Genomic DNA, 112,188 nt, shown 5'->3' on the forward strand with positions numbered 1-112,188 from the left:
ATCCGTTGTCTGTCTGTCCGTTGTAATGGATACAAGAATAACATATCATTTCATTGTTTTTAGTTATAATTATGTATTGTAACTTTAGGCTAGTATTTTAAATGCGAAAGTTTAACTTTTGTTAAATAAGTCCACGGCTGAATGCATACATAATATATAAATTATGTTTTTTCTTCATAATATTATTATTAGAGTTGGGAGCTGATAGCTCAGAAAAGGACATAATAAAGGGTTGCTTTGGAAATAAAAATAAAAATTAAAAAGTGATCGAAAATTTATTGTAGTGATCATATGACGAAAATTTACAAGTTATGCCGTTAAAAGAAGCTACTTATTTGATTTTTATTCAGAAATAATATATGAAAAATAATGTGGATAAAACGCAATCCATACTTATAATATTATAAATGCGAAAGTAACTCTGTCTGTCTGTCTGTTACTCAGCAATCACGCCTAAACTACTGAACCAATTTTCATGAAATTTGGTATGGAGATATTTTGGTACCCGAGAAAGGACATAGGCTACTTTTTATCTCGGGAAAATGACACAATCCCGGAAATCCCACGGGAACGGGAACTATGCGGGTTTTTCATAGACTGCGCGGGAGAAGCGCGCGGGCGGAAACCTAGTACTATAAAATATTAATTATGCTAAGGTGATTGGGATGAAAGTTTATATTTATGTCGTTTTGTATCCGTAACACAATAATTCACAAGGGCTAGATATTACAGTTGAAACACACAACAAAATCCCTAAATTCGTAACGAAAATGTTAAGATGAAAATGTGACATAACTTCAAATTGTAAATTTAAACTTTTGGTTTTTGGTGTAAAAGCCGCACCTCGAGACCCACCGTAAAGATTAATTTTGAAAATCGGTCTGCAGCTGTAAGAGAAATCGTTAAACATACAAAAGATATACATATATACAGTGACACATAGACACACTGTCCTGTTTTGAATTCGACTAAAAGCAAGAAAATTCTTATTCATTTATGTATTAATCATTTTCTCTAGAAAATTCTAATTATCAACATACTATTTCTACTTTTCACATTACACCACTATATGAAATATCAAATGACTAAAAATTAAATTACGTCAACGGTGTCACGGTCATCCAGGATATTATTAATAATAATTCCTTAATAACTTCGAAGAAAGTGAAACGAAAGCAAAAGGTATCCTGAATCCGGCTTACATCCGCGAATAAATGTGGCCGTATGTCACACCGAAGTGTAATTTTGTTGAAGCGTTATTAATGTTACGAATAGGTGTTTTATTTCGTTGAACGTGGATTAGAGTGGAAATTTGTTTTCTGACATTTAATTTTCTGGACAAACAAAAAAGAAAAATTCAGGAGTAAGAGTTTTTTGTATGTTCTATCATCTAAGAATACGTCACTTGTATAGTACAATAATTATTATATGACTCTTACTTCATAACAATAAACAACTTGAAAGCTTTAAGTTGTATTAAAGTTTTAATTTTAATAAGTACATATTTGAATATGATCACCAACTTGGGTAAACAAATCTACTCCAAATTAAAGATCACCCCAGTAATTCTAATTGAATTAAAGTTTTAATTAGATATACATAACATTACATATTATACACATCACCAATCTCTTTGGTAAAAAAAAATGTTCACCTTCACTCAAGTAATTCGCGGACGAAGTATCTCTACCAATATTTCACGTCGAGCAAATTATAATATTCGATTTAACAATATCGACAACGGTGTGACAGTCAGCCAAACAGCATAACGGCATTTTTCTGAATCATCCTTGCAAAAGTAGGCCGTTCTCAGTTTTTGTGTCGACCTCAAAAATTTCACGTGATTTTAGACATGGCTTCATCTTTTACGCTTTTTCGTATCCTTGTTGCTTTTGTTGGTCACTGCTAAAATAAAATTGAATTAAAAATTTATAATCACACACTTCTTTTTGGCAAAAAAAAATGTAAAAATGTGGAAAATTAGATACTTAGATAAAAATAGATACAGCATATGGTAAATTGATACTCTGAGATAACATTTTTAATTCTTAACAAGTGTGTAGTACCTAGGTAGACGGTAGTAATCATAGGTATAAGGTAGTACATATTAATTATACATAGATAAGTAATAATATCAAAATATTTGCACCACCATTTGCACACTTGGAATCAATAATTTCAAATAAAAATTATGATATAAATTAGCAGAAGGTTTTATAAATAATGATTAAACATTTTATTTAAACGGCCTTCTAATGAGAGGATAAAATAACGCTAAAAATAATTATTATAATTAAATTAAATAAAATAACAATTCCACTACCTACGTAACAATTCAACAATGTGAACAATATTAAATGTTCAAAGATATTACGCATGAGAGTAACTAAAAGAGGTTAAGTTTTACAAAATTTAAGAGAAATATTTTTATATTATTTACATGACAAAATCAAGTTAGTCAGATTGATTTTACGTCTGAAATACATCCGCCCCATACTTCACAAGGAAACGTGGGATCCTATCCTACTAATATTATAAAATGCGAAAGTTTGTGAGGATGTGTGTGTGTTTGTTACAAGTACTCTTTCACGCAAATACCACTGAACCACACACAACACAATTACAATGAAATTTAGCACACTAATAGAGGGTAACTTGAATTAACACATGGGATAGGTTTTATCCCAGAAATCTCACGGGAACGGGAACTATGCGGATTTTCCTTTGAAAACGCGGGCGGAAATCTAGTTTATATAATATTTAAATAAAAAATAAAAAGAGAATAACAATAAGAAAAAAATATTGACATGATTTTTTTTTTTTTTTTTTTTTTTTTTATACCACAACCGACAAAGGAGCGGGCGGTGTACTAATGAAAATGATCACCGCCGCCCATGGACAATTGCAAAGTTAGGTAACTTTGCGATTGTTTTGCCGGCCTTTGAGAGACGCGTAGGCTCTTTTTTTGAAGGCATCCATATCATAGGTAGATGGAAACACCGAAGATGGCAAGCTGTTCCACAATTTAGTTGTTCGGGGCAGAAAATGCCGTGAAAAGCGCACAGTTGTTGAGAGCCACTCATCCAGGTGGTGCGGATGGTACTTGAGCTTATGTCGTGCAGTGCGATTGTGGAATTTGGCAGCCGGTATTAAGCCAAAAAGTTCCTCGGAACACTCCCCATTGTACAGGCGGTAGAATACGCACAGAGACGCAACATCCCGCCGCAGTGCCAAAGGATCGAGCCGATCGGTTAGCTCGGGTTTGCCGACGATTCGAGTGGCTCGACGTTGCAGGCGGTCAAGAGGAAGTAGTTGGTATTGGGGTGCTCCAGCCCAAAGGTGAGAACAGTATTCCATATGAGGCCGAACTTGTGCCTTATAGAGTTGCAGGCGGTGAGCTGGCGTGAAATACTGTCTCGCCCTAGCGAGCACCCCAAGTTTCTTAGAGGCCAATTTGGCCTTGTCCTCTAAATGACCCCTGAACTGCACGTCGCTCGCAATGTCGACACCGAGAATCCCGATATTTGGCGTGGCTTTGAGGAGAGTGTTTTGAAATCGAGGAGTCACCATGAACGGCTTCTTTTTGGCGGTGAATGCGCACACTTGTGTCTTTGATGGGTTGAATTTAACAAGGTTAGTCTGACCCCAACTGGAGATTGCATCCAGGGTTTTATCAATGTTGGACACAAGTTCGTTCCGATACTGATCCACCTGCTCCAGAGAGATTCGTGCGTGCCCGGAGTATGCGGCATCGCCAGTGCTATCATCAGCATAACAATGAATATTATGTATTTGCAACATATCATTGATATGAAGAAGGAATAGCGTAGGCGACAACACACACCCCTGCGGGACACCAGCATTCACAGGCTGCGGCTCTGAGCACGATCCGTCGACTACGACCTTAATGCTGCGTGCCTGGAGAAAACTGGAGATCCAACTGCATAGTTTCTCAGGGAGCCCGTATGAAGGCAGTTTAGAGAGAAGACCTTTGTGCCACACCCGATCAAAGGCTTTCGCTACATCTAAACTGACTGCCATAGCTTCCCCCTTACTCTCAATAGCGGAAGCCCATCTGTGCGTTAAATAGACCAAAAGATCGCCAGTCGATCGACTTCCACGGAAACCGTACTGATGGTCGCTTAACAACTGGCGATCTTCTAGGTGACGCAACAATTGGCGGTTGATTATGGTTTCCATAACCTTGGAGAGTAAGGAGGTTACCGCAATCGGCCTGTAGTTTGATGGGTCAGAGCGTGTGCCTTTTTTAGGGATCGGGTGTATCAAGGCAATCTTCCAACTGCTTGGGACAGTACTAGTGGTGTATGAGTACCGGAACAGGCGCGTTAGAACCGGAGCTAGCTCAGGAGCACATGTTTTTAACACTATTGCAGGAATGCCGTCAGGTCCATTCGACTTGTGAATGTCAAGGGAAAGTAGGGTTCTTCGCACGGCACATTGCGTGAATTTCACATCAGCCATAGTACTATTACAATGTGATATAATAGGTGGAGTCTTTCCCTCGTCATCCAGAGTCGAATTTGACGCAAAGAGACTTGCCAAAGTTTCGGCTTTGTCTCTTGCAGTGTGGGCCAAAGTATCGTCATCCCTGCGTAGTGGAGGAAACGTCGATTTACAAAAATTGCCCTGAATAGCTTTGGCAAGGGACCAAAAAGCGCGAGTACCAGATGGGTACTGGGTCAGCTTCTTACCAACGCCTTCAATATACTTTGACTTTGCCTTTATGATACTGTTCTTGTAAGATCTGGAAGCAGCATTGTATCTTTTTTTCAGTCGTCTAACGTTAGGATCCTTTACCGCTTGAGCTTCTGCCCAGGCCTGGAAGCGTTCCTGCTTCAAACGAAATGCCGTTCTACATGAGCGCCCAAACCAGGGCTTGGACTTGCCACCAACAGGAATTACAAGGTTAGGAATATAGAGTTCCATTCCCTGCAAAACCACATCGGCGACAGAGTCAGCACAAACATTAGGATCACTAGACGCAAAGCAAATTTGCTTCCAAGGGTAGGATGCAAAAAAAGTGCGCATCCCATCCCAATCGGCCGACCTGTAATGCCAAACACGACGGTAGCTGGGTGGTCGAGTTCGAGATTGGCGGGTGAGAGGCACTACACTCCGTACCATACAGTGGTCGGATGACCCAAGAGGAGCCTCAACGGTTACCCGATAGTGGTCAGGATGTGAGGTCAGCAGGAGATCTAACAACGACGAAGTATGTTCCTCCACATCAGGGATTCGCGTGGGTGAAGTTACAAGTTGCGTTAGGCTATAGGACAAGGCAAAGTCATGAAAGGATCGCCCCGCGTGGTCTGTGGTTCGTGATCCTAGCCATTCAACATGGTGGGCATTAAAGTCACCTAGCACTACAATTTCAGCGGAGGGAACCCTTTGTAGTAAACTATCGATCGTTCCTTGAACATGCTCAATAAGCCGGTCAGATTCGGCGTTTCCACTATGAGACCGGTAAAGACACGCGTAAATACGGGGGTGGTCATCGCAGTCAATGCGTAACCACAGTATGGATAGATCATTGCCTTCAATAGTACCAAGGCGGCGGCAACAGATGTCCTCCCTAGCGTAAACGCACACACCAGCGCGCGGTACAAATGAATGTTCCAGCACGTATCCCGGGTATTTAAGGTACGAGGTGTCAGCAGGGGAAGAGATCTGTGTCTCCGTTAAAAACAGTAAGGCCGGCTTAGCTGTTTCTAGGTGGTGATGGACAGCTTCAAGGTTTGAGTGAAGTCCCCTAACGTTGCAAAGGTCCACAGAAAGAAGCGTGGTAGGGGTTGCCGCAGAAAGCTTACTTTTTCTTTTCCTCCTAGCGGTACGACAGAGCGGAATTTTGCCCCCCCCCAGAGTACGTGGGGCAGCCCGAGCAGGAGCGCTCAGGGAGGGATTCTCCAGAACCATTGGTGCTGGTACCCTCCTGGGGTAGTCCATTTTTAAATACCGCTGCCATGTTATTTGTTTGAGGGGGGTAGGGATTGGGCCTCCGGCAGTCTCACGAACTCATGCGAAACGCAAAAAAAGAAATGCTTCACGCTGGTGTTACGTGAGACAGTGGTACCTCCCCGGACAAGCTACAGCCCAGTCGTGCTACACACAAATGTTATAATTGTATGTAGCTGTAGCTCTACCACTGTAGGGAAAAAAACGCCAGAGCCTCGTCTGTTGATTAGCAGGGTGCACCACGAGCAGGTGAGGTTGGCTTTGGCTGAGAGATGGTAGACAGCCATTGCACCCCAAAAATAATTTCTGTGAAACATTAAATTTAAATCATAAGCTCATCAATTTGTTATAACAGTAAGTAGGTATAGAGCCAAAAATATTTAATTTTCAATTTATTGGAACATTGAATAATTACTGTACAGTGGTTACGTTATTAGATTCATGAAAGGAAATAAAATGTAATCAATTATGTGCTGAAAATTTCGATCCACTTTTTGTTCGCGATTTCTAACCGCAAAAACAATCCACATAGTCGTGTCAAAGATTTCATAACAACCGTCATAAGGTTCCGAATCTCTTTTAGCGGAACAACCTAAGAACTTCCATTAAATCACCTAACGATGTAACTCCAAAATATGCGTATATTAACTTCATCCTAAAATCAAAGCAATAAGATCGGAAATCGTATATCAAATGCACTTCACTCGAAACCTTTTTAAACTTAAAAGCTTACTTCGACACAGTTCCATCTATTGTAAAGCCACAAGCTTTTCAAAACTTTACACTGTACGATATAGAGTTCAATTTAAAATGCGCGGCTTACAGTAAATACATTTGTATGCGAATAATTCGCTTGCCCTACAATGAAAAGTGAAAGTACAAGCCGCGTCGCGAGCGAAGTACGGGGGGAAGGGTATGCGCCTGAGCAGAATAGAATGTAAATACGGATTTTGGCGTTTGATGACCCGCACATCGTAGGGATTATGAAAACGAAAGCCCCTTGATGTTATGCGTGCCTAGTACTTTGTATTCATAAACCGTACATTTTTTTTATGAGATTCAAATAGGGATCCGTAATTATTTTTTTTTAATATAATCTGTGAAAAACGAAGCGTTTTGAAAAGCTAAATTTAAAAGATCGTGCATATACCTTTTTATACCTTTTTAATATAGATAAGTAACTAATTAAAAAAAATTGTGTCAAATATTGACTGCTGTATTATGTACCTTTACACATTTTCTGCATTGTTTGTATAAAGCAAGTACCTAGCTACTCTGCTACTACATAATATTATATCGCGTTTATCTCATAAGGTAGGTTAGGTAGGTCTGTAAAAAAATACGGTACGAATTGAAAACTTTATTCTGTGTGAGCGCCGGCTATAACTTAATATAAAGACAATAAAAGATAGTAAAAGATTTAAATTTTAAATAATAAAATAACAATTTTTTTTTTTATTTTAGTTAGTTTGACTCCCGATCGAAGCAAGTGAATTTCAAAAATCTGTGAACGCAGTTCTATTTATTTAAAAAAAATAAAGTAATGATTCCTTTCAACAAAATTTGATATTTTTCAAGCACTTTCCCTCTGTAGCACATCGAAAATTTCCACACTGTTTGTCATTAATCATTAATTAAATTTTTACCAAGAGCCGGGGCGAACAGTTAGTTACATATGAATAAGATGTAAATAATTTATTATTCTCAAAGATAGGTACAGGAAAAGTAGGTAAATCAATCTGGATTCTGGAGTAACTATCGCTTAATATTATAAGAGTAAACCCATGTACTCTTGATTATTCAACACTAGGGAATTTCATGGAATTCATTTAAGTACTAGCGGTCCGCCCCAGCTTCGTACGTTATACATATTTACGTTTTCTCCACATAAGAACCATCCTCGTACTTCAAGGAATATAATAAAAAAAGAATTATCGAAATCGGTGCACCCGTTCACGCGTGATGTCGTGACAACGCGAAACGGGTTTCATTTATTTATATGTATAGATAGTCATTCCATGAGGCATGAGGCTATCTTTTCTTCTAGTTTTTCAGTTATTCAATAATATTAAAATTATTAACTAGGTTATGAGGTAAAAGTTCACATTACCATCGCAAATTATTATTATTAGCAAGCAGGTGATCATACTCATTATTAGTCATCACAACGTCATCATTCGTGTATTCATTTCATCATGCTTTCATCATTCTTGAACATTTTTATTGAAATTTCCAATAACAGGAACATCCGCATCCTATTAGAATTAAGGCCACACCTAATGACATTAATTTTTACAACCTTCGATTGAAAAACTTTGATAATCACACACAAACTAAAATAAAAAATTTAAATTTCAATGGAATATAAGGAAATCTCAAATTACGTGGAAAAAATACCTAAATATTATTATTTAAAAGATAATAAAAATATAGCAGAATTTTCATAAAAAAACTAGATACTAGGTCAAAATAATCAATTTTTGCAAAGTACTAGGCTATCAGAACAAACAAGGAGTTCTTGCTTCAATTGCTTTGGGAACAATCCCACGAGACCCGACCGTATTGTGCGAGGATTCGTTGCGATGGACCTTATTACAAGCGAATAAGATCTAATTTAAATATATTGCACTTAGATAATTAATTCGTTACGTAACATGAAATACTTAGATGGTGTATAAAGCGCTGATTTAATTTAAAGTTACCAAACTGTCAAAATATTACCTAACTATACAAGCTAGAAATCGCAGAGCTAAAAACTAATTAAAGTTTTAAAATAATAATGACAGTTCTTAAAACTTTATTATTTATCTGTAAATAAATATAAAACAATAATGAAAATTTTAGCTGAAGAAATTATTTAAGAAATAGTTTCATTGGTTTGGAGTTTATCAACAAGCGAAACAAACATTATTTTTTATTTAGAAAGGCTAATTATTTATTCAATTACAACACAAATTTTCTTTGGTATCCTTTGCAAAATTTAGATAATTACGTTTTGTCAAAATAAACGAAATAGCCAAAATAAACGAAATAACCAATATAACCAACTTGAAATTAGTATAACTCTCTACAACATTTTCTATCGTTAAATTACTTTATATTATTATTATTTTTTAATTTAGATACATATTTTAAACATAATATTAACATTTATAAATCTACTCAAATCAGATTTATGTAATTTTTTCAAAAGTTTGTTTCATTATGTTTTACTCTTAGTTATTTGTAAATCTTTCTGAGAAAAAACTGTCTCAACTCAATACAATTTGGAAACAACATAGGTAGCATAGGATATTGTTTAATCAGATTGTATTGTTAACTTGACCAATTATTACTATGCACTTATAAAAATATAAATTGGTCAAAACAAAAAAATACATAGAGCCGCCATGAAAATCATGTCTCCAATAATCGAGCGTTTCTTTTTTTTATTACAGGCACTATTTTTCTATGCATAAGTGCAACGTCCGAGGGTAAAGCCCTTAGGGCCTTCACCTCGGTGAAAGTACCAGATCGGTGCATCTCGCATTTGGTTCATTCACTTTGTTTGGAACAGGGATGCGTGGAGCCGCTTTGTGTTATTTTTTTGGGAAAGTGATATTTTTTATGTATAGGAAATATATGTTGGAATTGTTTGAATGAATGTAGATTAGATATCGATTAATGAAATTGATGCAGTTTTATAATAAGTCCAAAAAAATATGATTTAAATCTTGCAGCAATGAAAAATAACGTTAAGGCACTATTAAATTTTAATTTTATATCTTTTTAAATTTACAATAATACACAAAAGGAATAACTAACATTATGAAAACGTTCTTAGCTAAATTCTATTGTAACTCATACAACTTATTTTACTAAGTAACTTCTATTAGGTAATTTTTTTTGTTGGTAAAATATTAAAAAATAGATACCTATATCTATATTTTACCAAGCTCTAACATAAACAATTATTTTTAATGACTAACATTTCCCTTCGCCTCCACAGATCCCCTGTGCCGAATTTCCAAGGCTGTCAGGCGAAGAAAGCTCGGAAAGCGACAGTGGAATCCACAGGCGCCTGCGCAGCCTCGGGGCATTTCTCTATGATTGTTGTGAACTTGAATACAGTCACATTTGTAGGGAAATAATTTGTTTTTTTTAATGCAATAAATAGATATTTTAAAAAATGAGTTTTTTTTTACTAATTGTAAGGATAGGAATTATATTTATTACGAATCAAAATAATATCAAATTAAATAAGTATACTTACGTAGTTACGTACATTTTAAATAAATTAATTAATAAATAGACCTACATTTTTGTGATATTTATGTTTTTTTCAAAGTATACCAAAGAAATGAAATAACAATAATAATCTATACCTTTTTACATTTATTTAGGCATGGCTATACAAATGGAATATCTTCAAGGTTTAAAAAAAAATTAATACCTAAGTACTAAAGCTACCTTCAAATTTATTTTTAACAACGAAACCAGAGTTTTAAGCTTGTCAGTCTATAATAAGATCCTTAATGATCACTTTCACTGACATTTTATAAATGACTATCATTAAACAAGCCTTATTAGAAACCTGTTTATCCTTTGATCTTTATCTCATCAAAAACAGCACCACTGTTTATGTAGGCCTTTATGTGAAAATTAGAAAATTATGATAAAAAAAAACGGGTAAATGAGTGATTTTCTCATTTGTTATGTTTTTAATGTAATCTTCATTAACACTAATATTTTAATATGTCAAGATTTGTTGTTTTCTTTCTTTATTTGTAACAGAACCTTACAAACTAATTAACTAAAATGCGTTTTTAATTTAAGACCTTTTTAAGGCCGATTAAATTTGTTTTATGCGAAGCCAGTTAGAACTAGTCTATCTTGATATTTTATATCCGTAGTAACTAGATTATAAAAATATTCCAGCTTCAATAGTTTACATTGACCTTTCGTTGTAATTGTTACATTATATCCACAATATCCTACTAATATTATAAATGCGAAAGTTTGTGAGGATGTGTGTGTGTTTGTTACTCTTTCACGCAAATACTACTGAACCGATTACAATGAAATTTAGCACACATATCTCTATATACCCTCTGGTAACTTGAATTAACGCATAGGATTGTTTTTATCCCGGAAATCTCACGGGAACGGGAACTATGCGGGTTTTTCTTTGAAAATGCGGGCGAAGCCGCGGGCGGAAAGCTAGTTTATAATAAAATCTGTTATTAAAACTAAATTATTACGAATTCTGTACTTATTAATAAAATTTTCCTAAAAGTTTACCAAATAAATCGCGTTTTAAACCCGTTAAATGCATCACAGTGCAAGGGTGAAAGCTACTAATCCAGTTTGAGCCTGTTTCCCGAAACTGCATGGACAATGTCAATGCAGGTCAGCGACGGGTACAATCGACTGATGAAATGTTAGAATATTATCTAGTTCTGTGAAATAATTTTCTTTTTATAGATCTAGTGTAAATATATCAGTTATGAAACGCTAAATATGTTGCTAAGCGCAAATCTCGAGAACAGCTGAACTAATTACGTTAATTCTTTTTTCATAATGTTCCTTGAAGTACGAGGATGGTTCTTATTGAGAGAAAACGTAAACATGTACCACGGGCAAAGCCGGAGCGGGCTGCTAGTAAATAATAAAAATACAGTTCCAATTTATATGTATAGATAATATTAAATTTTATTTACAATATAAGTTTCATGGCATTTTTAAAAGTGATTGGAAATATAATTTTTCTGTATCTTTTCTTCTTCTTTCCTATATGTATTACACTACATATTTTTCTAAATTCAAATGTATGTTTAATAAGGTTCCTTCTTACATTTATCAAGTTAATCGATATTATTTCGTATCCTATATATTTATTTATCTATTCTAATAAACATTACCGCTGACTGTACGTACCACGTGCAAGGCCGGGTCACTGACCGTAGCGCCTCCACTGAACTATCCTAAAAGCCTTATCTAGAGCTTTTGAGCTTTCAAGTCTTTAACACCCCAAAGATATACTTCATTTAATGTGACTATTTTTAATATGTAGGTTATCTAAATTTTTAAATCCGTATTTAACTTTGTATAAGTATTAGTTATTGCGTTAAAATAACTCAATCTATAATGATGAATTCTAGCTGAAAGATAGATAGTATATCCTACTAGTTAAACTATAATACGAACTCGAAATGTTTGTTTTAAAGTTTTCTAACCTTGCTAAGTTATTGGATATTTTTATTTAGATGCATTTTTTGAGTATATTTTATGGGCTTGAATAACGTAGGTATTAAACTACCATTTCAAAAATGTATTCTAATTGTCCGTATTTAACAGTATACAGGTGACATTTTAATATGTTCGTGTAATACTTTATTAAACGAATACATTTTAACCAAGGATTGAAAAATCGGCCCTATAAGGAAATAGAGGAATTTGTCTGAATTCCTTATTAACACTTTTCAATAACATAATAGTTATTCTGGAAAGTAATAATTACATATAAAATTCCCATTCATAAAATAATCAGGTGCAAATGACGAATTTACAAAGAAACATTACAATTTGCTGACTCTACTTCTGCGAAAGGTCATTGTTGGTGGTCTGCTGACGGTACTAATTCGGTACCCATTGTATTTTAATTATACGGACCTTTTTCATACAATATTCCTTTCCTGTATAGATAGTACTAGCTTACCGCCCGCGGCTTCGCCCGCTTTTTCTAAAACGATTTGAGATTTAAACTATCTCAAGTTGGATCGAACTGCACATGGTGTGCGAATTTTAATATAATCGGTTAAGTGGTTTAGGAGTCCATTGAGGACAAACATTGCGACACGAGATTTATATATAAGTATTAAGATATTAAGGAATTTAATAACATGCTTTTAGCTTTACATTTACATTAAAATATTTTGAGTATCGGAAAATCTCTCTCTTTTTTACACACAAAAACTGCTGTTCAAAAATAAATGAAATCTGGCACGGAAATAGATTACTGTACCTAGCGAATATGAACCCTCTATTTATTTTAAAAGAAAGTTTTCTAAGCGTGAAAAACACAAAAATATATTGGGCAATTTAACAATTAAGTTGCAAGTGAACTGGGATCTTAACGAGCAAATGACCTCTCATTACATTGTTAATATTATGCTACAGTTTCTAATAAACCCATCACTTGTTTAATAGTGGTGTTGCATATAAGTAAAGTACCTACTTTCAAATATAAGTTTAAAAAAAACTACTAAGTACTTGAATATTTTCCTATAGACCTCTTCTCCTTACAAGAAAAGGTATAAAAACATCAGCTTATTTCAAGAGCATGCCTCGATTATAATATATGTCACGTTCACGTAAGTAGAAAGCATTGAACCGAGATGGATGAAACTTTACAGGTAATAGTCGAAGACCCATTTACTATGGAGACCATTATAATAGGCTACTAGAAATCCACACGCGGCATCGCCCGCGTTTTCAAAGAAAACCCAGCATAGTTCCTGTTCCTGTGGGATTTCCGAGATAAAAAGTAGCCTATATCTTATTTTGGATCTTCAGCTACCTACCTACCAAATTTCATTGTAATCGGTTCAGTAATATTTGCGTGAAAGAGTAACAAACATACATCTATCCATCCTGACAAACTTTCGTATTTATAATACTAGCTCACCGCCCGCGGCTTCGCCTGCTTTGTCTAAAACCTAATAAATTATATACTAAAACCTTCCTCTTGAATCACTCTATCTATTTAAAAAGACCACATCAAAATAAGTAGCGTAGTTTTAAAGATATAAGCATACATAGGGACATAGGGGCAGAGAAAGCGACTTTGTTTTCTACACTATAATATTATAAAGAGGAAAACTTTGTTTGTTTGTTTGTCTGATTGTAATGAATAGGCTCGTAAACTACTGGACCGATTTTGATGAAATTTGGCACATACAATCTTTGGACCCTGAGAAAGAACATAGGCTACTTTTTATTGCGAAATATGTACCACGGGCGAAGCCGGGGCGGACCGCTAGTATACTATGTGGTGATGATGATTATAGTAGGACTTAATTTTTCCGTGGTTTAAAACGCGGGGCTCTGATAGTTTAGTTTACATTTTAATTTCAAGAACATATAACTAAAACTCATCGCATGTTAATCATTATTAAAATTAAAATTTATTTTACAAAAATGCAGTCAAGTTCTTTACATAATAGATGATTATTTATAAAACTATATTAACACGAAAAAGAAAACTAGAATGACATAATAATTAATGTATTTCGTAATTATTGACCGTGACAAAGAGATTCAGTTGTTTCGCCGAGAAATGGATACACGTCATTGTCACGTAATAAATAGAATAAGAGCTGAATAACATTTATTAAAAGTCTTCTTTTAATAGTTAAACTTACTTCTTGGAAATGAATCTCACTAAATATTAACCCTACAGTAGTCGCGTATCTAAAAGTGACGCGACCTGCGTGATCTACAAGTGTATACCATTTTTAAAACAAGAGAAAGTACACAAATAAATTAAAGTCGGTTTATTTATTTAAAAATATTCATTACTATATATCTTCTATTTAAAATAATCAATAAAACATACAACCATATTTTTTATAATTAGAAAAAACCACTAGGTACAACAAAAACTACCTCTTTTTCAATCGTAATGTCATATAATTCACATTACATGAGATCAAAAAAAATATATACATAAAAAACATACAATTATGCATACAGTAAGCATACAATCATACATACGAAATCAAAATAGTCAGAACATATAAACTTTTTGCAAGTGGTATTAAGACTTATTTTTTTGCCTCAATATAATATATAATAAACGGTTTTGCACTTGTGGATCACAATAAAAATCATGCACACACTTTATTTATTAATTTATTTAATAAACATCACATGCCATTACATGACAATGCCCAATGCGACATAGATACAATTTTATTTTACATAATAAACTTAACTAACTTAAATACCAAATTAAAATTACATACATGAATTAGCATAGAAATAGAAAATTTAAGATTTATCAATTAACGAAAACACATCAAAATTTGATCAGCATCTCTTACGCTACCAGCAGCAATCAGATAGCCATAAAAAGGCATTGCTACAGGGTGTTATATAAGTCGCGATTGTCGAGCAACTTCATAACTAGACCGGAACGTAGCTTAATATACAGGGTGTTTGAGAAATATTCATTTATTATTGTGTTCAATTGCTCGTGCATTAACGTTAATATTTTATGTGTTATTTTACATTATTATTAAAAAAAACTTGAAATATGGAACTGATTTAAACAGACCTCCTTAATTTAATGTTTTAAATTAAAAAAATAACCGTTTTAAAATTTGTTGATTTTTGAGCAGATTTACGTACTGTCTAAATGTTTAAAATAGTTTGGAAAATCCAAAAGTGCACGCCTCATAATCTCATCCTTTACAATAAAATTGATTATTTATAAAGAGTACACTATAAATATAAAAAAGAAATAAAATAAAACAGTTGGAAAAGTAAAGAAAGCGGTACCGTAATTATTGAGCTATTTTTCTTGTGGCCCCACCTAGATGTGAAACTGCGCAGGTTTAAGGGACTGACTACCAACTTATTTTTTTAAACCTTGGCTTATAGTATAAAGAATCGAGTTTATAATGGTGAATTTTGAGTACACTATAAATATAAAAAAAAATAAAGAATATATATAGATATACTAAAATTATGGAGAACAGTCGATATTTTTTTTTTGTTTATTTAATAACAATTAAACCACATCGAATCAGACCCTAAAAAATGAAAGGGTTCTATTCCTGAGCATACTCAAGCGTAAGAGAAAAAAAAAGACTCGATTAGTAAAGTATTTCGGTCGCTATCGTGTTAACAAGAAAATCCTCCGCACATACAGACACACGGACGTCCAAGACAGAACTTTTTTAAACTGTTTTTTAACTAGTTTAAATAACAAAAATGACATCAAAAATATCATGAATGTTAATAATAGTCTTTTTTCTTAATATGTGTGTGTATGTATTATCTTACAAGTGCAATGAATGATACATAAAGACATTTTAAGTTTGAAAAATCAGATGTTTTGCGCGAAGTGACAGTAGTACCCACCTCAACGCTTCGCTTATGAGGCGTGCAATACATCCATATTTCGTAAAACTCACAAATAGGAAATTCTCGGACGCGTTAGAAGAAGCATTTGTTTGTTGTTCAAAACGTACAAATTTTATTATATTTTTGGGCATGTTAACTTTTTTGAACACCCTGTACACAAGCTATCTCAGATCGCAACCAGTTTTACGCAAGAGCGTGCAAAATGGCCCCGCGATCACTTCCTCCAGTTCGCTTTATGTCACTGCCCCACTTGCCCCCATTTTTGCCAATAAGATAATTTATTGCTCCGCTAGGTTTGCTGATTTTTTGCCGTGTTAGTGAAGTGAGTAAAGTCACTTGGTTCTTATACAGGATGTAGCAATTTGCTTTTTACTTAATAACTGATTTGAAGATTCATAACTAACGAAAAAAGGTTGGTTAAAATTAATTTATGGGACCATGGAGGTCATAGAATCATAGAAATATTAATATTTGAGTTTGAGTTTGAAACGTCTATTCTATTATGTTTTCTGAAGTAACTATATTATGTACATGATGGTATCACCGAATAATATAATATTAAATAATATATATAGGTAATATAAATAGAAAGAGACATTATAATATAGGTATTTATTAAATTATCGACGGAGAAACGGGGAAGATACTTTTTAAAAATATATTGAGAACAGCTATGAATGTTTTGTAAAACGTTTTATTGCTAAAGGCTTTCTTTTCGTTTTGTTTAATTTTTAATAATAAAACATTGACGTAACAATTTTTAAAATAAATAAATATATAGGAGGACATAGCATTATGACAAAATATAAAGCATTGATACAAAAAGATACTTATAAATAAAATATATTTGTAGATTCTGTGTTGTAGATAAATGCCGTTGTCCTGAACGAGGATCGATGACACATGTGAATACGCATGTAATAAAGGGTTTTTCTTTTTTAATAAGCATTATCATTATTAATCGATAAATATTCTTTATTTTAACCATCACAGTAAGAAATTATTATTTTCTCACTACTGAGTACATAAAATATGCACCTATTTAGTATTTCTATTTAATAATATTAAATCAATCTTGCGGTCTAATGGCGTAGGCGTATTGTAATGTATTTCTTTACGTTAGCGCGTGACCACCATTCTTTAAAATATAAGAAATTATAACATCTGTAACTTCTCCTCAATATTTTGTTAGCTAAAACTGGCATATTTCATTGCCACACAACAATGTAACATCAAATGATCATAATGAACTTGAGTCTATTCATTTGGTTTTTTTTTTTTTTGTAAGGTGTTTCTCAATGTTAGCCAGAAGGGCTTCTACATTTTAACGCGGACGCGGGGGTGAACTGAAGGTTCACCCTGGTAGCGACATGCACAAGGGCGTCCCCCCTTGACAGGGATCTCGAACCTCTTCTTGGGCTGTCGCTTGAGTGGAGAAGGCCAGAAGGGCCCTAATCGGACGGGATATTCATTTGGCTACACAACAATTATTTCATTTTCTATTTTTTACCACAGTTTAACTATGGTTTATTTATTTATTATTTATCAATTCTTTATTGCACTTAAAGAGAATAAAAAAGAAATACAGACACTTAAATATAGCTTAAACTAAGTACAAATGGCGGTCTTATCGCTTTAGAGCGATTTCTTCCAGACAACCTTTGGAATGGTTTTATAATATACTAGCTTCCGCCCGCGACTCCGTCCGCGCGGAAAAATTAAGATTTATTTTTTTCTACGCATTTTTCCGGGATAAAAAGCACCCTATTTTATGCCCAGGATAATAAGGTATAATTATACCTTTACCTATACTTTTAATCACATATTTGAGTTTGGTATCGATCCAGTAACACCCCCTGCTATTTATTTTTTCAATATTTTCAATGTACAGAATTGACCCTTCTACAGATTTATTATATGTATAGATAGGTACTGTATGTTTTACTGTGAAATGGAAGGTTCTTTCTTTTACATATTAAGGCATTTATAACATTCTTTGATTTTCGCCATCATCATCATATTGATGTGAAGGAGGTCTTAGTAAAATTTTAATCATCTCAGCTAGTTAACTATTACTATACCTATGTTTTGCCTTTACTTTTTACGAAGACACTTCAATAAAAATCTATATACCTACGGATGCAGTTTATTGACCTTATCATATTATAATCAGTCAATGCATTTTTTATCGTGCACTGATCTTGCAGTTTTTCCTGAAGCGCAATGATACAGTTTGCATTGCAAATATTCTGATAACACGTGCAAATATCCCGTTACTTATAATATTTGAATTCTAGGTACAATAGGAAATGTCTAGACATATTTTTTTTATGTAGGATGTATTTCAAGGATAGATAAAGGTATATAAATAGAGTTCTTTGTTTGTCAATTTGGAAAATTCTTTAAAATTTTAGCAACATAACGCTTTCTCTATCTCTATATCCCTTTGTCGCTATGTACCTACCTATGTAGGTATGCTTAAATCCTTAAAGGTACAAGTCCGAGACGGGCCGCAGACCGCAAACCGCAACAGCAAACTGCAAGCGACAACACTTGTTTCTATGAACATCTATGAATCGGTGCGCGTTGCGGCTGCAGGCAGCAGTGTCGCCGCGCTTAGAATCAATTTCATAGATGTTCATAGAAACAAGTGGTGTCGCTTGCAGTTTGCTGTTGCAGTTTGCGGTCTGCGGCCCGTCTCGGACTTGTACCTTAAAACTACTACGCAACGCATTTTGATGCTAGATACAGTGATTCAAGAGGTTTTATTAAAACAATTATTAGGTTTTAGACAAAGCGAGTGAAGCCGCAGGCGGAAAGCTAGGAAAAAATAAATTATATTAACTAGACTAAACAGGCTAAAATATGTATTTAAATTTAAATTGTTGCCTATAATTGTTTCTTAAATTAACTAATGTAGGATCAATAAATTTTAAAGTAAATTTTTTGAAGACAACTAGGCATGTTTATAATAGCATTTTTGATTTTATATAGCATTTGCTTGAAAACTTGAGGATCCTTTTGTTCATTGAAATCTCTACTTTCATATGTTGTAAAAAAAATAAAAATTACCACAGTAAATGTTCTCAGGAAACGCATACAAACAGTGTGATAATGAGCTTTTACTAAATCAGGCACACTGCTCGAACGATCTGAAATGTTTTTATCGATTTATTTTGCTTTTGAATATGCTGTAAAATATTAGTTGTATCGTAACTTACAACAGATGATTTTTTTTTCTTTTGAAATATTACCGAAAAGCCGATACAAGAGAAAATATAGAGTTCGAGAAATGTGCCTGATTTAGTAAAAGCTCATTATCACACTGTTTGTATGCGTTTCCTGAGAACATTTTCTATGGTAATGTTTATTTTTTTTTACACCATATGAAAGTAGAGATTTCAATGAACAAAATGCTCTCCAAGTTTTTGAAGAAAACTGATATTTTGACGGGTGACTTTTCGATTGAAAATTAGGTTGTTTTTTTGGTATTAATTCAAAATAAGGCGAAAAAATTAATATTTTCAGTCAAATAAATTACAGTGTATTTGAGACATAATAAAGTAAGTTTCCACCAAATTTCGTAGAAAAAGAAATAAATTTTGAAGTAGATAAAAATAAAAGACCAAATACTTGGTTTTTTGAATTTTTCACCAAAATTTTGAGGTTATGTGAAAAAATTGTGAATACAAAAGTTGTAGAACTTTTTATTACCTACAACTTTGCCATTGAACTTTTTTCCGTAGGACTTGTAGTTTTGTCGGAAATCGAGAGAAACCATTTTTTTTTCTTAAAAGCTCCCCCCTCCCACTTCCCGAACTCGGATTGACCGTAATTTATTTTTCCTTTTATTTTCATGATATTCCCCTCCTTTTGTAATGGGTTTCATCCGACTGCGATTTTATTTTGTTTCAAAAATTATCTACTCTAGTCTAGTTGTATAAAATATTTTCAGGTAATATTTTCAATATAGGTAAGTATACCTATTGCATATAGTTATGTTGTTTCTTTTGAACTGGATATTTTAAAATGTCAAATCTATAACTTTATCCGCTACATAAAACTGCATAAGTAGGCGTATTTGCAAAACATACACAGAAATTTTGTTATCTTTTTATAACTCCTTATATTTTTATATGATAAGATTTGTATGCAATCTGACATGCACATAGCCTATAAGTATATGTGATTATGTGATTATGATAATGTTTTTTTTTTAATAATTATGATGTTCTTTCACATTATCTTGCTTGAAAGGAATTTCGGAAGTTCGGAAATAATGAAAATGATAATCTTCAGATAAAAATTATTATGAATCTCGTTACAATTTATTATAAATTAAATAATATGTACTTATTTGTATTTTAGTACCTAACGAGTACGACTTACATTCAAGAACTATCAATTTTTAAATATCTTTAGAAAATAAATGTCATCACTTACATACTTAATATTATGTCAATTAGACTTAGCTCCTACTTGACTCCTACAGGGAAAGCCTGTGATGTGTCGGCTCGGACGAAAAATATTAATCAAATAACAATTTATTGTGTTTCTTAGGTACAGGGTATGGAAAGGATGCATTTCATGTTACTTTTCATTGCTGCTTTTTACGGGCTAGATTGGAATCAGCCTTGTTTGTAGCAGCTGGATATTATATTGTTAACAGTTTCATAGAATTGAAGAAGGAAAGAGAAATAATACAGCATTATTAAAAGTATAGAATAGAATCACAGCTGTAATACTGTATTTGCTAGCTTTGTTAAGTGTTAACAGGAATAAGCTAAATAAAATACCTTTATTGTGTAGAAAAATCCTACTATTACATATTATGAGACGAAGTATTTATACGGAGCAACGACAGAATAATTAATGTATTTCTTTGATGTCAAGTGAAATAATGTAAGCGTTGTCCAGAATATTTATAATATACTAGCAGTCCGCTCCGGCTTTGCCCGTGGTACATATTTACGTTTTCTCTACATAAGAACCATCCTCGTACTTCAAGGAATATAATAAAAAAAGAATTAACGAAATTGGTTCAGCCGTTCTCAAGTTATGCGCTTACCAACACATTTTGGGATTCATTTAATTATATTTTTAATATAAAGATTAAATGTTAATTTAGAAATACGCCATCTGTTATGATTTAGTATAAACTGCTAAAACAATAACATTTGTTTCCTATGAACAATCATAGATGGCGCTGTATCAAAATCGTACGAAGCCAGGTAAAAATATCTGATTCTCAACATTATATTATTCTAATTAATAATTATTATCATTTGGTTATTCTATTCAATTTAATTATGCATTTTATTTAACGCATATAGAACATATCTAGAATTTATGACTAAATTACTAATTCTTAAAAGTGACATCTAACGGCGAATAGAGAAAACAAGTAAACGTACAATATAATATAAACTTTGCATTTTAACTAGATAACATTATAATTTCATAGATGGCGTTATTTCAAAAAGCAATTGTAATCTGTTGCCCGCTGTTTCTCGCGTTCTAAAAATTAGAATCTAATAAAAGTTTCAATAAATAAAACTATAACTTTGTTTTGAAAAACATTTTTATTTACTATTTTCAATCAATAATCAAGATATCTGTTGGCTTATTAATAATACTATAATCAAAGAAATGTGTTACAAATGAAAATTTAACAAAAATAAAATAATTTAAAATAATTAAATTCTTATTTTACAGTATGCAACTACTAATACCTTTAGGTAATAATATAAGATGCAGTCATTAAATAAGTATGAAAGTGGTCTATGTTAATTGTTAACATATTGTTTAATACTTTTATTTTTTTTTTTAAATAGATAAAAAGTTGTAACTACCTATACATAAACATACACGCTTTACAACATCGTTTAAATATAATCATTGTATAATATGCTCATGAAGAATAGTTCCTTTATTTACTAATATAAGCAATCAGAGCTTCTATCGCTTCATCGCTATCCATACTCGAACTCTTTTCTCTATTTTCAAACACACTACCTTCATCAAACATAACCTCTTTCATAGCCAAAGTGCGCAACAAAACCTCAGCTTCATTCTCTTCATCCGTTTCTAGAATTCTGTCATTAATTAGATTAGATAAATTAACTTCATCCATAGTTTTATCATCCATAATAGAATCTGGTTCTATGTCCGCCCTGCGGTAGTTCTTTCGTATGTTGAAGCCGGCTTCTCGAAGCTTCTTTTTGGCTAGTTCTAAAAAGGTGGGAGACTGCAGGGTTTCTCGCAGCCAACTCTTGATTTTGTTTTTCTTGTCTTCCACGCGGGCTTTGAATCTAGAATATAAAATTTTCATGTTATGATAGAATTGAGATGGTAAATAAATGTACAGCAAACACTTTTTTGTGACGTAAGTATATTATTATTTTTACAAGAGCTTATGATTAGTATTTTGTAAAATTAAACCCACTACATAAATATATACATGTACACTGTGGTTGCAATATAAGCCAATATGAACTAAAAAGATCACGAAAGCAATTGCTCTAGCTCTAGGCTCTATGTTCGTTTGATCTAAAAGGACCGAGACACGTTTTTTCGTATCACAGAATTTAGTTTTCATAGCCTCTACCTATACATCAGAAATAGCAAGTTTCCCTCAAAAACTACATTACACCATGCCTAATACAGGTATAGTAACAGTTGGCACGCAAATAAACAATTTAATTTCGATCATTGCATCGCTCCTGCGGTTTGCAATGCATCACGACGTATCCACAAATGGAAGCGATTTGCTATTATGTAAGCCCAATAGTCTGGAATCCTTGGAACAATGTTGGATAAAAATAGCTAGGTTATGTTGAGGGTTTGAGGGCTTATAATAAGCTAGAAATACAAAATAGGTTATAGATACTAAATCATTTATTTATTTCATAATAACAAGTAATTAACAGGTTTTCCCAAAGCATGTTTAGTTTAAAATAAAATATTAAAATAGAATAAGTTTAAAATTTTCATTAATTATCGACTTAAGAATTTAAAAACATTCGATTTATACATATTTAAGGACGTATCATCATGACCAAATGATAATATTATAAATTCACCTGCTTGAAAACCAAAGCATAATATGTCATTTTTTCCATTTTAATGACCAACCAAATTATTATAACATTTTTTTCAAGTAGGTTAATATACTCCTTGTTTATCGAGAATTTTAGTACGTCTATTTTAAAATATTTAAATTACCTTCATATTTTAGTATTTTTAATAATCAGTAATTTTGCCAGTTTTACCAATAATATATCTAGCTGCTAGCAGGAATCAAAATTCTTACACAGGTATTATTTTCAGTTGTGTGTGTTTGTGTTTGTGTTCGAGTTCGAGTTCGAGTTCGTGTACGTGTTCGTGTTCGTGTTCGTGTTCGAATTTGTGTTTGTGTTTGTGTTTGTGTTTGTGTTTGAATTTGAATTTGAATTTTAAAATATTTAAATTACCTTCATATTTTATTATTTTTAATAATCAGTAATTTTGCTAGTTTAACCAATAATATATCTATCTGCTAGCAGGAATCAAAATTCTTACACAGGTATTATTTTCAGCAATTTCTCTTCTGCATTCCGTACAATAATTATTAATGTAAAACTATGCTATTTTTAAATACCTATTTAGTTTAACCTAGACACATCACATACTATTTTGGTAAACCTTCTAGAACAATCTAGAACTTACTTCTGCAACTCCCGTTCCCTTTGCCGCGCTTTTTCGATCTTAGCCTTCAGTTCTGGCACGGTGTGAGCCTCATTGGCTGTTACTGTTTCTTCCACCCACTCGGTTATTTCTGTTACACGGCTGTAGACTCCTGTATTGGGATCATAGTTATTTTCTTATCATTATATTGTTTATTAATTATTTTAACAAAAGGTTTCTTTATTAATTAGAGGCAGGGCTGTCTTAGACTATGCCGGGGCCCTTGGGCACACAAGAATTGGGGGCCCTTTGAAAACAAACTAGGTATACAATTTTTTTCCCATAAGTATATACTTAATATGTTTTTGTCCTAAATTGAAACTTAATGAAGTAATAAGAAATGAGAAAATTTCTATGTAAAATTTTTGCTCCATTTTTTTTATACATTTTACAAAAAAGTTACTTCTGACCAATCTTGTATTATATGGTATTTTGAGGAAACTTTTTTCCTTATTTTTTATATAATTCATTTGCAACGCTGGCTGCTGCTGTAATGGCGCTCCAAAGTTGACTTAAATTAAATGTAATTAAGAAATATTTTAAGAATTACTTTTTCAAATTACCTTTCTCTTTTCCAAATTTATCTTTTTAATTAGCATCTGGATTTTTTCTTTCGAAGCCGTTTCATATTGATCAAAATTATTGCGTGCGTTATTGACATAATTTATTCAAGGCCTAGGCAAATGGCAAAAGTCAAAACGCTTGTCATCTATTCGTATAAGGTAAACGCAGGTATTAACGACCCCTCTAAGGCAATTTCAAAATCAACCATATTTTTTAAGTATACTGGTTCTTCTAAAGATTTATAGTTTCATTTTATATGCTAGTGCTATGTCTAAAAAATGTTTTTATTGAAGAAAATACATTCTAATAAAGGATTATCTTGTAAAAAATAATTTACAATGTGACTTAGTCGATTGTTGCTATTACCGACCCATAAAAACGGCTGTGAAGCTATTAACGATTTTTATGCAGCTATTCCCGATCGTATGTGAGAGGAGGCCTTTTCCAGCAATGGAATGTATAGAAGCTAGTGATGATGATGATTACCGATCTTAATAAAATGAAATAAAAATGCAAATATATTCGTATTTTTTTTAGTATAGTTATTTTTAATAAAACAAATGAGTACTTCTTAGTAATGAACTAAAATAATTATAAACTTTTAAATTAATCAACATAATACTATTAATATAATATATCTAATATATAAAAATCAATGCCACTTTTCGTTGTAATTCCATAACTCGAGAACGGCTGAACCGATTTCGATAATTCTTTTTTTATTATATTCCTTGAAGTACGAGGATGGTTCTTATGTAGAGAAAACGTTAATATGTACCACGGGCGAAGCCGGGGCGGACCGCTAGTAATATATATAAATCTCGTGTCACAATGTTTGTCCTCAATGGACTCCTAAACCAGTTAACCGATCATAATAAAATTCGCACACCATGTACAATTCGATCCAACTTGAGAGATAGGATAGTTTTTATGAAAAAAAAACGTAAACATGTAGGTACCACGGGCGAAGCCGGGGCGAACCGCTAGTGTACATATATTAAATTAAGGATTTCAAACTCTAGGATATTTCCTTATGCTATTTGATTGATTGCTTCAGCGAGTTGTGTTTTACTGTATACTTTTCGCCGCTTTCGTGGCTCCATATTTCTGGAAAAAAATATAATTATATGTTTTATGTTAATTTAACCTAAAAAAATATAATTTTTAATAGGCACCTATTATTTCATTAAAGTAATAAAAATATATTTGCACGCTCAACTACGAGCAGAATGTTTAAGGATCAATATTATCTGTATCTACAAACATCTTTATTCTACATTCTGCAAATAAAGCAATTTGAATTTGAATTTGTAGATGAGAAACTAAACAATCTATATTCGATCGGTAATAGCTTCCTATAGTTGCTATTGCCGACCCACATGGGTCGGTAATAAAGTATGTAAGTATAAACCTAAATTGTATTACCGACCCATAAAAAAATGGTTATTTTAATTCATTTGACCATCAGACTATAAAATAGAATATAATTGATTAATGTCACACAAAATATGAACAAATGCATATTGTTTGAACAAAAAAAACAATGATTTACTACTGCAACTATTCGATATCGATCCTCGAAAAATATCATAACTTTGTATAAATTGACAACGCTAAAAGGTAAAAACTAGACAAAAAAGTTTAGGTCGCTAATAGATTTTTATGAAGACTCATAGCTTAGATTTAAACTGGTCTATAAAACCACTTGTGTTAGTGTGATACAATAACATAAAAGAAAATTAAAACAAAAAGTTACGTTGCTGCCATTGCCGACTTATGGGTCGTTGATACCTGCCACGACTTAAACTGGTGAAGCTAACACCGTCCCATTTTAATTTAAAGTTTTATCGTTTCAAATTACTTTCTATTAATAAAATGTTGTGAGAAATGAAAAGTTGACACTTAAATGCATTGACATTTAGTAATATAAAATAAAGTATAGATGACATTTGTTTGTAAATGTCTTAAAAAGATAAATCACAGTACTTACCCGAAGGAACAACGGAACAGTACGAAACGTCCTGCGTCCACGCTACCCCGCAGCAACTTACGTATTTTAACTCTTTTTTGCACAGTTACTCACACTAACGTAAAAGTATACGATGCTCAAGTAATACATTCGTGTATAACTTTGCCTACCTATAGCTAGAATAGTTCTGGAAACGTTTAAATTTCGAATTACTTTTATAGGTCGGTAATACCTTCAGATTTTCGATGGGTCGTTGATAGCTGCGTTTACCCTAGAAGTGGTCCGGTGTGAACAGAGTTCACTAAATTCTAGGACCTTTAAAACTACAAAATTTCATATCCAGCAGAAAATTAGTAAAATTGTTCAAAGGATTACTAAAAATAAAATACAAAATTAACTGTCATTCCGGTACGTGAATTAAAAAACATATTAAAGGTTATAAATAAAAAAAAAAATAGGTGATTTCGCGATTTATACTGAAACGATAAGTTTTATCATAAAATCATTTAGGTGTGAAGTGATTTAAGAAACGTTTGCATATTATAAGGATGGGATGAGTTTATAAATCGTTATATCTTAGAAAATGGTAGGAAGCTTCTTCTTAAACAACATCTTAGGAAAATAATGTAAAGCAACATCTTAGGAAAATAATGTAAGTATATTGATTCTTTTGTATAGATAATTTTATGATCTACAATTTGGGTAAAAGTGGTTATACTATGATAAAACTTACAGTTTCGGTAAAAATCACGAAAAACCTATACAGGGTGTAATCGTTAAGTGTGCACAGGCGATTATTCTGTAACTATTACAGATATCAAAAAACTTTAAACTGATATCGAAAGTATTTAACCTAATGAGTAAAATGGCCATAATAAATTTTTAAAAATAAAACGAGAAATATCTAAAAAATTAACTTGAAACCCTCCCATACATTTAGTATGAGATACGAATATCCCATGTACATGGGTTGATCCAAAAGTAATGATAATCAATATTAAACAAGGTCATCACAGTTATAATGATTATGTAGTTCTCTAGATAGTCTTCTAACTGGAAAATATACTTCAATATTTTTTTTCCTAAACTTAAAAAAAAAAAAAACTTTGACTTCATCCACAAAAACCCCTCCACGCGGCTATCACTTCGCTGTCGTCTTAAAATAATTTATTGCTAAGAAAGTGTTTCTTGTGCCGAGGAATGAGATAAAAGTAAATAGGAGCTAGATCTAAAAAATAGGGTAGGTGTTCAAGCATTTGGAATGCCGATTTTTGAATGGCAGCCATCGCAACTGACGCTTTGTGATCTGGTGCGTTGTCTTGGTGAAACAGCGTTCATGTCCGCAGTTTGCCATGTCTCTTTTTCTTACTAACCTACCGCAATCTTTTAATTTGGTCTGTTTAGTAAGAGCCCAATAAAGTGGCTACCTTTTTAAAATATTCCACCATAATTATTTCTTTAGCGTCCCAAAAAACTACCGCTTTAATCTAACCTACTGATTTTCACTTTGAATTTCTTCATCGTCACTTTGGAAGCTCGCATCCAGGACATTGATTGTTTTTTGGTTTCAGCATAAACATGGTGAACTCGGGTAACATCCATGATCACAAAACGTGACAAAAAATTATCCTGATATCATTAAAAATTTAGAAATTTACCCTCTACATGTCGAATCGTTGTTTCTTCTTTTCGTCGAGACACATTCTGGCACGCACGGTTCACATTCAAATTAATGTAAATAATTGGAAACGTGGCCTGTTGATATGATTTTTTTGTGATTACTTAGTGAACACATGAGCAAGCAAAAAACATTTGTTTTATATTTTTATGTGCACAGGAAATACCCAATTATTTTGGATCAACCTAGTACATTTAATATGAAAGATTTTAGCTTTTTCTTTCTTTTTTTGGTTTTCTGCTTTAATTACTTCGCAAATTTGAAGGGAAGTTCATTTAGAAACTGTAAATAGAGCTCCTCATTGTAATGCACAATGAGGACATCACTTCGAAAATCTGCTATGAATACAAAATGTATGGGAAATAAAATGTATGGGAGCGTTTAATGTAACATTTTTGGGTATTTCTCGTTTTATTTATAAAAATTTATTATGGCCATTTTACACATTAGGTTAAGTACTTTCGATATCAGTTTAAAGTTTTTTGGTATCTGCAATAGTTACGGAATAATCGCTTGTGCACACTTAACGATTACACCCTGTATATTATCTATTGACTTTTAGGAAAAAAAATTTTCCTAGTACCTTACAGAAGGTTGGGAAATTTAGTATATTTTTGAAGTGAAATTTCTTTAGGCGCGTTGAGAGTAAAATGTCATGGTCTCATCATAACAATACCCTAACGTCATGGAGATGGTTGTTAAATCATCTCAATAGATAGTGCGCGGTGTGTCCCTTAAGACACATAAAACTGAAAGAATAGAATAAATTCGATTGCTCTGGCGGGTCACGAGTGGCTGAGTTGGTTAGGCATCCGCCCCGGAATGGCGCGAAAGGATGCGGGTTCGAGTCCCGCCTCGTGATCGAATTTTTTCTATTCTTTATATAAATACATGGTGGGAGACTATTGTCGCGGCTATAATGACCACCCATCAGCTGAAGCCGTGTCGCCAAGCGTCCGCGTTCCGACACGATGATGCTGATGTAGCCCCAGTGGAGACGGGTCGAATCTGTTGCGCTTATACAACCTGGACGATTTGACGCACACTTATGTTGTTGCACCTGGAGACTAGTCATGGAGGGTAGCGGGATCCGAGGCACGGTTTACCGCTGGCCGACCGCTAGTCAGTAGGGGGCCCAAGTAGCGTGCTAGCCACATGTGAAAGGCTGCCCCGCCAACTAGCGAAAAATCCCAAGATGCGCCATAGTGCCGGTTGGCGACCGGATGAGAGGGCCCTATGGACATCCTTGGGGGGGCTCGGGCGTCCCCGCAGTCTCCAGACTAGTCCCCATCAGTGTAGCTGATGAGTGTGTGTCTCAGGTCTAGAAGTATAACGCCTCGATTCACTGCCGTCTTCACACCAAACTGGCTTCTTACCCCTCTGGTAGCAAAGCGTTTTGGTCCCTGGCTAAGGCGGTTGAATCGAATTTCTGCCGCCCCTCACTTCCTCCACTGCTGAAACCGGATGGGTCGCTGGCTCACACCGCCGTAGAGAAAGCGAACCTTTTTGCTTCTCTTTTTGCGGAAAATTCTCGTCTTGATCCCGCAAATGCGAAACCTCCCAGTCTACCTGGATGCGAGGTGAACATGCCGGAAATTCGCATCCGTCAGACTGAGGTTCTTAAAACGCTGCGGAATCTTGACGTGAATAAAGCCAGTGGCCCTGATGGAATTCCAGCCATAGTTCTTAAAACCTGTGCACCTGAACTTGCTCCTGTTTTGACGCGCCTCTTTCGCCTCTCGATGACGACTGGAATAGTACCAAAATCTTGGAAACTTGCCAACGTGCAGCCCGTGCCCAAAAAAGGCAGTCGTGCCGACCCCTCCAACTACAGGCCAATTTCAGTCACGTCCATACTCTGTAAGACTATGGAGCGTGTACTGAACAGTCGGCTCCTGGCACACCTAGAAGCGAACGACCTCCTCAGTGACCGACAATACGGGTTCCGCCGAAACCGGTCCACTGGGGATCTTCTAGCGTACGCCACCTACATCTGGAGCGAGGCCATCGAGAATCATGGTGAAGCACTTGCTGTCTCCCTTGATATCTCGAAGGCCTTCGATAGGGTCTGGCATGATAGTCTTATTGGCAAGCTTCCATCCTACGGTCTGCCTGCTGGTCTCTGCGCCTGGATCTCAGATTTCCTGAGAGACCGGTCGATTCGAGTAGTCGTCGACGGCTGCTCGTCCGACCAATTGGCTATTAATGCCGGGGTCCCTCAGGGATCAGTTCTCTCCGCAACACTCTTCCTGCTACACATTAACGATCTGCTGAGACCCGGTATCTATGTTCGTGTTCGTGTTCGTTGTTCGTGTTCGTTGTTCGTGTTCGTGTTCGTGTTCGTGTTCGTGTTCGTTGTTCGTGTTTGATGTATAATTCCACATAGCAGCTCTATATAATTCCACACAGAGAGAACACGTGCAGTAACCACCAATATTTTAAGACAACTGACGGATTTTTGAGTTTTTTGACTGACAGGCTACCGTCACCTACCACACGATTTGTTTTTGATTGTGTATGACCATGAATTGACTTCTATTTCTTTTGAACAAGGTGTAAAATGCAAGTTCGTTGTTTAGGGCTCTTACGATTCAATGATTCGAGTGTCTTCGGAAATACGACAATTAGCGAAGATTTGCATGTGCATTATTAATTTTGGATTACTGTAATATATTTTTTATAATAAGGACACCAGACGACTGAATTGTATTCAAGGTTAGACCTTACGAGAGAATTATTACAATAAATTATTAAAATATACAAGTTCGAATTCTCAAAAAAATTGTGTCACCGAAAATAAAAATAAAATTTAATAATGACATACCTAAACTTTTCAAACATTGCAGTGTCCTGCCAATTAATTATAAATTTGAATTTCAGTTGCTCAAAGAAAACTTCTTCAACACAAAATATCAAACATTAAATTCACACTCTTACCATACACGGAACACTACTCTTAATAAATTAATTAAACCATTCTCAAAAAACATGTATGGCCAACGACGTACCGCGTTCTTGATACCAGATATCTTGAATGGGTTGGATACTAAATTAAGAAATTGTATTACTAAAATAAATATAAAACGTAAACTTAAGCAATATTATCTAAGTAGACAAGTTGTAGTTGATGTTATAGTTATAAGTAAAAAAAAAAAAACTGTTATTTTTGTGCAAACTTTAGACTCAACTAATGTATTCTACAGTTAAACCGAAATTGTTTTGTTTATAAATTATTGTATACGAACATTACTATAAACCTCAGTGGTTTTTTAATTCACAGCTGTACATTAATATATCTGTAAACCTTTTTTGTTTCTGATAATAAAAAAAATAAAAAAAAAATAGTGTGTGTACAAATCACGCTGGATGCTTAGAAAAACATGTAATTTTTTAAAGAGAAAAATTGTCTGTCATCTCCTCCAGGGGGGGCCCCCAGACGATGGCCCTGGGCACTGGCCCCCTGTGCCCCTATGGTAAAGACGGTAATGATTAGAGGTAAGTACCTACTTAGTATATAAGTTAGGTAGGCTTTCTTATTAAATTATTAATCTCGTCGTAATCAGTAGATTTTCATCTATTTCAGCACTATCTAAGATTGTGTGTAAATAATATGATGTGTATGTATGTGTAATGTTTATGTGTGTGTGAGGTCTAATTTTTGGTTGTAAGATTTGGGTCATAATTGCTGGATTTAAAGGTTGCTTATATTGTCTTTTAATTCTTCAGCATTCGTATGAGAACAAAGTTAAAAAAAGAGCGTGTGGCACTCGGGGACTGCCGCGGTAAAGCTATTGCATAGCATGCCTTCAAGCCACACCTCCGTGCCCGTCGGAGTGGGGAGCGTGAGGTTTTTTCGTTACGGAATTTCTCGATTTGGTCCCCGCGCTCAAGGCCCGCGATAGAAGCTATGCAATAGCTTAAAAAAGAGACGTGTGGCTTCGGGGACTGCCGCGGTAAAGCTATTGCATAGCATCCCTTCAAGCCACACCTCCGAGCCCGTCGGAGTGAGGAGCGTGAGGTTTTTTCGTTACGGAATTTCTCGATTCGGTCCCCGCGCTCAAGGCCCGCGATAGAAGCTATGCAAATTGCAATAGCTTAAAAATCGTGTTTTACATACCTATAATAATACTGTGGTGTAAGGACAGAATTTTGTAGGTAAGTATTTTGATCTTATACAATAGGGAAATTGTTGTGAATTTATTTATTTGATTAAAATATCCACCAAAAACTCTATGGTAATAATGGTATGGTAATCATTCTTTCCCTACTGAATATTGCTACCTCGTTCACTTTAATATTATGCATTCAAAATGAATTATTCATAGTAAATATTCGAATTTGATTGCAACCAATTGGTAAATATAATGGTTTCATTGTATGAAAACTTGTTATTAAGTGCACGTAATCTAACAAAATTAGTACAATTATATTAGCCTGTACTTTAGAGTATTAAATGCAATTTATGAATATTTGAAATGTTAAGCATGTTGCCGTTATCTGGTTTAATATACTATTTAATTGAATAACTAGCGCTTTCATTGAATGACGATATTTAATTGAATGACTAAAGGACATCTCGTCATGTTGTATAATATAACGTTGAACACCTTGACTGAACGTCATTTTCGCAGGACAGTTGCTCTTTGCCCATGCCCCATGGCGATGACATTCATTTTTAATGTATTACCCTCCTCATATAATTTTGAATAAACAAACAAACAAACAGTTATACAATTGTATATATTTACCTGGCGACCGTGGGTCACCACACTGTTTGCCGCCAAACGAAACGATCCCCAAGAGGACTCCATCACGCACAGCTGGCCCGCCGGAGTCGTGCTAAAAATATCATTTTTTTAGCGTTTTTGTTTAATTATTATGTAATTTTACTTATCTCTACTGATATCATGAAGGTGCAGAGTTTGATTGTTTGGTTGTAGGTACACGCTAATCACAGGAAAATATCATCAGGAAGGACTGGTTTGGATTGAAAAATAATTGTTGTTGTTGGATAGTTCATTTGACGTGGAATGATATAAATTATAATATATCGTCACGATATTACCAAAAGAATAGATAGCAACAATGAAAAATGTTGTAAAAGCATCAAGAGCTGATGATTACCAATCAATATTATTTAGGTAGATACTTATGTATTCTAATGTATTTTTGTGAACGATTCATTTTCTACTTTTCAAGATAACAAAAGATTCAATCATGGTCCTTCTAAAAGAAATTCCTGGCAGCTCAGTCCAGTAATATTATTGCCGTGATTTTGATCGTATAGGTCAAGTAAGGGATAATAGTTTTTTCCCGTTCTTTTGTCCGCGGTTCGCTAATCTATACTTCTTATTATAAAGCTGAAGTTGTTTGTTTGTTTGAACGCGCTAAGCTCAGGAACTACCTGTCCGATTTGAAAAATTATTTCGGTGTTAGATAGCCCATTTATCGAGGAAAGCTATAGGCTTAATTTATTATCACGCTAAGACCAACAGGAAAAAAGCAATGCGGGTAAAACCGCGGGGCATATCTAGTGAAAACTTACGTTACAAGCATCTTTTCCGCCTGTCGCATACCCGGCGCAGAGCATTCTCTTAGTAATATAGAATCTGTAGGCCTTCTGACATTGGTCGAGTTGCATCACCGGGACGGGCACGAAACGGATACGATCCGGGATGTGGCCGAAACCTGATTCCTGGATAGAATTAATGAATGATTGAATATTTACTGTATATGTTACTATAGTATCCATTTAAAATTATTTTTTATGAAACATTGTTTGCCTATCTGTAATTTAGATTCCTAAGTTTTGAATTGTTTGAACAAAAAATTATGCATCTAGATAATAAGCCTTTTGAATAAATAAACTAAACTCTAAAGCAATATGCAAAAACTATAAACACGTAGTTAACAGTTAGCTAATTTCCAAGCAATATCTACTAACATCAGTGCTTCCCCAGCCAGTGACTATAAGCAGATCACTCGATTTAACAACATAGTCTCTTGAGGGTAGATTCAGAACTGCAATATTCCTGCCGATCGGCATCGGACGGTCCAAGCGAAGCAGGGCGAAATCGTAGTCTGCATTGCCTGGTGAATAGTCCTTTGGAAAGAATGCCTGGAAATTTTAAACAAATATATTATTCTTATATTATTATGAAGAAGCTGTTTTGATAAGATCCCTTTAAGAGCATTCTAAGTAAGATCCTTCTTTACAAGCTGAGTTCTAATAAAAACTTGTATTGAAAATTTTTTCAATAATTACATGTAAAAATTAGTAACTATTTGGTTTTGTACTAATGAATAGCCTTGATAAATAATAGAACTTGGTTAAATAATTGCCATAATATAATTACTCCAAAGAATGAATGAAAATGAAAGTGTTGGAAAGTGTGAATATTTTTAGTTATTCCTGAGATAAGCGTTTTCTACCAAAAATATAATCAGCTCTATAGATTCGATGTATGATCTCCATTAAATTATTATTATCAAAAACTTAAAAAGATCAAAAATTTACGGAAAGAAAATCGCCCCAAATTTTTAATTTTATCATCATTGTGATCAATTTTTCAGCCATAGAACAAGCGCTGTCAAAACTTCTTGACAGCCACTCATTCAAAATTCAATGGATCCAGTAATTAGCGAAGATATCAAGAATCTTTATCTTTTATCTAACCTTCAAAGGTACAACAAAGGAAGCCTTATTAATTATATTGTAAAAATCTAGTCTTTATCGTTGGTTTAATGCTCTAAGTCTTTATCGTATAATATTGCAGTTTTTAAGCTATTGCATAGCTTCTATCGCGCCTTGAGCGCGGGGACCGAATCGAGAAATTCCGTAACGAAAAAACCTCACGCTCCCCACTCTGACGGGCGGAGGTGTGGCTTGAAGCCATAGCATGCAATAGCTTTACCGCGGCAGTCCCCGAGTGACACACGTCGTTTTTTTATCACAGTCCTACTAATATTATAAATGCGAAAGTTTGTGAGGATGTGTGTGTGTGTGTGTTTGTTACTCTTTCACGCATATACTACTGAACCGATTACAATGAAATTTAGCACACATATAGAGGGTAACTTGGATTAACACTTATAATAGACTAGCTTCCGCCCACGACTTTGTACGTGCATCCCCGTGTTTCCCCGTTCCCGCAATATTATTATATATTATACAACATGACGAGATGTCCTTTAGTCATTCAATTAAATATCGTCATTCAATGAAAGCGCCAGTTATTCAATTAAATAGTATATTAAACCAGATAACGGCAACATGCTTAACATTTCAAATATTCATAAATTGCATTTAATACTCTAAAGTACAGGCTAATATAATTGTACTAATTTTGTTAGATTACGTGCACTTAATAACAAGTTTTCATACAATGAAACCCATTATATTTACCAATTGGTTGCAATCAAATTCGAATATTTACTATGAATAATTCATTTTGAATGCATAATATTAAAGTGAACGAGGTAGCAATATTCAGTAGGGAAAGAATGATTACCATACCATTATTACCATAGAGTTTTTGGTGGATATTTTAATCAAATAAATAAATTCACAACAATTTCCCTATTGTATAAGATCAAAATACTTACCTACAAAATTCTGTCCTTACACCACAGTATTATTATAGGTATGTAAAACACGATTTTTAAGCTATTGCAATTTGCATAGCTTCTATCGCGGGCCTTGAGCGCGGGGACCGAATCGAGATATTCCGTAACGAAAACCCTCACGCTCCCCACTCTGACGGGCGGAGGTGTGGCTTGAAGCCATAGCATGCAATAGCTTTACCGCGGCAGTCCCCGAGTGCCACACGTCGTTTTTTTATCACAGTCCTACTAATATTATAAATGCGAAAGTTTGTGAGGATGTGTGTGTGTGTGTTTGTTACTCTTTCACGCATATACTACTGAACCGATTACAATGAAATTTAGCACACATATAGAGGGTAACTTGGATTAACACTTATAATAGACTAGCTTCCGCCCACGACTTTGTACGTGCATCCCCGTGTTTCCCCGTTCCCGCAAGAATTTCGGGAAATCCTTTCTTAGCGAATGCCTACGTCCTAACATCTACCTGCATGCCAAATTTCAACCCGATACGTCTAGTGGTTTGGGCTGTGCGTTGATAGATCACTATATCAGTCACCTTTGAGTTTTATATATATATAGATTTAATCCCGGAAATCTCACGGGAACGGGAAGTATGCGGGTTTTCCTTTGAAAACGCGGGCGAAGCCGCGGGCGGAATGAGGATGTGTGCTAAATTTCATTGTAATCAGTTCAGTAGCTTTTACGTGAAAGAGTCTTATTTCATATGACATATTTCATACTAGCTTACCGCCCGCGGCTTCGCCCGGTTGTCTAAATCCTAATAAATTATATACTAAAACCTTCCTCTTGAATCACTCTATTAAAAAAACCGCATCAAAATCCCTTACGTAGTTTTAAAGACTTAAGCATACAAAGGGACATAGGGAAATAGGGACAGAGAAAGCGACTTTGTTTTATACTATGTAGTGATATCGTTCCTTACCTTATTGACTCTGGCCTGGTAACCACCTCGATTGTGGAACGAACTGCCTGCCCTGATGATGAAGGGTTGCAGCTTCTTCTTATCACTATCAATATCAAATGCTCTGAAACAGTTGTATCATGATTATTAACTACATTTGTTGCCTGAAATAAATAAATAAATAAATAAAAAATTAAGCTATTCCATAGCTTCTACCGCGGGCCTTGAGCGCGTGGACCGAATCGAGAAATTACGTAAAGAAAAAACCTCACGCTCCCCACTCCGACGGGCGGAGGTGTGGCTTGAAGGCATGCTATGCAATAGCTTTACCGCGGCAGTCCCCGAAGCCACACGTCTTTTTTTATTTATTTATTTGATTATCTCATTTATATAATGTTAAGGTATGTCTATCAGATGTTATAACAGCAAAATGGTATAAATACAGAAACGCGGTTAAGCAACGGTTGGCACAGTCATATATTGGATGGGTGACCTATTCTTTTTCGGCTTCTCACTAAAATTAATGAGAAATTGTTTTTGTTTGTCTATCTTACATATTGTAACGGGGCGATTTTATGATATGATTTTTGTGTCTGATCAGACACAAAAATCATATAAATGTAGCCTGTATGATCATACAGGCAACATTTATTCCTAAGAAAATTTATATTCAAAACACGAACGCAGCCGCGGGTAAAAGCTAGTTTTTTATAATGTAAAGGATACTTCATCTGTAATTCAATTGGATTCACAATGAAAATTGTGGAATGTGTATTTTAGCTTCAATGAAGTTTTCAACAAACTTGAACATAAATAGCCCCTCAATTACATATTCATAATGTTCTACATTATTGTTTCTTTGTGAAATAGCTTTTATTTTTCAAGGTTGGTTGAGTAATATCATTTCTATGTGATCCTTTTATTTTATTTTATTAATTTTCTCGATTGATTTATCACAAAATTAAGAGGTAATGGTATTAACAACAAAAACTGTGTTTAAAAACAATTTAAACACAGTCTAACTTTGAACCAGGGATCTATCACTTTAATAGTTTTCTATGTGAAATACGACAAAACCAGATTAAAGAGAACCCGCTCTAAAAAATAAACCCTGTCTAAAGTTTTTTTGTGGTAAAACAGTAAGTATTTATTTTTGTAAATTCTATTTGTAACCTGATTTTGAAAACTTTAATTCTCCTAAAGTATATTTTCATCTCTCCCGGATCGTACTTTACGGATCCAAAGTAACACAAAGTGTATTGCGTTATTTTTTGTACGTTTAGTAACAATAGAGATTTTTTCAGAACTGCCATATTATGTAATATAGTTCACCGTCTCCACCACTCGGATGAACAGAACGTTATAATTAAGACAAAAAAAGAAACTATGTAGCTTAAAAATCAAATTACTTTAGTTACATTAGCAAAAAAATATAAATATGATGACTGCTTTCTGCTGCTTAGTCACAATTAAAAACCTAACTCACGATTCCATACAATGTCCAGCTGTTAACACCCACTGCTCATCGATGATAGACCCTCCGCACCAATGCTTGCCATTCCTAGATATAGCCACATTGTAAGGATACATGCATATGCTCGTCTCCATGCCGCCCACGATGCGCCGCACGGCATATGCTCGGAATGCCCATGCTAGATGCTCGTTGTTTGATTCTGGGAATACTGGAATGTGGTGTAAGGGGCATGAAATACCATAGCATAATATGATCTAAGCCCTAAGGGCATGAATTGCGTTCTTTATCCATTGCTAGTTCATTAGCCATTGCTAGTTGGTGAAATTACGAATTTTCATTGAAAAAACTTAAATAAAACTTAGGTAAATTAACAAAAAAAGTGCGTGTATACCGAGCACACGTGTCAGAAGTGAAACTTCTTTGGCAAGATTCAAGGATACCAAAATCGTCGCCTTACTCCATGACTGACGGTAGTACCATGATGCGACCTTGAAATACTCTACGCACCTAAAGAAGTTTCACTTCAATAAATTGCGTAAATATTAGTAAGTATATTCTCCAAATCAAGGTAAAAAAAGTATCCTTTGTAGTACGAATATAGTTTGGTTATCATCGACATTCCAGATGCATGAAGTTATGAATATATGAATTACTAGATTTTCAAAGGAAAACCCGCATTGTTCCCGTTCCCGTGGGATTTCCAGGATAAAACCTATCCTATGTGTTAATCCAAGTTACCCTCTATATGTGTTCTAAATTTCATTGTAATCGGTTCAGTAGTTTTTGCGTGAAAGAGTAACAAACACACACACACATCCTCACAAACTTTCGCATTTATACCTAATATTAGTAGGATTACTAGGTACAACTCTACCTGGCAATATTTTAATTCATTGTTAAATTAAATATTTTCAAATAAGTTTGGTTATAAAATCGTAATGTACCATTACCCGGATCCATTCTTTCATCGAACGTTATTCTAAATCTAGTAGACGAATTATCATTCTTGAATCTATACTTTTCTTCCAAATAAACTTTAATCTCATCTTCTTCATTCTTTTCTTTTCCATAATCAACATCACTATTATATTTTACATCAACCTCTCTATCTAACGAATCATCCACTTCAACAACATGAAGACTTGTAACCAAATCGAAAGCAAATATAATTAAAATTATTTTAGAAGTTTCAATTTCGAATTTCATTTTTATCTTTGGATTAAAAACATTTTGCTTCGTTCCTCTAGAACGTGTCGGATACAATAAAAACTTTTATGTTTATTTGACGAGCGCATTTTATTGTTAGTGTAAATGGGTTTTTCGAGTACTGTTTTGTTTTATACTAGGTTTCCGCCCGCGGCTTCGCCCGCGCAGTCAAAGGAAAACCCGCATAGTTCTCGTTCCCGTGGGATTTCCGGGATTGCGTCATTTTCCCGGGATAAAAAGTAGCCTATGTCCTTTCTCGGGTATCAAAATATCTCCATACCAAATTTCATGAAGATTGGTTCTGTAGTTTAGGCGTGATTGAGTAACAGACAGACAGACAGAGTTACTTTCACATTTATAATATTAGTATGGATTGAATCGAAATGTGACTTCGGAGTTCGGATGCGCTGTTAATGCGAAATGTTTATCGGTTTCTATTGTTTAACTGCAAGCACGGGTTGTATTTGAATTTTGAGTTTAGTGTTGGCAATTGTCTAACGTTTATCAAGATTTATGCTCGCGGTTTCATCCGCATTGCTCCGCTCCTGTTGGTCTTAGCGTGATGATATTATAATATAGTCTTCCTCGATAAATGGGCTATTTAACACCGAATTTCTTTTCCAAATTGGACCAGTAGTTCCTGAGATTAGCGCGTTCAAACAAACAAACAAACTTCAGCTTTATAATATCAGTAAGTATAGATATGTAACACCGAAAGAATTTTCCAAATCGGACCTGTAGTTCCTGAGATTAGCGCGTTCAAACAAACAAACTCTTCAGCTTTATAATATTAGTATAGATGAAATAAATGTGTGAAAATGCTTCATGGTAGGTAGGTATCACAAGAAAAAGCTAAAAGTGATGTCTATAACAGTATCATTATTCCAAACATTTGTTAGACCCAAAATTTTGTAGTTTCCGCTCTAAAATTATTTATGGCTAATGAGCATTGTGTTGTTGGCAACTGTTGTTCTAGGTAATCTTCTTTTAATTATCTCGTAAAACATATTGCAACAGTATAGCAGTACAGTATATTAAACTTATTTACAACTTGTTTTTAAATCTAACCGCAGCTTTGAGATAATATAGAGCACTTTATAAATTTTTAAATTTTATCGGTATTTTTCTGTGGTATTTTTGTATTTCTACAAGGAAAACAGTGGCTTTGGTTGCATTCAAATGTCTGGATATCCTTTGCAGGATTTCTTCACAAAATTGAAACTTAAAAAGTTAGATGACATTGTCCTCAGTCCTATAAATGTAATGTCAATTATAACTTCTAATTTTGGCGATATTATTACCTATAATATCATTGTACACATTTTGATAATTTTGTTATTTATTTAGAAAATGGTTTTTACAAAATATGAAATAGAGACAAGATGACCAGTTCTGCTGCCGTGCTTTTAGCTCTAGCACTGATAATACATGAAGTAACACTTCTATACAATGGTATTTAAATAAATATCTTTATTTCTTGCAGTGCTAAAAAACTTATATATAATTATCTAATTCTATTAATAACTAGCTGTGCCCTGCAGTTTTACCCGCAGTGCTCCACTCCTGTTGGTCTTAGCGTGAGGATATATATAGCCTATAGCCTTCCTTGATAAATGGGCTATCTAACACCGAAAGAATTTTTCAAATCGGACCTGAGATTAGCGTGTTCAAAGAAACTCTTCAGCTTTATAATATTAAGTATAGATATGACAATCAACTAACATTATGTAAAAACAGGACGTAATGATATTGTTAGCCCAAAATCTTACAATTCTTATAGCTCCAAGCTTGATATAATAGCGACAAATTTTTACACAATTTCAAAATACCTTTCGTTTTAAAATACAAAGATTTAGTCACAGAAATTAACCTTTTGAAATTCCAAAATTAGGCAACTTGTAGCGAATTCGTAGTCTTCAGCAGAGCTTTTTTGTTGCCACTACGGGTTCCAAGGGTCAAGCCTGTAACAAGATCACTCAACCTTTTTAACTCTTGCCCATTTTTTACCATGATTACTTCGACTAAAGCTGTTGTAATGTTGTGTATAATCACTACATAGTAAAACACAGTCGCTTCCTGCTTTAAGTCTTTCTGTGTGCCTATTCCTGATTTTTTAAACTACGGATTGGATTTTGCTACGGAGTTTTTAATAGATAGTTCTTGGTGAAGGTTATAGTATATAATTATTATAAGTTTTAGAGGATATAATTGTTATAAGTTTTATCAGGCGTAGGGCTAGTCTCCCGGGGGCCGTGGGTATCTATGCAAGATTTTCCCACTTAAAAAAAGGCGTAGAGCTATTAAGAGATTTTTGAGAAACCACTGTACATTTTAGTCTCATACTCTCGTTGTATATTATTCAAGTACAAGTTATACATTTATTACTTTTTTAACAGCAAACCTGCTAGCTGGCGAACACTCCACATCGAAGCTGGTCTTCCTGCTGAGTATCTGTCTTATCCTGGAGAAAATACACGTGTTTCCAATTTATAAAGTCACGTTCAATCCTATCCGATATATACTTGAGGTATATGTTCTCCTAGTCTGTTATAATATCATAGTGTACTTAGAAAATTAGTAAAAATATAAAAAAAAACATAAACCCATGGAATCGAATCCCATATATCGTCACCAATCCTTGATAAGTGTACAAAGTTTGATGTCGGTTTAACATACAAACTAACAGGTAAAGCTGATAAAAAAGATGTTAAAATAATAAATTATATTATGTCCATTCAAGCAAATATGTTACGAAATATTTAAGCTTAGTATCAGATCGTGCCGTTTGTGAAAATTGTCCTTTTAAAAATAATAACAGGCATGCTGAAGCCTGAAATAGAGCATTTTTATGTTCGAAACCCATCGAAAACTTTTATACTAATATAACGAAGAATTTGAATGTAGAGCTTCTTGTAAATTTTCACCCTAATAGGACTGAATATTCACAGATTGTCATCTCGGTAATCGTTCTAGAATCTTCAATTTTATATGTATGGCAGCCGTTAGAAAATTACGTGCTCCTGAATGCCGATGATATCCTGGTACAATTGTATGAAGACGAGACGTTCGCTTGGATCGTGTGTCCCTTGTGCTGTGGTAATAAGGACGTTGCTGTTTTTGCTCGCCTGGTACTCAAGGCTTTCAGTTTTAGTGTTTTGTTAGCGGTTGGTTTTATTACTAAATTAAATATTTGATTCTTGTTGTATATTTTTGTTTTATTTTTAATAAATAATTAATTTAATTTTAATTATTTTTAAAAAATAATTTATATGTAAGAGATAAAAGTAAAATTTAAATAAACATTTTTCACACTTTTCAATGATACCAAAACGAAAGGATCATGGACTATAAAAATTATAATAACTAATTCATATTTTTATTTTTTATAGACATCGCCAGCATAAAAATATAAAAAAAGAACTGTTGCATATTAATAATTGAATCTACCGTAAACGTGTACAAAACAAAAATATTTTTTAAATCAAAGCTACGCTATAAAAGCATTCCTAAACGATTCCATATTATTTTTAAACGTTTAACCTTCCGCACGCCAATATAGACCTTAACAATTAACATAACAGAAAACAATCGCTTAACATTTTACATTATGTAATTATTTCGTGACTTCAACGCAAAATTTACTAGGTACGTGAAATCTATAACTTCATCACTACATAGTATAAAACAAAGTCACTTTCTCTGTCCCTATGTCCCTTTGTATGCCTAAATCTTTCAAACTACGCAACGAATTTTGATACAGTTTTTTTTTAATAGATAGAGTGATTCAAGAATCAAGAGGAAGGTTTAAGTATATAATTTATTAGGTTTAAGTCAAAGCGGGCGAAGCCGCGGGCGGAAAGCTAGCAATATTATATAGCTGAAGAGTTTGTTTGTTTGAACTCGCTAATCTCAGGAACTACAGATTCGATTTGAAAAATTCTTTCAGTGTTAGATATCCCATTTATCGAGGAAGGCTATAGGCATATAGGATATATCATCACGCTAAGACCAACAGGAGCGGAGCACTGTGGGTAAAACCGCGGCACGCAACTAGTTTTGCATAAAGTTGTAATTATTTCGTGACTTGAATGCAACTTTGTACGTGAAATTTGAAATATGTTCGCAAGGTTTACCCGTTTTTGAACTGAATGTACGCTAAAATAATAAATTGGAGGCATTATGGTGATTTTCTTTGGAATACTTTAAAGTTACGTTTTTCTTCCACTAATAGGGTACTATTTTGAAGAATTCTTATAAATTTATATACTCCCTGTGAACCGCGGTTTTACGTGCCGACAAAAAGGGTCAAACCTATTATACCATACCAAAAAACCTTCAAAAAACTATTTAAAAATATATAAAAAGATACAGGCAAACCTTTGCATTTATAAAAAGATTTTGGATTTTCAGTCAGTAATAAAATAAATAAATAAAATGTGAGCATTCTTTAATGATCATCGGAAATCGGAAAATGTGTCTGTAATTCCATTTTACATTTATTTAAATTTTGCCCTGAAGCGTTGTCAGAATAGACTGTATTGTCATATTATGAATATGAATTCAAATTCATTTATTATTATAAAGAAAATGTATCAAATGCCTTTTACAGTGGTTTACTGAATAATCGTCAAGAATTTTAGATATCTTGATGATCTAATTTGCACTTATTGTAACATTTTTGAGTATGATATAATGTGTTGATATTTGTATCTAGTACATAATATGAACTGTAATTAGAAAGTGAATAGGAAAATAAGCACGTTCATTGGAGAACTAAAGTATTATTTGAAAATTTAAATGGTAACAAACTACGAAAATCAGGAGAAAATTAGAAAATTTAATTCACCTAACCTACCCAATACCTAATATTAGATTAATATAATGTAAAATGAATATAAGATATCTACCTAATGTAATATTATTATAAATATTTTCAAACCATATAGGTACCAACCGATTTAATTTGAACCTTCCAATCATATACATACATAAAAAAAACACACACACACTACACAAAACTTCACACACATGTAAACATCATGTAAAAATAACAGATTGTCAACATGTAAAGCAATGAAGGTAATTCGCTATAAACTCGAGCGGTGAGGTGCGGCCCCATCGGGTAATTGAATCGTCCAATTAGTATAACTGCTCGACTATTATTTGTTTTCGTAATGATGATCACAGCACTCCATTGATGAATAAAATTGTGAAAGTTTGGTTAGAGATTGGTATCATCACTACATAGTATAAAACAAAGTCGCTTTCTCTGTCCCTATGTCCCTTTGTATGCTTTAATCTTTAAAACTACGCAACGAATTTTGATGCGGTTTTTTTTATTAGATAGAATGATTCAAGAGGAAGGTTTTAGTATATAATTTATTAGGTTTTAGACAAAGCGGGCGAAGCCGCGGGCGGTAAGCTAGTTAGGTATAATGTAGTCCCGGCAAACGTTGTTCTGCCATACTTCCTGTAACAGCTTACCTAATACATAATATTCTTTGATTGTTCTTAGTGCATTCGAAAAGATTATATACAATGTTCTAATACTGAACAATACTGCATACGAGTTTTCGTTTACACTAAAGAAAAAAAAGATCACGAAAGAATGCTCTTGCTCTAGCTCTAGGTAGGTATGTATGTTTGGTCTAAATGCACCGTAACACAATTTGATATTTTATAATTAATAATGCCTTCATTAATTCATTCATTCAAAGTTATTGTACTACATACTAACCATGTTCAAATGCATATAAATATTATTCGTAAACAACAATAATACAAGTTTCCAAGGATTATACCTTTGGTCCTTCGAGACGTAATAGCATTCCCGTTTTCTCCAACGAAAGTTTGGACGTTTTTACGAGGTCCCCAGCTTTAAATAGAGTGTATTATGAAATGAAATGAAAATACGATTATTGTGGACACATGAAAAAAGATGCATTGAAGACGAAATAAATAGGTACCTACCTACTTAAATATGTATGCCACAATAGGCCTGGCACTCAGTGAAATATTACTGATTTTCAGTTGCCTTGGATGCCTTATTGACAGTGGATGTATAGTTCAAACTACAGTATAACGTATTAAGCTGAAACTCATATTATATTGTTTCAAAATATACATTTGAAAACGCGCCATTGCCGTGATGAAGAAAGGGGAACAATGCATCGACGCTTCGCTGAGTTTTTGCATAAAAGTCATACATTAGCTTGATTTGAAAATATTTCATATGTTTATTTATTTATTTATTTATTAATTCTTTATTGCTTGCTATTGAAAGTTACAATAAAACTTAACCTAGGAATACATTCAAACAAATGGCGGTCTTATCGCTATGCAGCGATTTCTTCCAGACAACCAGACGTACGGAGAGAAATTAAATTAAAGGAAAGGAGTAGGGCAGAGCATAAATATATAATATAAAAATTTACATAATAAATAAATACAATATAAGACATTAAATACATATATATTTACAATCGAATAAGAGAAAAAAATTACATAATAATAAACATAACGGAGTATATAATATTAAGTACAGCAAGAGAGGTGATAATTGCGTAACATTACTTTAAAACTATTTAAGGACTGTGCATTCTTTATTGGTCCAGGTAAAGCATTCCACAATTTGATTGCCTGAACGGTAAACGAATTATCGTAGAAGCTTGTGAGATGTGGTGGCATTCGCAGTCGAAGCATTTCGGTAGACCGAACAAGTACATCGTTGTTGCCTCTAAACACAAATTTTTCTTTAAGATATTCCGGCATTTTTTGTTGTGTTGCATGTTATGAAATAACGTTCGGAGGTTTGTGACAATTGTTCATATGTATTTTTGTATTAGATACATAAAAAACTATTTAAACTAGCTTTCCGCGTGGAGCTTCGCTTTTGTAAGTATATAGGTAGATATACTAAAACATTCCTCTTTAAACACTCTATCTATAACAAACCGCTTCAAAATCCGTTGCGTAGTTTTAAAGATATATGAAACTTTTTTAGCTTATAGGGAAGGACAGCGAAGTGAGCGACATCGACTTTGGTTTACAGAAATACATTCAAATAACACAAAAAATCTTTATTAACATTTATAATATAATTTGTTAAGTTTTCTACAATAATATCTAAAATTCGAGTCTCGTCGCGGCGTTCGTGCGAGTGGTCGCGTCTGTTTTTCTCTGCGGGATATTAGTTTGTTTTTGGTCTTGTGTATAAACTTGGTCACGCTCGAGCGTGACGGTGCTGAGCGCACGGCGCCAGCATGTCGCATGCGGATAGTAACAGTGTGTGTGTGAGTGAGTATGAAGAGGCGGATCCTAGGAAAGATTTAAATAATGTATTAATCGATGAAGTAGTAAGATCGAACATGGATAATACGATGCAGGAAAGTGTGGAATGTGAGAATGTGGAACAGAGCAGAAAGAGGACTAGGACAGTTGAGGGGAGTGATACATCAGAGGAGGGGTGGAATGTGGTCTCGCGATCTCGGAAGGCGGTACGGAGGTTGAGCGGAACTTCAGAGGAAAGAGTGGATGTGTGCGTAACTAGCACTAAGCAGCTTCCTAAACAATTAACGCTAGCGAAATTATTTAAAAATAATAATATAAAGGGAGTTAAGCGGGTCAAATACACACATAACTATAAAATGATAGTAACCTTTGACGAGGACATTAACGCTCAATCTCTGATCGAGTGCAAAACATTTAAAGATATGGAGTGGAGATGTTACAAAACTTCGGAGGTGGGTGTGTCTTACGGGGTTATCCGGGATATAGATTTAGAGGCTAGTGACGAGGATATTTTAAGTAACCTTAAGTGTGAACGTGAAATAGTGGCAATTAAACGACTCAATAAACGAAATTTTGATGGGACCGCGTCTTGGATTAAATGCGAAGCACTTCGGCTGGGATTCAAAGGAAATTCTATTCCATCTCATGTTTTCCTTTATGGCCTCGGAATTAAAGTGGACCCCTATATTTTTCCGGTGACGCAATGTTCTCGGTGCTGGAAATACGGACATAGCCGATTCCAATGTTCGTCGACTAAAGTGATTTGCCCGAAGTGTTCTCGCGATCATGAAAATTGTGACACGATCGTATTTTAAATGTGTGAACTGTTCCGGTAATCACATGGCCTTGCAGAAGGTATGTCCAGTCTTTCAGAAAGAAAGAAGACTTAGAGAGCTTATGTCGGAGTTTAATTGCACATTCAAGAAGGCACTTTCATTATACGTCCCACCGTCACCAGCACCTGGGAATAACGCTAACCCCGAGCCTCATCAAATTGATTTAGACGAATTCCCCTGTCTCCCCACCCAAAATGAAGAGAATTCACATAATAAAGAGGAAGAGGAGGATAGGCCGAGAGAGTTAATGTCTCAATTATTTACGATACCCAAAAGCAAAAGGAGCATATTAAAAAAAAAGAGACAGTATCGTCCACCATCTCCCTTCAATACTCCGGAAGCTCCACAGGCCGAAATGAATTGGAGTGATGATTCTGAAAGAAATGAGGAACGGGAGGGAGACCAGGAACACGTCAAGAAATCAAGTAGGGACAGTTTTAAGGATTTAAGTTTCTTTCGGTTTCTTTCACGTTTATATAAAATAGCTACATGCAAGGATTCCTTAGAGGTAAAGATACAGCGTGTTGTTATTATGTGTACTGAATGGGTGTTACATAAATTGATGAGTGGAATTACTGCAAAGTCTGTATTTAGCTCATTTTGTGATGATGGATAGTCAGTCTATTAATGTAAGTATAGGTATCATGCAATGGAATTGTCAGAGTTTAAGACCGAAAGCTAAATCTTTAGAATCATTATTGAGCCAAGAAAAAATTCATGTAGCCGTTTTAAGTGAAACGTGGTTAGCACCCGATTCATTTTTTAAAATTAGTAATTATGTAATTCACAGATCAGACAGAGCCGACGCTTATGGTGGCGTGGCTATTCTTTTGCATAAGTCTATTAGAGGTTATAATTGTAATTCACGTTGCTCAAATACAGGAATTGAATTATTACATATACGGGTTTTAAATTGTCAGCATATTGAGAATGTAATATCTGTTTATTGCCCGGCCGGTATACCAACAACACAAAACGATTGGGATTATATTTTTTCTATTACAAATAGCAAATCACTAATTTTAGGAGATTTTAACGCTCATCATACTTCTTGGTCCAACAAAGTAGATCGTAGAGGTACACTTATTTTCGATTCTATGTTAGAACACAATTTTGCCTGTTTAAATAACGGAGACGCAACAAGAATAAGGTATGTCAATGGATTATTGCAGGAGTCATCACCAGATGTCTCATTTGTCTCTTCTGATTTGGCTACTTATTTTACCTGGAATGTAAGTAATGAATCTCTTGGCAGCGATCACCTCATTATTAAATTAACCTCTCCTATACGAGTTGTTCCTAATCATGAAACGATTAAAATACGTAATTTTAAAAGAAGCGACTGGAAGTCGTATGCTTTATTTTTAGAAAATACTTTTAACGATTACAGCAATCCGGAAAATATACAGGAATTTTATGATTTTTTTGAACGCGCGTTAAAGTCTGCTGCTGATAGATTTATCCCTTATATTAAATTTCCGAAACATCCTTGTAATAAATTTATTCCTAAATGCTATTGGAATCCAAACTTATCCAAAGCGGTAGCCGAACGTCGTTTGGCTTTGGCTCATCTCAGGCGTAACCCATCTGCAGAAAATTTAGATACATTGCATGAAAAAATCAGTAACGCTCAAAGGCTAATTAGGAAGGCCAAGAGTCAGGCGTGGCAGAAGTTTTGTTCGTCTATTGATGAAACAACTTCAGCCTCTAATATGTGGCAACAAATGCGGTGGATTAAAGGCCATGCCTCAAAGTCTAGCAACAACTGTGTGGATAAAGAGAAGGTTGTAGATTTACTCAATAGCCTAACACCCGATTATGCGTTACCCCCACAACCACGGTTTTGTTCAGCAAACAGTAATTTAGAGTCTTATATCACATTACAGGAGTTAGAAAATTCAATAAAAAGTTCAGACACTGCTCCGGGGCGCGACGATATAAGCTTTTCTATGATTAAAAATCTTCCTGATTCTGGCAAAATTCTATTGATTAAATTATATAATTTGGTATTTAGCTCCGGTGCCATACCAACACAGTGGCGTCAGGTTAAGATAATTCCCATACCCAAGCCTAACAGGGATTCGAATTCTATTTTATCTTTTAGACCTATTTCCCTTATCTCATGTGTTTGTAAAATCTTTCATACTATTTTGAACAAAAGGCTGGAATGGTATTTGGAACACGAATTGCTGCTTCCGCAAAATATGGTGGGCTTTCGTAGGGGGCGGTCGTGCTTGAGCAGTCTCACTCGGTTAGTGTCCCAAATCCAAATTGGTTTCTCTAAAAATTTATTTACTGTAGCTTGCTTTATAGATATAGATAATGCCTATAATAATGTAGACGTCACTTCTTTATTAAATATTTTAGATTCATTGGGCGTTGGAGCAAGAATATGTAGATATTTATGGCTATATTTGAAGGAAAGGCAGCTAAATATTCGGGTTGACGGTTGTGATGTGGCTAGATATACATGCCGCGGCTTGGCTCAAGGAGACCCTTTATCGCCTCTTCTTTTTAATGTAGCGACAATTAATATATGTAAATCTATTCAAAACGTTAACATTTCTCAATATGCTGATGATATGGTTTTATATGTATCGAACAATACTTTAAATATTGCGTTATGCGAATTGAAGTTTGCATGTCAAGACCTTAATTGTATGTTAACGAAATTAGGACTTTCAATATCCCCGTCTAAGAGTAAAGTTTGCGTTTTTAAAAAGGGTGGTTTTAGGGGTTATTTTGATTTTGATATTGACGGTCAATTCTTATCAATAGTACAGGAATATAAATACTTAGGCTTGTGGTTGGATAGCCGTCTAAGGTGGCGTAAACATATAGAGGAAACTATTCAAAAAGTTTGTAAGTTCATTAATCTGCTTAAAGTATTGTCCGGGCCAGGGTGGGGTATACATCAAAGACATTTAAGACGCTTATATATTTCCCTGATAAGAAGTAGAATGGATTATGCGAGTTTTTTATATGACAATGGTTTCAAATCTAATCTTATTAAATTGGACAGAATTCAAAATCAAGCTTTGCGCGCCATAGGTGGCTATATTCGCAGTACCCCTATCCACGTGATGGAGTGTGAGCTAAGTCTCCCTCCACTCCAAATTCGGCGGAAATACTTGGCGGGGAAATTCTGGTTAAAATGTAATTCCTTCAACAACAGCAAAGAAGTCGAGGTCATAAGAAATTTAACAACCCATAGTAATTCCAGGTATTGGATAGGTAAAAGACTTCCTCTGCTTGTTTATACTCATGGATATTTGAACTCATTGCCTATGCACAGTAGCGCTTTGCCCGAAATGTTCGCTATGAATACCTGGGTTGGTAGCATCGATCTTCGAAACATAATTTTCATTTCTATCCCTTCTGTAGACCGCCCGAAACGTACGTTTAACTGCCAAGAATTAAACTCTATTTGTAACCGTTTTATCGACCAGAAATATTTAGACTATTATAAGCTTTATACTGATGGCTCTAAGGATGGCAGTGGAGGGGGTGCAGCTTTTCTGGATCCATCTTTGGGATGCTGTACTAAGATCAAAATAGATTCCAAAATCTCAATAATGCACATTGAATTAATTGCAATAGCAGAGGCATTATCATATATTCGGTCTATTAATCTTAAAAAAATTGTTATCTTGACGGACTCAAAAAGTGCCTTGCAACATTTGGCTCGTTGTACCTCTCAGGGGAAAGGTATACCGATAGCCTACCAGATTTTGGAATCAATCTTAAGCCTTAAATCCGAAGATAAGGTCGTAGTACTACAGTGGATTCCTTCCCACATCAACTTACGAGGAAATGATGATGTTGACCGATGCGCTAAAGAAGCTTCATCTGATGGGATACATCTCGCTGTTTCTCCGCTTTATTCGGAATATTTCGGTTTTATTAAATCTAAATGTAGGGATGATTGGCAAGAGTATTTTGACGAGAGGTCGCGCATGAAGGGAATTTGGTTTAAGACTATCCAACCACAAGTTAGCCAACAACCTTGGATTGATAATGTAACCTTTGATAGGAATTTACTTAAGAATATATTGAGGTTACGTTCTGGACACATTGCGTCAAATAGTTTCGCATACTTAATGAAAGTAGTTAATTCACCAAACTGTAACGAATGTGGAAGCATTGAGGATGTGTTGCATATTTTGACGGAATGTGTGCGGAACGAAGGTTTAAGAAGAAGTTTGTTTAGGAATAAATCGTACAGTGTCGGGTTTGTAAACAGCATCCTGGCTTTTCCGTTGTCGGAGGAAGCCCGGATGCTGGTCAAGATCGCGGAATTGGGTTTAAAGAAAGTGTGAATTGTTATGTGTGTGTACTGTGTATGTTATTGTAATATGCCTCAACAGGGCGATGTTATCGCAAAGCGATAAAGCCCTTTAAAAAAAATATAAAAAAAAAAAAAAAATATCTAAAATTCAAAAGATTCGTTTGTTAGTAACGTAGGTAAATATAAATATTTATGAAATAAATAGTATGTAATATCAATAGAAATATAAAGCTAACGAGACAGTCACAGAATTATATATTCAGAGATTCTGCAAATACCTACCAGATCAAATATTGTGCGAATCTTCATGTTATGGTTTACCAATGTGTTTACGTAGGCATTCGTAGACAAATACTATGTTAGTAAATATTCATTTAAACATGTTTTAGTAAGGATATTCCTTCTTAATAATATGTATTTATAATAATAATTAAAACAATAGTTCAATATAAATATAAATAGTTACTGCATTTAACCACAGTTTAACTATGGTTTCACCATTTAATACAATTTTTAAGTGAAGGTTTAACTTTTTAATCGGATAAACTACACATTTTTGTTATCCGACTGCGCTGAAAAGAGAATTGATTTTTCGCGTACCTATATATGTATTTTGCTTATTCACAATCTGAAGCCGATATAACTTTTTAAAAATGACACTGTGTTAAAACGTTGTGAATAAAAATATGTACTTATCTTTATTTATAAACTAGCTGCGCCCCGCGCTATGCTCATAAATGGGCTATCACACCGAAATAATTTTTCAAATTAGACCAGTAGTTCCTGAGATTAGTAGCTGTGCCCCGCGGTTTATGGGCTATGCTGAAATGGGCTATCTAACACCGAAATAATTTTTCAAATCGGACCAGTTGTTCCTGAGATTAGCGCGTTCAAACAAACAAACTCTTCAGCTTTATAATATCAGTATAGTTATCGTTTCTCCATCACATTACAACGAAACATTGGCTTGAAGTAATCACGGGATATTTTCAGGAAGTGACATTATTAAGCTAGGTAATAAAACCTTTTTATACACTAGCTTGCACTGACCTCGCCCGACTTCACTAATTACAGACTGCTATCGTTACTACAAGTGAATAGATCTAACTAGCCAGACAAAATTACAGTCATTTGAAGAATAGGAGACTTTTTTATACGCAACGAAAAAAACGGGCAAGTGCGAATCGTGCTTGCGATAGTAAGGGTTCTGTACAAAATACAATATATATGTATTTCTTTTTTATTTATTACACTTTACTATACTAGTAAATATACTATATATTTCAATTATTACTATTAAATAGCAACTGAAAAGAAAAATCTCATCCAATTTATGATCGTCCCATGCCTGATCGATTTTTATTATGGTACCCTAAAAAGCTTTTTGTAGAAATTATTTTTTAATTCTTATAGCTGCTTAAACCAAAAGAATACAGGGTTTAGTAGCCTGAATTTCCTACTGTGAAAGAATTTTCAAAATCGCTACATCAGTTTCGAAACTATATCCTGAAACACATCTCCACAAAATATTACCAAGCAAACGTACCGACACTGTATTTGCAGTTTTTATTAGCGAAGATTTATCGACAGGATAAAATATGTAAGTGTATTCGTTCCCTCGTAAATTGACAGCGAATCGAGTTGTCATGATTGACGAGATCAATTAAGTTTTACGTAAAACGAAACTAGGAAAAACATGCTATTTGATTTTCAACTCTATCTCTTTAACATATAGTTCAAAATATTTGTGTTGTTTACGCATGGGTTTGGGTATAATACGGTTAATTTAGAGAGACAGCTATTACAAGACTAATGTGGTATGCTTAGAAACGTTACGTTTCCGACGGATTATAACAGCTTTCGCGGGAGATGGTATGTTGCCAGTGTTTGATTTTATTTTGTCTGATTCATTTGTTTATTATTATTATCAATATGTAATATGATAATTTAAATACCTTAAGTTTGTACTAAAATAGAGCCTACCTACTACATAACTTACAAAACTACCTCGATAATACTTTCGCTACGAGATAATGAATTTTATATTTCTAAAAGCTCCAGATAATACCTATTATCTGGAGCTTTTAGAAATACAGGTTTTGTATTTTTCCTTTTTCCATACCAGTTCCATACCAGTTTCCTCATGTTACAAAATATGTACGTGACGTGATACTTCTTACTTGTATAAACCCCGTTCATAATAATATTATATGCCCTTTTGCCCTTTTTTCTCTCCTCGATTCAGCGAATTTTGTGTATGAGCTTAATACATTACCCGATATGATGGGAAAGTTTTTTTACACTGGCAATTTCTTAGCAAACTGTTGCTGGGGCGGCGAGCGCGGGGTTGATTGCGAGAGGCTACCATTTTCCTCCTTTTATGTGGTAATTATATAGAGCTGCTACGTTGGTTGTGCTAGTAAATAAATTGTGTATATAAAGATGAATTAAAATGTTTATTATACTTGTTAATATGACTATTGGCAGGCAGTTTCAATTAATTTGAAGTATTTTTTAAAATCATTTTTTTTAAATATCGAATAAATAAATGTTTCAGTTTATTTCATGAAAGCACTGAGCTGACTTTTAATCTTTGCCGCATCTTTATCTGTTTGGGGATTAGTTTAAAATATCAAAATGAAATGTCATCATTTTTATGTTTAGGGTCTTACGAATGATATTTGTATCTATTCAACCATTTTAATTTAACAACATAGTAAAACTGATTTTATTCTTAATAAATAAAAAAAATATATTTACTAATATTATGTATATATGTTTATTCCAAATTTTCCTGGACATTTCCAGAGTTTACCAAACAAACTAATTCATATCCCTGTCATTATCTCATAATATTTTATTTATGATTTCGCTATTCACAGCTGTAATATCAGCTCTATATAAATCCAAACCCTTAAACAACAGGCGGGCGGGCGTCAGTCCACCATAGATTTTCACAGTGAACGGACGCGTTACAATGCAACGGTAAGTATTTCGAAATATCTAGAATTTTAATATCAATATTATTGACATACTGTAACTATTTGTTCACAACAAACACAAACATTGCGGCGCCATTTTAAATTTTAATTAAATCAATTTAAATAAATTTCCACGCGTACATAATAGAATTAAAAATATTAAAGTACCAGGACATCATATCGTCCTTGGAGATCTATTATTGTGTAATTGTATTCGTTCACTTGATTGTGTGAGTTTTCTTGCGTCTTATAAGGGTGTAATATTGTAAATTACTTGCTTCATGACTTGAATTTATTGCCACGGTTTGTACGTCTCTAAATTTTGCGTCCCTTCAATTATTTTATTTCATTTTAGATTAAATGAACTCTTTTAATCTGCAATCGCTTACTTAAATAGAAACCAAAATATGAATAAAAACCAGAAATAATATAATATTATTCCACCGTGCGTATCTATACTTCCAATTTTTTTCCATATTTATGCTTTGCAACTACTTACAAGCTGCGACGTTCTCTAGACTCTAACTACATCCCGTTTATATTTTGTGGATACTATAATAATAATAATAAATAATAAATTCTTTATTTGACAACAGAAATACATGTGTACATATGCAATTAGATTTTGGGATAACTTACATATAATTAAAATACTAGCTAACCCACGCAACTTTAGTTATCATAACATTTTTTGCAACATCTTTCATTGCTCTGATGAAACATCACATGTTATTAGTATAGTTTATTGAACACCAAACCTTCATGAAAAAATATTATGACTTAACAACAAATAATAAATAAATAATAAATATTTCAGGACAATTTTCACACACGGCACGATCTGATCCCATACTAAGCTTTCGCTTGTGTTATGGAAACCAGATGGCCGATAAACATAATAGTTATATAGATAATTAACACCCAGACACAGAGCAAACATCTATGTTCATCACACAAATATTTTCCCCGGGTGGGAATCGAACCCACGACCTCAGGCTTGGAAGTCAGTCCCTCTGGTAACGTAACATCAGGTACTACATTTATGGTAGGCTCTACCATAAATAAAATATACAAAACCGACCGATTCGGATTCAAACTTTTACATTTATCTTCCTCTTTATTTATTTTCCTGCCTTCAATTCTCCTACAAGCTTTCTAAGGTCTTGGAAATCGTATTAGATCGCGATAACCATTTCAAAAGAAGGTTCAATTCCTATTTCATCCCTTTAAGATTCCTTATCTCGAAGTGCCTTGTGTTTGTACTGCTTTAAAGTCACATTTATCTCGATAGTTCGACAAAATAAATAAAACGGTTTAGGTTTTTTCGTACGATAATTATTTAAATCTTAGGTTTACGTTAAACTTTTCACGTATCTAAACTAATTTTCGGTACACAGAGAAGATTCGTTGTTTTTCTGTTTTAGAATTTTATTAAAAGCAGTTTTGTTTTACCATCAAAGTTTTGTCTCTACCTAGTGAGGTGGGCTACATTTTTTTGGTAATTTGTGTCATGTTTTTTTTTTTCAGTACAGATACGAATTTACGTATAATAACCGGAAAATAATATTATTGGCTTTTCATGTTCTACAATAAGCAAAGTCAGGGTATTAGTAAACAATTAACTACACAAACAATACTATTATTATTAACTGTAGTCATAGGTAAAATCTATCTATTACTCTATAATTCCATATAATAATATTGCCAAGAAATAATAACGTTAATCGTGACTAGACTAGCGAAGCAGTTTTGATAGCAATACTATTTCTATCCTGATTAACATGACCTATCTCTGAGAGACATCTTATAAAAATAACACATACGAATAATAAATAAATATGTACTATATGTTTTATTCTTTGACGATTTTGGATGGATAAATTTTGATAGAGTATGGTTGGATGATAGATTATGTACATGTGTAGAGAAGGCTTTTTATTATCAATTTTTTTTCTTATAGGACTTGTTTTTAACATTTCAATAAATAGTAAGAAATTATATGCAAAGTATATTTATTATAATATGTTTTAATGCATTAAATTATCATCTTTGGTATTAACGTAATTTTATTAAACATGAAATCCTACTATATTAATTAATTAATATTATAAAATATGCCAAAGTTTGTGAGGATGGATATATGTGTATGTGTGTTTGTTACTCTTTCACACAAATACTACTGAACCGATTACAATGAAATTAAGCACACATACAAGAGGGTAACTTGGATTAACACATAGGATAGGTTTTATCCCAAAAATCCCACTTGAACAGGAACTATGCAGGTTTTTCTTCATAAACGTGGGCGAAGCCGCGGGCGGAAAGCTTGTGCTGTATAAGTCCTTCAAATAATAATGACCATATACCTAGTTTTTATGAATGTGAATTCTAAAATGTTTTTTACTATTTCAAGCGTAAAAACCTATGAGAATCGACTCGGTTGAAAGTTACGCAGATTAGCCAAAATTCTTTCGTTTTAGCTGACTCTTTTACGGCTATATAAGAGCCTTAAACATAAACATTTTGCATACATTGATTCACATCCAAGCTATATCTATTAAAAAGTTATTTTTATTTAGGTCATAAACCACACGAGCAAAGCTATTAAAGAAAGGAAGGAAGTAAAGGAACATTTATTTCCACGTTCCCTACAAATCAATATTTCTTAGAAATAAACTTTCAAAGCGCAAAATATATTTTGCTCTCATCTATTCGGAAACGATGATTGATTCTGCTATAAGTGCGAGAAATATAAGCCCTTGAGCCCCAGTCCCTCATAAAGGACAGAAATGAATTTTAATTTTTTTTTTTCTTTTTACGACAAGCAAAGAGGTCGGTTATATTATCACTGGCCAGTTAGAATTATAGCTGTCAAGACATTCTTTTTATGAGATATTATAATGTTAAATTTAAAAATAGATAAATGCCAGTTGGGTTAGCTCCATATGAAATAAAATGTGAAATAAAATATTAAATTAAGATTAAATTAAAAAGTAAAAATGAACACACCGATGGGCGTTCTCAAGAGTTCTCAAGTATGAACTTGGTCGTTAAATTACTGATTTTTCGAGTAATATAGTTGCATAAAAGTATTTCTATAATTATAATGTACTGGCAGTCCGCTCCGGCTTCGTCCGGGGTACAAATTATAATATAGCCGATATGAAATGGATGGATGATAAGGTGAAATAATTTTTGAAATCGGTCCATTAGTTCCCGAGGTTTGCGTGTAGAAACAAACTGCTTTATTTTTTGGTCTGTTTATTTTTTCTTTAATAACGTAGATAATTGGATAAATTTAAATGTGATAAATGATTCCAGGCGGGAAGTTTTGGTGATATATCAACAGGAGTCGAGGTAATTACCTAAGTGTGAAATTTTTTTCGACTTAATTTTATTTATGGCGCAAACGTGTCGGAACTTTTGGGTTTTATTTATATTCAAATGAAGGTTTTTTTGGACAACTGTTTTAAATTGGACTGACTGAAAAGAACATAATTTTGTCCTGAAAACGTGTTTCATGTTATCTGATGAAGTGAGTTATTCTTTGTATTGTTTGAGTTAAATTTTTTTTTATACTGCAGTAGAATGTATTTATATTTATTAAATCTACAATCTACAATAATATTTTAAATGCGAAAGTTTGTGAGGATGTGTGTGTGTGTTTGTTACTCTTTAAGGCAAATACTACTGAACCGAGTACAATGAAAAACAGCACACATAGAGAGGGTAACTTGGATTAACACATAGGATAGGTTTCATCCCGGAAATCCAACGGGAACGGGAACTATGAGAGTTTTTCTTTCAAAACGCGTTGTTAAAATATCGTTGTTTTTCATTGAATTTGTAAAATGTATGTTTCTCGATATTCACGATGTAACGGAGGTTGAAGTCTCTATCGGTGCATTTACATCAAACGAACATAGAGTTAGAGCATTCTTTGGTGAATTTTTAGTGTACCTAAACGAAAACTCGTATTCAGTGTTGTTCAGTATTAGAACATTGCATAGAATCTTTTCGAACGCACTAAGAACAACGAAAGAATGCTCTACGCCCGTTTACACTAAAATAATTTGACATAGTGGGGTAAGAATCAACATTCGCTCGTTTGATGTAAATGCAATGTAATAAAAGAAATTTTCGGTGCTCATTATGTAATGTAATGTCTAATAATATTATCTAAAAAATCGATAATCGTGGCAAAAGGTTTCATAGTAAATTATGACAAAACGGGGCGTAACTTTAATACTAGTATAAAAACAAAACAGAAAACCAAAAATGATTTTAAAATTCTTGTTATTGTTGTATAATCATGGCCTTTAAAAACAGTGTCAAAGACAAAGCAAAGTGCATGTAATAGCTGAAGCAAAGAGAAATGTAATAAGAGGTCTAGGTTCTAAATACAGAAAGCTTTTAAAAAGTTCAATGCAAATTGCGAGTGTTACGAAATTATATTGTTTTTGTTATATTGTTAGAATGTAACGTTTAGTATGTTTTGTTGTTATAAGAAGTTTTAGTATGACTTTATGTTTATTTATAACTACATATCTGTGCTCCGCGGTTTTACCCGCAGTGTTCTGCTCCTGTTTGTCTTAGCGTGATGTTATATGCCTACAGCCTCCCTTGATAAATGGGCTATCTTACACCGAAATATTTTTTCAAATCGAACCAGTAGTTCCTGAGATTAGCGCGTTCAAACAAACAAACTCTTCAGCTTTATAATACTAGTAAATATATAATTTTAGAGGTATGTTCATATTGTAACTGAAATCAGACAAATCACATCGCTACAGTGTGACAAAGTAAAAAGTAAATTCGGAAAACATCAACCCTCTCCTGGCGCAGTTGGGTTAGGCATTTAAAATTGTTACATGTATATGTTATTTTATTGCAAAAAGAAAGGAAGAAAAGAATAAATTTGTATGAAAAGTAGAATGAAAGTTTTGTGTATACAGATACGTCCGTCCGTCCTCTCACGGCTAACCTACACCAACTGTTTAGTGTTTATTAGCATGAAAATAGTCAATTGCTCATGGTTTTGTCCGCGAGTGAAACCGCGGGACGCAATTAACTACAAGATATTGTGTTTCGTAACTTGAAGGGTTTCCTGCCTTGTTTCTCAATTTTAAGTGGCTCTCAACTTGAGTAGGGTACATAGCTTTTGATCGTAGTCTCTTACTAAATAGTTATACGATGCTTTGATGTTATTGTTCAAAAATTTGCTTGAAAACCCCTTATTGTGTGTAAGTTATACATTGTTTTTTGTGATAAGTTGTTCCTTCCTTAAGTGATTAAGGATGATAGAGACGGTACGCGGTTTTTTTTTCAATATTTTTTAACTGAGCCTTTCCTTTTTCCTCAAATCTCTTCTTTTTCTGATTGATTTTATTGTACTATATTTTTTGTTTGAAAGTTATCTGCACTGGTCTATAAATTAGTAACATATAGATGTTTTGATACAAAAAGCTTTCTAAAAGAAACGTTTAGAGGCAACCCTATTAAAATCCAAAATTGCATGCAATTTCAATGTTGATTGACGTTAGCACGCTAAAAATAAAATAGAAACACGAATTTTCACCCTTGTTCACGCCATGACAACTGAAAGCTTAGAAATATAACAATTTTATGTTACGGTGCATTTACATCATACGAGTGAATGCTCATTCTAACCCTACTATGGCAAATTATTTTAGTGTAAACAGGCGTAGAGCATTCTCTCGTTGTTCTTGGTGCGTTCGAAATTTAAAAATTCTATGCAATGAAAATTCTATTCATTGTTCTAATACTGCGCAACGCTGAATACGAGTTTTCATTTACACTTAAAGATCACGAAAGAATGCTCTTGCTCTATCTCTAACTGTTACAAAAGATTTATTAAAGCTGTAACATGTGTTATTTATCTGTTGTCACAACGTCACGTATGTGTCAGTATGTCTGTTTCAGATTTCACGTATTTTCTATGGAAATGAAATTTCCATTCATGTTTTTTATTTCGGTTATAGGTCATTTTTACTTAAAAATACCTAGAAGTTTATTGATTAGGTTATTTTTATTCGCTTTAATTATAAAAGTTAGGGATTTAGGAAATAAAACTATAATTTTGTAAGTTTCAATCAATTAATTATTTAATTTGGATTAATAGGTAGTCGAAGGTACTAGTCATTTTCTATGTACTTAATTCATTTTCACGATACATTATTAAAAGCACTTGTGTCAGCTCTGTGTTAAAGAAATTAAAGCCTGTGTACAATAAATATTGATGGAAAATCTCCTAGCCTAGCCATATAGTCTTCAATTAATTATCAAACATGTAATAAAATATCTATTCTTTATATTACCACGAACCATCATAAAAATAAATGAAAAATTCTGTTTTATTGGTCTTAATACTGTTCAATTGTTGACGGGATCTCTATAAGAATTGTCTATTGTTATTGTGTCACACCCCGGACACTCCATACAAAATGATTGTTTTGACAGTCACACTGTAGAGACTGCAAATGTGTGTGTTAACGCTTTATGGTTGGCACATTTGTGACTAGCGTAAAAAAAAATTCGCGTTTTTCTGATGAAATACATCCGTAAACAGCACAATATTTAACCATTTTCTACGAAAAACGATAATCGCAAATCCAAAATAATAAAATTACTTTATGTCAATTTGATTAATGTTGTCAATCTTCGTTGCGTTTCGTCTAAGACGTCGTTGGTATCGTCCTTGCGGGGAAATGGGTACCATAACATGTCTGATCGTGCGGGGTGAGGTAAGTGTTTAATTTTGGCGGGAGACGGAGAGTGTCCGTTCTGTAGCGTTTAGCTACTATTATGTATTCTGTGATTGTGTGCTACTTCTCGTGTCAAATAGGCCACGACCGCGTTTTGTAAATAACTATAATATGGTCTAGTAAATAATGCAGGTTTTAAAGTAACTTTGGTAAATAAATACGTGTTTTGTTATGGTCCAGATGTAAATAATGCAGGGTTTTAACTGTTGCAAAGTTTGTTATAAAATGATTGATTTTGTGAACATAACATATAGTTAATGGTCGATTTGTTAATGGTCTGTTAGATTTCCTTCTTGGAACCTGTAGAGTTGACAACGATGTTAAAATGCATGTTAATTTTAACGGTCCATTAATTAACGCTTGATTTATTAAAATAATAATGGTGAAATTGGGTCTGAATGTTACAATTATAAGACGTTAGACGCATTAGTAAGTTTAAAATGCAGTTTACATATTGAAATAAGTGGAAAATCGTGTACCGGGTAAGTTGGTAACTTGGTAGGTTATATGTCGACAAATTCAAGACTTTTTAGGAGACTTTCGATAATCTACACTAAAATTATAAAGAGGAAATATTTGTTTGTTTGTTTGTTTGATTGATTGTAATGCACAGCACATAAACTACTGGATCAATTTTAAAAATTCTTCCACCATTCGAAAGCTACATTATCCACAACTAATATAGGCTATTTTTTTTTTTTTTTTTTATTGTACAATAGGGGAGCGCTTGGCCACAATCTCGCCTGATGGTAAGCTGAGATGTGGCCTAAGATGGAGCGCGCTTCCCTAAAATGTACCTGTTCACTCTCCTCTTGAAGACCTCCAAATTGTACTCGTCGGGGAACACAGATTCAGGAAGCATGTTCCAGTCCCTAGCGGTTCGAATAAAGAATGACGATCCGAACCGCTTTGTCCGGGTACATGGAACGTCAACCATGTGGCGATGCCTGGAATCTGTGCGCCTCGACGAACGATGGAAAAATGGGGATGGCGGAATTAGGTCGTGCAATTCCGCAGCGCACTCTCCAAAGTGTATCCGGTAAAAAACCGATAAACTTGCCACTCTGCGACGGTGGGCGAGGCTCTGGAGTAAATCTGGCTATAATTATATTATCACGTTAAGACCAACAGGAGCGGAGCCAAGTGGGTGAAACCGTGCGGCACAGCTAGTTATTTTATATTTTCTTACGACAATCACCAGCTTATTAATTTTACATCACTTTATTAACCCATCCATAATAATTAATTGACACCTCATACCCAGTGCCACTCTAACAATTATTAAGACATAGCTAACGACACTTCTCAAACTCAAATCAATCAAACCTACAGAGTGTGCCAAAGAAATGTACAGACAAATTCGAAAAACATTACCCTACTCTGGCGCAGTAAGGTAATTAAATGAATGAATAAATCGATTTAAAAAAAAAACTGAAAATCACGCTAGAATATTATAATGTATTGTCACCGATCCCTGATAAGTGTACTAAGTTTGAATTAAATCTGTCCGTGGGTCAAAATAGAGTCTTAAGGAGACGGTTACATACAAACATACAGATGAAGCTAATATAAAAACGTCGAGTTAACGAAAATTTGTATGTATTTTAAAAGCATATTTTAAAATCATTTTCCCTTTATTTCAATATTGAAAATGAGCTTCTGATAATACGTAATTGGAACAATTCCTCAGAGAAACCGTGAAATATTCGATACAAAGCATATTTTCAGCGGTTGCGTTTTGTGCGATGAGTTTTTTAATAAAAAATTCAAGACCAACTCAACCAATGTTATTTAGTGAAGTTATCGTCTACTAGCCGCGTACCCTGTATCTGCTGGGGTTAAAATTATCTGTAATATATAAGTATATGGTTTATTTAATTTAACCTTGTTCTGTTGATATCGTAAAAAATATTAAAAATTTAATAAAATAACAATTTCAAAATAATATAACGTACTACGAATTTGGAACTTTCAGTGGTTTTTAAGAACGTCGTCGGTCGGTAATATAATATGTTCTGTGGTCGGTAACAAAACGAAGATTAGATTCAACATTTTTGCATTATTGTTTAACAAACACATAAGTATGTATAATATTATGTATAATGTACCTACTTATTATTTTATTTAGCAATAACAAAACAAAAAATATAATAAAATTCCCATAGTCAAAAAAAGAGTGTGTGTACTTATATGTACACGCGTTAGAAGTTATACTTCTTTGACGTATGGAATACTAGAATATACAACTTGAATATACCTAGTTATCAATTTTCATACCACCTAGAACTAACTTCATGCTGTTAAATTTAGGTGTCGGTGTGCGCGCGCATCGTAAAAATTCACTCTCATCATTTTTCTCCATCGCACCGAAAGAAGTATAACTTCAATAACTAACACCCACACATCTAACTTCACGAATATTTTCACCACAAGTTAAAAATTAAATAATTTTCCCTCCAAACCTTCTTATAATAATATGAGTCTTATCGATTACTCAGCGTCCACTCCAGCCAAGGCCCCATCACAAAGGGGAACAAGAACACAAGTATCTTTACGTATGCTGTTTTCAAGCCTACTTATGAACGGCTAACGTATGCATTTTGTGTCAATGTTGCATTGGTTTGTAATATTGTTTTGTATATACTTTTTAGAATAGTTCTTGTTAAAGATGCACATTTTCGCGGGTTCCTGTAATATCTGCATTCTTATAAACAGACAGAGAAGATAGTCTTACCTATACTTATGGATAGAAAACACTGCCGTGGTATTTTTCATAAAACAAGTTAAATTATACTCTCTTAGCGTCTTAGCGTGAGGATATATAGCTTATAGCCTTCGCCGATAAATGGGCTATCTAACGCCGAAAGATTTTTTCAAATCGGATCAGTAGTTCCTGAGATTAGCGCGTTCAAACAAACGAACAGCTTTATAATATTATAGTATAGATATTAGTATATACCACAAATATTATAATAACTAGTAGATATTATTATCTGTGTTAGTAGTATAGACTATAGATTATAGTTAATGAACACATGCATCTTGCCCTTTATCAGAGGTCACTAGGGTTGTGCCGTCTCGCAAAATGGATGGCTTTATCGATAAAAGATCTCGGATGTCTTCAGTCCATTTATCCCGCTTTTCTCTTAGCTTCCCACTATCAATAACGATTTAACACCCGCATATATCTATAGGTATCTATATTATTGAAAGGAATGATTTGTAGAGCCAAACTGATAGATTAATGGAGAAAGTTTATGTTTGTAAAACTCCCTTATCCCAAATGTAGCTTCTCAAATGTTACATTCCTGAAAAGTATGGGTTATATTTTTTAAGAACTGAAAATGGCTTTAATCATTTTTATGTTATAATTTTATGTTTTACTAGATTTCCGCCCGCGGCTTCGCCCGCGTTTGCAAAGGAAAACCCGCATAGTTCCCGTTCCCGTGGGATTTCCGGGATAAAAACTATTCTATGTGTTAATCCAAGTTACTCTCTATATGTGTGCTAAATTTCATTGTAATCGGTTCAGTAGTTTTTACGTGAAAGTGTAACAAACATCCATACAAACTTTCGCATTTATAATATTAGTACGATGTTATAACGAATAACGATAAAATGATTTCCTTTTCAAGGTATTATAATAGATTAAAGTTAATTTGTAGGTCAATTTCGTCAATATAATATGTAGAAATATGATGAAATTGAATTCATATATTATTATTAATTATTTACTTTATGTTTAATGTATACAATATAATATTCTACATAATCCCACGTGTGATTTTAATTTCTTATGTACTAACTTTAGCCCACGCCATCGCACGCATATGTTATAGGTATTGGGAAAGTAGCATATTACTCCGGGTATACATAAATCTGCATACCAAATTTCGGCAAAATTGGTTCAGTATTTCTTGCGGAAAATAGCAGCAAATATGTTCACATCCATCAATAATTAAATTTTAATACGGATACCATATATTATGTAGTTAACTTTCGGAATTTATAGTACCTTTAGCAGCTTATTTTAGCGCATATTTCATTCAATTATTTCGTAGTCAAAGGAAAATCTCATCGGTATTAACTTATAATTAAATAATTTTATTACGATTTATTGAAAAAATTAATACTCCTTCATGCAAAAACAGTTCATTAAATCTGTATAAAATTAAGAACAGAAATAAAGAAAGCGAGGAAATATTTTAGCAGGTAACATTATTACCACGAATAGATAAATTATAAATTTTTGTTACTGTTTCATGCCAAAACAATATCAGATCTATATAAAATGTAGCACAAAGATAAATAAGAACATAGGCTATATATTTCCGGACACACGAGTGAAACCGCAGTCTCTAACTAGTACCACACGACAGACTGATTACTTCCTGACTATGCGGTTGTTCCAGATGGTTTAGATTGGGAATAGACTAACTTTAGGTTAGACATTTCCAATATTGGTTGTAAAATTGGTTGTTTTTAAAGATGGATGAATGAATGAAATGAAATGAATGAATAAATGTATGAATCTTTACTAGTTAGTACTTTTTTGGTTTTTTATCCAAATAGCCTAGATTAAACTTCTACTTCGAGCGTAGTCTTTAGCGATTATTAAAATCTGTCTTTGGGTCTTCTCGACTTTATTTATTAATTTTTGTTATTGTGTGTACCTATTTGTGCTGTGTGTGTTTGCATGTGTGCTTGGATTTATGTGTGTAGTTGCGCATAAGTAGTTGTGATACGTATCACGTATTGGCGAACCCACAAATCAGTGGCACCCATCCTAGCGCCAGAACCGGCGTATCACGTATTGGCGAACCCACAAATCAGTGGCACCCAAAAAAAAAAAAAAAAAAAAAAAAAAAAAAAAAAAAAAAAAAAAGTTTGGACTCTTTTCCCACTAAAGCGACCACGCTGAGTCGATAGCACTCACTCCCAAAGCGATAGGATGCACGGTTTCGAAGATGTGCAGATCGATTAACTCATATCTAATTGATATCCGGTGGGTCATTAGCGTCCCATTGTTCACCTTTTCCTATTAGCTAATTACACCGTCCGGCGTTCTTATCTATTACTCATTGTGCACCTCGCTTATCACTGCTTTTGTATTAAACTTCTTTGTTATGACCTACCTCACTATTCTAACCAAACGATGTATTATTATATTCAAGACAAAATACGTCTAAAAATTTGTACTGATTGTAAAAAAAAAAAAAAAAAAAAAAATTATATTGCTATAATGTTATATAATAGTTTATTAATAGTTTTATAATAGTTTAGTATTGTTTGATTGTAAATAACGTAAAATACCTATTGTAGTTTTTATTTGTGTACTTAAATTTGATGTTGAGGTGATTGTGAAATTCTGATAAGTACTAATTGTGTTAGAAATAGTAAACAGATCATTTTTTTAGCAATATAATATTATATATATATTAAATTTTTACACCAACATTTTCATTTTTTATTTCATCCCTTTAAACTCTAGACGTGTGAAATGTTTCACTTTATCCATCCGTTTACTGCTATTGTGGCCGGACCAAGTGGATGTGGGAAGTCAAATTTTGTAACAAATTTCATAAAATCAGTTAAAGAAATATGTAATTGTGATTTTAATCATATCACATGGTGCTTTGATGAAATGCAACCTTTATATAATTTACCAAATGTTAACTATCATCAAGGAATTCCAAATCTTAATATGTTTGATGGTGAAAACCCACACCTTATTATTATTGATGATCTAATGAGAGAGTCTGATGGAAGAATTGTGGATATATTTACAAAAGGTAGTCATCACCGGAATCTTAGTGTATTTTATTTAACACAAAATTTATTTCATCAAGGTAAAGGTCAAAGAGACATTTCTTTAAACTCAAGTTATATAATTTATTTTAAAAACCCTCGAGATAAAACTCAAATAAGATATTTAGCACGACAAGTGTCACCAGATAACACAAAATTCATTGAAGACGCCTACAGGGATGCAACTTTAGAAGCACATGGATATTTAATGGTAGATTTAAAACAGAATACAAATGATTTTTGTCGTATCAAGACAAATGTATTCCCATTTAATGGTCACTGTACAGTCTACGTCCCCACGAAAGAGTTTAAATACACCAAGAATCAAACAATTCAAATCATTTCTAAATGATGCATCGTCGAGTCACAACGCATAAACATTCGCTAAATGCTTTGCATACGCTTAAACCAAAACATCAAAGAGCATTACTTAAAACGTGTGATGAAAAAGAAATAAATTGTATTTGTGAATGTATTCATAACGTTTTACAAGGAAAGATACCACTTAAAGATCAAGATAAACAAAAATTGAATAAACACAAAAATATACTCCGTAAACTGGTGCGTAAGTGTAAACATAAACTAAGAAAAAATATTATTATACAAAAAGGAGGGACTTTCTTACCAATAATATTAGGTGCAATATTGAGTGGATTAGTAAGTGGACTAGCCAGTTAACATGGAAAATGCTAAGAAAATGATACTTATTGAACCTGGATTGATTGAAAAATTAAAACAAGAAAATAAGGATACAAGTAATTTGTCTCGATTAGATATTGAAATGCAAAATATTATGAATAGTAAGACGGAAGACCGAAAGAAGTGGATGTTATATTTACAAACACTACAAAGATACCTTCACTTTACCGAAGAGGATCGTCAACCACTCAGATTACCAATTTATTCTGTTACATCTAATGAATATTCAAATGAGTCTAAAATTGGTTTTAAAAATAAAGATAGAGATCTAAAAAGTTCAGTTGATGCTGAATCTTTGTTAGAGGAGAAAGGTTCCATTAAAAGTATAGAAAGTGAGGCAAATCCACTGTATTCACCAACACAAATACTCAGTTTAATACCAAAAACTTATAATAAAAAAGGTGAGTCATTATTAAACTTAATTGGAACAAGTAAAAGTAAAATACGTTGGGATAATGAAGGCACAGTCATAATTGATAATGAAAAAATTCCAGGAAGTAATATTGTTGATTTAATAAATGATTCACTTAGACCCTTAAAAAAAAGTGATCCGATAGGGTGGGATAGATTTGCTAAAGCATTGAAAGATATTAAAGTACCACTTACTTATATTGGAAATCCAAGGAGATGTGAGTTTATTAACCAACTTCAAGCGAAAGATCTGAACAAAACCTCTGAGATTGAAGTTCAAGAATTTTCTACACCGAGCAGTGGAGATAAAAGATATATAACTAAAATACGTAAAAAGATCGATTGGGAAAAATGGACCCCGTACTAGAAGAAATTAACAGGATTTATTATGATCCATCTAATCCCGCTGGTTTTGGTAGTATTGATAAATTATCAAAAGCTATGAAGGGTAAAATGGATAAAAAGCAAGTAAAGGAATGGTTACAATCACAAGAAACATATACATTACATAAACCCATTCGGAAAAAATTCCCGCGTAATAGGTACATTTTATCAAATATTAATGAGCTGTGGCAAGCTGATTTAAGTGATATGCGAACTTATTCTCAATATAATGATGGTTTCAACTACATACTTTGTGTTATTTTTTTTTTTACAATCAGTACAAATTTTTAGTTATAGGATTTTAGACGTATTTTTTCTTGAATATAATAATACATCGTTTGGTTAGAATAGTGAGGTAGGTCATAACAAAGAAGTTTAATACAAAAGCAGTGATAAGCGAGGTGCACAATGAGTAATAGATAAGAACGCCGGACGGTGTAATTAGCTAATAGGAAAAGGTGAACAATGGGACGCTAATGACCCACCGGATATCAATTAGATATGAGTTAATCGATCTGCACATCTTCGAAACCGTGCATCCTATCGCTTTGGGAGTGAGTGCTATCGACTCAGCGTGGTCGCTTTAGTGGGAAAAGAGTCCAAACTTTTATTTTTTTTTTTTTTTTTTTTTTTTTTTTTTTTTTTTTTTTTTTTTAGGATGGGTGCCACTGATTTGTGGGTTCGCCAATACGTGATACGCCGGTTCTGGCGCTAGGATGGGTGCCACTGATTTGTGGGTTCGCCAATACGTGATGGCGCTTGCGCCAGAACCGGCGTATCACAACTACTCGCATACACGTATAGATAGTCATGTTTATAGATGTATGTGTGTGAAAGATATACTTCTGTAAATAATATATTATGTGAAGTCGATAAGAATTTAAAAATTGACCAAACTCAGAACTGTTTTAGTAGATTAAGTTATTCTCAAGAGCTTTGTAGTGTGCTCTATTTAAATATAAAAGCTAAATGTAATTATTACACGCTTTATATTAGCTTCACCTGTATGTTTGTATGTTTGTAACCGACTTCTTTGGGCGCGATTTTGACCCACTTTAAACGGCCAGATTTCGTTCATAGATTTATTCGTAGTTCATAGTTCGTAGATTTATTGAGGACCGATGACAATACACTAATTTGATAAAATTTTCTATTTTTTAGTTCGGTTTTCTATAAAAAGCGTGTTTTTTAGTTTTTTTTAACTATTATTATTTTAGAGTTAATTCTCAGTGACATAATCCAAACTATGATTAAACGTGAATGGCTTTGTCTGTCTGTAACATATTTATGTATGTATTGTACCCTTATTTCAATACTTCAATTATAGATTTTGATTGATGTATGTCAATGTGGTATGAATTTAACGGTATCGAAATTTTAACGAATAAATTAGTGATATAATTATATGGAATGGATATGGAAAAACGGCTTTAATATTTTTAATTTTTATGTTATGGACCATACTAATATTATAAGTGCGAAAGTAACTCTGTCTGTCTGTTACTCAATCACGCCATAACTACTGAACCAATTTGCATGAAATTTGGTATAGAGATATTTTGATACCCGAGAAAGGACATAGGCTACCTTTTATTGCGAAATATGTACCACGGGCGAAGCCGGGGCGGACCACTAGTAGTCTATATTTTTTATCCCGGGTCCACGTTAAAAAAAGTTAAAAGAAGTACCTACTAGCGGGATTTTCATAAATCTGTATTTTAAACTAAGAGTAACTCTTTAAAGTATCATTATAACGATGTGGAAGCCCTATTGGTATTTTTCAATTTGGTTTCTTTTGTATGGAAACTTTCAAAGAGTTATTGGCTTTTGAAGCGGTTTCAAGAGCATCTGGGTTATTAAATATTTCTCTCTAGAACTTATATTTTAACAGATATTCTAGTTATTATTACGTACTATCAATAAGCTCTTACTACTTAACTTATAAAGTATATTTTAAAGTATGTCGTTAAAATAACTTACCTATTACGCGAAAACAGTTGGACGAGTTTAAAAAAAAAAAAACATTTTTCAGAGTTCCATAGGCTCTATTATACCTGCCTATCCGGAAATCACAAACAGTACGTATAAATAGGTAATAAAATTAATCAATTGTACAATTCTAAATTTAAATTATCATTTTCAATTTCATCAAAATAAATTAATTCAATATAAAAATTAAACAATGTTCAAAATCGTTTAAATCCAATTTATTTATTTGAAAGAAATGTGGTTATAAATATGTTCCGTCAAAACCATTATGGTACGTTCAGACGCGTGACAAGCAGCCTGGCAAGCAGCCTGGCAAGCAGCCTGGCAAGCAGCCTGGCAAGTAGCTCGGCAAGTAGTCTGGCAAGCAGCCCGTGCGCTTACGGTACAAACACGGGCGTATGCACAAACAACATGTTTTCTCGCTTGTGCCCGTGCTTGTGCTCGTTGAATGTCACTTTGCAACGCAAGCATCTGAGCCCACCATCTGACATTCCATTACAGTAAAATAAAAGAAATACAGCAGTGTATTATTGGCTTATAATCTAAAATTCTATGATTTGCAAAGTTGCAATGTTCAAGGATATTGGATTGCCCCGTGCAAGCACAAAGCGAAGTGATGCTTTATTACCATCCTCGTTTTCTCACTATAAAATATATTTCTATTTCCGATACTGTTTATAGTTGTTCATTGAAAAGCTTTTGAATTAGCGATATATTGAAAATGGAAACATGACTGGAATTAATTATTTAGAACGAGGATTTTTATCTCGGGTGAATTATAATTAACTAACTTTAAGTATTAATCTATACTAATATTATTAAGCTGAAGAGTTTGTTTGTTTGAACGCGCTAATCTCAGGAACTACTGGTACGATATGAAAAACTCTTTCGGTGCTAGATAGCCCATTTATCGAGGAAGGCTATATATCATCACGCTAAGACCAACGGGAGCGGAGCAATGCGGGTGAAACCGCGGGGAACAGCTAGTCTATAACATAAATGTCCGACAGTGTTTGTTACCAATCTAAAACGGGTTGAACGATTCATGTGATTTTTTGTGAATATGAAGTAATCTCGAATATGTTGTAAACTATGATTTTAATGCTAAGAGTCTCCTATCAACAATATTTAATGTTAATACTGATAATGTTCATTAACTTGACTTTAAAAACAATTATACAATTCTAAATACTTTTCTTATTTATAAAGAAATTAGCCTTTAGTGTTTCACAATGTTTGGAAGTTCTAACACCAACGCGCCAATTTCCTGTCAATGCTTTTCCGTGAAATTTAATTCATTCTAGCAACTCAACGTGTAGAGGATTTGAAATGAATTAAAATGCAGAATGTAGAAGGATTTGTGCCTTCGCACTTGGAAATATTAGATAACGTTGTGTGTCAGGGCTGCTACTCATATGTTTATTTTAATCTATACTAATATTATAAAGCTGAAGTTTCTTATCTATACTAATATTCTAAAGAGAGTTTGTTTCTTTGTTTGTTTGAACGCGCTAATCTCAGTAACTATTGGTCCGATTTGAAAAATTATTTCGGTGTTACATAGCCCATTTATCGAGGAAGGCTATAGGCTATATATATCATCACGATAAGACCAACAGGAGCGGAGCAATGCGGGTGAAACCGCGCGGAGCAGCTAGTATTATATATATGGAACTTTAATGAAATGTAGAGTAGATCTAAATTATTGTTGTATAAAGTTGTACTAATAAATCGATTGTTATTTATTTGCTAATGATTATTTTATTTATATTATTATAACAACTAAGTTTCTAATTTTTAATCTGTATTATACTGTAGAATTATATTTTGAACGAACTCCATTCGTCTCTCTCTTATAATTATATACTCGATTATAAATGCGTGTATTTTTATTTGTATTTTTCTGCATATTTTAGCCAAAAACATTGATTCAAAGAAAAGGTAGCTAGGTTTTATTGGGGCCTAGTTCTCCTAACAAGTGCAAAAAACGCCTTATGAGAAAAAAGATAGAGAAAAAAATAGTCTCCTGCAAAAAAAAATCACTTATACGCAATTATTGTTCTTTCTCTTAGAGGTTTTAGTTCCTTGCAAATTGTGTACGTAAAAATAATTCGACTGACAAAATCTTCATAAAAGTCATATAGTTTATCATATTATGTAAATAGTACAAGTGCCAACCCTAGCAGTCCTCGGTTTTATAACGCAAGCTTTATTCAGTGTCACTTTTTTTCCATCTATTTGACGCAAATTACTATCTGCGGAGTTTCATTTCAATTCTTTTGTGCTTTCACCTGCATTATTGCATGTGATATTATGATTTCAGTATTTATAAAGTTATAAGAGTGGAAATAAATAATAAATTATTGCGGTGTGAAGCTATTATAAATTTAAAATCTTATTTGAGTTAGAAATATAAAAATTACAATTATAATATTATGGCTAGCTTTCCACCCACGGGCACGGCAATGAAAAACTCGCAAAGTTTCCCATGTGATTACTGTTGTGTTACCCGTGTGATTACTGTTGTTGTGTTACCTATGATAGGTTATTTAATCCAAATCGGTTTAGCGGTTTAGGCGTGAAGAAGAGACAGACAGAGTAAATTTCGCATTTATTATATTAGTAGGGATAGAGGTAGGTCATATTATGTTATGGTTATTGATGATACTTTTATAATATTTTATTATTCAACAGTAAATTATATTTAAAAAAATGTGTGTACTTATGTACACGCGTTAGAAGTTATACTTCTTTGGCGTATGGAAAAAAATGTTGTGTGGTTTTATGAAACCACGGTAAAAGTGAAACTGTTCGAACGGTTCCGAACACTGCTTTGTGTAGCGCATGTCGCGCGCCGAGTAGGTATACCTACTCGGCAGCCGCGATACACGCGACATGCGCTACACAGACCAAAAAGTTTGAGACGATGTAATAAAAGTTTCACTTTAAAAATACTAGAATATACAACTTGAACATAGTTATCAATTTTCATACCACCTAGAACTAACTTCATGCTGCTAAATTTAGGTGTCGGTGTGCGCGCGCATCGTAAAAATTCACTCTCATCATTTTTCTCCATCGCGCCAAAAGAAGTATAACTTCAAAAAATATTTATAGCTGTATTTACTGTAGCTTTAATAATAGTTAAAAGGTATTTTAAAGCTAGCTGCTGTTTCTATAAAGTTATTGCAATAGCTAGAGTATCGACCTTAACCTTTAACTGCATTAAAAATATACGTTTATAAAAAAACATATGAACTTTGATATTAATAATATTAGTACAGCTTAGAAATAATCCAATAATAATATTAAGTAATAGATCATTGCAATGAACCTTTATATGTATTACTTTGACTCTACCTGTTGTCTATAATAATTCTAGAAGACCATAAAACCATGATCAGAGACTTAAAATGATGATAAATAAATAAGTATTTCAGGACATTTTTCACACACGGCACGATCTGATCCCATACTAAGCTTTCGCTTGTGTTATGGAAACCAAACGGCTGATAAACATACATATTATTAAATATAATTTTAAATAAATACTTGTATAGATAATAGCTATTATATTGTTTGATTCTACCAAAGGAATCTTAATAATATTGCCTTATTACAAAATATCTGTTCTGTGACCGCCTCTTTGGTACAATGTTGACGCGTGAGCGTGGAACCGAGGGGTCCTGGGTTCGATTCCTGGTGGAGACGAAAAGAAAATGCCTCGGTCTGGCAGTACACAGAAGGCTGATCACCTACTTGTCCCTAAAGAAAATCGATCAGTAAAACAGATGTATAATGCATCTGCCCCTTACCCAACTAGGGGACATGGGACTTCACTTCTTTTACGAAATATCTGTAGTCTATAGTAACCTTTTCTAGTAACATAAGTCTATGATATTGCACGCAACTCATTATTTTGTTCCGTTTGTTTGTGGCACGGTACAATCGATTTGCCTTTATTATTCACTATCAGGTATTCTGAAACAGATAGTCTATTATTATAGCGGTACAAATTGTTGTTGGAAATGGATTACACACTTGTCTGTTATTTTTGTTATTCACGTCATACAGGAATGGATATTTGATGTTAGTTTTAATAGCTGAAGGAAAGGTGGCTTATACATATTATACAGTGTGGAAATTTTCGATGGACCTTGGAGGAAAAGTACTTGAAATACGGAAGATAGCTTTGCTGATAGGAAAGAATGTTTTTAAAAGGAAATAGAACTGCATTTTATTTTTTATTTTATTTTATTAAGGCTCATTAGCAGCTGTACATCGATTGTTTTACATAAAAATACACAAAAAATATAGGACATGACGGACAACTAATAAAAAACTGCACTATAAAAATTCGTTACATTAAAAAAAATAATATGTATACACATTAAAAGATTTCCGAAAATGCTTCGGCCGAGAATCGAACTGTTGTTTTATAATTATCTTATATTATTATATCGCACATTGTTTTATTTATTACTTTATTAGCTTTTCACCTGCGACTACGCCCGTGTAGCAAAGAAAAATTCCCCTGGGAATTAAATGTTTCATCCCGGTAAACTAACTTACTTCACAGCCTACAAATTACTCTATCTCTAGATAGAATCAGTCATAGCATAAAATTCCTCCGTTTTCACGTGAAAGAAAGACAAAAAACTCACTTTCACTAGATAACAAAGAGATGTCTCTTAGCAACAAATAATTCATTTAAAATTCTATACATTACTGCCAGTGGCGTAGCTATCATATGGCCAGGTGGTGCAGTGCACCAGGGCCCCGGAGCTTAGGGGGCCCTCAAACCTCAGCTTTGAAAAAAAAAATATATTTTGGATCAGCGATAAGCTCACGTGCTTGACGGTAGTGAGACCAATTCGCCAATTCCACCCATCAACTTTTTAATGAAACTTTCATTCGCTCTTGCCTTGCATGAGTTCTCATTTATGATATTTGTGGCGATGTTTTCAACTTTCTGGGGTCTGGGACGTACTACAATAGTTGACGCTAGGTGTGTCGCTGACTGTTGTAATTCGTAATTCCCTACTACCAGCCTTATTTCATCAAGTATCACCACTAATGCTATGATTTCTATTCCGCACATCCATCCATCTGGCACCAAAATTCTGCTAGAACTCATTTTCGCTAAAAAAAATTCCGATGACAAAATATGTATTCGATACCGGTTGCACCACAACGGTAACCGTATAATCTATGATAGCTCTCAACATGATCCACAACAAAAAATAACAACGTTATTCTAAACTCAAATTCAAATTGACAAATGAGCTACTTCACGGAAAAAAAGAAACAGTAAATATCGCAGTGAAAACTGCTTAAACAACGGGGTACCCACTTCATTTTACAGTGGAACACAGAATTTTCCTGTCCAAACTGAGATTTTAACAGTTACACTGGATTGTTTACAGTTCGATACACTAAATTCATCTATGTTTCCAGTAAAATAGTGTTCAACTGTCAAAATTAGATGACATCACCGATTTTCATACTGTTCGCAGCAGCAACGGTTACAGTGTTACAGTATTAACTACCCTCTTAAACACCGAACGGCCTGTGATCAGTTTCAGAAGAAATATTGCGATATAATTGGACCCAATTTCTCGCTCTAATTTCTTAATGTATATATCATCTGATTCTCCCTCAATTGATGGAGACGTGGTCTATTTGCCAGCTTTGCAAAGAAATTATAACAAAATTTGGCGTGCTCGAATGTGACCTTACGGAAGTGTATGGCGATATAGCGATGCTACTGTTTCATACAATTCCTGTTACTTCCGCGGCAGCAGAAAGATCTTTCAGTAAACTGAAGATTATAAAAAATTATTTAAGAAACAGCATTCAACAAGATCGCCTACGACATTTATCGTTAATTGCAATAGAAAATGAGGCGGCATCAAACTTGGATTTGAGTGAAATTATAGACGAATTCGCAAAAATTAAAGCGCGCAAGAGATTGTGAATTCTGTTAAAAATCGTTTTTTCCATTAATTAATCTCATCTGTATAATAAATATTCTATATTGTCATGTGCATCGTTGTTTATTTATTCCCTTTTTCTTCTATTAAACCTTCTATTAAACACATGGAGAGTCTAATAGAGACGACGTATGGATTTAGCCTACTAGAGATAAGTTCACTTACTGTTTTTTTTTCTTATTCTTATCAATAATTTTGAAGGCAAATAATAGAAGTTCAAACTACGCGGAAAGAGGGGAGGAGGAGGGCCCGATTCTTTCCCTATGCACCAGGGCCCTTGTCCCCCTAGCTACGCCACTGATTACTGCCACGAGTTTGGGCAAAAACAGAAGGTTTTAATTAAATTATCCTCTTTACATGAGTTACCGCAAGCGCTGCTTTCCGAAAAACTTTACTAATTCCAGATTCCTGAACGTATATATTCGTTGCGGTTTCTCCTTAAATCTAAATTGTTTGAAAATTTTGGGACGCTATTTATGGTTGTAAGAAATCTTCTTTGGAACGGGCTTTTTAGGAGTGTATTTCTTAAATGGGCTTCTGCCCTAAACTTTAACTTCTGTTAAATTGAACCAACATTGTAGAAAGATTCATGCATATAACGCAAAAAATCTATTAATGAAATACTGTCAAGTTATTTGTGTAAACATTTTTTATGCACCAGGCGCGTCGCATGGTGTTAAGCAAGTTAATTGAAATAAAAATTTGTAATTAAATAAAAAAAAGACGTGTAGGGGACTGCCGCGGTAAAGCTATAATTGCATAGCATACCTTCAAGCCACACCTCCGCCCGTCGGAGTGGGGAGCGTGAGGTTTTTCGTTACGCAATTTCTGGATTCGGTCCCCGCGCTCAAGGTCCGTGATAGAAGCTATGCAATAGCTTAATAAAATTAGATGCAATTGAAATTAGACATAGACATAACAAAATTACGGCATATTGACGAAGTTTGTTTGCTGTAAGAACTCTTACATTCCACAAATACTGCTCAGCATAATATTTCAGACCGATTTTTAGATTATATAAAGCGCTACAGTCATTTCTTTTTGATGCCAGGCAAAACACATAGGTACTTAACAGCTAATAACACCCAAAATTTTCAACTCGCATTATAATAGTTCTTATTGAAGTACATATCGCCGGAAGATCTAAACCAAAATAGCACATAAACGGAGAATATAATGGACTAAAACCTAAACTAAATGCGCATTAGTACCTATTTGTAAAGAAGATAATACAAGTAATATCATGCTAGAGTATGTAAATGTTTGTATTTGGTTATATTATGTACTAGCTTCCGCCCGCGACTCCGTCCGCGTGGAAAAATTACGATTTATTTTATTAACCGACTTCAAAAAAAAGGAGGAGGTTATCAATTCGGCCGGTATATTTTTTTTTTTTTTTATGTATGTACACCGATTACTCCGAGGTTTCTGAACCGATTTACGTGATTCTTTTTTTGTTCGATGCGGGATGGTGTCGAATTGGTCCCATAAAAATTTTATTCGGATAGGCCCAGTAGTTTTTTATTTTATGAGCATTTTTGTCTGTAGGTATTTGTAAATTTTGCAAGTGCAAGTTTGAAGTCGGTTGTTTTTAACGCAGTTATCACTTGTTTTATACGTATTTTTCCGGGATAAAAAGTATCCTATTTTATGCCCAGGATAATAAGGTATAATTATACCAAGTTTCATCGAAATCGCACCGTTAGTTTTCACGTGATGCCTGAACATACAGACAGACAGACAGACAGACAGACAGACAAAATGTTTTTATCACATATTTGGGCTTGGTATCGATCCAGTAACACCCTCTGCTATTTATTTTATCAATATTTTCAATGTACAGAATTGACCCTTCTACAGATTTATTATATGTATAGATTGTAAGACATAGATTATATATTTGTAAAGAGATGATCAGGTTCTTTTGCAGTGGAATGAATAAATATTTCCTTTATTGTGTCTGTTATAATTATGAACGCAGAAGAAGGTTCGCCTGAACGAAAATATTTAAAACATTTTCTGGGAAAATTTCGGCTAGTAGATAATAATATGACTTTTTCATTGTAATGTACCATTTTGTTGGTTGACGTCCAGTTAATTTAGAAAATTGTTGATGTTCTAGTTCCATTCGAGAACTCATGTTTTAATCAACAAAAAGTGCAATCGCTCTGCCAGACAATAAATTTCCGTAGTTTTTGTTAGAAAAACCGAAAAATCAGTAAGTACTTTTAGATTGAGAAATTGTATAATATGACATTGAGATATATAATTATCAACGTATCCACAAAACAGTTATTTAGACTATTTTAATCTAATGAAATCCCCTATACCAAAGATGCGATTGGATAACAAAGATGCGTTCTTTGTTATTCCCAAAATGAATATTTTACCCATTTCATACGTTTTTTAATCCTCTGTAATATAGCCTGCATCCTACCTTTTGTAAGTGGACTATCCATCAAAAAAAATCATTTTCAATTCGCACCAGTAATTCTTCAGAAAGAACATACCAATTCTTAAAAGGATTATAATTCTGAAAAATAAAACTGAAGTAGGTTTGAAATGTTTAATGTGTTGTGGGACACCAGCTGCTCTGTCCTTGATAAAATAAATATAAAAGATAGATATAAAACTGTATCTCTCCAGTGCAGTATAAAAACAACTTATATAGGACATAAATCAAATTTAAAACAACTCTAAGTTGTTGTTACGTTGTACAGTTTGGAAGCGATAGTTGTTAAGTGGAGAAGTTAAAACTAGATGATAACTCGGCTTTATTGCAAAGTTTCAATGTTTCTTATATTTGTTTTAATTAGACTTTAGTTTTTAAGTCTGTAAGATGAAATAAAATGAATTCAATATTTGATTTTAAAGTTTGGCTTCATCTGTATTTTAGTAAACATACTATTATTTTTTAGTCATTAATTATAGTAAACTAATGTTTTTAGTGGGTTATTTCATATTTGATACACTTTTAGGTAGAAACGTTAATTTGATGATATTTTAGTTATTTTTTAAATGTGTCTGGTAAGATGAGAACCATGAAAACTGTCCGGCTCTTGAGGTAACATCTTTTTATACGTCCCCAAGTAACATATTATATAAAATTTAGCTTTTAAAGTACCTATGCCTGCCAAAGTAACCACAACCCAGACTTGATAATCGCTAGTCGTTCTTAACTGTATCGGAGACATATACAGAGAAATTTTCAACTTTCCTAAAGAAAGGAAAGTCTGGCCGTCATGACCTAATATAATCTTGATCTAATTGTTTAAGCGTGATTTTTAAACTTCATTAATTTTTAACGAAGTTATATAAAAAACTTTACTTAGAGACAGAATTTTATATTTTTTATTATATAAGTACAAATAACTAAAGAAATAAAAGGCCAGCAACATTTATTGTCAACAGTTAACATCATTCCCGTAATGCAACAAGAATTGTCTTGTTTTATTTTGCGAAAGAATTTTGCTAAATTGCTCTCTTTTATGTGACATATTGTAGAACATTCTAATAATACTACCATCAATTATTTCGCTGTTTCAGCGTGAAAATACAATATAATATATGACAACAGTAATCTCAAGTCAAATACTGTCACGCAGTTATTATTATCTTGTTGTTATTATCTTGTGAAATACCGTCGTTCATTCCTCGTTCGTGCATTCATTCCTCTATAAAAATAAAACTTTGTTTGTTAAAACATAAATCATAAAGTATTAGTCTAAATACCAATAACTACAAAAACAGCTCTTATCACTACATAGTATAAAATAAAGTCGCTTTCTCTGTCCCTATGTCCCTTTAAGTATGCTTATTGCTTAAATTTTAAAACTACGCAACGGATTTTGATGCGGTTTTTTTAATAGATAGAGTGATTTTCGAGGAAGGTATAAAATTTATTACATTTTAGACAAAGCGGACGAAGCCGTGGACGGAATGTTAGTCATCGATAAATTAAAAAATATGTTAACTTTTACGTTTTAAAAAGTAACAATAGGTAGAACTGACGGATTATCAGAAAGTTTGAAAATAACTATCGACTTTGTTTTTAATTTATTTCTGTATATAAGTTTCAGCTTGGTTTTAATTATGACACAATCAACGCTTGAGCTCGTGCCACAATGCTAATAAAGAAAATATTAAACAGACTATAAAGGCACAGATAATATAATACATAGAGAGTACAGACAAAGGTATTGAAAAGTTATTATGCGAAGAATTAAGAGCGCTCTTGCAGTTTTTCAAACCAATTTGTATAATGTTTTATTTTCATCAAGCTTCCGAGAAATTCTATTTTCTCTTCTTTAAAAATATACTTATTTCTTTGTCTTATTTTATAGACTGGTTAACAAGATATTGGTTTGCTATTGGTTTGGTTTGATATTGGTTTGGTTTGGTTATAATTTTCCTTATAATATTGTAATATGGGTGCATATGGTGGTATATATGGTGCATACCCTTATAAATATGGGTGCAAAAGTCAATTCAGAACCGTTGAAAATGTGTTTATTAACATTTTATTTATTTTCAGCACATACCGATATTACATTCAAAATTATATAGCCCATCAATTTATACTAGCTTACCGCCCGCGGCTTTACCCGCTTTGTCTAAAACCTAATAAATTATATATATAAACCTTCCTCTTGAATCACTCTATCTAATAAAAAACCGTATTAAAATCCGTTGCGTAGTTTTAAAGATTTAAGCATACAAAGGGACAGAGAAAGCGACTTTGTTTTATACTACCTATTGTAGTGATGAAGTATTTAATTAATATTTTCTGTCTTCCTTTCTTTAGTAACTCGGAAACGGGAAGTCGGTAAGTGAAAAACACTAGGCTTCATAGACAAGTTTATTCGCTAGCTTAATGTTATCTTATCTATAAGTAGAATTAAAGGCTTATAGGATTAGAGAGAAAGAATAGAAACTACACTTGTATTTGTAAATATATTACACTAATTCCTAAACCAAATGTTTGTAGTTGCGTTGCAATAGATACAATACAATAGATAGGTAGAGCTAGAAAAATGCTTGTGAGATTATCATAATTATATTATAATAAATATATATAAATAGATTATATAAGAGAAGTATGCTTATTAAAGACTAGCTTCCGCCCGCGACTCCGTCCGTGCGGAAAAATTAAGATTTGCTTTTTTTCTACGTATTTTTCCGGGATAATAAGTATCCTATTTTATGCCCAGGATAATAAGGTATAATTATACCAAGTTTCATCGAAATCGAACCGTTAGTTTTCACGTGATGCCTGAACATACAGACAGACAGACAGACAGACAAAAATTTTTTTAATCACATATTTGGTGGTATCGATCCAGTAATATCCCCTGCTATTTATTTTTTCAATATTTTCAATGTACAGAATTGACCCTTCTACAGATTTATTATAATATGTATAGATGACCAATCCCTTTTTAAAGTCTGAACCAAAAGTGGAAATAGGATTTGAAATAATGTTAAGGTTTTTATACTAGCTTTCCGCCCGCTTGTTCGCCCGTGTAGCCGAAGAAAATACACATTGTTCCTGTAGATTTCCGGGATAAATACTATCCAATGTCCTTTTTCTGGTAAGTCTTATCAAACTATCACAGTACCTTTCATTCAAATCATGGAGAAGAGACAGACAGACTTACTTTCGCATTTAAAATTAATATTAGTAGGAACTAGTATAGTATTATAATATTATCTAGTAACTAGTTAGGCGTGAAGAAGAGACAAACAGACAGACTTACTTTCGCATTTAAAAATATTAGTAGGAACTAGTATAGTATTATATTATCTGTGGTACGGATATTTATCCATTACTATCTTCGTTTTATCTCAAAAACGTCTTATTGATATCAATACTTTACAAACTACACCACTTCAGAGCTTTTATATGCCCTAGAAAATATTTATTCGCCACTCAAAATTTATAAGAGAAAATAAATCAACCTTGAGGAGTCTAAGTGCTTTCTAATATCGATTTTATATAAATGTTCTTCGAGTTCAAGAACATATTATTTATATGTTATCTATACTTAATATCTATCTTCTCTTAATTTATATAAATCTCGTGTCACAATGTTTGTCCTCAATGGACTCCTAAACCACTTAACCGATTATAATAAAATTCGCACACCATGTGCAGTTCGATCCAACTTGAGAGATAGGATAGTTTAAACTTTAAATCTCAAATCGTTTTAGAGAAAGCGGGCGAAGCCGCGGGCGGTAAGCTAGTATTATTATAAAGCTGAAGAGTTTGTTTGTGCGTTAATCTCAGGAGCTACTGGTCCGATTTGAAAAAATCTTTCGGTGTTAGATAGCCTATTTATTGAGGAAGGCTATAAGCTATATATCATCATGCTAAGACCAACAGCAGCGGAACACTGCAGGTAAAACCGTAGGGCACAGCTACTGTAATATAGATATTTAGATTCTATATGAAGCGTATTGACTGAAATAAAAATAAAATAAGCCTTTATTACTGTTAAATTTTACAATAGTTAAAACTTTAGTCTTACTTTAATCTTTTACAATAATATTTACAATTTTTTTAAACAATTACTTTTTTCTATCAATGGGTTTCAATAGTTAACAGTTTGTCTTTCGACAAAGGCCTCCTCTAAAGACTTCCATCTCTCTCTATCTCTCGCAGTTCGCATCCACTCTGAGCCGGCCACTTTTTTCAGATCGTCTTCCCAACGTTTCATTTGACGTCCTTTACTTCTTTTCCCATTCCTGGGATACCACTACCACATTGACTGAAATAAACCAGCGTAATTATTTTTACATTAGCTTAATTGGAGGAAAAGAAAGAGGAAAGTTGAGGCCTAAGTTTTTTTGGGAGAGAAAGATTGGATTAGATTCTTTGATTGAAGTAATCTTTTGTTAACTTATCACTATATTATAGTATAAACAAAGTCCTTTACTGCTGTATGTCTGTCTGTCTTTATGTACTTATGCTTATTGAATAGATCTTTAAAACTACGCAACAGATTTTTATGCTTTTTGTTTAATAGATAGAGTGATTATCGAGAAATGTTTTAGCTTATAATATGCTTAGTTTAACTAAGCCACAAGTGGACAGCTATTTTCACAAAACAACCCGCATAGTTCCCGTTCCCGTGAGATTTCCGGGATAAAACCTATCCTATTTCCCGGGGTAAAAAGTAGCCTATGTCCTTTCTCGGGTATCAAAACATCTCTATACCAAATTTCATGCAAATTGGTTCAGTAGTTAAGGCGTGATTGAGTAACAGACAGACAGACAGAGTTACTTTCGCATTTATAATATTAGTATCAATAGCCTTTTATAATACCTAGTGTTGCCCAAATGCAAGAACAAGACGAGACTTAGCCAGTCTTGGTCTTGGTCTTGCGCCAATACATCTGGTCTTGGTCTTGGTCTTGGTCTTGCGCCAATACACCTGGTCTTGGTCTTGGTCTTGGTCTTGCGCTCCCAGTCTTGGTCTTGGTCTTGGTCTTGCAGCAAGAGTCTTGCAAGTCTTGCAAGTCTTGCAATTACCTATTAGTCTATTACTATTTATTAAAGTTTACTTTAAATCTTAGAAAAACGTATTAGAATTGGAACATTGTGAGCTTGAATTAACATAGCCATAGTAAAGATCAAGCAGATTAATAAATAACTAGTAATGCGCATAGGTCCAGTTTCTCATATTCTTTGATACAGTTTTTTGCGTCTCATAGAATTCCTAAGCGTACCTACCTAGTTATACACCGAACTGTTACACCTAACTGCTCAGTGAAATAGCGCTAAGTCCTAGCTGCAAGACGCAAGAGTCTTGCAGGCTATGTCTTGTTCTTGCTCAAGTCTTGCACGGTCAGTCTTGGTCTTGGTCTTGCTAAAAATACGCGGTCTTGTTCTTGGTCTTGGTCTTGCAAAAACGCAAGACGCAAGACCAAGACTGCAAGACCAAGACTGAATTTGGGCAACACTAATAATACCCAAAACTGCTAAGCTCTCGTGAATTTACACCAAAACTGTGCAAATGTGAAGTTATCAAATTCACAATTTTATTAATCCTATCACGATAATTTACTGCTTCATTAATAATATGCTATTTTCGTGTCTGTAATGAAGCCCGTACAGGCTATATTGCATCGCTGCTATTAATAATGGTGTTAGTATTGATCGTGTATATCTAAAGGAACTTCAATTCTAAATTATACTCGTAGTAACGTTTCAGGTATTTTTATACTTGAGAATATAATATTAGATACTAATAGGATATGTGAAGTAATCTTGTACTTTTGACGAAAATTACGCGAACGTATAAAATTTGACACACAAAATTTTTATAGAGAAAATATTATGTTGAATGTGTTTATTTTTAATAATTCCTGATAAATAGAGATGGAATGCAGAATGTGTGTGTTTTTATAATAATGTCTAATAAATATATTTGCTCAATAAAATAACCTTTTATTAAACAAACAAACGCCTATATTATACTCTTTAATTTACATTTATGATCGATTTTTTGCGATGATTCGACCGCTAAAGGTAGTTACTACCTACTTACTAGTTAGTGGTTACCAATAGTTAAGAAAATATTATTTTATTATATTTATTGCATAGATTTTAAATGATATACATACGTCGCATTCTAATATAGCTATTCATGTATCAATTTAATAGCCTTTTTGTTAATAAATTTAGCACAAGTAAAATGTCATTCTTGTTTCGCTTAGGACTTGATTGATGATGCAAATTCCATTCTTATATTGTCGGGAAATAAAATGTGAAATACGATTTTTAACCTCGGTTGACGCGATCCTAAAAAGAGATAATTTTCTATACTAACTTATTTTTAATCTGTAATCATCTCTACTTAATATTAATGCGAAAGTAACTCTGTCTGTCTGTCAGTTTGTCTCTTCTTCACACTTAAACTACTGAACAGACTTGGATGAAATTTGAAACTAAAAATATGGATACAGACGTGAAACAGGTCGTAGTTGGTTTATCTGGGAAATACCAGGGGAAGGGAAACAATACGGGTTTTTACCATGATAAGGCGACAAAACTGCGTTTGGAAAGTTAGTGACATATTTGTAAACTAAGCTTATAAAGCTAATTCACAAAAAGCTCAAATCACACATAAAGCTAAATTTTCACAAAAAGCTCAGATCACATGGAGATCTTAATGTTTACTATAATTTATTTTATAACCAAAAACTAAATATGAACTAAACTATGTGCTCTTAAACTTCTTACATTTATTTATTTCCAGTCTTATATGTATATCTACACTGAAACTAGCCCGTCCGTAGATCCCAAGATACGTTCAAATAAACAAACTCGTCACCTTATATTATTAGTAACTAGCTTACCGCTCGCGGCTTCGCCCGCTTTGTCCTGTTAAAATTTAATAAATTATATACTAAAACCTTCGTCTTGAATCACTCTATGATCTATATATAAAAAAATCGCATCAAATCCGTTGCGTAGTTTTAAAAAGACATAGGGACAGAGAAAGCGACTTTTTTATACTATGTAGTGAAGATTTCTTATTACCTACATCTCTGTAGCAATATTATACCAACTTCAAACCTTACTACTGCTCTCTTACTTATTGACTCTTCTATAATGCAAAACACTATCTTAACCAGTAAGATATATATTTTATAAGCTTAGCCCTACCAACATGTGCAAATTATTTACAGGTTTAGTGGCAAAGACTTTCACACTAACAAACTTTTACATATAATATTAATGTGATTCTAATCCAACTTGTATAGTTTTTTTTTTACCTTGATTACAATTAAAATGAATTATGTGCATGTCATTTAGTAGTATATAAATCGATCATAAGTACATATTCTTTATAATAATAGTGTATTTGATCGATAGTCGATACCTATAATGCCAAGGAATCATTTTTGACGCTGTAAGACAGTAAAGGCACAGATTAGAGAATAGTTACTTCGTAAGTACTAGTTAACTATTGATCTCCCGACTATATTTCTGTTTATACATATCAATTCACTTAAAATAAAAAAAGACAAACTAAAAGAGAAATGAAACAACAAATTTCTAGGATGATCCAATACAAAGATAAAATATCACAAAGATACAAAGTAAGGCCATAGGTATAATAAAATGCTACGTTGTAGGTACACAGCAAAACACTAAAACTTCGAAACAAAGTAGTAAGGTAAATAGTGTATTGTAGCACTTATCCTACAGTTGATACTCCATACGTCAAAGTGTAAAGTAGTAAACAGGGCCGGACTTGACAATCTATACTAATATTATAATAAAGAGGAAAGGTTTGTAATTATGTATGTAACTATTTTTGTAACTATGTATGTATGGTTTTCACGCATAAACTCCTGGGCCGATTTTGATGAAATTTGGCACAGAAAATCTTTAGACTGAGAAAGAACATAGGCTACCTTTTATTGCGAAATGAGTACCACGGACGAAGCCGGGGCGGACCGCTAGTATTTAAATAAACTTTTACTTAAAATAACAACATTATTGTTTTGTTACCAAATTTAATATAACGGCTAACATTTCGTTAGTAATATGAGTGCTACTAAAGATTGTATATTGTACTAGCTATGCCCCGCGGTTTTACCCTTTTGCTCCGTAGTGGTCCTAAAGTGATGATATACATAGCTATAGCCTTCCTCAATCAATGGCCTATCTAACACTGAAAGAATTATGTAAGTCGGAGCAGTAGCTCCTGAGATTATCGTGTTAAAGCAAACAACAAACAAATTGTTCAGCTTTAAAGGTATTAGGTAGTAAAGATTCCCAGTTAAATCAACTTATCCTACTAATATTATAAATGCAAAAGTTTGTATGGATGTTTGTTACTCTGTCACGTACAAACTACTGAATCGATTACAATGAAATTTAGCACACATATAGAGGGTAACTTGAATTAACACATAGGATAGTTTTTATCCCGGAAATCCCACGGGAACGGGAACTATGCGGGTTTTTCTTTGCAAATGCGGGCGAAGCCGCGGGCGGAAATCTAGTGTTCAAATAATTATTGGAATTTGTAATTACCAATTCCAAACTCATATTTCTGGAATCTGAGAGCATGGGATAATATAATACAGTATTTATGGCCTCTCTTAACGTAATGTAAAACACTCTTTAGCTCATTTAAAATTTACACCTACCGTTTTATAGTGTAATAAAGATGTTTAATGTATTTAGACCTGTCTCCTTTTACCTTTACTAGAAGAAACCTTGGATTTGTTCGTATTATGCTTTTCTCAGTTATATTAAGCTATTTTAAACCTTCCTGTATACGAAAATTGGTTTTAAATCTTTCTGAGTAGCAAAACTGGTCGAAATGGTTATTAATATTAAATCAAAATTATAACTTGAGTTAAATATATATAATAATAATAAAGAAGAATATTTAGAGAAATTCTGTTGTTTGTTGCGCTTTTAGTTAAAAATAATTAATTAAATTCTTCTGTATTCACATGCAGATAATTGATATCTACATTATACATATCGTATATACATCTCAGTTAATTTAAGGTGAACAGCTTACAAAATATGGCGATATTATTCAATACACGTATTCAAATATATTTTATTCCTCTAAATGTTATTCTGAAAAGAATCCATATTTCATGTTAACTTCTTACAGCTCTATCTTATCATTGATATTTCTAATTTATATATTTAAAGAAGAGAAAATGTTAAACTGATATTATAACTCTTAAGTATACTCAAATGCACTTCTATTTCGTCCTCTTATCTTAGAATGTCAAGAACATATGAATTGATCTATGAATATGTCATAGACAGACTAAGCTTCAAACTCTCGGAAAATTGTGATTTAAATCTGATTACAGTTTTTCACATTACAGTCATAGAGTGTGATATCAAAATATACTTGACCTTTTCCTTGTTCTTGAAAAGACCTTGTAGTACGAAATACTTATATATTATTATTAACTATTACTTTTTGTGGGCCCTTCTTTGTAGATACTGTTTTCAGAAGCGATAGTTAATATGTTTCCCCTATTATAACATTCCTAGAGGCCAAGTTTTTAGAAGTTATATTATAAAATAGATGGTTAGACTTTGAGTTTATTTCGCTGTTACAAAAATATAATTTCATCAATTTCCTTAATAATTCTAAGTCCCTAATTTCCAACGTCAAATCCGTCCCTGTTAAAACAATACTTGGGGCTTTGATCCGTCCGTTAGAGCACGTCCCACTGAATAACGGATAGAGCAATAAATCTCACAGATGTACGTCTGTAGGCGTTCGTACGTGAGCCAGATTTTCATAACTTGGAATTGACACCTTGTCTGTTATGAACATATGGGTCAGGAATTTGGAATTACATTTATATCCAAGATTTTAAACAAGATAAGTGTATGATGGTGTATGGATGTTAGATTGTATATTTGTTACTCTTTCACGTAAAGTATGGCATGTTCATGTAACTTATGTACCAATCAAAGTAATAACCCGTAAGCTCCAGAAATACATGCGTTTGCGGTTTGCCCGTAGGTTCGTTCGCATAGACGCATTTTGCATGTTCGCATGTTGACAAAATAATACAATGTAGGGTTTTTTGACTCACTCTCTCTACGAAACTGATTTTGATTTTTTTTAACTAGAATTAGAAAATTACTCCAAAACTAGGTTTCCGCCCGCGGCTTCGCCCGCGTTTGCAAAGGAAAACCCGTATAGTTCCCGTTCCCGTGGGATTTCCGGGATAAAACTATCCTATGTGTTAATCCAAGTTACCCTCTATATGTGTGCTAAATTTCATTGTAATCGGTTCAGTAGTTTTTACGTGAAAGATTAACAAACATCCATACAAACTTTCGCATTTATAATATTAGTAGGATAATATTGCCTACGAGGAACTAGGTTAAGCAGCAAGTAAGTTGTATATTAGTCTCCAGTGATTAAATTCTCATTTACCTTTACATTTACCTAATATCAAGCTTATGCCTTATTCGTAATGGATAAAGATTTAGATCTATTGAGGCTTTGTTTGTAACCTACTTATTTGAAGTAAAATCGATTTGTTATATGCATTATTCCATGTTAGATAAGGGTCACGGAATTTTTTATAACATGGTAGATATTTTTAGCATCCTTATATATTCAATTTCTTACTCCTCCTTTTAAATTATCACAATATCTATTGTATGTTTAGTATTCCTAATCCATACTAATACTATAATTGCGAAAGTAACTCTGTCTGACTGTCTGTTACTCAATCACGCCTTAACTACTGAATCAATTTGCATGAAATTTGGTATATTTTGTATGAGATATTTTGATACCCGAGAAAGGACATAGGCTACTTTTTACCCCGGGACATAGGATAGGTTTTATTCCGGAAATCCCACGGGAACGGGAACTATGTGGGTTTTTCTTTGACTGCGCGGGCGAAGCCGCGGGCGGAAAGCTAGTACTTAATAATACAATTGTACATTGTACAGTGTACTGTCTGCTTTAGAATTTTTTATTCAAACATAACTGTTAGTTTACTTTTTATAAATGAACGAATAATTGAGTTAACAGAAAAAAACGCAACTGCAAAAAGTTTTTAAAAACTTTTTTCGGCGATTTTATAAAAACAGACTTAGACTATGCTTAGAGAGTACTGAGAACTGTAGTTTTATACCTAATATAGCAGCAACTTTAGTATTAATATATTACCTATCTAGCTCGGAGTGCACGAAATAATGATATTTCATACCGTAATGTATTTGAAATGTTATAAAGTGGAAATTATGCACATGTTAATGGAGCGTAGAGACACAATTTATTTTACTTTCACGAAAGATTAACTTAATGTTGATGTTTTCTTTGCAAAATACGTAAGGTCAACAACCTTTAATACAATAACAAAATATTGTACTTATTACACCAAAATAAGTTTTTAAGGAATATAGAAAACCGACCACGTCGCTATTAACGAACCGCCGCGGCGTCTTTTTGCAATAACCCTAGGTATCATTGAATACCTAAGCATTACAATGCTTTAAAACTCAATATTAAATTTATACCACATTGGCTTAGATTTTTACTAGATTTTTTTCCCAAATAATTATTTTATATGAAATTTCGGTTTTACAATACGCACAAGTGACAAGATCTCTCGACCCTCAAAACCCCTATAAAGGTCATTGAATTACCCCACCCTTGAAAGTGCTCAAAGTTTTAATAAAAAAAGTACACGTGGCATTTTTTAATCAAAACTGGCTAAGTACAAAACAACATACAGACAGTACGTTGCAAAATGCTTGTGGATTAAAAAAATAAAGTCACAGATTAAAAATAAAGTCTCGTTGCTAATATACCTTTGGATTTGCTTTGATTTTTTAGTTTATCTTTCTCTGAGTTTTTATAAATTCGCGGTGAAACGAAAGAATTAAAAATAATTTATCTTGTACGATTTTTTATTAAACTTATAATATTAGATAAATGATTATGTCCTTTTAGTAATTATAATGGCGGATTATAACAAGGAGGTCCTAGGTTTATACAGGGAAGACCATGTCCGAAGTCTAACAAATAATAATATAGATTTCTAACCCGTAAAGAAAATCTAAGAAGAAAATCGATCAGTGAAACAGAAGGGCATACTTATTACTTAACATCCACCTTTCTAAACGCTACGGGAAAGCTCTATTTTTCATTAATCTTTAATACAAAATACTTCTTTTGAAACAACAATATGAGCAACATAGCTCTCTATCTTACTCTCCCAATACCATCATAGTTATTTACAACAAGTTTTTTTTTTTATGGTGTTTCTCAATGTTAGCCAGAAGGGTTTCTACGTTTTAACGCGTACGCGTGGGTGAACTGAAGGTTCACCCTGGTAGCGACATGCGCAAGGGCGTCCCACCTTGACAGGGATCTCGAACCTCGGCTCGGGCTGTCGCTTGAGGAGGACGGAAGGGCCCTAGTCGGACGTTACAACAAGTTTATAATCAAAATACTACTACGAATCAGCTACAGCCTACACTATACAGAGAAAACTGTAAGCTTATTACTTACAGCAAGTTAAGAATCAAAATACTACAATACAAATCAGCACATACTGAGAAAACAAGCTAAACCCCAATAAAACGACAAACTAAAGCGTTATAGTAGAACACAAAACGTGTTGTATATCTAAATAGAAATTGAACAATACAAGTCAATCTTGATATTGGTAATCTCCGAACCTAACACGGTCCGTTCTCAGGGGAGGTTAATCAGAGCAATGTTTATTCGACTGGAGGTTTGCGAGTTAACCAGCCTGCGCCTGGCACGTGGGTTTCCTCGTGTTTATATTGACTCTATTGAATGTAGTTTTATGAATAAACCTAACGGCAAGGATACATTTTTAATAAGCAGCCCCTCTTTGAATGTATGTTTCATGAGTGGAATTACTAACCGATCTTTCAGACTGCAGGTGATATGTCGGTCAGACCGCTTATAAGTCTTATGGTGACTTTTTCCGACTTCCCTCCATTAAGTAGGTTGCATATTTAAAAGGTTTTTCTTTATATTATATTTTGAGTTTTGAGTTTTCGGCAAACTATTACAACACTTCGAGTCCTTACAATAGATTAAAGTAGTTGTTAGCATTATGGTTGCTTATCATTGCTTGAGACGTAATCTAATGAAATGTAGGTACATTCTAGCTGCTATCTTACCTTGGTAGAAGTTACATAATGTTATCATGAGTTATGACTTAATGTTACAGTTCTATGTAACATGGCATGTTAGCAATTTATTTTAAGAGATTTATTGCATTTAATTGCAATGTTATATTTTTAAACGCGAAGCAAAACATTAACAGTCAGAAGAAAAGCGTCTATTAAAAATATGTTGTAATTTAGATAAGAGATCATCATAATGCATTGAGTAAACTATAATTATCTAAGTAATAATATAAATGGTTTTATTGAGTAAAAAAATACATGAAATTTATATACATCATACGTAATTTTATTAATGAAGAAGTTGATAAGAAGTGTACAAATTCAAATTAGGTATACTATTCATAATATGAAACACGAATACAGATTATATTTTTCTAAACTCAAATCTCCTTCCACAGATAACAAATTGGCCCGCTATTTTGTCTGTCAAATTAACGATATGTCAAGTCCCTTTTCCAAGGGAAAAGATTTCACTTGAAAATAGTAGCGGGAAACATTTCAAGAAGACTGATTTTGCTAAGAAATGATAAATGTTCTAATATTATAAGTCGTATCGTATAAAGCTGATAATCTGCGCTGCATGTTTTCCATGAAATCATATTATGCTGAATGATTATATTGTGCATTTCTACTGCTTATCTATAATTTTAATTTTAATATTTTTTTAGTCATATCTCTAAGGCCGTGGTCGTCTAGTGGTTATAGCCTATAGGACCCTACGTTCTGATTTTAACAAGGTACTTGCTATAATAAAAGTCTTTAAATTTTAATCTGGCTTTTTACCTGTTTTTGCGCTGAAATATTGCGCTGTTAATGAAAAACATCGGTACTAAGGTTGTCTCATTTATTATAATTTGTATACAAAATAAAAAAAAATATCTACTTTCTATCACATTTTTAATCACCAAAAAGTGTAATCAAGGAAAGCCTTTATTTGTAAAGTGTGCATTTTTTTACTAAGTATATGGATTTTGTAAAATATACAATTAACTATTTAAAAGCCATTTTACAATTTTCCATATCACGTAACAATATAGTTCTATAAAAATCTAGGTTAAACTTAATGCTCCATGAATTCACCCTGACCAACATGGCGTCGCCTAGCGGAAGAATTGTACAGAATTAGCATTCTACCTCATTAATATTACATGGAGTGACCAACTGATACGAAAGAATATTCTAGAATGAAAACAAGTGATGTAAGAATTTCATTGGGAAAATGCATTTTCGGTTTTTGTATGTAATGTAACAAATAAATGTATAATCATAATGTAGTTTTATCAAATTTTTCTGGTACCTATCTACTTACTGATTTTTTTCTGTCTTCTCAACAAAACCATACCTAATACATATAATGCCCTAAATTAAAATTTTAAATGGCTAGGTTATCTTTTTCTTAACTTTTACGAAGTACGTGTTTTGCAGCTTGTCCGAAAAGGCTGTTTATTGGCTGAATATTATGTAACCAAAAATATCATAATACACAGATTGTAAACCAATTGATAATACAATTAATAATAAACACACATCGTAAAACTTCCTTCTCAAATCCATTTACAAGATTGCGAAAACTTATCCATCCTTCCCTGTTCCCAAAATATAAACACAAGAACCAAAGAATTATTATAAAACTTTACCAATATACGAAAATAACCCTAAAATAGAATGAGACACACGTGTTGTCTATGACGGTATTTCTCTAATATATTATTCAGTGTAACCTAAAAGCGGAACGATAAATTCTAGCTTGAAACTTGAAATAATGTATGAAATTTAACCTTTTTTGAAGGTAGGTAATTTGTAAAGGTTAAAAATAAAACAACATTTATCGTATTGATTTTCCTGATCGTTTTTCTTGTACCGTATCTCCATAGATTATTTAAACGATATTGATTTGCTCTCTCATAGATAAATGGTAAAAATATATTACTAGCCACTCGTCCTAGCTTCGTCCGGGATAAAAAAATGCCTGTTACTGAAATGAACCTGAACCGTAATTATGAAACTTTTGAATGATAAAACTACTTTGCAATTGGTCGAGTATAATTTGATTTTAATTGTTACAAAAAAAACGAAAATCTTTGCTCTACAATTTTTTATTAAGTACCTTATTTTACCCACATATATTGGGAAAACTCAATATTCCTTATAGTATACAGGCTTGCCTAGTGTGGGTACTATAGGGAATCCTTTTTAATAAACATAGATTAAGCCAATATGTGTAAAGCGAGCAACGTCAAACTAAGTGTATCTGTGTAAAAACATTTGGTTTATAAATAAATATATTTTTCATTTTCATTTCATTTTTCAGTATAAGTTTTCATCTACCATCACCAATACGGCAAAACTTACCAAATCCGAAATTCAGCAGATCTTTTAAAAAATTTATTCAGTTTTTTAAGCGTAAAAACGTGACAGATTGAATAACTATCACAATACTAATAGTATATCCAGACTAATAATTATATAACACTAGCACATCGCCCGCTCTGTCTCAAACCTAATAAATTATATACTAAAACCTTTCTATTGAATCACTCTATCTGTTAAAAAAACCGTGTCAAAATCCGTTGCGTAGTTTTAAAGATTTAAGCATACAAAGGAACATAGGGACAGAGAAAGCGACTTTGTTTTATACTATGTAGTGATATAGGTATATTAAATATCATTAAGTAACATACAACGCATGAATTTCCCTGTGGATTTGAACACGTCATATAATCAAATCAACATTACCCCAGCTATGTTAACTTCGATGATATAATTTATATAATGGTACGAGTAAAATAAAAATTACTGGGAAAAACTAGATCTATGTTTAAGGTAGAAAAGTAAAGGAAGAAAAATCAACGTTTTTTTTTACCAACGCAGTGCTTTATAATAAAACTCTATTTTTTTGTATAAGTAACTAGCTGTTTCCCGCGGTTTCACCCGCATTGCTCCGCTCCTGTTGGTCTGAGCGTGATGTTATATAGCCTATAGCCTTCCTCGGTAAATGGGCTATCTAACACCGAAAGAATTTTTCAAATCCAGTTGACCAGTAGTTCCCGAGATTAGCGCGTTCAAACAAACAATGCATCAAACAAACAAACTCTTCAGCTTTATAATATAAGTATAGATTAAAATTAGATACTCTATGGACATATCCAATAAAAATTAGATACTCTATGGACATATCAATAAAAAGTACCCAAGCAAAACAATAATTTACCTCGATATTTATCTCCACGCCAATCACAGCTCTATGTCAAAAGCTTTTAATGCCACAGTCGATTGCACAGTTTCTGAATCAATAGATCCACTTTGCGGTCACGATTATTATCCGAAATCATCGTGAAAGCGGTTTTTTCACGAAAATGGAGTTCATTTCTGTAGTCTTCGTTAATATTTTTTCGGCGTAATGAGGGCTTTTTGGTATTTATAAGGCTTTGCCTTTCACGCGTTTAAAGTACTAGGCGCTCATAAATGAGGAAGAATTGAAATAAATATAATGTACGAGCTTTTCGCCCCGGCTTCGCCTGGGTAAAAAATTATACAATTTTTTATATTATTTACTTATAGTAACTACTTCGTGAATTGAATGATCTTATAATTTATACACTAATAAAACTTAATCCATACTAATATTATAAATGCGAAAGTAACTCTGTCTGTCTGTCTGTTACTCAATCACGCCTAAACTACTGAACCAATTTGCATGAAATTTGGTATGGAGATATTTTGATACCCGAGAAAGGACATAGGCTACCTTTTATTGCGAAATATGTACCACGAGCGAAGCCGGGGCGGACCACTAGTAATATTATAATCCTATAGCTTAAATGAGACTATCTTTCGTAGAAGAGCTGTGGTAGAGCATAATAAATAATTATAATGAGCGTCAAATATCGCCTTTGAACAATATTTTATTGTAAAACATTTCATAGCGTAATAATAATACTTTTCCACTTCTCAGTTTTTGCGTTATCTAAATATTTTATGTAACGGATCTTTATTGTCTTAATTTTGATATTTTTGGCAATGATCTATCAGTAAAATATAATTGATTTTTAATTATTTACTAGCGGTCCGCCGCGGCTTCGCCCGTGGTACATGTTTACGTTTTCTCTACATAAGATCCATCCTCGTACTTCAAGAAATATAATTAAAAAAAGAATTATCGAAATCGGTTCAGCCGTTCTCGAGTTATGCGCTTACCAACACATTTTGCGATTCATTTTTATATATAAGATATAGAGACTGGACTAAACTGTACTGAAATAAGACATTAAAAAAGGACATTGACTTCTTTTTGTCACAAAACACAACTAGAAAGAAATGATAGGAATGTGTGTACCGCAATATTCTCACTAATTGACTATTAATATTTATTTGTTTGCTGGTTCATCTATCTTTCACTTCGCAAAGGAGAGAATATATTGTATGATTTTTGTATACTTAGAGAGATAAATACAAATAGATTGAGTGCTGTATACATTTTTTACCGCGGTAAAACATCTTATTCCCATATGAATTTCCATTACCATTAAAATCTTTAGAATCTATACTATAACAATTAAAAAATGAATCGCAAAACGTGTTGGTTTAGCGCATAAGTCGAGAACGGCTGAACAGTTTTCGTCAATTCTTTTTTTTTAAGTACGAGGATGGTTCCTACGGAGCGAAAACGTCAACATGTACCACGGACGAAGCCGGTGCAGGCCGCTAGTTTTACATAAAAACATGTATTTCATTGTCTAACGTTGTCAATAACTTTAACTTATTTGTCTTTATTTGTGGTAAAAAATGTCTCAGAACTTATAGTTTCCGTAATTCAATTAACGCTACAAGGTTTTAGGTTTCTGCCAATTTTTCAGTATTTATGTGGCTCTATTGAAACAAATCCTACACGTTTTAATTGCTGTGACCTATAAAACATGAAAATAATTTCTTGCCTAACTTTGCTTTATAAATAAGAATTTATTCAAAGTATTAAAATGTCTTGAGAAAAATTAAAGGTGAAAGTTATTACAATCTTTTTTAATATTAACATTTATAAATAATATATAGACAAACCGGTTAATTTTCCCTGTCAGAATTTAGGTCCAGCGGTTTGGATTGTAGAGCGTGCCAAAAAATTAAACAAACATACATTAATATACATTCGAAAAACATAGTGTCGGATAATTATTATTTTTTGTTTCAGAAATCGCATTGAAAGAACAGCGTCAAAACGATGGCGGGGCTCAGTACGACGAGTTATTGCTTCTTCCGTTTGTAAGTTTCATCCCTTCCTTTAATAATTGTAACTATATTCTGAAGTCTTGTTTTAGTTTTATGTGAGTACTAACTTTGCCGCGCAGTTTTTCCCGCATTGCCCCGCTCTTATGTGTCTTAACATGTATATTGAGCTTAGTCCTCATCGATAAATGGGCTATTTAACACTGAAGGTATTGTTCAAATCAGACTCGTAGTTTCTGAGATTAGCGCGTTTAACCAAACAAACTTAAAGCTTTATAATATTATACATATATTTATTCAAATCAAGCTCGCTGTAAAGTGTTCGAGATTTCATAAGAAATTAGAATGAGTAAATGGCATTTTCAATCCATTTATTGGCTATATTTTGTGAACACTGAAGACTAAGTCTACATTTGATTGTATATTTGTTCATCATGACTCACAAACTATAATATGACTTCGATGAAAACATGAGTCACAAAATTGTCTTTCTGAAAACAAAGTTAGCGTAATAGGTAGGTATTATGTTTTAATTTGTAGACATAACTATAGATTACTAGCTATGCCGCGCGGTTTTACTCGAGGACGAACCCGGGCAAGATCAAGTAAATGTAGAAATGATCATGTGTCATTCTGAACTATAATATTATTGTAAAGTTTCATCCAGATCCTACCATATTTTCTTTTTGACCCAATTCGTTACAAACATATTTTCATACAAATGCTACCTCTTTATAATATTAGTATAGATAGAGTATGTACTAAATACTTACTACGGAACATAAAATAAATGGTTAAATTATGATTGTATTTCATACAATGTTTTTTATTTAACTGACAGATAAGCTAAACTGAAGATATCAGGAAACTACGCAACTGGCCATCAATCTATCCTACTGTTGGATACAGATTATCCTACCCAACATCTATACTAATATTTTCAGCTGAAGAGTTTGTTTGTTTGAACGCGCTAATCTCAGGAACTACTGGTCAGATTTGAAAAATTCTTTCGGATATAAAAGATTGAATAACCTTCGAAGGAAGGTTATATATATTCTATGTACCAACAGGAGCAATAGGAGCGTACCAATGCGAATGAAACCGCGGGGCATAGCTAGTTAAAAATAAGGATACTAACTGTATTAGGTTGTAACGATACAAATTTCAAAGGAATCACCTACGTGATTTCCTGTGACAATGTGTAGGTGTAATTACCGACACTATGAATATTCAATGACTTGGCCACTGACCACATCCCTTCCTGAATTGATTAGTTTTGTAATTTGTGAACGTAATTGAGGTAAAATTCGGTTAAATGGATTATGGAATATTTTGTTCTTTTAATGATTTATTCTGCTATTCTGGGCGGTGACAAATCCAACAAATCCAAAACCATGAAAATTGGTTCAGCAGATCTCGAGTTATAAGTGTTGGAACATACAGACTTTATTTATATATATAGATTGCTGTGATAAAGCAAGTTTTGATATTAATTGCTTTAAACAGAAGAGCTCTCGTTCTTGATGAAAACCTAGTACTTAAACCTTGATGTAATCGTTAAAATTCATAGTCAAAAAATCGCTAAATTATTAAATTTTCCATTTACATAGACAGGTAACATACCGGCTAGACGCTTAATGAAACGGCTGATTAAGCAAATTGGCGACAGGCATAACATAATATCTAGAAATCACATGTAAAGAATACCTATATAAATTGTTTATTTTCCAGATAACCTTTCTTGTTTCACACACGGCTGCAGTACGGGCTGGGTATCAGGAGTACTGGGGAACGAGGCGCTCACAGGAGGTGCGTGGCTCGCCGCACTGCCTTGCCTCGTTGCTTTGCCCGCGGCACCAATGTTCGCGGTACTAGCTGATGTAAAGGGGAGGAAAGTGGGCGCGCTGTGTATAGGACTTAGTTTTATTGTAAGTATTATGTGTGCTTGTATTTTCAGTTCACGCGTATTTTCACCTGCATAAAATTCCTGCATAAAACGCGTATTCAAGTCAGTTGAACAAAATGGCACAAAATCAGTCTTATCGCCTACGGCGATCTCTACCTTTAACATTAACAACCACGTGTTATTGCTGCCTATTGGTTGACTGTGCTTAACTGCTTAGAGATCGTGTACCTATGTGTCTGAATTTAAGAGAATCTTCATAAATGAAGTTTCTCCACACACAGTTGAAATAAAAAAAAAATAATTATTATTTAATTTAGTAGGTCATTTTCTTTTTATGTCGGACGTAGATCGACATAACATGATATGACTTTTTTTGGGAACGAAATACTAACAAGCTTTGAAACACAAATGCGTTAGACACGTTGTACCGTATTTTTACGTCTTCTGAAGTATGTTCATTTAGAAATTAAAGATTTTTTAACGGATTTTAAACGTGATTTATTCATTATATTATTTTCCCGACGTGTATAATACTCCCGTTCGAAATGTATAATACTCGCGTAAAACAAACTCTACAAAATACTAAGTATGTTTATTTTCAAAAAGGTTCTTAAATCTATGTTCCTTTTTAAGATAAGTTGGTCGCTAGCCGCATGGTGCGGGGCGCGGGGAGTGTGGGTCGCGCGGGTCGCCGCGGGCGCGGGAGGCGCGGGGGCGCTCGCGTTGGCCCCGCTATACTGTGCGGAGATAGCGCCCAGGACGAGGGGACTCGCTGCTATGCCTGCTTTGGCTTGCAGGTTTGTTCTAGAAACTTCTATTCGATACAAAGTTCGATTGACAATTTTCATTAAACATACCTACAGTTTTAACAAACTTCTAATCAGATCTGAAGTTGACGAGAGTTACAATATGTGTACTCAACTTACAAGTTACAAGCAGCTAGCTTTAAGTATTTTCATAGCGCAGCGTCTTTAACATATTTCAAAGCAGGCAGAATTTTTTTGCGAATTATAATATAATACTAGCTTACCGCCCGCGGCTTCGCCCGCTTTGTCCAAAACCTAATAAATTACATAGTAAAACCATCCTCTTGAATCACTCTATCTATTTAAAAAATCCGTTATTCCGCATCAAAATCCGTTGCGTAGTTTTAAAGATTTAAGCATACAAAGGGACATAGGGACAGAGAAAGCGACTTTGTTTTATACTATGTACTTATTGATTTAAATTTTGCTGTTTCTATTAACATCAATAGCCATGAATTATTCAGTGATATTAATGAAATGTCTAATTAAAATTACAATCATTACTTAATTATAAAAAATATTTTACAGTTGTGGAATACTCTTCGCCTATTTCGCTGGTGGGATGCTGTCAGCGCACGCGCTATCTCTATCAATGGCAGTTCCTCCTCTCCTGTTGTTGATATCGTTGCTATGGTTACCGGAGACGCCGTCGTTTCTTATAAATGCGGGGAAGATACAGGTAAGGTATAAAAGTAAGTGAAAATAAGTGAAGATGTATAATAAAAATATAAGATATTAAATACTTATATTATGATATCAACGATTTTATGCACAGCGAAATAATTTTATATCATATTATGCTATGAGTTAAAAATAAACTTATAAACTTACTTATAAAATATATAAACAACTTCTTGCCATCTATTAATATTAATGAATGATTTGTCTAAACAGAAGTGCACAGAAGAGTACACTCATACATCTCCTAGGCGAAATATTTCATTAATTATTCATTAATAAGTTCTAAACAAATTTTATTTAATTTCGTATTTGCAAAATCAAATCAACATCATACCTCCTGTTTTACTTACTCTTACAAACCTTTAAAGACCAATCACATGAGCACAGATAATTTAACTATACCTTTATAAATTATTCTAATTTTCAGGAAGCAGCAAAAGTAATGTGCTGGTTCGACGGTTCGGACTTCCGGGAGGACCTCACTGACGTCATCGAGCAGCAGGAGGTCCGTATTCGTACGTCGGACTATGGGCGCCGTGACGTCATGCGATACGACTCCGACACGTTCCAACCAATGCTGAAGAGGGGCAGTGGTCTGGAGTCCACGTCGGATAAACGGAGTGAAAGGAGTGAGAAATCTGCGTGTAGGGAGCTGTGTGAGTGTTTATTACTTCTATAAATAAATAAATAAATATTAAAAAAAATTATTGACATAATAACACAGGTATAGACTACGATAATATGTCTTCTTTGTTTGTTTTTGTTTTGCTTTTATTAATGTTTTGTGATGATTGCCAAATAAACGTACTTATTTTCTTTCTTTCTATATGTGCTGTTCGACAAAGTGGACTAGAGAGTAGTAGATTGATAGTCTGAATTTATTGAAGTGAAACTTCTTTATCAGGGTTGGAAAAAAAAATTAGTGTAACATTTTTTCGTTACGCGCCATCTTTTTCTTATACCTACCACGCGTGATTCGACGTATTTCTGTAAAGTTGTTAAATTATTTTTTGAAAAATAAGGTCATAAAGAAGTTTCACTTCTTACGTGTGTACATTAGTACACGCACACATTTTTTCTTTCCCGAATATTAACTTTTACTAGCAAATTGTCAGCAGACGGAGCCGGGTACCTGTTTTAATAAATATTATAAGTAATATTTTTTTTATGTATAAGTCGACAAACGATCTTGTTCGTCACCGTACAGAAAGCGATGATTTGCGCCGCCCATGAACAACCACAGACTCTGGAGTATTGTGTGTGTGTATATAGTTTTAAAATAAAACGTATCTGACTTTAATACCTTTCAGTCCGTCACCGTCGTTCCCGTCGTGCTCTCTTCTCTTGCTTCGTGGTTATCGGCGCAGCGGCTGGCAGCGGCGCCGGCGCTGTCAACAGCTTTGCCGCCGCAGTACTGCGTCACTCTGCGCATCAAATACCAGTGTTGAACGCGACGGCATACAACTTCTCTATATACAACGGGTGAGATGATTAGATACTTCTTTCTAGGCGAAGATTTTCAAAATAAATAGCTATCTGTGCTTAATAATGTGCCAAATGTTATAGGAATATAAGACTAGACACACGTAGACAATGAATATATCTATTTCATAGATACACTACACATTTAATAACTCAATCTAAAATCTTTGAAAAAGCAATCTATAAGAGATTTTATAATTTCTTCAGTAAAAATAATGTCATCAATACTCAACAAAACGGTTTTCAAAAGAATAAATCAACTACGATAGCTATCTTCTCAGTGATAAAAACAATTACTGAGAGTATTGATAAGAAACTACCTGTAACATCTATCTTCTTTGACTTATCAAAAGCTTTTGATTTCGTAAACCACAATATTTTAACATATAAATGTGAGAAATATGGAATTAGGGGCCCGGCCTATGATTTGATAAAAAGCTATCTGGCAAATAGGAAACAATATGTGGAAATATTAAATAAAGATGAAAATCAGGAAATAATGGCTTACAAATCAGCATATCAACATAATAGATATGGAGTACCCCAAGGGAGTCTACTTGGACCGTTACTATTTTTAATATATATTAATGACTTGCCAAAAATAACGAGATATGACTGTATTTTATTCGCTGATGACATTTGTTTAACAATTCCTGACGATCTGAAAGAGACTAATTATAACGTGACTTTAAATAATTCTATTCATAATATAATAAGCTGGTTAAAATGTAATGGATTGACTCCAAATTTAACAAAAACAAAATGCATGCAATTTTTAAATTATTATAAAACGCAGAGATTTCCCATTAATATTAAATATAATGACGAACAGATACAACAAGTAAATAGTATACAATTTCTAGGACTACGATTGGACGAAAACTTAAATCGGAAACTTCAATGCAACGCAATGTGCTCTAAAATAAATATTGAAAATTAAGAAGAACTATTTCATACGAAGCTGCTTTAACTGCTTATCATGCTTATGTTGGCTCTGTCTTAAGATATAGCATTATTTTCTGGGGTAACTCGACAGACGCCATTAAAGTATTTATTGGTCAAAAAAAATGCATAAGAGCACTTTGTAACGCATTTCCTCTGGATTCCTGCAGACCATTGTTTAGGAGATGTAGAATATTGACGTTAACTGGAATTTATCTATTAGAGGCTGCTCTTTTCGTGAAAAACATTACAAGATCTTCAATAGTGCAGGGGAGAACTGTCAACTTGGACAGAGAGACCCGGACAGGTTGATAATACCAAAGCACAGAACAACTTTATGTAAAAAAATGCATATATCATGGCCATAAATATATTTAACGCCTTACCTAAAAATATAAGAGAGCTACCGTTAAATAGATTTAAGTTTAAGCTTAAAAACTGGTTAATTGACAAATGCTATTATAATTTAAATGAATTTTTTGATGCAAATATGTAATAATTTATTATAATTTATTTTAATTTGATTTGAATCTCTGTCATCATCGCTAATAAAATGTTTATAATTTATATTAAAATTTAAAATTTAACAAGCACTGTAAAATTTAGTTAATGTAACTATTCGCATGCCAGCTGAGACTGGCGAATTGTGTAGAACATGTTCTCTCATAACACCAATGTATTACCACTTTTCTTGCGAATAAATTCATTTCATTTCATTTCATTTCATTTCAGCCCCTGGAATCACAGACACAATAGAAAATCTATTGTATCCTCGCCCGATCGGGCCGCACGGGGCTCAATGGGTTAATTACATTTTATTAACAACTAGCTGCTCCCCGCGGTTTCACCCCCGTGGCTCCGCTCCTGTTGGTCGTAGCGTGATGATATATAGCCTATAACCTTCCTCGATAAATGAGCTTTCTAACACCGAAAGAATTTTTTAAATCGGACCAGTAGTTCCCGAGATTAGCGCGTTCAAACAAACAAACAAACTCTTCAGCTTTATAATATTAGTATAGATGACAACAATTTAAGAACGAAATCTATCATTATATTTTGTATGTTTATTTCAAATCTCAATCTTAAATGGACTGTCCTAGATTTTTTTTCAACAATCGTTACACAAAATTTACTTCAGAAAGGTAAACGAAGATAACTCCATAAATAAATAATAGGGAAACAAACATACTAAAATATATTGTTTTCTTCTGCCTTTCAGGACCTTACCACGCCACCTGTTTGAAACGTCAGAAGCTGGTTCGATGTTGTGTGGTACCGCTTTAGTGCTGGGAGCAGCAGTTGCCACCATCACTGTCGATAAAGTTGGTCGAAAAGTACGTAATACTAACTAGGTACTAATTTATATTAGGTACTAGCATCCGCCCGCGACTCCGTCCGCGCGGATGTCGGTCTTCGCGTGGATGGTTTATTTCTTCATTTTGAGTAACTCTGACAATGATATCTTATAAATATATATTGGACTCAAATACGGCTAGGCCTATAATAATACGCAACGTGTGTTCGCGGTTCTACAGAACAACGTCTATGGATAAAACTGAAAAGATTAATTTTTCTCTACGTATTTTTCCAGGATAAAAAGTATCCTATTATACGCCCAGGATAATAAGGTATAATTATACCAAGTTTCATCGAAATCGAACCGTTAGTTTTCACGTGATGCCTGAACATACAGACAGACAGACAGACAGACAGACAGACAAAAATTTTTTTAAACACATATTTGGGTTTGGTATCGATCCAGTAACACCCCCTGGTATATATTTTTTCAATATTTTCAATGTACAGAATTGACCCTTCTACAGATTTATTATATGTATAGATTACCAATACCGAATATAGTTCATTCATTACTTGCTTTGAAATTTTAAACATCAACAAGATTTAAAGGAAATATCTAACATCTATGATTTTACAAAAAAATAAAGCAGCTGATAAGTTCGGTTAACCAGATGTAAAATAAGTTACTGCCGGGATTAACGGCACAATCATTAAACATTAAAAGTTAAAAGATGTGACACAACCTTATACTTTTATAAATTACAAAACACTGCAGTTATATCTCTTTATCAGTTTCTAAATCATTTTTTTCATCTATCTTTTCTTTGCTATGACCATCTTATTTCTTCTATTTTTCAGACTTTACTACTCTGGTCGTGTTCTGGCATTGCATTCTGCTTAGCCATTCTGGGCGTCTACTGCGATCCACATTTCCAAATAAACTTCTACAAACACCGGTTATCCTACAAGAAAATCACCAAAGATAAAAGTATCAGAGAAAGAATAGAGATTCCCGAAAATTTAACTATATACAATGATTCCTTTACAAATGACACTAAAGCCTGGTACAGAATTGGTCTAGAATCTAATACTACAGATGACTGGAAATCTGTTAAATTCGAACACAGCATAGAGAAAGAAGACTTGTCAATATGGCTGCCCGTGATTCTACTGTCTATGGTCTTGTTCTTATACAATATAGGCCTTGGATCAGTGCCTTATGTGTTAATATCGGAATTATTTGTAGTTAATGTGAGTATAATTTGTTATTTAAAGATAGCTTGTAGGTGTTGTCAAAATGAACTTCTAAATTAGGAGATATAAAACTGATATTAAACACTTAAGGTACAAGTCCGAGACGGGCCGCAGACCGCAAACTGCAACAGCAAACTGCAAGCGACACCACTTGTTTCTATGAACATCTATGAATCGCTGCGCGTTGCGTCTGCAGGCAGCAGTGGCGCCGCGCTTGGAATCAATTTCATAGATGTTCATAGAAACAAGTGCTGTCGCTTGCAGTTTGCGGTTGCAGTTTGCGGTCTGCGGCCCGTCTCGGACTTGTACCTTTATAGTGCTATCCTACTAGTCCTACTAATATTATAATATGCGAAAGTTTGTATGGATGTATCGATGTTTGTTACTCTTTCACGTAAAAACTACTGAACCGATTACAATGAAATTTAGCACACATATAGAGGGTAACTTGGATTAACACATAGGATAGTTTTTATCCCGGAAATCCCACGGGAACGGGAACTATGCGGGTTTTCCTTTGCAAACGCGGGCGAAGCCGCGGGCGGAAATCTAGTTTATCATATTGAAATAACCCCAGCAGGAGCAAAACTAACTTGAACTGTTGCCAAACAAAAGGTTGATTAAATTGCGACAATTTTCTGTATTTTTACAAAAGTTCCTTATTACTTAATTCAAAACATTTTTATTAATTTTTTCAGGTAAGAAGCCTTGCATCAAGCTTCCTCATCACATGGATGTGGCTTAGTAACTTCTTAGTTCTCCGCTACTACGGAACCATCGCTTTTTCCCTTGGTCTCCACGCTACATACTACATCTGTTCATCAATTACACTCCTAGGAGCAGGATACATTTATCTAACCCTGCCAGAGACTAAAGGAAAATCACAGAGCCAAATAGAAGATTCCCTGAGTGGTCCCTGGTTGATACCTTTAGGCAGAAAGAAGAACGAACGATGACATACACCAGAAGTATTTACTATCTCAGAGAGAAGTGAATAGATAAATTGGGCATAGATTGTGTTTCGGGATTTTTAGTCCAAAAATGTTCAGATTAGGCAGGCTAAGAATATTGGTTTTGTGCCGTTTTGTAATTGTGGGATGTAAGCCAAATACATTATTTATCCAAGTAAATTTGGATTTATGTCGTAGTTAGGTATTGAAGAAAGAGCACCGAAGAGATGGTGGACGTACAAAGATATCTGTAGGTAATGATAAAGAATATCAGGTTCATATTAGTCGTAGTTATGGAAGAATTGTGTATTGCCATTATAAATAAATACTGATAACTGTAAGGAAAAGTTGGCAAAGTAAGGTTAAAGCAGAATTTCATTTAGAAAAGAACAGAAGATAGATGAATTCGCAAGATGATATCATGATAGTATTTTCTGGAAACTGCCAGACCCAATTTAAATGTGAAATTCAGCTCTAATTTTCATTCTAAATGTTAAAAAAGAAATTAATTATATCCAAAATAAAAACTTGCCAGAAGCAGATAAGTATAGGTATTATCAGGATAATATAATATGTATTGTAAAGGTTCCTCCGAATGATTCTGATTTTTCATTTATTCTGCAAATAATTATTAGCCAAGTAGTTATGGAAAGGAGAATAAATAGGAAGGAAAGTTTGGATCATTTGCGTTCCTACAAAAGACGTTTAACCGTCTTCTAGTCAATTAAATGTTATAAAAGAGATGCATTAGTCAATTGCAAAGATACATTTCGCCGAATGATTCAATAATATCATAGTAAATAAGATTTTATGCTAGAGCTGCCATAAATATTGAATCATTAGATAGAATAAGCATGGGAAATGTGAATAACTAGGAGGTAAAAGGGTTAATTGAATTCCAAAATGATTATTATTTTTGAGGTACTCCATAGAAAAAGCTGTCTGAAACGACTGACCTTTTTGCATTGAACTTAGAAGTAGAAAGAAGAAGTATATCTGCTTCTTTATGCGTATCATCATCAGCCTATTATGTTCCCAATGCTGGGACACGGGCCTCTCGTAAGAGATCAGGCGTAATCCACCAGGCTGGCCAAGTGCAGGTTGGCGGATATCACGTCATGTCGTCGAACTTTTGATTCTTCGACGTGTCGGTTTCCTCAAGATGTTTTCACCGTTCAAGTTATGCGTGTATGGGATCAAAATACCAACGACCGTAGATTATTAGAAATCATAATGATGGGTTCAGACTCTTGCGTTCAGAGTGACATTCAACGAGCACAAGCGTGTCAACATGTTGTTTGTGCATGCGCCCGTATTTATTTGTTTGTACCGGAAGCACACGGGCTGCTTGTCAGGTTGCTTGCCACGCGTCTGAACGTACCTTTAGATAATTTTTACAACCAATATTTATGACAGCTTTACATTATTAGTTAATATAAATTATTCAATACCAAAAGCATATTTTGTTGTAATTGTTGTTGTGACGTGTTTACATAATTAATAAAAATACATATTTATTGTAACACATACATACTTACATAGTTAGATACCTACAGATTAGTACATGTTATATTTTTAAGCAGATGCATTTTTGTATAGAACTAGATTTATATACGTGTATTGTTTAATTTAGTATGAATAAAGGATAAATATTTTAATACATATTTCATAAACATATGAACAGTTACATTCTAAATGTATTATATCAGTGTTCAACACAACCTGTTAAAACTGGAAATAGATTAGGTACTCATATTAATTATATCATTAATTAATTTATAAAAATACAATTATTTATAGTCACGTTACGCCAGAATTCCCAAATGAATCTGTTACATGTAAGGATAATATAAAATTTACCACAAGATTAATATAGTTAGAATATGATATTATTCTATTTTTTACTAAGCTATGAATAATTTACAATTGTTTTTTATTTAACACTAGCTGCGCTCCGCGGTTTCACCCTCGAAGCTCCGTTCCTGTTGGTCGTAGCGTGAAATAATTTTTCAAATCGGACCAGTAGTTCCTGAGATTTGCGCATTCAAACAAACCAACAAATTCTTTAGTTTTATAATATTAGCATAGATAAAAATTGATACCAAAACTAACATTAAAGTAAATCCTTATTCTTCTATACAATACCTAGTAATTTAGTCGGTCTCTACAGTTTGAGAATTCGGCCATTAATTATAATTATAATTAATAATCAAATAAAATGCGTTAGTTATAAGTATACATGGAATTGATGTACAATTATCATAGTAAGTATTGTGATCGTTCAATATTTTATTATATTTTGTAATTTAAATGTGTAAATTAGTATTAATATTGGGTTGGTTAAGTTCATAAAGTCATAAAACTGGCACTTGATAATTGATGTTATAAATGTAGAAAAGCAAGTTGATTCGCTAACTAATTGTTTGTAAAAGCCCTCCGGTACATCTTTAGGCTGCATATTAGGATATTCTTACCAATAATGATGATCTCTATTAGTATTTTTTATATCTAGTTAACTTTAGGTACATATAAATAAAAGATCCTTCTCATCGCCAGTAGTTTTCGACGATTATTTCGTTTGCGTATCATTTTACGCTGTCTCTGGTTTCATAAAAGAACAAAGGTAAGAAATAATAGACATAACCTTGTATTGTGGTTATTTTTATGATAAACTAACTTCAATCCATAATTTTGCTTGTACCCAGATAAAAGCAGGATATTTTACTAGTCTAAAGAAATAGGAAACAAATTATTCTTCTATATTTATAACGTACTAGTTTTCCGCCCGCGGCTTCACCCGCGCAGTCAAAGAAAAACCCGCATAGTTCCCGTTCCCGTGGGATTTCCGAGATAAAACCTACCCTATGTCCCGGGGTAAAAAGTAGCCTATGTCCTTTCTCGGGTATCAAAATATCTCTATACCAAATTTCATGCAAATTGGTTCAGTAGTTAAGGCGTGATTGAGTAAACAGACAGACAGACAGAGTTACTTTCGCATTTATAATATTAAGTATGGATGGAAAGGATTGGGAATAAATGCTTTGCAAAGAGTCGATAAAGATTTAAACATAGTTCATCGCATATACCCCAAAATATAAATAATATTATGTACCATAGACCATAAAGTTTCAGAATCGGATAAACATATTTTTCTAGCATTTGGATCAGTATTCGAAGATGTAATATTTTGGTAACGTTGCCTTAGTTTCAGACATTTGTGTAATAAATATGTTAAATGGAACTGTGTTTTATTTTATACCTGAAGACTGAGAGAATTACATAGATAAATTTATACCTGATGTAAGTTACAGTATTTTGTATTGATATTTTTATATTTTTCTTTCTTTTTACACACATGAAATTTTTTTTAAAGGCACCTTCAGAAGTGAAACTTTAAGTGTACTTTTATTTTAAAACATAACACTAAGTTCAGCATAGATTATATAGTTCAGGATACATCGCCCATTTTTGCAAGTGATTACTATCAAGCTAATTTTCCGTTTGTAGCTTTATTTTGATGAGACGCCCAATAATTTCGTGTACGAAAGTCTCGATTGTGGTAGCTAACAGAGATAACAAGGATAAAAATTTTTGATTTGATGGTTCTCAAATATTTATTAGGTACTAACTGAATTTTTTTTTGTTCAATCTGAAGAAAATTACCTAAATTATTCGAAAAAATATTTGTCCTACAAAATCTATGGTTGGTTCAAAGAGTCCTCCTTTCCAAAGTGTATCGATAACGAGGTCATCATAAATGATTACTAACAAGCTGATTTTTTTGTTTTCACTTAGTTAATCTATACAAATATTATAAAGAGGAAAGGTTTGATTTTTTGTTTGTTTGTTTGTATGAATTGAATAGGCTCCGAAACTACTTGGCAGACTTGAAAAATTCTTTCACTGTTGGAAAGCTACATCATTTCTGAGTGACATAGGCTATATTTCATTTTCAAAAAAAATAGGCATCCTTACTAAAATTACGATAACGTAATCCAAGGTGTGAAAAAAATATCAAAAAACTACCTTACATCGCGTGCGCTGCGAAAACTATTGATGATAGAACAAAATGATATACTACATTTTTTTAGAACACACCATTATCTACAAAAAATCAGCGGCAGCATATCTCTAACTATTACAGTCATGTCACAATAAGCGTTTTTTTATTGAAAAAAAGAAATTAAAATACCACCGCTACAAAAAGCTCTTTATTTGTACCTTGGTATTAACCCTTATCAAAATAAATGATGTATTATTTAAGACTGCTTCAATATCTTTATATTACTTTTTGAATTATTCGATTCTGACAATCCATTCAAAAGATATCACGAGTTAAAAAAAAACTGTACTGTAAGAGTAACTGTATTCGGCTAGCTATGCGTTGTAGGCGTCACTCGGGCAGGGGTACGGGAGGGGGGTTAAGATCACGAAATAAACTTGCCAGTTGCCGCGCCGGCCGCCGCGCGCGGCTCACTCGCGCGGTCGGCTCCCTACGTGATGGACGTGTGCGGAATTTACGCTTGATAATAATTCGTTTAGTAAGTAACTAAACCGATTTAAAAAGTTCTTTTCAGAACCAAACCCATTTATATAAAATATTGTTCACTTAGTTATTAACCTAATAAATTACTTGAATATTTTTCATGATTTTCAATTTAATTTTAATAAATAGTAGGTAGTTGTGTACGTTGTAATATAGTAGCATATATAGCTTACAGTTATGCTAATTTAGTTCAAAGGCATTTTTTCTTTTGTCATTTTGAAATGCCTTTTTTTTTTTTTTTTAGTGGGGAAATCTTGCATAGATACCCACGGCCTCCGGGGAAGAGGCCGTGGGTTATGTCGGATTCCTACCGACCAAAACCCCACTGTGTTCCGTCAAGCCGCATCAGCGACAGGGCCACGGGTATGTGTAGAATTCATCCGTGACCATCCGTGCCCGTGCGAAGCCGGGACGGGCCGCTAGTGTTTATATAATTCAACAGACATATTGTCCTACAAATTGCGTAATAAATATTTGAGAACCATCAAATCAAAAATTTTTATCCTTGTTATCTCTGTTAGCTACCACAATCGAGAGTTTCGTTCACGAAATTATTCAATGTCTCATCAAAATAAAGCTACAAACGGAAAATCAGCTTGATAGTAGTCACTTGCAAAAATGGGCGATGTATCCTGAACTAATATACTTATAGCGTTGTCTTTATTATACAGGGAATAATTTTGAGAGATATGATATTATC

General features: G+C 33.5%; 2 protein-coding genes across 3 annotated transcripts; one reads left to right on the forward strand and one right to left on the reverse strand.

Moving 5' to 3' along the window:
• Window positions 1–21,728: 21,728 nt before the first annotated feature.
• LOC123701924 (serine protease 55-like) lies at window positions 21,729–39,333 on the reverse strand. Of its 2 annotated transcripts, none has more exons than XM_045649547.1 (8): window positions 38,992–39,333; window positions 38,054–38,249; window positions 36,589–36,691; window positions 33,982–34,155; window positions 33,583–33,732; window positions 32,786–32,876; window positions 23,809–23,938; window positions 21,729–22,412 (listed from the first exon to the last, which is right to left on the reverse strand). In XM_045649547.1, exons 1-8 carry the CDS (start codon window positions 39,245–39,247, stop codon window positions 22,031–22,033), a joined length of 1,482 nt encoding a protein of 493 aa, XP_045505503.1. In that variant the 5' UTR covers window positions 39,248–39,333; the 3' UTR covers window positions 21,729–22,030. The 2 variants fall into 2 exon arrangements, with proteins under 2 accessions (XP_045505503.1, XP_045505502.1); XM_045649546.1 differs by having other exon boundaries at window positions 38,986–39,333.
• A 15,283-nt stretch (window positions 39,334–54,616) lies between these two features.
• LOC123701939 (facilitated trehalose transporter Tret1-like) lies at window positions 54,617–107,090 on the forward strand. The gene is made up of 10 exons (XM_045649573.1): window positions 54,617–54,646; window positions 97,588–97,658; window positions 99,354–99,550; window positions 100,162–100,325; window positions 100,863–101,013; window positions 101,443–101,671; window positions 102,326–102,497; window positions 104,659–104,773; window positions 105,597–105,989; window positions 106,691–107,090. Exons 1-10 carry the CDS (start codon window positions 54,639–54,641, stop codon window positions 106,946–106,948), a joined length of 1,758 nt encoding a protein of 585 aa, XP_045505529.1. The 5' UTR covers window positions 54,617–54,638; the 3' UTR covers window positions 106,949–107,090.
• The last annotated feature ends 5,098 nt before the right edge of the window (window positions 107,091–112,188 follow it).

The sequence above is a fragment of the Colias croceus genome, chromosome 22 (assembly GCF_905220415.1).
Source record: "Colias croceus chromosome 22, ilColCroc2.1".
NCBI classification, from domain to species: Eukaryota; Metazoa; Arthropoda; class Insecta; order Lepidoptera; family Pieridae; genus Colias; species Colias croceus.

Coding starts and splice junctions, on each gene's coding strand:
- LOC123701924 (XM_045649546.1), bottom strand. CDS start 39,247: ATGAAATTCGAAATTGAAACTTCTAAAATAATTTTAATTATATTTGCT. Junction 38,250..38,985: donor AAGAATGGATCCGGGTAATG/GTACATTACGAT, acceptor ACCACATTCCAG/TATTCCCAGAATCAAACAAC. Junction 22,413..23,808: donor AGGGAACGGGAGTTGCAGAA/GTAAGTTCTAGA, acceptor TTTATATTCTAG/ATTCAAAGCCCGCGTGGAAG.
- LOC123701939 (XM_045649573.1), top strand. Junction 100,326..100,862: donor ATGCCTGCTTTGGCTTGCAG/GTTTGTTCTAGA, acceptor AATATTTTACAG/TTGTGGAATACTCTTCGCCT. Junction 105,990..106,690: donor CGGAATTATTTGTAGTTAAT/GTGAGTATAATT, acceptor TAATTTTTTCAG/GTAAGAAGCCTTGCATCAAG.